Below are 144,179 nucleotides of genomic sequence, written 5' to 3'. Positions count from 1 at the left end.
TTAACATGAGGAGGTAAGTGCAGAATCACACTGTGAGTGAAAGTCAGTCAGCCTCAATCAGCCCTGCCCTAATCAGGAGACTATTGCCAATTGTTATCAGGGGAATACTTGAGTGTTGGGTATATTTCTGCCCCTCGGAATTGCCCACCCTTTGGTTAAACTGAGTGAGAATGTTTCTCTCTATATAGTCACTCGGTAGCAGAGAACTTGAGCATTGCTGAGAAAAGAGACTAGCTGTTGAAGCTTTTCATCTTGCACTCATCAGGACAAAAGCAAGAATGCCAAATTTCAAAGGGAGCAACAATTTATGCGGTATGAGAAAAGAGTGCTGATTGTCTGGAAAGCCGACTCTGATTGGTCAAGGTGTTGCCATGGTGAGTGCACCAGGGAACTATTGACCCCCATACTTTAGTTTAATTCAAAAAAGGTGCAATGCCTGGACATGTTCCTTTTGCCTGCAGAGGACTAGTCTCAGCATATGAATATATGTAGCTTCTAGCAAGCGTAAGTGAGCCACATTGCGAGCTTGACTCATAATCTTAAATTGGTTGTTAGTGTCATTAGCCCACTCAGGATTGTTCAGCAAGTGCAGAATCACAGAATCACATCCAACATTGGACATTATGTTCTGAGTTTTACAAGCATGGGCTGGTTGAGTACGGTCAGTACTCTGCCAATTGTGAACGGCCGCAGGGACGTGCTGTTTGCCAGTCATTGGGATGTAAGCCCTACATACCTGGCACCACATTGGCACTGAAAGTCATATATCACATTAAATAATCTTTATTTTTCTCCATAACCTAGCAAATAAGTATCAGTCCTGGCTTAGAGGGTAGCAATCTTGCCTCCAACTCTGACTCGAACCCATTTGCCCACTCCAACTAGCCAAATAGAAACCCCACATTAGCACAAGGAGTGTATTTCTAATAGGCCGCCAGTTCCCTTTGATAACTCTGATTAAATTCCTTACCTTTATATCCACCAACTGCCAGGAATGGAAAGACGGGGGCTCCATAATCTGCCATGCAACTCATTCCCAATGCTGTATTGTCTTTGAAAGACAGAGGAGAGCTGGAGACAGAAAGGTATTTTTTGGCACACAAAAATCAGCAGGTTGTGTGTAAGTGTTGCAAGAACAGACAATCAGTGAGGGACCTTCAAAAAGGAGATGGCTTGGGTACAGACTAGACACCGTCCCACAATGGGGAATTAAGCAGAGCCGTCTTAGCTAGAACTCCCTGAATGACTAAAGATATGGAGATTAAATGAAGACAAAGAGCTGTATGTTAAACATCAGGTTCCTGACTCTGTAGAAAACCAAAACTGAATACAAGAGGTACAGGAGAGAGGTGAAAAAAGGCAATAGGAGAGGTAAAACAAGGATGTGAGAATATTTTTGGCTGGGCCAGCCTTTACTGCCCATCTCTAGTTGCCCTTGAGAAGATGGTGGTGACAACTGAGAGGCTTGCTTGGCCATTTCAACCACATGTGGGCCAGAACCACAGATTTCCTTCCCTAAAGGGCATTAGTGAACCAGGTGGGTTTTTACAACAATGGTTTCATGGTCATTATTAGACTTCTAATTCCAGATCTTGATTGAATTCAAATTCCACCATGGTAGGATTTGAACCCAGTTCCCCAGAGCATTGCCCTGGGTCTCTGAGTTACTCGCTCAGCAACAATACCATTACATCATCACATCCCCATAATTTAGAAGGTAACATAAAAGGGAACCAGTTCAGGGAAGATTCACTCGGCTGATTCTTGGGATAAAGGGTTAGTCTTATGAGGAAAGGTTGAGCAGGTTGGGCCTATACTCATGGGAGTTTAGAAGAATGAGATGTGATCTTATTGAAACATATAAGATTCTGAGGGGGGCTTGACAGAGTAGATGTGGAGAGGATGTTTCCCCCTCATGAGGGAGTCTAGAACTAGGGGGCACAGATTCAAAATAACGGGTTTCCCATTTAAGATGGAGAGGAGGAGGAATCACTTCTCTTGGAGTCTGTGGAATTCTCTTCCCCAGAGAGCAGTGGAGGCTGGGTCATTGGATACATTGAAGGCTGAGTTGGATTTTTGATTGACAAGAGAGCCAAAGGTTATGGAGGGACAGACAGGAAAGCCACAATCAGATCAGCCTTAATCTTATTAAATGGTGGAGCAGTCTTGATGGGCAGAATGGCCTATTCCTGCTCCTAATTCTTATGATACGTGGAAGTATTTTATAAAGATAAATCATAAAGAGTTAGTCAAATGAAGGGCAGGGCCGATTACAGGCCGATTGTGGAGGTAGAGGGCGTGGCCGACCCTACTAAGTGAGTAGAGATTGTGGAGGCTCTGGCCCACAATCGGCCAACCCTCCTTAGGTATCCAAGTGGCGCTGGTGGGCTGAAGGATTGCAAGTGTTACCCCCTCTGTTCAAAAAGGAGGAGAAAGAGTGATAAGCGCGGCAACTGCAGGTCTAGCCAGTTTAACGGTGGTGATGGGGGAATTGTTTAGAGATTTTAATCTGGGACAAAGTTCATTGACATGTGGAAAACATTTATAAAAGTCACAGATTTATCAATTTTCCCTTGACTGTGCATGACTAACGGGACTGTCCTGTTTAATGAAATACCAGAGAGGAGCAGTGAGGGTAATGCTGTTGAGGTGAATCCAAAGTTTCGAAAGGTATTTGATAAAGTGCCACGTAATAGCACTTGTTGGCAAAATTTGGGATTGAAGGGGAAATAGCTGAGCGGTTACAAGATTGACTGGGGAGCAGAAGGTAGGGATTCAGTGATGAAGAGAGTGAAAATATATTGTGTTCCCCGAGGGGGGGTTGCCACTAGGACCACTGCTCTTTGATATACAGGGTTGCCCAACATATGGCCCACAGGCTGGAGTGCGGCCCACCGAGGATTCCTACCCAGCCCATGGACCAGTGTTCAAAATCCAGTTAAATAGATTCTGCAAGGAGCCACTCCTCTAATCTCAGGCTATTTCCCTCCTGCGATAGCCTCACCAGAATTCCAGTGTCTGCTTTAAGGAGGAGTGGACCTGACCTGTCCCCACAAGGCCACCATGCTGCATTGCGCATTCACAGGTCAATGAGAAATATTACATGTATCAAAATTGCACTGAAGTACCTCTGAGTGCAGCATGATCTATGTAAAAAAAAAATGAATATCATTTACACATTGTGCGACGGCCATTTTGAAATGCTTTGTACTGTTGTTTTAGGCATACGGGACTCTTGCCTTTATCAATCGAGGCATAGATTACAAAAGTAGGGAGGTCATGTTGGAGTTATATAGAACCTTGGTGAGGCCACAGCTGGAGTACTGTGGGCAGTTCTGGTCGCCACATTATAGGAAGGATGTGATTGCACTGGAGGGGGTGCAGAGGAGATTCACCAGGATGTTGCCTGGGATGAAACATTTAAGTTATGAAGAGAGGTTGGATAGACTTGGGTTGTTTTTGTTGGAGCAGAGAAGACTGAGGGGCGACCTGATCGCAGTGTACAAGATTATGAGGGGCATGGACAGGGCGGATAGGGGGATAGGGAGCAGCTGTTCCCCTTAGTTGAAGGGTCAGTCACAAGGGGCAGGAGGTTTAGGGGGGATGTGAGGAAAAACCTTTTTACCCAGAGGGTGGTGACGGTCTGGAATGCACTGCCTGGGAGGGTGGTGGACGCGGGTTGCCTCACATCCTTTAAAAAGTACCTGGATGAGCACTTGGCATATCATAACATTCAAGGCTATGGGCCAAGTGCTGGTAAATGGGACTAGGTAGGTAGGTCAGGTGTTGCTCACGTGTCAGTGCAGACTTGATGGGCCGAAGGGCCTCTTCTGCACTGTGTGATTCTGTGATTCTATGATATTTGCATGAAGAAAGTCTATTTTTGCAAAAAGAAAAGAGAGGTGATTCAAATCCACAATGGGCAATTGTTTTCACCGCGTCAGGTCACTTAGGAATCACCCGCCAACCTTGGTCAGCAGTCTAGCTGCTATGATTCCAGATATCTCCCTAAATCAGTCTTCAATACAAGAAAGGAAGCCAGTAAATTAATTTCTCCTCATGTGAAGCTTGTTCATAAAAATGCACTTTTTTTTCGCTGTTTCGATTGGATTAATACAAATTTCTTATGACTTATCTTCCCGAAATGGTCTCGTGGTGAAATGTGGCACCTCACACCAAAAGGTTGACACCCCTGGAACATGTTAATGTCCTAGACTTGAGTATACAGAGCACAGATCCTTAGCTTTATAAAGAGAGCAGTAGAGTGCCAAAGCATGGAGGTCATGCTCAACTCTCCCAAAAGCACTGGTTAGGCCCCTGCTGGAGGGCTGAGTGCCAGCTCTGAGCCCCTCTCTTCCAGAAGCATGTCAATGCCTTGGAGACGGGCAGAGCAGATTTGCCAGACTGGTGGGGTCTTCAGCTACAGGGGAGGAGCCGGAGATGCCAGTGCTGCTCTCCTTAGAGCAGAGAAGGTTAAGGGGAGATTTTAATGGAGCTGTTCGAAACGACAAGGGGTTTTGACATGGGAGGGAGGGAGAAACCGTCTCCAGTGGGAAAAGGGCTGGTAACTAGGGATGATTGAGGAAAGAAGCGTTGGAAGAAAAATCATTTATGCAATGCGTTATCGTGATCAGGGATGCACTAAGCCTGTAAGGGCGGTGGAAGCAGATTCCATAGTAACTTCCAAAAGGGAATCGGATAAATCCTAGAAGGGAAAATGTGTGCGGGGGGAAATTGGAAAGCTCTTTCAAGGAGCTGGCACATGCACGATGGGCTGAATGGCCTCCTCCTGTGCTGTGGCTTTGACCCCAGGGCAAAGCGCAGAGTTACGGGGGTTTGTGCACCAATTCTCCAACAGTGCCCCCCCCTACACTGTCTTTCTCTCTCTCTCTCTCTTGCTGTGCGCCTCCATATTGTAAAACATATGAAGGGGTGGAAAACTTACTTGACGCAATACAGAAAGTGGTCTCGCCAGTCGACAGTCCCGGTTATGCCGGTTACGGTCTGGTTTGCAGTGGCGCTAATCCTGGTGCTGTTGTTCTGGAAGTACTGCAGCAAGCTGTTGACGGCGCAGTCTGTAGTGCGTGGGTTGTTGGGCTGGAGAGGAGCATAGCAAATGTCCTTGATGGTGATGTTCCTCTGCGCCGTTTCTGACCAGACACTTATAGCCTGGAGCCGTGTCTGAAAGTCCAGGAGCTCCAGGACGATCTCCTTGGAGAAGATGCCATTGTACGTGTTTGGCCCAAAAAGTACGGAATCATAGGTGTAACTGGAACGGTTCTCCACGGTGACGATGATCTGGTTGGTGCGGAAGAAAGGGCCAAAGTTGGCATCGTGGAAATCTTTCTCCCTGCGGGCACGGCTATCGGGGGCCGACCACAGCTCCACGGGGTTGGTGGTGAGCGTGATGAATACAAGCCCGGCCGACAGCACGATGACGACGACGAAAGCGATGCAGATCACGACAATGGGGTATCGGGCCACCATGGTGCCCCACGCCCTGAACATCCTGGCCAGGGACAGCTGTGTGGCCCGGCTGAGCTTGTGAGACCAGGCGACGTCCTTGGGGCCGAGCGGGGGGCTTTGCGGGAGGCCGGTGGCGGCAGCACCAGCCTGGCGTTTCTGAGCCGCGCGGCAGACGAGGAAGGTGGCGAACAAGAGCACCACCAAGCAGAAGGCGATGATGCATATGACGAGGGCGCCGTCCAGCTTGCCGATCTTCCAGGGCCCGGGGGGTGGGACTGGAGCCGGGATGGCGGGGCAGGACTCGACGCAGTCCAGGCAGGAGCAGGCCTGCCCGTTCAGGCCCGTGGACTCGTCGCACCTCCAGAAGGTGCCGTTGTACGGCACAATCCCGCTGCCGGGGCTGGTGGTCGTGTTGTCGGTCAGGACAAAGTCGATGTCCAGCGGGGCCAGGCCGTTGCTGCTGTCGCCTTGGAAACGGAGCCAGCGCTCGGTGTTGCACAGCGTGGAGCCGTACTTGCCGCACATGGGCGAGATGGCATAGCCACCCGTTGCAGGGATGCGCACATTCCTGCACGAGTTGAACGTGCCGTCGGCAAACCGCCTGGTGTAGTAGCACTGGTACTCCAACACGGCCTCGGTGGCCACGTACAAGACGCTGGTGTTATAAGTCCTGGTGACGTTAATGTAGAGGCTCTGGTTCGGGCTGCAAGTGTTCTGACAATAGAGGTTTATAAAGTTGTCGACACAGGAGGGGCAGCGGCTTAAGAGGGGCTTGGACAGCGATAGGCTCTTGTCCAGCATCTTCAGCTGCTTCACTGAACAGCACGCGCGGGTGCTTTGGTCTCCGGTGTAGAGCATTGGACAGACCGTTTTCAGTTGCTCCAAGTGTTTGCCCGATATAATGGGGGCAGGTCCGTTGTACACGCAAGGGATTCTGGCCGGCAGCAAACTGTTAGTCACCTCCGGGTTTTTCCCACAGTCTTTATAAAAGGCACAGTATCCATGCTGGTGAATTGAGGTGCAGGTCACCTGTAAAGGGGGAAAGTTCGGTGAACTGTTAGAAGCATATTCTCTTCAGAACATCACAGTCCTGCGGCGAGTAACTCACCTCCTGACTCCCCAGAGCCTGTCCACCATCTACAAGGCACAAGTCAGGATGTGATGGAAACTCCCCAGTTTCACTTGCCTGGATGAGTGCAGCTCCCACAACACTCAAGAAGCTCGACACCATCCAGGACAAAGCAGCCCGCTTGATTGGCACCACATCCACAAACATTCACTCCCTCCACCGCCAAGACAGGAAATATTTATGCCTATAGGGCTTCAAAAGCCTTGGGCCAAGTCTTAACCCCCAGGCTAAGGTGGGTTTGGGGTTATGTCAGAGGTTAAAGGGCAACAACAGGAACTGAAGCTGTCCCAAGCTACCCCCGCTTCCAGTTTTAATGGATGGCAGGCCAGGGTTGGGTAACTAATCCACTCATCAGAAGCAGGTTGGTGTAAATATTATGTAGAGGCCTTTTAATGGGCATTCTAGTTTTTAACCACGGGCTTCCCAGGCTTTAAGGAACTCAGCAGCTTAAAGGGAGCAAAAGGGGCAGAATCCATGTGGTAAGTGCCTTTACAACACTTCTTGTGGGCCGAGAGGGGGAGGAGTGCTTCCTTCAGGCCCAACAAGCTAGCCAGTAAACCCTTCTTTGCAATCTGTCTGATTCCCCCGCCCACCACCACTATTGGAGGCCCCTCCCCACCACAATCGGGACCCGTTCGCTGGGTGATCGAGACACCCTTGCGATCAGGACCCCCCCCTCCACAAACAGCTAAGGTGATATTAGGACAGGTGACCATAGGCTTGGCCAGGTAGGGTACTGAGCGCAACATGGTAGGTTATGTTATCAATGATCTCTCTCCATGAAGAAATTCCTGCAGGTTTTCCTGTTGGTCATAGTTAATCCATTCTTCACGCAGCATATCACTGATTTGTCATAAACCCAGAATATTCTGTCACCATTTTAATCCTTTTCCTCCCAACTTCAGGAAAATGTTTTCCCTAAAACCCTCCGCCTCTCTTCTTCTCTAGCTCTCATCTCCACCTCCCTGCCCTCCATTGCCATCTCTCCTTCCCTCTATCTCTCCATTGCCATCTCTCCGCCTCCCTATCTCTCTATCTCTCAGGTCTCCACCACTCCGTTGCCAACTCTCCAGCCTTCCAGCCTTTTACTCTTCCATCCCTCTGTCTCTCCATCCTTCCATCCCTCCTTCTATCTCTCCGTCCCGCCCTTTCTCTGGCCCTCTGCCCCTCACTCCTCACTCCTGATGCTCCTGGAAAGCTCTGACTGCAGACAATATTGTCCTGATATTTTGCCTGGGCATCTCAGAGTCAATTTTTGGCTGATCACAACCCTGCGTGAAAGCGCTTTGGGACACTGGGCTAAGCTAACAGCACTATTCAAATGCAAGATGTTGTAACAGCAAAATAGGACTCAAAGACCACTGTGTCCAGTCCTCAGTCAGGGCAATTACAGAGAAGTTAGTCAGCTCAGTCACAAATCGAGTGACACAGAGATCACAGCAAGTAAGACAGAACAATCTCATAGTCAAAAACCAGTAATGAGTGGTTGGCACTTACCATGAATGAGAGGAGATTGAGTAACAGTAGAACAGCGAACACTTTCACCAACATTTTAGATTTCTTTCACCGGTCTTTTTACTTTAACAAAACTGTCATACTTTGGACAGATTTCACAGGAGGTCTGAGTGACAGGCAGAGAATATATCCATCAATTTCCGGAGCAGGGTATGGGATTTTAATAGACTCTCCTGCCCCACGTCATCCTCCTCTTCCTTATCATTGCTGTAGCGTGATGGAGGACAGCCAATCTGAAGCCACAAATACCAATAAATACCAGGTTATCATTAACTTAGTGTCCTGCTAGCAGGCAATGGTTAAAAGGGCACAGGTCCATTTACTCAGCTACTCTAGAATGTTAGCTGTGACTCAGGCGGGTGACGCTCCTGCCTCTGAGCCCAAAGGTTGTGGGCTTAAGTCCCACTCCAGGACTTGAGTGCAAAAAGACTGATACTCCAGTGTGATACTGAGGGAGTGCTGCACTGTTAGAGGTTTCCTCTGTCAGATGTGAGTTTCATTGAGGACCCATTCTGGGGGGGATGGGAATGGAATGATTTTTTTAAAAAGTTGATGGTCAAAAGAGTGTATATTTTAAAAAGACATCTGTTTGATGTATGATATTAAAGTGCCAGGTATATTAATCTCCAGCAAATGCTGTTAATAGAACAACAGACAGTGTTTGTGTGTACGTGACTGTTGTGTTGCTAGAGGAATTGACTTTGGTGGGGCACTGGTGGTCGTTTGCCTGTCTGCCCACTTGATCTAAGTACCCTGCTGAGACACTGCTGGTGGAAATTCTCCAGTGCCGGAGTTACCCCTGGTCGGTGACACAAGATCCACTGACACATAGTGGGTGGTGACCACAGTAGTCATACACTAGAGTCTTTGTTACCCCTGGAGTTCTCCGTTGTCGAACACCTGATTGCTCAGTTTTGGCAATTCCCCCAGCATCACAACCATGGTCATGCAAATTCTGCTCCTCTAGTCTGGACATTGCACCTGCGTGTCATATAATCAGCTTTGGAAAAGAGCCATGTTTCACAAAATAAGAATGGAGTGTGTTATATATATTGGGTCTATTTGAGTGTGGTATATATACTGGGTCTACAGGAATATTGTATACATACTGGGTCTATTGGAGTGTGTTATATAAACTAGGTCTATTGGAGTGTGGTATATATACTAGATCTATTAGAGTGTGGTATATATACCGAGTCTATTGGAGTGTGGTATATATACTGGGCCAATTGGAGTGTGGCATTCACACCAGGTCTATTATCGTATGGCATATATACCAGGTCTATTGCAGTATGTTATATATACTAGGTCTATTGGAATATGGTATATATATAGGGTCTGTTGGAGTGTGGTATATATACCGGGTCTATTGGAATGTGGTATACATACCGGGTCTATTGGATTGTGATATATATACCGGGTCTATTGGAGTGTGTTATATATACTGGGTCTATAGGAGTGTGTTATATATACCGGGTCTATTGGAGTGTGGTATTTATACCGGGCCTATTGGAAGGTGGTATATATACTGGGTCTATTGGAATGTGGTATATATATCGGGTCTATTGGAGTGTGGTATATATACCGAGTCAATTGGTGTGTGGTATATATACGGGGTCTATTGGAGTGTGTTACATATACTGGGTCAATTGGAGTGTGGTATATATACCGGGTCTATCAGCGTGTGGTATATATACTGGGTCAATTGGAGTGTGGTATATATACGGGGTCTATTGGAGTGTGTTACATATACCGGGTCAATTGGAGTGTGGTATATATACCGGGTCTATTAGCGTGTGGTATATATACTGGGTCAATTGGAGTGTGGTATATATACGGGGTCTATTGGAGTGTGTTACATATACTAGGTCTATTGGAGTGTGTTATATATACTGGATCTATTTGAATGTGGTATATATACTAGGTCTATTGGAGTGTGGTATATATACCGGGTCTATTGGAGTGTGGTATATATACCGGGTCAATTGGTGTGTGGTATGTATACTGGATCTTTTGGAATGTGTTACATATACTGGGTCAATTGGAGTGTGGTATATATACCGGGTCTATCAGCGTGTGGTATATATACTGGGTCAATTGGAGTGTGGTATATATACGGGGTCTATTGGAGTGTGTTACATATACCGGGTCAATTGGAGTGTGGTATATATACCGGGTCTATTAGCGTGTGGTATATATACTGGGTCAATTGGAGTGTGGTATATATACGGGGTCTATTGGAGTGTGTTACATATACTGGGTCTATTGGAGTGTGTTATATATACTGGATCTATTGGAATGTGGTATATATACTAGGTCTATTGGAGTGTGGTATATATACCGGGTCTATTGGAGTGTGGTATATATACCGGGTCAATTGGTGTGTGGTATGTATACTGGATCTATTGGAATGTGGTATATACGCCAGGTCTATTGGAGTGTGATATATATACCGAGTCAATTGGAGTGTGGTATATATAGACCCCATATAAATAGCACACACCAATAGACCCAGTATATATGCCACACAACAATAGACCCAGTATATGTAACACACTCCAATAGACCCCGTATATATCTAACACTCCAATTGACCCGGTATATATACCACACTCCAATAGATCTAGTATTTAAACCGCATTCCAAAAGACCCAGCATACATACCGCACTCCGATTGACCCGGGACATGTAACACACTCCAATAGGCCCCGTATATATACCACGCTCCAATTGGAGTGTCCTTTATATACCGGGTCAATTGGAGTGTGTTATATATACTGGGTCTATTAGAATGTGGTATACATACGGAGCCTGTTGCGGTGTGGTACATATACCGGGTCTATTGGAATGTGGTATATATACCGGGTCAATTGGAGTGTGATATATATACTGGATCTATTGGAATGTGGTATATATACTAGGTCTATTGGAGTGTGGTATATATACCGGGTCTATTGGAGTGTGATATTTATATGGGGTCTATTGGAGTGTGGTATATATACCAGGTCTATTGGAGTGTGGTATATATACTGGGTGTATTAGAGAGTGGTATATATCCTGGGTCTATTGGAATGTGGCATATATACCGGGTCAATTGGAGTGTGGTATATATACCGGCTCTATTGGAGTGTGATATATATACTGGGACCATTGGAATGTGTTATATATACAGGGCCATTGGAGTTGGCATATATAGTGGGTCTATTGGAGTGTGGTATATACATCGGGTCTATTGGAGTGTGGTATATACACGGGGTCAATTGGAGTGTGTTATATATACTGGGCCTATTGGAATGTGGTATATATACTGGGTCTATTGTCATGTGGCGTATATACTGGGTCTATTGGAGTGTGCTATTAATATGGGGCCTATTGGAGTGTGGTGTATATACTGGGTCGATTGCAGTGTGGTATATACACAGGGTATATTGGAGTAGGGTATATATACAGGGTCTGTTGGAGTTGGAATATATAGTAGGTCTATTGGAGTGTGGTATTTACACTGGGTATATTGGAGTGTGGTATATATACGGGGCCTATTGGAGTGTGATATATATACCGGTTCTATTGGAGTGCGGTATTTATATGGTGTCTGTTGGAGTGTGGTATATATACTGGGTCTATTGGAGTGTGGTATATATACTGGATGTATTCGAGAGTGGTATATATACTGGGTCTATTGGAATGTGGCATATATACCGGGTCTATCGTAGTGTGGTATATATACTGGGTCTATTGGAATGTGGTATATACACCGTGTCAATTGGAGTGTAGTATATATACTGGATCCATTGGAATGTGGTATATATACAGGGCCTGTTGGAGTTGGTATACATAATGGGTCTATTAGAGTGTGGTATATATACTGGGTGTATTGGAGTGTGCTAGTTGTATGGGGTCTATTGAAGTCTGGTGTTTATACTGGGTCGATTGGAATGTAGTATATATACAGGGTCTGTTGGAATTGGCATACATAGTGAGTCTATTGGAGTGTGGTATATATACCAGGTCTATTGGTGTGTCATATATATACTGGGTCTATTGGAGTTGTGATATATACGGAGTCTATTGGAATGTGGTATACATACTGGGTCTATTGCAGTGTGGTGTATATACTGGGTCTATTTGAGTGCGGTATATATTCTGGGTCTATTGGAGCGTGTTATATATACCGGGTCTATTGGAGTATGCTATTTATATGGAGTCAATTGGAGTGTGGTACATATACCGGACCTAGTGTAGTGTTGTAATTATACGGGCTCTACTGGAGTGTGGTATATATACGGAGCCTGTTGCAGTGTGGTACATATACCGGGTCTATTGGAATGTGGTATATATACCGGGTCAATTGGAGTGTGATATATGTACCGGGTCTATTGGAGTGTCCTTTATAAATCAGGTCAATTGGAATGTGGTATTTATACCGGGTCTATTGGAGAGTGGTATATATACTGGGCCCATTGCAATGTGTTATATATACAGGGCCTGTTGGAGTTGGCATATATAGTGGATCTATTGGAGTGTGGTATATATAACGGGCCTATTAGAGTGGGGTATATATACTAGGTCTATTTGAGTGTTTTATATATACTGGGTCTATTGGAGTGTGCTATTTATAAGGGGTCTATTGGAGTGTGGTGTTCATACTGGGTCGATTGAAGTGTGGTATATATATATATAGGGTCTTCGAAGTTGGCATATAAAATGGGTCTATTGGAGCGTGGTATATATACCAGGTCTATAGGAGTGTGGTATATACACTGGGTCTATTGGAGTATGTTATATATAACGGGCCTATTGGAGTGTGGTATTTATGTGGTGTCTATTGGAGTGTGGTATATATACTGGGTCTATTGGAATGTGGCATATATACCGGGTCTATCGTAGTGTAGTATATATACTGGGTCTATTGGAATGTGTTATATATACAGGGCCTGCTGGAGTTGTCATATATAGTGGGTCTATTGGAACGTGGTATATACATTGGGTCTATTGGATTGTGGTATGTATACTGGGTCTATTGGAATATGGTATATATACTGGGTCTATTGGAGTGTGGTGTATATACTGCGTCCATTGGAGTGTGGTATATACGCCAGGTCTATTGGAGTATGTTATATACGTTGGATCTATTTGAGTGTGGTATATAGACTGGGTCTATTGATGTGTGCTATTTATATGGGGTCTATTGGAGTGTGGTATATATACTGGGTCTATTGAAGTGTCCTTTATATACCGGGTCTATTGGAGTGTGGTATTTATATGGGGTCTTTTGGAAAGTGGTATATATACCGGGTATATTGGAGTGTGGTATATATACTGGGTCTATTAGAGAGTGGTATATATACTGGGTCTATTGGAATGTGGTATATATAGTGGGTCTATTGGTGTGTGGGATACATACCGGGTCTATTGGAGTGTGCTATTTATACGGGGTCTATTGGAGTGTGGTATTTATATGGGGTCTATTGGAAAGTGATATATATACCTATCTATTGGAGTGTGGTATGTCTACTGGATGTATTAGAGAGTGGTATATATACTGGGTGTATTGGAATGTGGTATTTTTACTGGGTCTGTTGGAGTGTCCTTTATATACCGGGTCAATTGGAGTGTGGCATTTATATTGGGTCTAGTGGAATCTGTTATATACACAGGGGCCTGTTGGAGTTGGCATATATAGTGGGTCTATTGGAGTGTGGTATAAATACCGGGTCTATTAGAGTAGGGTATATAGATTGGGTCTATTGGAGTGTGTTATATATATTGGGTCTATTGAAGTGTGCTATTTATATGGGGTCTATTGGAGTATGGTGTTTATACTGGTCGATTGGAGTGTGGTATATATATATATGGTCTGTTGGAGTTGGCATATATAGTGGGTCTATTGGAGCGTGGTATATATACCAGTTCTGTCGTAGTGTGGTATATATACTGGGTCTATTGAAGTTGTTATATATACTGGGTCTATTGGAATATGGTATATATACTGGGTCTGTTGGAGTGTGGTGTATATGCTGGGTCCATTGAAGTATGTTATATATGTTGGATGTATTGGAGTGTGGTGTATATACCGGGCCTATTGGAGTGTGGTATATATACCGGGTCTATTGGAGCGTGGTATTGATACCGGGTCTATTGGAGTATTGGATGTATACTGGGTCTATTGGAGTGTGATATACATACCGGGTCTATTGGAGTGTGGTATATATACCGGGTCTGTTGGAGTGTGGTATATATACCAGGTCTATTGGAGTGTAGTATTAATGTGGGGTCTATTGGAGTGTGGTATTTATACCGGGTCTGGGGGAGTTTGGTAGATACACTGGGTGTATTAGAGAGTGGTATATATACTGGTTCTATTGGAATGTGGTATATATACTGGGTCTATTGGAGTGTGGTATACATACCGGGTCTATTGGAGTGTGGTATATATACTCGGTCTATTGGAGTGTGCTATTATATGGGGTCTATTGGAATGTGGTGTTTATACTCGGTCGATTGGAGTGTGGATCATACACAGGGTCTGTTGGAGTTGGCATATATAGTTGGACTATTGGAGTGTGGTACATATACCCGGTCTATCGTCGTGTGGTATATATACTGGGTCTATTGGAATGTAATATATATATACTGGGTCTAAGGGAGTGTCGTATATATACTGGGTATTTGGAGTTGTTATATACACTGGGTCTATTGGAATGTGGTATATATACTGGGTCTATTGGAGTGTGGTGTATATACCGCGCCTATTGTAGTGTTGTATTTCTACTGGGTCTATTGGAGTGTGGTATATATACAGGGTCTATTGGAGTGTTATATATATACTGGGTCTATTGGAGTGTGATATATGTACCCGGTCTATTGGAGAGTGGTATTTATACCGGGTCTATTGGAGTGTGTTATGTATCCCGGGTCTATTGGAGTGTGGTATTTACACCGGGTCTATAGGAGTGTTGGCATTTATACCTGGTGTATTGGAGTGTGGTATATATACCGGGTCTATTGGAGTGTGGTATATGTACCGGGTCTATTGGATTGTGGTATTCATACCAGGTCTATTGGAATGTGTTATTAATACCGGGTCTATTGGAGTGTGGTGTATATACCGGGTCTATTGGAATGTGGTATTCATACCAGGTCTATTGGAGTGTGGTATATATACCGGGTCTATTGCACTTTGGTATATATACTGGGTCTGTAGGAGTGTGATGTATATATTGGGTGTATTGGAGTGTGGTATTTATACCGGGTCTATTGGAGTGTAGTATTTATACCGAGTGTATTGGAGTGTGGTATTTATACCGTGTCCATTGGAGTGTGTTATATTTACCGGGTCTAATGGAGTGTGGTATTTGTATGGGTCTATTGGAATGTGGCATTTATACCGGGTCTATTGGAGTGTGGCATTTATACCGGGTCTAATGGAGTGTTGGTATTTGTATGGGTCTATTGGAGTGTGGTATTTATACCGGGTCTATTGGGGTGTGGTATATATACCGGGTCTATTGGAGAGTGGTATATATACCGGGTCTATTGGAGTGTGATATATATATATACCGGTTCAATTGCACTTTGGTATATTTACCGGGTCTGTAGGGGTGTGGTATAATTATCAGGTGTATTGAGTGTGGTACTTATAGCGGAGTGTGGTATTTATGTAGGGTCTATTGGAATGTGGTATATATACTGGGTCTAGTGCACTTTGGTATATATACCGGGTCTGTAGGAGTGTGATATATATATCGGGTGTATTGGAGTGTGGCATTTATACCGGGTCTGTTGGAGTGTTATATATATACCGGTTCAATTGCACTTTGGTATATTTACCGGGTCTGTAGGGGTGTGGTATAATTATCAGGTGTATTGAGTGTGGTACTTATACCGGGTCTATTGGAATGTGATATATATATCGTGTCTATTGGAGTGTGGTATTTATACTGGGTCTATTGGATTGTGGTATTTATACCGGGCCTATTGGAGTGTGTTATTTATACCAGGTCTATTGGAATGTGGTATTTATACAGGGTTAATTGGAGTGTGATATTTATATCGGGGTCTATTGGAGTGTGGTATTTATACCGGCTCTTTTGGAGTGTGATATATGTACCGTGTGTATTGGAGTTTGATATTTATTCCGGGTGTATTGGAGTGTGGTATTTATACCGGGTCTATTGGAATGTGGCATTTATACCGGGTCTACTGGAGTGTGGCATTTATACCGGGTCCATTGGAGAGTGGTATGTATACCGGGTCTATTGCAGTGTGGTATTTATACCGGGTCTATTGGAATGTGGTATATATACCGGGTCTATTGCAGTGTGGTATTTATACCGGGTCTATTGGAGTGTGGTATTTATACCGGGTCTATTGGAATGTGGTATATATACCGGTTCTATTGGAGTGTGGTGTTTATACCGGGTCTATTGGAGTGTGGTATATGTAGCGGGAGTATTGGAGTGTGGTATTTATACCGGGTCTATTGGAGTGTGATATATATACCAGTTCTATTGTACTGTGGTATATATACTGGGTGAATTGGTGTGTGGTATATATACTAGGTCTATTAGATTGTGATATATATATCAGTTCTATTGGAGTGTGATATATGTACCAGGTGTATTGGAGTGTGGTATTTATATCGGGTCTATTCAAGTGTGATACAAATAACGAGTCTATTGGAGTGTGATATATATACTGGGCGTACTGAAGTTTTGGAAAAATAACGGGTCTATTGTAGCGTGGCATTCATATAGGGTCAATAGGAGTGTGGTATATATAACGGGTCTATTCTACTGTAGTATATACACTGGGTCTATTGGAGTGTGGTATTTATATGGGATCTATTGGAATGTGGTATTTATACTGGTTCTATTGGAGTGTGGAATATATACCGGGTGTATTGGAGTGTGGTATTTATACAGGGTCTATTGGTATGCGGTATATATACCGGGTCTATTGGAGTGTGATATATATATATACCGGTTCAATCGCACTTTGGTATATTTACCGGGTCTGTAGGGGTGTGGTATAATTATCAGGTGTATTGAGTGTGGTACTTATAGCGGGTCTATTGGAATGTGGTATTTTTACTGGGTCTATTGGATTGTGCTATATCTACCGGGTGTATTGGAGTGTGGTATATGTACCGTGTGTATTGGAGTTTGATAGTTATTCCGGGTGTATTGGAGTGTGGTATTTATACCGGGTCTATTGGAGTGTGTTATATATACCGTGACTCATGGAGTGTAGTATTTATACCGGGTCTATTGGAATGTGGCATTTATACCGGGTCTACTGGAGTGTGGCATTTATAACGGGTCCATTGGAGAGTTGTATGGAAACCGGGTCTATTGGAGTGTGGTATATATACCGGGTCTGTTGCACTTTGGTATATATACCGGGTCTATTGGAGTGTGATATATATATCGGGTGTACTGGAGTGTGGTATATACGCCGGGTCTATTGGGGTGTGGTATATATACCGGGTCTATTGCGCTTTGGTATATATACCGGTTCTGTAGGAGTGTGATATGTATATCAGGTGTATTGGAGTGTGGCATTTATACCGGGTCTATTGGAGTGTGGTATTTATACCGGGTCTATTGGACTGTGGTACATATACCGGGTCTATTGGAGTGTGATATATATACCGGTTCAATTGCACTTTGGAATATTGCTGGGTCTGTATGGGTGTGGTATATTTATTGGGTGTTTTGGAGTGTGGTAATTATACAGGGTCTATTGGAATGTGATATATATATCATGTCTATTGGAGTGAGGTATATGTCCTGGGTCTATTGGAGTGTGATATATACCGGGTCTATTCGAGTGTGAAATATATACCTGGTCTACTGGGAAGTGATATTTATACCGGGTCTATTGGATTGTGGTGTATGTAACGGGTGTATTGGAATGTGGTATTTATACCGGGTCTACTGGAATGTGGCATTATACCGGGTCTATTGGAATGTGGCATTTATGCCGGGTCTATTGGAGTGTGGCATTTATACCGCGTCTATTGGAATGTGGTATATATACCGGGTCTATTGGAGTGTGGTAATTCTATCGGGTCTATCGGAGTGTGGTATATGTACCATGTGTGTTGGAGTGTGATATTTATATCGGGTCTATTGGAGTGTGGCATTTATGCCGGGAGTATTGGAGTGTGGTGTGTATACCGGGTCTATTGGAGTGTGGTAATTATACCAGGTCTATTGGAAAGTGGTATTTTTACCAGGTCGATTAGAGTGTGGTATTTATACCAGGTCTATTGGAGTGTGGCATTTAAACCGCGTCTATTGGAGTGTGGTATATTTGCCAGGTCTATTGGAGTGTGGTATATGTACCAGGTGTATTGGAGTGTGGTATTTATACCGGGTCTATTGGAGTGTGATATATATACCGGGCGTATTGAAGTGTTGGATAAATAACGGATCTATTGTAGCGTGGCATTCATATAGGGTCAATAGGAGTGTGGTAGATATACCGAGTCTATTGTACTCTGGTATATATACTGGATCTTTTGGAGTGTGGTATATGTACCGGGTGTATTGGAGTGTGGTATTTTACCGGGTCTCTTCGAGTCTGTTATATATACTGGGTCTGTTGGAGTGTGGCATATGTACCGGGTCTATTTGAGTGTGGTATATATACCAGGTCTATTGTACTGTGGTATATATACTGGGTCTATTGGAGTGTGGTACATATACCAGGTCTATTGGAGTATGTTACATATACTCAGTCTATTGGACTGTGGTATTTATATGGGGTCTATTGGAATGTGTTATTTATACTGGGTCGATTGGAGTGTGGTATATGTACCGGGTGTATTGGAGTGTGGCATTTATCCCGGTTCTATTGGAGTTTGGAATATATACCGGGTCTATTGGAGTGTAGTATATGTACCGTGTGTATTGGAGTGTGGTACTTATACCTGGTCTATTGGAGTATGGTATATATAACTGGTCTATTGGAGTGTGGTATTTATACCAGGTATATTGGAGTGTGGTATTAATACCGGGTCTGTTGGAGTTTGGTATTTATACCGGGTCTATTGGAGTGTGATACAAATAACGAGTCTATTGGAGTGTGATATATATACTGGGCGTGTTGAAGTGTTGTATAAGTAACAGGTCTATTTTAGCGTGGCATTCATATAGGTCAATAGGTGTGTGGTATATATACTGGGTCTATTGTACTGTGGTATATGTACTGGGTCTATTAGTGTATGTTATATATACTATTGGAGTGTGGTATTTATATGGGGTCTATTGGAATGTTTTTATTTATACTGGGTGTATTGGAGAGTGGTATTTATACCGGGTCTCTTGGAGTGTGTTATATATACCAGGTCTCTTGGAATGTGGTATTTATACCGGGTCTATTGGAGTGTGGCATTTATACCGGGTCTATTGGAGTGTGGTATTTATACGGGGTCTCTTGGAGTGTCGTATATATACCGGGTCTATTGGAGTGTGGTATATGTACGTAGTGTATTGGATTGTGGTATTTATAACGGGTCTATTGGAGTCTATTGAACCGGTATATATATCACACTCCAATAGAACCGGTATAAATAGACACCATCTAAATATCACACTCCAATACCCCCGTTACATATACCACACTCCAATAGACCTGATATAAATGCCACACTCCAATAGACCCCATTTTAATAACACACTCCAATAGACCCGGTGTATATACCACACTCCAGTACACCCGATATATATATCACACTCTAATAGACCCGGTATATATAGCACATTCCAATACACCCCACATAAATACCACACTCAAATAGACCCAGTATTTATAACACACTCCAATACACCCGGTATATATACCACACTCCAATAGACCCAGTATATATAACACACTCCAATAAACCCAGTATATATATTTGTCGGGTCTGTATGGGTGTGGTATATTTATTGGGTGTATTGGAGTGTGGTAATTATACAGGGTCTATTGGAATGTGATATATAAATCATGTCTTTTGGAGTGAGGTATATGTCCTTGGTCTATTGGAGTGTGATATATACCGGGTCTATTCGAGTGTGAAATATATACCAGGTCTACTGGGAAGTGATATTAGTACCGGGTCTATTGGATTGTGGCGTATGTACCGGGTGTATTGGAATGTGGTATTTATACCGGGTGTATTGGAGTGTGGCATTTATACCGGTTCTATTGGAGTTTGGAATATATACCGGGTCTATTGGAGTGTAGTATATGTACCGTGTGTATTGGAGTGTGGTAATTATACCTGGTCTATTGGAGTGTGGCATTTATACTGGGTCCATTGGAGTGTGGTATTTATACTGGGCCTATTGGAGTATGGTATATATAACTGGTCTATTGGAGTGTGGTAATTATACCACGTCTATTGCAGTGTGGTATTTATACCAGGTATATTGGATTGTGGTATTTATACCGGGTCTATTGGAGTGTGGTATTTATACTGTGTCTATTGCAGTGTGGTATTTATACCGGGTCTATTGGAGTTTGGTATTTATACCGGGTCTATCGGAGTGTGATACAAATAACGAGTCTATTGGAGTGTGATATATATATACTGGGCGTGTTGAAGTGTTGTATAAATAACAGGTCTATTGTAGCGTGGCATTCATATAGGTCAATAGGTGAGTGGTATATATACTGGGTCTATTAGTGTATGTTATATATACTCGGTCTATTGGAGTGTGGTATTTATATGGGGTCTATTGGAATGTTTTTATTTATACAGGGTGTATTGGAGAGTGGTATATGTACCGGGTGTATTGGAGTGTGGTATTTATACCAGGGCTTTTGAAGTGTGATATATATATCGGGTGTACTGGAGTGTGGTATATACACCGGCTCTATTGGAGTGTGTTATTAATATGGGGTCTATTGGATTGTGGCATTTATACCGGGTCTATTACAATTTGGTACATATACCGGGTCTGTAGGAGTGTGATATATATTTCGGGTGTATTGGAGTGTGGTATTTATACCGGGTCTATTGGAGTGTGGTATATATAACGGGTGTATTGGAGTGTGGTATATATACCGGGTCTATTGGAGTGTGATATATATAACGGGTGTATTGGAGTGTGTATTTATCTGGTGTCTATTGGAACGTGGTATTGATACCGTTTCTATTGGAGTGTGGTATTTATACAGGTTCTATTGGAGTGTGGTATATATACCGTGTCTAGTGGAGTGTGATATATATACCGGTTCAATTACACTTTGGTATATTTACCGGGTCTGTAATGGGTGCGGTATATTTAGCAGGTGTATTGGGGTGTGGTACTTATACCGCGTCTATTGGAATGTGATATATATATCATGTCTATTGGAGTGTGGTATATGTACTGGGTCTATTGGAGTGTGATATATACCACGTCTATTGGAGTTTGACATATATACCGGGTGTATTGGAGTGTGATATATATACCTGGTCTATTGGAAAGTGATATTTATACCGGGTCTATTGGATTGTCGTGTGTGTACCGGGTGTATTGGAATGTGGTATTTATTCCGGGTGTATTGGAGTGCGTTATATATACTGGGTTTGTTGGAGCGTGGTACATGAACCGCATGTATTGGAGTGTAGTATTTATATCGGGTCTATTGGAACGTGGTATTTATACCGGTTCTATTGGATTTTAGTATATACACTGGGTCTATTGGAGTGTAGTATACGTACTGTGTATTGGAGTGTGATACTTATACCGGGTCTATTGGAGTGTGGCATTTATACCGGGTCTATTGGAGTGTGGTATTTATACAGGGTCTATTGGAGTGTGGTATATAGAGCGGGTCTATTAGAGTGTGTTATATATACCGGGTCTATTGGAACCTGATATTTGTACCGGGTCTATTGGAATGTGGCATTTATACCGGGTCTATTGGAATGTGGCATTCATGCCGGGTCTATTGGAGTGTGGCATTTATACCGCGTCTATTGGAGTGTGGTATATATACCGGGTATATTGGAATGTGGTAATTCTATCGGGTCTGTCGGAGTGTGGTATATGTACCATGTGTGTTGGAGTGTGATATTTATACCGGGTCTATTGGAGTGTGGCATTTATACCGGGTGTATTAATGTGTGGTGTGTATACCAGGTCTATTGGAGTGTGGCATTTATACCGGGTCTATTGGAGTGTGGTGTGTATACCGGGTCTATTAGAGTGTGGTATTTATACCAGGTCTATTGGAATGTGGCATTTATACCGCGTCTATTGGAGTGTGGTATATTTACCAGGTCTATTGGAGTGTGGTATGTATACCGGGTTTATTGCAGTCTGGTATTTATACCGGGTCTTTTGGAATGTGATATATATACCGCATCTGTTGGTGTGTGGTATTTATACCGGGTCTATTGGAGTGTGGTATATGTAGCGGGAGTATTGGAGTTTGGTATTTATACCGGGTCTATTGGAGTGTGATATATGTACCAGTTCTATTGTACTGTGGTATATATACTGGGTGAATTGGAGAGTGGTATATACCGGGTCCATTGGAGTGTGATATATGTATTGGGCCTATTGGAGTGCGGTATATGTACCAGGTGTATTAGAGTGTGGTATTTATACCGGGTCTATTGGAGTGTGATACAAATAACGAGTCTATTGGAGTGTGATATATATACTGGGCGTATTGAAGTGTTGTATAAATAACGGGTCTATTGTAGCGTGGCATTCATATAGGGTCAATAGGAGTGTGGTAGATATACCGGGTCTATTGTACTCTGGTATATATACTGGATCTATTGGAGTGTGGTATATGTACCAGGTGTATTGGAGTGTGGTATTTCACCGGGTCTCTTCGAGTCTGTTATATATACTGGGCCTATTGGAGTGTGGCATATGTACCGGGTCTATTTGAGTGTGGTATATATACCAGGTCTATTGTACTGTGGTATATATACTGGGTCTATTGGAGTGTGGTACATATACCAGGTCTATTGGAGTGTGGTAATTATATGGGGTCTATTGGAATGTGCTATTTATACTGGGTCGATTGCAGTGTGGTATATGTACCGGGTGTATTGGAGTGTGGCATTTATACCGGTTCTATTGGAGTTTGGAATATATACCGGGTCTATTGGAGTGTAGTATATGTACTGTGTGTATTGGAGTGTGGTAATTATACCTGGTCTATTGGAGTGTGTCATTTATACCGGGTCCATTGGAGTGTGGTATTTATACTGGGCCTATTGGAGCATGGTATATATAACTGGTCTATTGGAGTGTGGTAATTATACCGCGTCTATTGGAGTGTGGTATTTATACCAGGTATATTGGAGTTCGGTATTTATACCGGGTCTATCGGAGTGTGATACAAATAACGAGTCTAGTGCAGTGTGATATATATATACTGGGCATGTTGAAGTGTTGTATAAATAACAGGTCTATGGTAGCGTGGCATTCATATAGGTCAATAGGTGTGTTGTATATATACTGGGTCTATTGTACTGTGGTATATATACTGGGTCTATTAGTGTATGTTATATATACTCGGTCTATTGGAGTGTGGTATTTATATGAGGTCTATTGGAATGTTTTTATTTATACTGGATGTATTGGAGAGTGGTATATGTACCGGGTGTATTGGAGTGTGGTATTTATACTGTGTCTATTGGAGTGTGGTATTTATACCGGGTCTATTGGAGTTTGGTATTTATACTGGGTCTATCGGAGTGTGATACAAATAACGAGTCTATTGGAGTGTGATATATATATACTGGGCGTGTTGAAGTGTTGTATAAATAACAGGTCTATTGTAGCATGGCATTCATATAGGTCAGTAGGTGTGTGGTATATATACTGGGTCTATTAGTGTATGTTATATATACTCGGTCTATTGGAGTGTGGTATTTATATGGGGTCTATTGGAATGTTTTTATTTATACTGGGTGTATTGGAGAGTGGTATATGTACCGGGTGTATTGGAGTGTGGTATTTATACCGGGGCTTTTGAAGTGTGATATATATATCGGGTGTACTGGTGTGTGGTATATACACCGGCTCTATTGGAGTGTGTTATTAATATGGGGTCTATTGGATTGTGGCATTTATACCGGGTCTATTGCAATTTGGTACATATACCGGGTCTATTGGAGTGATATATATATTTCGGGTGTATTGGAGTGTGGTATTTATACCGGGTCTATTGGAGTGTGGTATATATAACGGGTGTATTGGAGTGTGGTAATTATACCTGGTCTATTGGAGTGTGGCATTTATACCGGGTCCATTGGAGTGTGGTATTTATACTGGGCCTATTGGAGCATGGTATATATAACTGGTCTATTGGAGTGTGGTAATTATACTGCGTCTATTGGAGTGTGGTATTTATACTAGGTATATTGGAGTGTGGTATTTATACCGGGTCTATTGGAGTGTGGTATTTATACCGGGTCTATTGGAGTGTGGTATTTATACCAGGTATATTGGAGTGTGGTATTTATACCGGGTCTATTGGAGTGTGGTATTTATACCGGGTCTATTGGAGTTCGGTAGTTATACCGGGTCTATCGGAGTGTGATACAAATAACGAGTCTATTGGAGTGTGATATATATATACTGGGCATGTTGAAGTGTTGTATAAATAACAGGTCTATTGTAGCGAGGCATTCATATAGGTCAATAGGTGTGTGGTATATATACTGGGTCTATTGTACTGTGGTATATATACTGGGTCTATTAGTGTATGTTATATATACTCGGTCTATTGGAGTGTGGTATTTATATGGGGTCTATTGGAATGTTTTTATTTATACTGGGTGTATTGGAGAGTGGTATATGTACCGGGTGTATTGGAGTGTGGTATTTATACCGGGTCTCTTGGAGTGTGTTATATATACCAGGTCTCTTGGAATGTGGTATTTATACTGGGTCTATTGGAGCTTGGTATATATACCAGGTCTATTGGAATGTCGTATTTTTACCAGTTCTATTGGAGTGTGGTATTTATATGGGGTCTATTGGAATGTTTTTATTTATACTGGATGTATTGGAGAGTGGTATATGTAGCGGGTGTATTGGAGTGTGGTATTTATAACGGGTCTATTGGAGTGTGTTATATGTACTGGGTCTTTTGGAGTGTGGTATTTATGTGGGGTCTATTCCAGTGTGGTATATGTACCGGGTGTATTGGAGTGTGGTATTTATAACGGGTCTATTGGAGTGTGTTATAAACTGGGTTTATTGGAGTGTGGTACATGAACCGGGTGTATTGGAGTGTGGTATTTCTACCAGGTCTATTGGAATGTCGTACATATACCGGATCTATTGGAATGTGGTATTTAAATCAGTTCTATTGGAGTGTGGCTTTTGTACCGGTTGTATTGGAGTTTGGTATAAATACCGGGTCTGTTGGAGTCTAGTATATGTACCGTGTGTATTGGAGTGTGAAATTGATACCCGGTCTATTGGTGTGTGGCATTTATACCGGGTCTATTGGGTGTGTGGTATTATACCGGTTCTATTGGAGTGTGGTATATATACCTGGTCTATTGGAGTGTGGTATATGTACTGGGTCTATTGGAGCGTGGTATAATACCGGGTCTATTGGAGTGTGGTATATGTACCGGGGAATTGGAGAGTGGTATTTATAACGGGTCTTTTGGAGTGTGCTATATGTACCGTGTGTATTGGAGTGTGATATTTATACCGGGTCTATTGGAGTGTGATGTTATACCGGGTCTATTGGAGTGTGGTATATATACCGGGTCTATTGGTGTCTTGTATATATAACAGGTCTAAGTATTGTATATATACTGGGTCTATTGGAATGCAGTATTTATACTAGGTCTATTGGAGTGTGGTATATATACATGGGTCTATTGGAGTGTGATATATATACATGGGTCTATTGGAGTGTGATATATATACCGGGGCTTTTGGAGTGTGATATATATATCGGGTGTACTGGAATGTGGTATATACACCGGCTCTATTGGAGTGTGTTATTAATATGGGGTCTATGGGAGTGTGGCATTTATACCGGGTCTATTGCAATTTGGTACATATACCGGGTCTGTAGGAGTGTGATATATATTTCGGGTGTATTGGAGTGAGGTATTTATACCGGGTCTATTGGAGTGTGGTATATATACCGGGTCTATTGGAGTGTGATATATATAACGGGTGTATTGGAGTGTGGTATTTATCTGGTGTCTATTGGAACGTGGTATTGATACCAGTTCTATTGGAGTGTGGTATTTATACAGGGTCTATTGGAGCGTGGTAAATATGCCGGGTCTATTGGAGTGTGATATATATACCGGTTCAATTACACTTTGGTATATTTACCGGCTCTGTAATGGGTGTGGTATATTTATCAGGTGTATTGGGGTGTGGTAGTTATACCGGGTCTCTTGGAATGTGATATAGATATCATGTCTATTGGAGTGTGGTAATTATACCGCGTCTATTGGAGTGTGGTATTTATACCAGGTATATTGGAGTGTGGTATTTACACTGGGTCTATTGGAGTGTAGTATATGTACTGTGTATTGGAGTGTGATACTTATACCGGGTCTATTGGAGTGTGGCATTTATACCGGGTCTATTGGAGTGTGGTATTTATACAGGGTCTATTGGAGTGTGGGTATATATACCTGGTCTATTGGAGTGTGGTATATATACCTGGTCTAGTGGAGTGTGGTATATGTACTGGGTCTATTGGAGCGTGGTATAATACCGGGTCTATTGGAGTGTGGTATATGTACCGTGTGTATTGGAGTGTGATATTTATACCGGGTCTATTGGAGTGTGGCATTTATACCGGGTCTATTGGAGTGTGGTATATGTACCAGGTGTATTGGAGTGTGGTATTTATACTGGGTCTATTGGAGTGTGGCATTTATACCGGATCTGTTGCACTTTGGTATATATACTGGGTCTGTGGGAGTGTGATATATATATATCGGGTGTATTGGAGTGTGGTATTTATACCGGGTCTATTGGAGTGTGATATATGTTACGGGTGTATTAGAGTATGGTATTTATACGGTATCTATTGGAACCTGGTATTTATACCAGTTCTATTGGAGTGTGGTATTTATACAGGGTCTATTGGAGTGTGATATATATACCGGTTCAATTGCACTTTGCTATATTTACCGGGTCTGTATGGGTGTGGTATATTTATCGGGTGTATTGGAGTGTGGTACTTATACCGGGTCTATTGGAATGTGATATATATGTCATGTCTATTGGAGTGTGGTATATGTACTGGGTCTACTGGAGTTTGATATATGCCACGTCTATTGGAGTTTGACATATATACCGGGTCTATTGGAGTGTGATATATATACCTGGTCTATTGGAAAGTGATATTTATACCGGGTCTGTTGGAGTGTGGTACATATAACGGGTCTATTGGCGTGTGATATTTTTACCGGGTCTATTGGAGTGTGATACTTATACTGGGTCTATTGGAATGTGATATATATATCATGTCTATTGGAGTGTGGTATATGTACTGGGTCTATTGGAGTGTGATATATATACCGGGTCTATTGGAAAGTGATATTTATACTGGGTCTATTGGATTGTGGTGTATGTACCGGGTGTATTGAAATGTGGTATTTATGCCGGGTCTATTGGAGTGTAGCATTTATACCGGGTCTATTGGAGTGTGGTACTTAAACCGGGTCTATTGGAGTGTGGTATATATACCGGGTCTATTGGAATGTGGTATTTATAGCGGGTGTATTGAAATGTGGCATTTATACCGGGTCTGTTGGAGTGTGGTATTTATACCGGGTCTGTTGGAGTGTGGTATATGTACTGGGTCGATTGGAGCATGGTATAATACCGGGTCTATTGGAGTGTGGTATATGTACCGTGTGTATTGGAGTGTGATATTTATACCGGGTCTATTGGAGTGTGGCATTTATACCGGGTCTATTGGAGTGTGGTATATGTACCAGGTGTATTGGAGTGTGGTATTTATACTGGGTCTATTGGAGTGTGGCATTTATACCGGATCTGTTGCACTTTGGTATATATACTGGGTCTGTGGGAGTGTGATATATATATATCGGGTGTATTGGAGTGTGGTATTTATACCGGGTCTATTGGAGTGTGATATATGTTACGGGTGTATTGGAGTATGGTATTTATACGGTATCTATTGGAACCTGGTATTTATACCAGTTCTATTGGAGTGTGGTATTTATACAGGGTCTATTGGAGTGTGATATATATACCGGTTCAATTGCACTTTGCTATATTTACCGGGTCTGTATGGGTGTGGTATATTTATCGGGTGTATTGGAGTGTGGTACTTATACCGGGTCTATTGGAATGTGATATATATGTCATGTCTATTGGAGTGTGGTATATGTACTGGGTCTATTGGAGTTTGATATATACCACGTCTATTGGAGTTTGACATATATACCGGGTGTATTGGAGTGTGATATATATACCTGGTCTATTGGAAAGTGATATTTATACCGGGTCTATTGGAGTGTGGTACATATAACGGGTCTATTGGCGTGTGATATTTTTACCGGGTCTATTGGAGTGTGATACTTATACTGGGTCTATTGGAATGTGATATATATATCATGTCTATTGGAGTGTGGTATATGTACTGGGTCTATTGGAGTGTGATATATATACCGGGTCTATTGGAAAGTGATATTTATACTGGGTCTATTGGATTGTGGTGTATGTACCGGGTGTATTGAAATGTGGTATTTATGCCGGGTCTATTGGAGTGTAGCATTTATACCGGGTCTATTGGAGTGTGGTATTTAAACCGGGTCTATTGGAGCGTGGTATATATACCGGGTCCATTGGAATGTGGTATTTATAGCGGGTGTATTGAAATGTGGCATTTATACCGGGTCTATTGGAGTGTGGTATTTATACCGGGTCTATTGGAGTGTGGTATATTTACTGGGTCTATTGGAGTATGGTATGTAACCGGGTCTATTACAGTGTGGTATTTATACCGGGTCTATTGGAAAGTGTTATTTATAACGGTTCTATTGGTGTGTGGCATTTATACCGGGTCTATTGGCGTGTGGTGTTTATACCAGATCGATTTGAGTGTGGTATATATAGCGGGAGCATTGCAGTGTGGTATTTATACCGGGTCTATTGCACTTTGGTATATATACCGGGTATGTAGGAGTGTGATATATATATCGGGTGTATTGGAGTGTGGTATTTATACCGGGTCTATTGGAGTTTGGTATTTGTAACGGGTGTATTGGAGTGTGGTATTTATATGGGGTCTGTTGGAATGTGCTATTTATACCGGGTCTATTGGAGTGCGGTATATGTATAGGGTCAATTGGAGTGTGGCATTTATATGGTGTCTATTGGAACGTGTATTTATACCGGTTCTATTGGAGTGTGGTATTTATACCGGGTCTATTGGAGTGTGGTATATGTACCGTGTCTATTGGAGTCTGGTATTTATACCGGTTCAATTGCACTTTGGTATATTTACCAGGTCTATTGGAATGTGATATATATATCCTGTCTATTGGAGTGTGGTATATGTACTGGGTCTATTGGAGTGTGATATATATACCTGGTCTATTGGAAAGTGATATTTATACTGGCTCTATTGGATTGTGGTTTATCTACCGGGTGTATTGGAATCTGGGATTTATACCGGGTCTATTGGAGTGTGGCATTTATACCGGGTCTATTGGAGTGTGGTATTTATACTGGGTCTATTGGTGTGTTGTATATATACACCGTCTATTGGAGTATTGTATATAGACTGGGTCTATTGGAGTGTGGTAGTTATACCAGGCCTATTGGAGTGTGGTATTTATACTGGGTCTACTGGAGTGTGGTATATATACCGGGTCTATTGAAGTGTGGTATTTATACTGGGTCTATTGGAGTGTGGTATTTATACTGGGTCTATTGGAGTGCGGTATATATACCGGGTCTATTGGAGTGTGGTATATGTACCGGGTCTATTGTGCTGTGGTATATATACTGGGTCTATTGGAGTATGGTATTTATACTGGGTCTATTGGAGTGTGGTATTTATCCCGGGTCTATTGGATTGTGGTATTTATACCGGGTCTATTGGAGTTCGTTTTTTATACCTGGTCTATTGGAGTGTGGTATTTATCCTGGGTCTATGGGAGTGTTGTATTTGTACCGGGTGTATTGGAGTGTGATAATTTTACCGGGTCTATTGGAGTGTGGTATTTATACCGGGTCTATTGGAGTGTGATATATATACTGGGTTTATTTTAGTGTGATATATATATCGGGTGTATTGGAGTGTGGTATATACCGGGTCTATTGGAGTGTGTTATTAATATGGGGTCTATTGGAATGTGGTATTTATATGGTGTCTATTGGAGTGTGGTATTTATACCGGTTCTATTGGAGTGTGGTATTTATACAGGGTCTATTGGAGTGTGATATATATACCTGGTCTATTGGAGTGTGGCATTTATACCGGGTCTATTGCACTTTGGTATATATACTGGGTCTGTAGGAGTGTGATATATATATTGGGTGTATTGGAGTGTGTTATTTATACCGGGTCTATTGGAATGTGATATATGTAATGGGTGTATTGGAGTGTGGTATTTATACGGTGTCTATTGGAACCTGGTATTTATACAGGGTCTATTGGACTGTGGTATATATACTGGGTCTATTGGAGTGTTGTATATATACCGGGTCTATTCGAGTGTGTTACATATATTCGGACTATTGGAGTATGGTATTTATACCGGGTCTACTGGAGTGTGGTACATATACAGGGTCTATTGGAGTGTGGTATATATAGCGGGTCTATTGGAGTGTGTGTATATGCTGGGCATATTGTTGTGTTGTCTAAATAACAGGTCGATCGTAGCATGGCATTCATACAGGGTCAATAGGAGTGTGATATATATCCCGGGTCTATTGTACTATGGTATATATACTGGGTCTATTGGAGTGTGGAATCTGTAACGGGTCTATTGGAGTGTGGTATTTATACCTGGTCAATTGGAATGTGGTATTTATACCGGGTCTATTGGAATGTGGTATTTATACCGAGTCTGTCGCTGTGTGGTATTTATACCGGGTCAATTGGAGTGTGGTGTTTCTACCGGGTCTATTGGAGTGTGGTATATGTAGCGGCAGTATAGGAGTGTGGTATCTTTACCGGTTCTACTGGAGTGTGATATATATACCGCTTCTATCGTACTATGGTATATATAGCGGGTCTATTGGTGTGTAACATATATGTTGGGTATATTGGAGTGTGGTATATGTACCGGGTGTATTGGAGTTTGTTATTTATATGGGGTGTATTGGAATATGATATATATATCGGGTCTATTGGAGTGTGGTATAATTAACGGTTCTATTGGAGTGTGGTATTTATACAGGGTCTATTGGAGTGTGGGTATATATACCTGGTCTATTGGAGTGTGGTATATATACCTGGTCTAGTGGAGTGTGGTATATGTACTGGGTCTATTGGAGCGTGGTATAATACCGGGTCTATTGGAGTGTGGTATATGTACCGTGTGTATTGGAGTGTGATATTTATACCGGGTCTATTGGAGTGTGGCATTTATACCGGGTCTATTGGAGTGTGGTATATGTACCAGGTGTATTGGAGTGTGGTATTTATACTGGGTCTATTGGAGTGTGGCATTTATACCGGATCTGTTGCACTTTGGTATATATACTGGGTCTGTGGGAGTGTGATATATATATATCGGGTGTATTGGAGTGTGGTATTTATACCGGGTCTATTGGAGTGTGATATATGTTACGGGTGTATTAGAGTATGGTATTTATACGGTATCTATTGGAACCTGGTATTTATACCAGTTCTATTGGAGTGTGGTATTTATACAGGGTCTATTGGAGTGTGATATATATACCGGTTCAATTGCACTTTGCTATATTTACCGGGTCTGTATGGGTGTGGTATATTTATCGGGTGTATTGGAGTGTGGTACTTATACCGGGTCTATTGGAATGTGATATATATGTCATGTCTATTGGAGTGTGGTATATGTACTGGGTCTACTGGAGTTTGATATATGCCACGTCTATTGGAGTTTGACATATATACCGGGTCTATTGGAGTGTGATATATATACCTGGTCTATTGGAAAGTGATATTTATACCGGGTCTGTTGGAGTGTGGTACATATAACGGGTCTATTGGCGTGTGATATTTTTACCGGGTCTATTGGAGTGTGATACTTATACTGGGTCTATTGGAATGTGATATATATATCATGTCTATTGGAGTGTGGTATATGTACTGGGTCTATTGGAGTGTGATATATATACCGGGTCTATTGGAAAGTGATATTTATACTGGGTCTATTGGATTGTGGTGTATGTACCGGGTGTATTGAAATGTGGTATTTATGCCGGGTCTATTGGAGTGTAGCATTTATACCGGGTCTATTGGAGTGTGGTACTTAAACCGGGTCTATTGGAGTGTGGTATATATACCGGGTCTATTGGAATGTGGTATTTATAGCGGGTGTATTGAAATGTGGCATTTATACCGGGTCTGTTGGAGTGTGGTATTTATACCGGGTCTGTTGGAGTGTGGTATATGTACTGGGTCGATTGGAGCATGGTATAATACCGGGTCTATTGGAGTGTGGTATATGTACCGTGTGTATTGGAGTGTGATATTTATACCGGGTCTATTGGAGTGTGGCATTTATACCGGGTCTATTGGAGTGTGGTATATGTACCAGGTGTATTGGAGTGTGGTATTTATACTGGGTCTATTGGAGTGTGGCATTTATACCGGATCTGTTGCACTTTGGTATATATACTGGGTCTGTGGGAGTGTGATATATATATATCGGGTGTATTGGAGTGTGGTATTTATACCGGGTCTATTGGAGTGTGATATATGTTACGGGTGTATTGGAGTATGGTATTTATACGGTATCTATTGGAACCTGGTATTTATACCAGTTCTATTGGAGTGTGGTATTTATACAGGGTCTATTGGAGTGTGATATATATACCGGTTCAATTGCACTTTGCTATATTTACCGGGTCTGTATGGGTGTGGTATATTTATCGGGTGTATTGGAGTGTGGTACTTATACCGGGTCTATTGGAATGTGATATATATGTCATGTCTATTGGAGTGTGGTATATGTACTGGGTCTATTGGAGTTTGATATATACCACGTCTATTGGAGTTTGACATATATACCGGGTGTATTGGAGTGTGATATATATACCTGGTCTATTGGAAAGTGATATTTATACCGGGTCTATTGGAGTGTGGTACATATAACGGGTCTATTGGCGTGTGATATTTTTACCGGGTCTATTGGAGTGTGATACTTATACTGGGTCTATTGGAATGTGATATATATATCATGTCTATTGGAGTGTGGTATATGTACTGGGTCTATTGGAGTGTGATATATATACCGGGTCTATTGGAAAGTGATATTTATACTGGGTCTATTGGATTGTGGTGTATGTACCGGGTGTATTGAAATGTGGTATTTATGCCGGGTCTATTGGAGTGTAGCATTTATACCGGGTCTATTGGAGTGTGGTATTTAAACCGGGTCTATTGGAGCGTGGTATATATACCGGGTCCATTGGAATGTGGTATTTATAGCGGGTGTATTGAAATGTGGCATTTATACCGGGTCTATTGGAGTGTGGTATTTATACCGGGTCTATTGGAGTGTGGTATATTTACTGGGTCTATTGGAGTATGGTATGTAACCGGGTCTATTACAGTGTGGTATTTATACCGGGTCTATTGGAAAGTGTTATTTATAACGGTTCTATTGGTGTGTGGCATTTATACCGGGTCTATTGGCGTGTGGTGTTTATACCAGATCGATTTGAGTGTGGTATATATAGCGGGAGCATTGCAGTGTGGTATTTATACCGGGTCTATTGCACTTTGGTATATATACCGGGTATGTAGGAGTGTGATATATATATCGGGTGTATTGGAGTGTGGTATTTATACCGGGTCTATTGGAGTTTGGTATTTGTAACGGGTGTATTGGAGTGTGGTATTTATATGGGGTCTGTTGGAATGTGCTATTTATACCGGGTCTATTGGAGTGCGGTATATGTATAGGGTCAATTGGAGTGTGGCATTTATATGGTGTCTATTGGAACGTGTATTTATACCGGTTCTATTGGAGTGTGGTATTTATACCGGGTCTATTGGAGTGTGGTATATGTACCGTGTCTATTGGAGTCTGGTATTTATACCGGTTCAATTGCACTTTGGTATATTTACCAGGTCTATTGGAATGTGATATATATATCCTGTCTATTGGAGTGTGGTATATGTACTGGGTCTATTGGAGTGTGATATATATACCTGGTCTATTGGAAAGTGATATTTATACTGGCTCTATTGGATTGTGGTTTATCTACCGGGTGTATTGGAATCTGGGATTTATACCGGGTCTATTGGAGTGTGGCATTTATACCGGGTCTATTGGAGTGTGGTATTTATACTGGGTCTATTGGTGTGTTGTATATATACACCGTCTATTGGAGTATTGTATATAGACTGGGTCTATTGGAGTGTGGTAGTTATACCAGGCCTATTGGAGTGTGGTATTTATACTGGGTCTACTGGAGTGTGGTATATATACCGGGTCTATTGAAGTGTGGTATTTATACTGGGTCTATTGGAGTGTGGTATTTATACTGGGTCTATTGGAGTGCGGTATATATACCGGGTCTATTGGAGTGTGGTATATGTACCGGGTCTATTGTGCTGTGGTATATATACTGGGTCTATTGGAGTATGGTATTTATACTGGGTCTATTGGAGTGTGGTATTTATCCCGGGTCTATTGGATTGTGGTATTTATACCGGGTCTATTGGAGTTCGTTTTTTATACCTGGTCTATTGGAGTGTGGTATTTATCCTGGGTCTATGGGAGTGTTGTATTTGTACCGGGTGTATTGGAGTGTGATAATTTTACCGGGTCTATTGGAGTGTGGTATTTATACCGGGTCTATTGGAGTGTGATATATATACTGGGTTTATTTTAGTGTGATATATATATCGGGTGTATTGGAGTGTGGTATATACCGGGTCTATTGGAGTGTGTTATTAATATGGGGTCTATTGGAATGTGGTATTTATATGGTGTCTATTGGAGTGTGGTATTTATACCGGTTCTATTGGAGTGTGGTATTTATACAGGGTCTATTGGAGTGTGATATATATACCTGGTCTATTGGAGTGTGGCATTTATACCGGGTCTATTGCACTTTGGTATATATACTGGGTCTGTAGGAGTGTGATATATATATTGGGTGTATTGGAGTGTGTTATTTATACCGGGTCTATTGGAATGTGATATATGTAATGGGTGTATTGGAGTGTGGTATTTATACGGTGTCTATTGGAACCTGGTATTTATACAGGGTCTATTGGACTGTGGTATATATACTGGGTCTATTGGAGTGTTGTATATATACCGGGTCTATTCGAGTGTGTTACATATATTCGGACTATTGGAGTATGGTATTTATACCGGGTCTACTGGAGTGTGGTACATATACAGGGTCTATTGGAGTGTGGTATATATAGCGGGTCTATTGGAGTGTGTGTATATGCTGGGCATATTGTTGTGTTGTCTAAATAACAGGTCGATCGTAGCATGGCATTCATACAGGGTCAATAGGAGTGTGATATATATCCCGGGTCTATTGTACTATGGTATATATACTGGGTCTATTGGAGTGTGGAATCTGTAACGGGTCTATTGGAGTGTGGTATTTATACCTGGTCAATTGGAATGTGGTATTTATACCGGGTCTATTGGAATGTGGTATTTATACCGAGTCTGTCGCTGTGTGGTATTTATACCGGGTCAATTGGAGTGTGGTGTTTCTACCGGGTCTATTGGAGTGTGGTATATGTAGCGGCAGTATAGGAGTGTGGTATCTTTACCGGTTCTACTGGAGTGTGATATATATACCGCTTCTATCGTACTATGGTATATATAGCGGGTCTATTGGTGTGTAACATATATGTTGGGTATATTGGAGTGTGGTATATGTACCGGGTGTATTGGAGTTTGTTATTTATATGGGGTGTATTGGAATATGATATATATATCGGGTCTATTGGAGTGTGGTATAATTAACGGTTCTATTGGAGTGTGGTATAAATTATGGGTCTATTGGTGTGTCATATATATACTGGGCGTATTGGAGTGTTGTATAAATAACGGGTTTATTGTAGCGTGGCATTCATACAGGGTGAACTGGAGTGTGGCATATATACCGGGTCAATTGGAGTGTGGTATATGTACCGGGTCTATTGGGGTGTGATAATTATACCGGGTTTATTGGAATGTGGTACTTATACCGGGTCTATTGGAGTGTGGCATTTATAACGGGTATATTGGAGTATGGTATCTATCCCGGGTCTATTGGAGTGTGGTATATATGCCGGGTCTATTGGAGTGTGGTATATGTACCGGGAGTATTGGAGAGTGCTATTTATACCGGGTCTATTGGAGTGTGATTTATATACTGGGCGTATTGAAGTGTTGTATAAATAACGGGTCTATTGTAGCGTGGCATTCATATAGGGTCAATAGGAGTGTGGTATATATACCAGGTCTATTGGAGTGTGATATAAATAATGAGTCTATTGGAGTGTGGTATTTATATGGGGTCTAATGGAATGTGGTTTTTATACTGGTCTATTGGTGTGTGGTATATGTACCGAGTGTATTGGAGTGTGTTATTTATATGGGGTGTATTGGAATGTGATATATATATCGGGTCTATTGGAGTGTGGTATTTATATGGGGTCTAATGGAATGTGGTTTTTATACTGGTCTATTGGTGTGTGGTATATGTACCGAGTGTATTGGAGTGTGTTATTTATATGGGGTGTATTGGAATGTGATATATATATCGGGTCTATTGGAGTGTGGTATTTATACCGGCTCTATTGGAGTGTTGTATAAATAACGGGTCAATAGTACCGTGTCATTCATACAGGGTCTATTGGAGTGTTGTATAAATAACGGGTCCATTGTAGCATGGCATTCATATAGGGTCTATTGGAGTGTTGTATATATACCGGGTCTATTCGAGTGTGTTACATATATTCGGTCTATTGGAATATGGTATTTATACCGGGTCTACTGGAGTGTGGTATATATAGCGGGTCTATTGGAGTGTGGTATCTGTACTGGGTCTATTGGAGTGTGTATATACGCTGGGCGTAATGTTGTGTTGTCTAAATAACAGGTCGATCGTAGCATGGCATTCATACAGTGTCAATAGGAGTGTGATATATATCCCGGGTCTATTGTACTATGGTATATATACTGGGTCTAGTGGAGTGTGGTATATATACCGGGTCTATTGGAGCGTGGTATATACACCGGATCTATTGTACTATGGTATATATACTGGGTCTAATGGAGTGTGGTATCTGTACCGGGCCTATTGGAGTGTGGTATTTATACCATGTCTATTGGAATGTGGTATTTATACCGGGTATATTTGAGAGTGGCATTTATACCGGGTCTGTTGGAGTGTGGTATATTTACCGGGTCTATTACAGTGTGGTATTTATACTGGGTCTATTGGAATGTGGTATTTATACCGGTTCTATTGGTGTGTGGTGTTTCTACCAGGTCTATTGGAGTGTGGTATATGTAGCGGCAGTATTGGAGTATGGTATCTATCCCGGGTGTATTGGAGTGTGGTATCTTTACCGGTTCAATTGGAGTGTGATATATATACCGCCTCTATCGTACTATGGTATATATACTGGGTCTATAGGTGTGTAACATATATGTTGGGTGTATTGGAGTGTGGTATATGTACCGGGTGTATTGGAGTTTGTTATTTATATGGGGTGTATTGGAATGTGATATATATATCGGGTCTATTGGAGTGTGGTATAAATTACGGGTCTATTGGTGTGTCATATATATACTGGGCGTATTGGAGTGTTGTATAAATAACGGGTCTATTGTAGCGTGGCATTCATATAGGGTGAATTGGAGTGTGGCAAATATACCGGGTCTATTGGAGTGTGGTATTTATACCGGGTCTATTGGAGTGTGGTATATATACCGGGTCTATTGGGGTGTGCTAATTATACCGGGTCTATTGGAGTGTGGCATTTATACCGGGTCAATTGGAGTGTGGTATTTATTCCGGGTCTATTGGAGTGTGGTATATATACCGGATCTATTGGGGTGTGATAATTATACCGGGTCTATTGGGGTGTGGTATCTATACCGGGTCTATTGGGGTGTGATAATTATACCGGGTTTATTAGAATGTGGTATTTATACCGGGTCTATTGGAGTGTGGCATTTATACCGGGTCTATTGGAGTATGGTATCTATCCCGGGTCTATTGGAGTGTGGTATATATGCCGGGTCTATTGGAGTGTGGTATATGTACCGGGTGTATTGGAGAGTGCTATTTATACCGGGTCTATTGGAGTGTGATTTATATACTGGGCGTATTGAAGTGTTGTATAAATAACGGGTCTATTGTAGCGTGGCATTCATATAGGGTCAATAGGAGGGTGGTATATATACTGGATGAATTGGAGTGTGGTATATATACCGGGTCTATTGGAGTGTGATATAAATAACGAGTCTATTGGAGTGTGGTATTTATATGGGGTCTAATGGAATGTGGTTTTTATACTGGTCTATTGGAGTGTGGTATATGTACCGGGTGTATTGGAGTGTGGTATTTATATGGGGTGTATTGGAATGTGATATATATATCGGGTCTATTGGAGTGTGGTATTTATACCGGGTCTATTGGAGAGTGGTATAATTAACGGGTCTATTGGAGTGTGGTCTAAATTATGGGTCTATTGGTGTGTCATATATATACTGGGCGTATTGGAGTGTTGTATAAATAACGGGTTTATTGTAGCGTGGCATTCATACAGGGTGAATTGGAGTGTGGCATATATACCAGGTCAATTGGAGTGTGGTATTTATACCGGGTCTATTGGAGTGTGGTATATATACCGGGTCTATTGGGGTGTGATAATTATACCGGGTTTATTGGAATGTGGTATATATACCGGGTCTATTGGAATGTGGTATGTATACCGGGTCTATTGGAATGTGGTATGTATACTGGGTCTATTGGAGTGCGGTGTTTCTACCGGGTCTATTGGAGTGTGATATATATAACAGTTCTATTGTACTGTGGTATATATACTGGGTGAATTGGAGTGTGGTATATATACCCAGTCTATTGGAGTGTGATAATTATACCGGGTTTATTGGAATTTGGTATATATACTGGATCTATTGGAGTGTGGTATCTGTACCGGGTCTAATGGAGTATGTTATTTATACCAGGTCTATTGGAATGTTGTATTTATACCGGTTCTATTGGTGTGTGGTATATGTAGTGGGAGTATTGGAGTGTGGTATTTGTTCCGGGTCTATTGGAGTGTGATATATATATCAGGTCTATTGGAGTGTGATACAAATAACGAGTCTATTGGATTGTGATATATATACTGAGCGTATTGATGTGTTGTATAAATAACTGGTCTATTGTAGAGTGGCATTCATATAGGTCAAAAGGAGTGTGGTATAGAAACCGGTTCTATTGTGCTGTGGTTTTAATCTGGGACTATTGGAGTGTGGAATATGTACCGGATGTATTGGAGTGTGGTATTTGTACCGGGTCTCTTGGAATGTGTTATATATACTGTGTCTATTGGAGTATGGTATATGTACCCGGTCTATTGGAGTGTGGTATATATACCAGGTCTATTTTACTGTGGTATATATACTGGGTCTATTGGAGTGTGGTACAAATACTGGGTCTATTCGAGTGTGTTACATATATTCGGTCAGTTGGAGTGTGGTATTTATACCGGGTCTATTGGAGTGTGGTATTTATACCGGGTCTATTGGACTGTGGTATATGTAGCGGGTGTATTGTTGTATTGTCTAAATAACAGGTCGATCGTAGCATGGCATTCATACCGGGTCAATAGGAGTGTGATATATATACCGGGTCTATTTTACTATGTTATATATACTGGGTCCAGTGGAGTGTGGTGTATATACCGGGTCTATTGGAGCGCGATATATATACCGGGTCTATTGTACTATGGTATATATACTGGGTCTATTGGAGTGTGGTATCTGTACCGGGTCTATTGGAGTGTGATATATATACTGCTTCTATCGTACTATGGTATATATAGCGGGTCTATAGGTGTGTGACATATATGTTGGGTGTATTGGAGTGTGGTATTTGTACCGGGTGTATTGGAATTTGTTATTTATATGGGTTGTATTGGAATGTGTTATATATATCGGGTCTATTGGAGTGTGGTATTTATACCGTGTCTATTGGAGTGTGGTATAATTAACGGTTCTATTGGAGTGTGGTATAAATTACGGGTCTATTGGTGTGTCGTATATATACTGGGCGTTTTGGAGTGTTGTATAAATAACGGGTCTATTATAGCGTGGCATTCATACAGGGTGAATTGGAGTGTGGCATATATACCGGGTCTATTGGAGTGTGGTATATATACCGGGTCTATTGGGGTGTGCTAATTATACCGGGTCTATTGGAGTGTGGCATTTATACCGGGTCTATTGGAGTGTGGTATATGTAGCGGCAGTATTGGAGTATGGTATCTATCCCGGGTGTATTGGAGTGTGGTATCTTTACCAGTTCTATTGGAGTGTGATATATATACCGCTTCTATCGTACTATGGTATATATACCGGGTCTATAGGTGTGTGACATATATGTTGGGTGTATTGGAGTGTGGTATATGTACCGGGTGTATTGGAGTGTGGTATTTATACCGGGTCTATTGGAGTGTGGTATATATACTGGGTCTATTGGAGTGTGGTAATTATACTGGGTCTATTGGAGAGTGGTATAATTAATGGGTCTGTTGGAGTGTGGTATAAATTACGGGTCTATTGGTGTGTTGTATATATACTGGTCGTATTGGAGTGTTGTATAAATAACGGGTTTATTGTAGCGTGGCATTCATACAGGGTGAATTGGGGTGTGGCATATATACCGTGTCAATTGGAGTGTGGTATTTATTCCGGGTCTACTGGAGTGTGGTATATATACCGGGTCTATTGGGGTGTGATAATTATACTGCGTTTATTAGAATGTGGTATTTATACCGGGTCTATTGGAGTGTGGCATTTATACCGGGTCTATTGGAGTATGGTATCTATCCCGGGTCTGTTGGAGTATGGTATATATGCCGGGTCTGTTGGAGTGTGGTATATGTACCGGGTGTATTGGAGAGTGCTATTTATACCGGGTCTATTGGAGTGTGATTTATATACTGGGCGTATTGAAGTGTTGTATAAATAACGGGTCTATTGTAGCGTGGCATTCATATAGGTCAATAGGAATGTGGTATATATACCGGGTCTATTGGAGTGTGATATAAATAACGAGTCTATTGGAGTGTGGTATTTATATGGGGTCTAATGGAATGTGGTTTTTATACTGGTCTATTGGAGTGTGGTATATGTACCGAGTGTATTGGAGTGTGGTATTTATATGGGGTGTATTGGAATGTGATATATATATTTATATATATTTATTTATACCGGGTCTATTGGAGAGTGGTATAATTAACGGGTCTATTGGAGTGTGGTATAAATTACGGGTCTATTGGTGTGTTGTATACATACTGGGCGTATTGGAGTGTTGTATAAATAACGGGTTTATTGTAGCGTGGCATTCATACAGGGTGAATTGGAGTGTGGCATATATACCGGGTCAATTGGAGTGTGGTATTTATACCGGGTCTATAGGAGTGTGGTATATATACCGGGTCTATTGGGGTGTGATAATTATACCGGGTTTATTGGAATGTGGTATATATACCGAGTCTATTGGAATGTGGTATGTATACCGGGTCTATTGGGGTGTGATAATTATACCGGGTTTATTGGAATGTGGTATATATACCGAGTCTATTGGAATGTGGTATGTATACCGGGTCTATTGGTGTGTGGTGTTTATACCGGGTCTATTGGAGTGTGGTATATATACCGAGTCTATTGGAATGTGGTATGTATACCGGGTCTATTGGTGTGTGGTATTTATACCAGGTCTATTGGAGTGTGATATATATAACAGTTCTATTGTACTGTGGTATATATACTGGGTGAATTGGAGTGTGGTGTATATATACCGAGTCTATTGGAGTGTGATAATTATACCGGGTTTATTGGAATGTGGTATATATACCGGGTCTATTGGAGTATGGTATCTATCCCGGGTCTATTGGAGTGTGGTATTTATACCGGGTCTATAGGAGTGTGGTATATATACCGGGTCTATTGGGGTGTGATAATTATACCGGGTTTATTGGAATGTGGTATATATACCGGGTCTATTGGAATGTGGTATGTATACCGGGTCTATTGGGGTGTGATAATTATACCGGGTTTATTGGAATGTGGTATATATACCGAGTCTATTGGAATGTGGTATGTATACCGGGTCTATTGGTGTGTGGTATTTATACCGGGTCTATTGGAGTGTGATATATATAACAGTTCTATTGTACTGTGGTATATATACTGGGTGAATTGGAGTGTGGTGTATATATACCGAGTCTATTGGAGTGTGATAATTATACCGGGTTTATTGGAATGTGGTATATATACCGGGTCTATTGGAGTATGGTATCTATCCCGGGTCTATTGGAGTGTGGTATATATGCCGGGTCTATTGGAGTGTGGTATCTGTACCGGGTCTATTGGAGTGTGTTATTTATACCAGGTCTATTGGAATGTGGTATTTATACCGCGTCTATTGGAGAGTGGCATTTATTCTGGGTCTGTTGGAGTGTGGTATATTTACCAGGTCTATTGGAGTGTGGTATTTATACCGGGTCTATTGGTGTGTGGTGTTTCTACCGGGTCTATTGGAGTGTGGTATATGTAGTGGGAGTATTAGAGTGTGGTATTTATACCGGGTCTATTGGAATGTGACATATATAACAGTTCTATTGTACTGTGGTATATATACTGGATGAATTGGAGTGTGGTATATATACCGGGTCTATTGGAGTGTGATATATATATCAGGTCTATTGGAGTGTGATACAAATAACGAGTCTATTGGAGTGTGATATATATACTGAGCGTATTGATGTGTTGTATAAATAACTGGTCTATTGTAGAATGGCATTCATATAGGTCAATAGGTGTGTGGTATAGAAACTGGTTCTCTTGTGCTGTGGTTTTAATCTAGGACTATTGGAGTGTGGTATATGTACCGGATGTATTGGAGTGTGGTATTTGTACCGGGTCTCTTGGAATGTGTTATATATACTGGGTGTATTGGAGTATGGTATATGTACCCGGTCTATTGGAGTGTGGTATATATACCAGGTCTATTTTACTGTGGTATATATACTGGGTCTATTGGAGTGTGGTACAAATACTGGGTCTATTCGAGTGTGTTACATATATTCGGTCTGTTGGAGTGTGGTATTTATACCGGGTCTATTGGAGTGTGGTATATATACCGGGTCTATTGGAGTGTGGTGTATGTACCGGGTGTCTTGGAATGTGGTATTTATACCTGGCCTATTGAAGTGTGACATTTATACCTGGTCTATTGGAGTGTGGTATAAATAACAGGTCTATTGGACTGTGGTATTTCTACCGGGTCTATTGGAGTGTGATATATATATCGGGTCTATTGGAGTGTGATATATATATCGGGTCTATTGGAGTGTGGTATATACACCGGGTCTATTGGAGTATATTATTTATATGCGGTCTACTGGAGTATGGTATTTTTACCGGGTCTATTGCACTTTGGTATATATTCCGGGTCTGTAGGAGTGTGATATATATATCGGGTGTCTTGGAGTGTGGTATTTATACCGGGTCTATTGGAGTGTGGTATATGTACCGGGTGTATTAGAGTGTGGTATATGTTCCGGGTCTATTGGAGTGTGGTATATGTGCCGGGTCTATTGGAGTGTGGTGTATGTACCGGGTGTCTTGGAATGTGGTATTTATACCTGGCCTATTGGAGTGTGACATTTATACCGGGTGTATTGGACTGTGGTATTTCTACCGGGTGTATTGGAGTGTGGTATTTATATGGGGTCTATTGGAATGTGGTATTTATATGGGGTCTATTGGAATGTGGTATTTATACCGGGTCTATTGGAGTCTGGTATATGTACTGGGTGTATTGGAGCGTGACATTTAAATGGTGGGTATTGGAACGTGGTACTTATACCGGTTCTATTGGAGTGTGATATTTATACCGTGTCTATTGGAGTGTGATATATATACCAGTTCAATTGCACTTTGGTATATTTACCGGGTCTGTAGGAATGTGGTATATTTATCGGGTGTATTGGAGTGTGGTATTTATTCCGGGTCTATTGGAATGTGAGATATCTATCGTGTCTGTTGGAGTGTGGTAAATGTACTGGGTCTATTGGAGTGTGCTATGTATACCGCGTCTATTGGAGTTTGATATATATATACCAGGGCTATTGGAGTGTGATATTTATGCTGTGTCTATTGGATTGTGGTATACATACCGGGTGTATTGGAATGTAGAATTTATACCGGGTCTATTGTAGTGTGGCATTTATACCGGGTCTATTGGAGTGTGGTATTTATACCGGGCCTATTGGAATGTGGTACTTAAACTGGGTCTGTTGTTGTGTGATTTTTATACCGGGTCTATTGGTGTGTGGTGTTTATACCGGGTCTGTTGGAGTGTGGTATATACACTGGGTGAATTGAAGTGTGGTATATATACCGGGTCTATTGGAGTGTGATATATTAACCGGGTCCATTGGAGTGTGGCATATATCCCGGGTGTATTGGAGTGTGGTATATATCCCGTGTGTATTGGAGTGTGGTATTTATACCGGGTCTATTAGAGTGTGATATATTAACAGGGTCTATTGGAGTGTGATATATATACCGGGCGTATTGAAGTGTTGTATAAATAACGGGTCTATTGTAGCGTGGCATTCATATAGGGTCAATAGGAGTGTGGTATATATACCGGGTCTATTGTATTTGGTATATATACTGGATCTATTGGAGTGTGGTATATATACCGGGTCTATTGTATTTGGTATATATACTGGATCTATTGGAATGTGGTATTTATACTGGGTCTATTGGAGTGTGGTATATGTACCGGGTGTATTGGAGTGTGGTATTTATACCGGATCTCTTGGATTGTGTTATATATACTCGGTCTATTGGAGTGTGGTTCATGTACCGGGTGTATTTGAGTGTGGTACATATACCGGGTCTATTGGAATGTGGTATTTATATCGGGTCTATTGGAGTGTGTTATTTGTACCGGATATATTGGAGTGTGTTATATATATCGGATGTATTGGAGTGTGTTTTTTATACTGGGTGCGCTGGAGTGTGGTATATGTACCAGTCCATTGGAGTGTGGTGTATGTACCGGTGTCTTGGAGTGTGGTATTTATACCTGGTCTATTGGAATGTGATATTTATGCCAGGTCTATTGGTGTGTGGTATATGTACCGGGTGTATTGGAGTGTGATATATGTACTGGGTCTATTGGAGTGAGGTGTATGTACCGGGTGTCTTGGAGTGTGGTATTTATATCTGGTCTTTTGGAGTGTGGTATTTATACCAGGTATATTGGAGTGTGATATATATATCGGGTCTATTAGAGTGTGGTATATATACCGGGTCTATTGGAGAGTGTTATTTAATTGGGGTCTATTGGAGTGTCGTATTTATACCTGGTCGATTGGAGTGTCGTATACATACCGGGTCTATTGGAGTGTGATATATTTTCCGGATCTAATGGAGTGTGGTATTTATACCGGGTCTCTTGGAATGTGGTATTTATACCGGGTCTATTGGAGTGTGATACAAATAACGAGTCTATTGGAGTGTGATATATGTACTGTGCCTATTGAAGTGTTTCATAAATAACTGGTCTATTGTAGCATGGCATTCATATAGGTCAATAGGAACGTGGTATATATATGGGGTCTATTGTACTGTGGTACATATACTGGGTCTATGGGAGTGTGGTATATATACTGGGTCTATTGGAGTATGTTATATATACTCATCTTTTGGAGTGTGGTATTTAAATGGGGTCTGTTGGAATGTGGTATTTATACTGGTCTATTGGAGTGTGGTATTTATACCAGGTATCTTGGAATGTGATATTTATACCGGGTTTATTGGAGTGTGGCATTTTTACCGGGTCTATTGGAGTGTGGTATATATACCGGTCCTATTGTACTGTGGTATATATACCGGGTCTGTTGTAAGGTGATATATATATATTGGGTGTATTGGAGTGTGGTATATGTACCGGGTGTATTGGAGTGTGGTATTTATATGGGGCCTATTAGAATGTGATATATATATTGGGTCTATTGGAGTGTGGTATCTGAACCGGCTGTATTGGAGTGTGATATATAACGCATCTATTGGAGTTTGATATATATATCTGGTCTATTGGAGTGTGATATATATACCTGGTCGATTGGGGTGTGGTACTTATACCGGGTCTATTGGATTGTGGTGTATGTACCGGGTGTAGTGGAATGTGGTATTTCCACCGGGTCTATTGGAGTCTGGCATTTATACTGGGTCTATCGGAGTTTGGTATATATACCGGGTCTATTGGAGTGTGGTATATGTACCATGTGTATTGGAGTGTGATATTTATACCGGGTCTATTGGAGTGTGGCATTTATACCGGGTCTATTGGAGTGTGGTATTTATACCGGGTCTATTAGACTGTGGTATATGTCTCGGGTGTTTTGGAGTGTGGTATTTATTTGGTGTCTATTGATATGTGGTTTTTATACCGGGTCTATTGGAGTGTGGGATATGTACCGGCTGTATTGGAGTGTGATATATAACGCATCTATTGGAGTTTGATATATATACCGGGTCTATTGGAGTGTGATATATATACCTGGTCGATTGGGGTGTGGTATTTATACCGGGTCTATTGGATTGTGGTGTATGTACTGGGTGTAGTGGAATGTGGTATTTCCACCGGGTCTATTGGAGTCTGGCATTTATACTGGGTCTATCGGAGTTTGGTATATATACCGGGTCTATTGGAGTGTGGTATATGTACCGTGTGTATTGGAGTGTGATATTTATACCGGGTCTATTGGAGTGTGGCATTTATACCGGGTCTATTGGAGTGTGGTATTTATACTGGTCTATTGGAGTGTGGTATATGTACCGGGTGTATTGGAGTGTGGTATTTATACCGGGTCTCTTGGAGTGTGTTATATATACTGGGTCTATTGGAGTGTGGTATTTATACTGGGTCTATTGGAGTGTGGTATTTATACCGGGTCTATTAGACTGTGGTATATGTCTCGGGTGTTTTGGAGTGTGGTATTTATTTGGTGTCTATTGATATGTGGTTTTTATACCGGGTCTATTGGAGTGTGGGATATGTACCGGGTGTATTGGAGTGTGGTATTTATACCGGGTCTCTTGGAGTGTGTTATATATACTGGGTCTATTGGAGTGTAGTATATGTCTCGGGTCTATTGGAGTGCGGTATTTATACCGGGTCTTTTAGACTGTGGTATATGTCTCGGGTGTTTTGGAGTGTGGTATTTATATGGGGTCTATTGGAATGTGGTATTTATACTGGTCTATTGGAGTGTGGTATATGTACCGGGTGTATTGGAGTGTGGTATTTATACCGGGTCTCTTGGAGTGTGTTATATATACTGGGTCTATTGGAGTGTGGTATTTATACCGGGTCTATTGGAGTGTGGTATTTATACCGGGTCTATTGGAGTGTGGTATATGTCTCGGGTGTTTTGGAGTGTGGTATTTATTTGTGGTCTATTGATATGTGGTTTTTATACCGGGTCTATTGGAGTGTGGGATATGTCCCGGGTGTTTTGCTGAGTGGTATTTATATGAGGTCTATTGGAGTGTGGTATTTATACCAGGTGTATTGGAGTTTGTTATATATAACGGGTGTATTGGAGTGTCTTATATATACCGGGTGTAATGGAGTGTGGTATATGTACCGGTTCTATTGGAGTGTGGTTTATGTACTGGGTGTCTTGGAGTGTGGTATTTATACCAGGTCTATTGGAGTGTGGTATATGTACCGGGTGTATTAGAGTGTGGTATATGTACTGGGTGTATTAGAGTGTGGTATATGTACCGGGTCTATTGGAGTGTGGTGTATGTACCGGGTGTCTTGGAATGTGGTATTTATACCTGGCCTATTGGAGTGTGACATTTATACCTGGTCTATTGGAATGTGGTATAAATAATAGGTCTGTTGGACTGTGGTATTTCTACCGGGTCTATTGGAGTGTGATATATATATCGGGTCTATTGGAGTGTGGTATATGTAACGGGTGTATTGGTATGTGGTATTTATATGGGGTCTATTGGAATGTGGTATTTATACCGGGTCTATTGGAGTCTGGTATATGTACTGGGTGTATTGGAGTGTGATATTTAAATGGTGTGTATTGGAACATGGTACTTATACCGGTTCTATTGGAGTGTGGTATATATACCAGTTCAATTGCACTTTGGTATATTTACCGGGTCTGTAGGAATGTGGTATATTTATCGGGTGTATTGGAGTGTGGTATTTATTCCGGGTCTATTGGAATGTGATATATCTATCGTGTCTATTGGAGTGTGATATATATACCGCGTCTATTGGAGTTTGATAAATATACCGGGGCTATTGGAGTGTGATATTTATGCTGGGCCTATTGGATTGTGGTATACATACCGGGTGTATTGGAATGCAGTATTTATACTGGGTCTATTGGAGTGTGGTATTTATACCGGGCCTATTGGAATGTGGTATTTATACCGGGTCTGTTGGTGTGTGATATTTATATCGGGTCTATTGGTGTGTGATATTTATACCGGGTCTATTGGTGTGTGGTGTTTATACCAGGTCTATTGGAGTGTGGTATATGTAGCGGGAGTATTGGAGTGTGGTATTTATACCGGGTCTATTGGAGTGTGATATATATACCAGTTCTATTGTACTGTGGTATATACACTGGGTGAATTGGAGTGTGGTATATATACCGGGTGTATTGGAGTGTGGTATTTACATCAGGTCTATTGGAATGTGATACAAATAACGAGTCTATTGGAGTGTGATATATATACTTGGCATATTGAAGTGTTGTATAAATAATGGGTCTATTGTAGCATGGCATTCATATAGGGTCAATAGGAGTGTGGCATATATACTGGGTCTATTGTATGTGGTATATATACGGTGTCTATTGGAGTGTGGTATACATACCGGGTCTATTGGAGTGTGTTATATATACTCGGTCTATTGGAGTGTGGTATTTTTATGGGGTCTATTTGAATATGGTATTTATACTAGGTCTATTGGAGTGTGGTAGAAGTACCGGGGTATAAGTACCGGGTGTATTGGAGTGTGATATTTATACCGGGTCTCTTGGAGTGTGTTATTTATACCGGGTGTATTGGAGTGTGTTATATATAACGGATGTATTGGAGTGTGTTTTTTATACCAGGTGCGCTGGAGTGTGGTACATGTACCAGTCCATTGGAGTGTGGTGTATGTACTGGTGTCTTGGAGTGTGGTATTTATACCTGGTCTATTGGAATGTGGTATTAATGCCAGGTCTATTGGAGTGTGGTATATGTACCGGGTGTATTGGAGTGTGATATATGTACTGGGTCTATTAGAGTGAGGTGTATGTACCAGGTGTCTTGGAGTGTGGTATTTATATCTGGTCTTTTGGAGTGTCGTATTTATACCGGGTCTATTGCACTTTGGTATAGATACCGGGTCTGTAGGAGTGTGATATATATATCGGGTGTATTGGAGTGTGGTATTTATATGGAGTCTATTGGAATGTGGTATTTGTGCCGGTTCTATTGGAGTGTGGTATATGTACCGGGTGTATTGGAATGTGGTAAATATACCGGGTCTACTGGAATGTGGTATGTATATCGGGTCTATTGGAATGTGGTATATATACTGTGTCTATTGGAGAGTGGTATATATACCGGGTCTATTGGAGTGTGGTATATATACCAGGTCTATTGGAGTGTGGTGTATATACCGGGTGTATTGGAGTCTGGTATATATACCGGGTGTATTGGAGTGTGGAATTTATATGGGGTCTATTGGAATGTTGTATTTATACCGGGTTTATTGTAGTGTGGTATAAATAACGGGGCTATTGTAGTGTGGTACTTATACAGGGTCTATTGGAGTGTGTTATATATACCGGTTCTATTGTACTATGGTAAGTATACCTGGTCTGTAGGAGTGTGCTATATATATCGGGTCTATTGGAGTGTGGTATATATATCTGGTCCATTGGAGTGTGATATATATATCGGGTCTATTGTTGTGTGGTATTTATACCGAGTTTATTGGAGTGTGATATATATCCCGTGTCTATTGGAGTGTGGTATATATACTGGGTCTATTGGAGTGTGATATATATACCGGGTCTATTGGAGTGTCATACATGTATCGGATGTATTGGATTGTAGTATATATACCGGGTGTATTGGAGTGTGGTATGTATACCGGGTCTATTGGAGTGTGATATATATACCGGGTCTATTGGAGTGTGATATATATATATCGAGCCTATTGGAGTGTGGTATATGTACCGGGTGTTTTGGAGTGTGGTATTTATTTGGGGTCTTTTGGAATGTGGTTGTTCTACCGCTTCTGTCGAAGTGTGATGTATATATCTGGTGTATTGGAGTGTGGTATATGTACCTGGTGTTTGGAGTGTGGTATTTATATGGGATGTATTGGAATGTGGTATTTGTACCGGGTCTATTGGAGTGTGGTATATATACCGAGCCTGTTGGAGTGTGGTATATATACCGGGTCTATTGGAATGTGGTATTTATACCAGGTCTATTGGAGTGTGGTATATGTACCGGGTCTATTGGAGTGTGGTATATATACTGGTTGTATTGGACTGTGGTATTTATACCGGGTCTATCGGAGTGTGGTATATGTACCGGGTATATTGCAGTGCGGTATTTATTTGGGGTCTATTGGAGTGTGGTATTTATACCATGTCGGTTCAAGTGTGGTATATATCCCGGATCTATTGGAGTGTGGTATCTGTACCGGGTGTATTGGAGTGTGGTATTTATATGGGGTCTATTGGAACGTGGTATTTATACCGGGTCTATTGGAGTGTGGTATTTATACCGGGTCTATTCGAGTGTGGTATATGTACCGGGTGTGTTGCAGTGTGATATATATATCAGGTATATTGGAGTGTGGTATTTATACCGGGTGTATTGGAGTATGATATAGGTACTGGCTGTATTGGAGTGTGGTATATATACTGGGTGTATTGGACTGTTGTATTTATACCGGGTCTATCGGAGTGTGGTATATGTACCGGGTCTATTGGAATGTGGTTTATGTACCGGGCTTTTGGAGTGTGATATATATACCGGGTTTATTGGAATGTGGTATATATACTGGGTCTATTGGCGTGTGGTATATCTACCGGGTCTATTGGAGTGTGGTATATATACCGGGTCTATTGGAGAGTGGTATTTCTATGGGGTCTATTGGAGTGTGGTATATATTCCGGGTCTATTGGAGTGTGGTATTTATACTGGGTGTATTGGAGTGTGTTATTTATTCCTGGACTCTACGCCCTGCCATAGTTTGGCTCTTACCCTACACTCATTTTCTTGTGACCCTTACATGCTGTGGTTGCTGTCTTCTGCTTCTGTTGCCAATTTGGCTGCTTGGCATTTTACCATTGAGGCACAACCATAGCAAAGTTGGCCCGAGAACTCAAAGCCTGGAAAGAGTTTGTTATCAAATTTTGCTGCTAGCATGCCTTCCCCCCTCTTGGTTCGTATTAAAAATCCCCATAACGAGTTCTCAAGTGCTTTCCCACAGCCGTAGTAATCAGTGATCTAATCAATGCTTCTGATTGACTTGCCAATGTTTGGAGTGGCCTGTATCACCTGCCAAATGGCCGTTGTGGTTCTCAGGGGAACAGAGATTTATCAGCGTTTAAAGGTCCCTCTTCTCAAGGACGTTGGATAAGAAAAATAACAAAGACCCATCTCTTTCTGTAATCAGTGAGGTACTGATGTTCAAGATCAGGTGCTGGTTTTAAAGTCCATTATCAGATTCCTCCAGGTCTGATAGCCCTCTGGAGCGCGCCCCAAGGACATTGTCTGCTCTTTGATAGCGATAGTGTATGTTCTGTAGGTGTTAACACAACAGATCATAAATGTGTTGAACCCACAGCTTGTTGTAAACTACGTGCAGTAGTTAGGCAATCATCTCTGGGAGATGACAGGGGTGAGAGTCTAGATGTTCTGTATAAGAGAGGAGCCTTAAACTCGGGTGGGTTTGGGTGCTGGCAGTGGCGGGAGCAAGGTCGACTTTAACCCTTGCAGCACTTGTTTCAGGAGTGAACTTTGTTCTATCCTCAGCCACCCCTGTGCACAAGGTTAAATCAGAACAGCGGTGACAATGGAACCCCGGAATCTGCCAGTATAAGGAGGGCGAGAACGCAGCAGCAACTTGGGGTAAGAGGGCTGAAAGCACGAGAGGGGAAATGCGCCAATAAGTTCGGGCACCTCACAGCTGCTTTCTCAGCCCCCGCTCAAAGTGAAAGGGTTTGTGCCCCGGTACTTTTGCTGGGAGGTGGCTTTTGCACACGCGTTGGGAGGGTATCACCGTCACTCGGGAGGTTCAGAGGCCAGATTTGCCCATGGGAACTGGATCGAACAACATGGGTGCCCGTCGTCTCGGGAAACTCGGCGTCTCACCACCCCACCCCACCCCACCATCGGCGGTTTTGCAGTCTCCTGGAATAAGATCAGCTGCCCAGTGGGGCTTGGGAGTCAGGCTTCAGCAGCCGCTGTCAAAGACCTCACCACCCTCCCCATTTTTTGTTTTTTTTTTGGCCCCTGGATTGTTCCCAGGCTCTGTGGGCAGAACGATCCTGCAGTTGGCAGCACTCAGCTCCACAAGACAAGGGCCTGTTGGCTGGTTTTCCCGATTATGCGAGCTTTGCCTGTGATGATGCCAGCCGGTAGTGGCGACCATTTGGGTACGCCGCACTGGCTGGCTTTCTACAAGCGTAGGGTACCATCAACAACAACTTGCATTTATATAGTGCCTCTAACATGATAAAACATTCCACATTAGGTCAGACGGCCAAAATCTTGTTCAAAGAGGTAGGTTTTAAGCAGCACCTTAAAGGGAGAAATGCGTAGAGCGGTGCAGAGGCCTAGGGGGAGCTTGGGGCTTCGGCAGCTGAAGGCCAGGCTGCCAAAAGCAGAGCAATTAAAATCAAGGCATACACAAGAGGCCAGAACTGGAGGAGCACAGAGATCACGGAGGATTCAGGGGCTGGAGGAGACTTCGGAGATTGGGGAAGGCCTGGAGAACTTTGAAAACAAGGGCGAGAATTTTAAAATCAAGGCACTGTTCAACTGAGAGCCAACGTATGTCAGCGAGCACAGGGGTGATAGGGATGGGACTTGGTGCTAGCTGGGACCTGGACAGCAGAGTTTTGGATGAGCTCAAGTTTACGGAGGTTAGAGAGCAGGAGGCCAGCCAGGAGTGTGTCAGAATAGACGAGTCTAGAGATAATGAAGGCAGGGATGAGGGTCTCTGCAGCGGATGAGATGAGACAGGGGCAAAATTACAGAAACGGGCTGGTTTACTGGGATATGTGGTCGGAATTTCATCTCGGTCAAACATGAAAGCAGGGTTGTAGACAGGCTGGTTCAGACTGAGACAGTTGCTCGAGAGAGGGATGAAGTCAGAAGCGAGGGAATGGAGTTTGTGCTGGGGATTGAAGACGGTGGCTTCAGGATCCCCAACACTTCCTTTTGGAAATTTCTGCTCATCCAGAATTGGGGAGGCAGTGGCATAGTGGTATTGTCACTAACCAGCATTCTAGGGTAGTTCTCTGGGGACCCAGGTTTGAATCCCAGCACAGCAGATGGTGAAATTTGAATTCAATAAAAATCTGCAATTAAAAGTCTGATGATGACTGTGAAACCATTGCCAATTGTTGTAAAAACCCATCTAATGCCCTTTAGGGAAGGAAATCTGCTGGTGACACATGACTCTTAAATACCCTCTGAACAAGAACAATTAGGGATGGGCAATAAGTGCCCATATCCTATGAATCACAGAATTGTTACAGTGTAAAAAGAGGCCATTTAGCCCATTGTGTCTGCACTGGCTCTCTGAGCATTTTAGTAGCTACAAGGAGAGATTGGATAGGTTGGGGTTATTTTCCTTAGAACAAAGAAGGCTGAGAGGTGACTTGATTGAGGTGTACAAAATTATGAGGGGAATAGAAAGAGTGGACAGGATAAAATTGTTTCCCTTGGTGGAGAATTCTAGAACCAAGGGACATAGATTCAAGATAAGTGGCAGAAGGTATAGGGGGGACATGAGGAAGAACTTTTTTACGCAGAGGGTAGTGGGTGTCTGGAATTCGCTGCCCAAGTTGGTGGTAGAGGCAGAAACTCGAAACTCTTTTAAAAAAGTACCTGGATCTGCACCTTAAGTGCTGTAAGCTGCAGGGCTATGGGCTGGGTGCAGGAAGGTGGGATTAGAAAGGGCACCTGGGTGTCCTTGGGCTGGCATGGACAAAATGGGCCGAATGGCCTCCTTCTGTGCTGTAACTTTTCTATGGTTCTATGGTTCTATGGGATGTCGGATGACAGTGTGATAGCTTAAAGGCAGTGGACGAGCTGAGAGGGGTAGTGGTGAGGTAGAGCTGAGTGTCATCGGGGTACAGGTGAAAAATGAACCCTGTGTTTCCAGATGGTGTCGCCGAGGGGCAGAATGTAGATGAGAAATAGGAGGATACATCTTTAGGGAACGCCAGAGGTAACGGTGCAGAAGTGCAAAGAGAAACCATTGCAAGTGATTCTCAGGTTACATCTGGACAGATAAGAATGAAACTAGGTGAGTGCAGTTCCACCCAGCTGGACGACAGTGGAGAGACGTTGGAGGAGAATGGTGTGGTCAGCCTGGCTGTCGGATATTTAGCTCTGCCATCAGTATAGCTGAATGTGCCACTGTACATACCTTTCCTGCCCTGCTTGGGTCAATCAACCATTTCCAGCATTGAATCCCACAGCATGGCACTATTATCCTGCTCAAAATCTGCCAGGGCCACTCAGTTCCAGGCCTTATTACAGCCTCGGTCCAAACATGGACAAAAGAGATGAACTCCCGAGGTGAGGTGAGAGTGACTGCCCTTGACATCAAGGCTCCATTTGACCGAGTGTGGCATCAAGGAGCCCTAGCAAAACTGGAGTCAATGGGAATCAGGGGGAAAACTCTCTGCTGGTTGGCATCATACCTAGCACAAAGGAAGATGGTTGTGGTTGTTGGAGGTCAGTCACCTCAGCTCCAGGACATCACTGCAGGAGTTCCTCAGGGTAGTATCCTCAGCCCAACCGTCGTCAGCTGCTTCATCAATGACCTTTCTTCCATCATAAGGTCAGAAGTGGTGGTGTTCACTGACAATTGCACAATGTTCAGCACCATTCAAGACTCCTCAGATACTAAAGCAGTCTGCGTCCTTATGCAGCAAGACCTGGGCCACATTTAGGCTTGGGCTAATAAGTGGCAAGTGACATTCATGCCACTCAAATGCCAGGCAATGACCATCTCCAACAAGAGAGAATCTAACCATCTCCTTTTGACATTCAATGGCATTACCATCACTGAAACCACCACCATCAACATCCTGGGGTGTCAACTTAAGACTGCCAACATCTACAAGGCACAAGTCAGGAGTGTGATGGAATATACTTCACTTGCCTGGATGAGTGCAGCTCCCACAACACTCAAAAAACTTGACACCATCCAGGACAAAGCAGCCCCCTTTATTGGCATCCCATCCACCACCTTAAACATTCTCTCCCTCCACCACCAACGCACAGTAGCAGCGGTGTGTACCATCTACAGGATGCACTGCAGTAACTCACCAAGGCGCCTTTATCAGCACCTTCCAAACCCACGACCACTACCATCTAGAAGGACAAGGGCAGCAGATAGATGGGAACACCCCCATCTGCAACTTCCCCTCCAAGTCACTCACCATCCTGACTTGGAAATATATCGCTCTTCCTTCACTGTCGCTGGGTCAGAATCCTGGAGGCTATGGGCCCTGTGCCAGTGTCTTAATTTGGTTCTTGATATCACGTGGAGTGAATCGAATTAGCTGAAGACTGGCGTCTGTGATGCTGGGGGCCTCTGGAGGAGGCCGAGATGGATCATCCACTCGGCACTTCTGACTGAAGATTGTTGCGAATGCTTCAGCCTCATCTTTTGCACTGATGTGCTGGGCTCCTCTATCATTGAGGATGGGGTATTTGTGGAACCTCCTCCTCCAGTGAGTTGTTTAATTGTCCACCACCATTCATGACTGGATGTGGCAGGACTGCAGAGCTTAGATCTGATCCATTGGTTGGAGGATCACTTAGCTCTGTCTATCACTTGCTGCTTATGCTGTTTGGAACGCAAGTCGTCCTGTGTTATATCTTCATCAGGTTGACACCTCATTTTTAGGTATGCCTGGTGCTGCTCCTGGCATGCCCTCCTGCACTCTTCATTGAACCGGGATTGATCCCCTGGCTTGATGGTAATGATAGATTGGGGGATATGCCGGGCCATGAGGTTACAGATTGTGTTCAAGTACAATTCTGCTGCTGATGATGGCCCACAGCGTCTCATGGATGCTCAGTCTTCAGGTGCTAGATCTGTTTGAAATCTATCCCATTTAGCACCGTGGTAGTGCCACACAACACGATGGAGGGTATCCTCAATGTGAAGGCGGGTCTTCGTCTCCACAATGACTGTGTGGTGGTCACTCCTACCGATACTGTCATGAACAGATGCATCTGCGGCAGGCAGGTTGGTGAGGATGAGGTCAAGTATGTTTTTCCCTCTTGTTGGTTCCCTCACCACCTGCCGCAGACTCAGTCTAGCAGCTATGTCATTTAGGACTCGGCTAGCTTGGTCAGGAGTGGTGCTACCGAGCCACTCTTGGTGATGGACATTGAAGTCCCCCACTCAGAGAACATTCTGTACCCTTGCCACCCTCAGTGCTCCCTCCAAGCGATGTTCAACATGGAAGAGTACTGATTCATCAGCTGAGGTAGGGCTGTATGTGGTAATCAGCAGGAGGTTTCCTTCCCCATGTTTGACCTGATGCAGTGAGACTTCATGGGGTCCGGAGGCGATGTTGAGGACTCCCAGGGCAACTCCCTCCTGACTATATACCACTGTGCCACCACCTCTGCTGGTTCTGTCCTGCCAGTGGGACAGGACATACCCAGGGATAGTGATGATGGAGCCTGGGACATTGTCTGTAAGGTATGATTCTGTGAGGATGACTATGTCAGGCTGTTGCTTGACTAGCCTGTGAGACAGCTCTCCCAATTTAGGCACAAGCCCCCAGATGTTAGTAAGGAGGACTTTGTAGAGTCGACAGGGTTGCGATTGCCGTCATTGTTTCCGGGGTTTAGGTCAATACCGGGTGGTCCATCTGGTTTCATTACTTTTTTGTGTCTTTGTAGTGGTTTGCTCGGCCATTTCAGAGGGCAGCTAAGAGGCAACCACATTGCTGTGGGTCTGGAGTCACTTGTAGGCCAGACTGGGTAAGGACGGCACATTTCCCTCCCTAAAGGGGCATTAGTGAACCTTTTGCATTTGGAGCAATGCGCAGAGAGTGGCAGCTGTGAATTCCAAAGAGGAGGCCCATCTTGAACAGAGGTCCGTTCAAGTGCAAGGCCCACACCAAGGCTCATTCAATTGTAGAACTTTCTGGAAGCTTGAGGTAGTCGGCGCTGCATTTACAGCGACACCTGTCCCTTGGCAGTCATCTTAACCAGCCAATTTTTAAAAATAAAAGACAGTTCCGGAAGTTTCCATATGAACACTTCCCATGTTTACAGTCATGAGTAGGACATGCCTTCAGTCGGCATAACAATTTTCAAGGCTGATTTAGGCAGATCATTGATCAACAAGGGAGTCGGGGTTATGGGGGGACGGGGGAGGGGTGGTGGGCCGATAGGAAAGTGGCGCTGAGGCACGATCCTATTGAACAGCAGAGCAGGCTCAGAGGGGCCGAATGGCCTGCTCTTGACCCTATTTCTTATGTCCTTGTGGAGCTAAGACAGTTAAGATGAGATACGACCTGGCCGGGGACTCCGAGGTGCAGAGTCCTGGAACCAAATAACAGGAGGAGGCCATTGGGCCCATTAAATCCATGCTGGCTCTCTCTAGGTCAATCCAGCCAGTCCTGCTCTGCTGCTCTCTCTTCCACACACCAGTTTATTTCCCTCACCACGCAGCGCAGTCAGGCCGTGGGATGACTGGGCCTGAGGGGATTACTGAAGCAGCAAAAAATTGCCCCTTTTAAGGGACGAGTGGGTAAATATTTGAACACTGAAGCCTGGGAGGCGAGCGGGGCAATGGGATTAGCTTCACATGGGAAGATTTTAGCAGAGATGAGTCAAATGGTCTGACGCTGTCCACATAACACCTATGCACCCAGTCGGGGAAATCGCCTCCCTAATTTATTTGAAAGTTGAGTTTTCAGTCTGAGGAGTAATTTCTGCAGTGTCATGGTTTGGTTTTTATATCCATGTTATCAATTACATTTATACAGCCTGGGAGAACTTTGGCCTTTGGGTCTAGCTGTAACAGCACTTTTTAATTCTTACCTGTTCCTGGTGCGGTTTGTGAGGGGCTTTAGAAACATGCTGGCGATTGAGATTTTATTGGACAGCGCTGTCTAAATGGAAGCAACTTAAATCAAGAGAGAAGCTTGGGGGCTTTTTTTTTTGTGAGATGGTTTCGCAACGGAGGCAAGTGCCCAGCCACTGCTGGCTCAAAGCCCGCCAGTTTGGGAGGGTGACGCCAGTTCAGGTGAAAGAATGCCAGGCGGCGGTGGTATTGTGACCAGGAGGCCGACAGACTGGGCCCAACCCCTGCCCCCACCCCCCCCCAGGCTGGTTCACGACTGCCCACCTCAGGGCCTGCCAAGCTTGACCCAGTCTGACCCACACGTGACTCCCGCCCCCATACCAGGCATGGTTGAGCCTTAAGTGCCCTTGTAGTAAAACTGGCATGGGAAGAAGTGCCAGTGGCTTCTGATTCATTAAGCTGCAGGTACACAGGCCACGCCACCCCCCCGCCTCACCCCAACCCGTGCCTTTCTCCTTTCAGATGCCCCCAAGAGCTGCCCGCTGGTCAACAACTGGCGCGGGAGCCTGAAACCCAAGGGGTACGAGAGACCGACGAGGAGGATCTCACCCTCTCAGCCACCAGCTCAGATACTGGCACTGCCCACTCTTTAGAGGCTGGCTGTAAAGGCAGGATCTGCAGCTGGCTTGGCAGGCCCTCCCCTCCCCCCCGCCCGGGAAGGCCTCCCTGGTTGGCCACCTCCTGGGTGATGCTGGTGGGCAGGACTCCCCATGGGAGTGCCAGTGGCTCCAGAGAGCACGAGGCTGCTGTCCTCTCTCAGTGTGCCAACCCTCATCACTGCCACTCCGCCAGTGCCCCTCCTGTCGCCTGTGAGCTGGCCAGCCCAGACTACTGCTGCCCATGTCGAAATGATGCAGCCCAAAGCTGAGGCGTCAAAGTCCAGAGGGTTGGTGGGGGGGGAGGGGTGCCCTCTGAGGTCACCTGCAATCTCCCCCACTGCAAGTCAGGCACAGAGGCCATAAATGTGCTCTTTCACCTAGTCCTATGAGTGGCTGCGGCTTGCTTCTCAAACCTAGAGCCTTGAACCTTTCCCGAAGTTTGCTTTTATAGACTGTTCATAGCCTACTCTCTCGATCCAAGAGATAGTAGAAGCATTGGCGGTCCATATTAATTGAGAGGGTATAACACAATGCACTTTTCCCCCTCTGCTTGTTAGCCTCAGTATGACCACAGCCGAGATCAGACTTAATGCCCCACAGTGAGGAGAGCTATTCAGTGTTAAAGTAGGCACACACTCATTGACACAGCACCGATGGAAGCCATTCAGTTCATCATTGCCTCTGTGTTGATTCTTAGAAGTGCCTTCCCCAAAGACCAGTAAATCTTTCCTCTTTGGGTATGTATCCAATTCCCTTTTGAAAATCACTATTCAATCACCCTCGAGAGGGTGCGGAGGAGATTTACCAGAATGATTCCAGGGATGAGGGGTTTTAGCTACAAGGTTGGGTCGGAAAAGCTGGGGTTGTTCTCCTTGGAGCAAAGGAGATTGAGGGGAGATTTGATAGAGGTGGACAAGATTCTGACAGGTTTGGATAAGGTAGACAAAGAGAAGCTGTTTCCATTGGCTGACGGTGCAAGGACTAGGGGGACACAGGTTTTGGGTGAGGGATGCAGGGAGAAATGTGGGGAATGAGCTGGAACTCGCTGCCCACGAGGGAGGGGGAAGCGGACACAATGAATGATTTCAAAAGGGAATTGGATGGACACTTGAGGGAAATAAACTTGCAGAGTTACAGGGATAGAACAGGGGAATGGGACTGATTGGACGAACCTACAGAGGGCCAGCATGGACTCGATGGGCCAAATGGCCTCCTTTTGTGCTGTAAGGACTCTATCACTATCATTCTATGACCTTTTCAGGCAGTGCATTCCAGGTCATAAAGAATCACTGCATGAAAACAAATCTCCATAACCTCCCTCTGGTACTTCTGCTAATCACCTGAACTCCGTCTCCCCTGGCAATCGATATTCCTGCCAGCGGGAATTGTTTGCCCTATCAATATTCTTCATAATTTTGAACGCCTCTATTAAATCTCCCCTTAACCTTCCCTGCTCTGAGCAGGGCAATCCCAGCTTCTCCAATCTCTCCAGAACTCTCTTGCCCTCTGCCAAAGCCCCTCGGCACTCTTTCCAAGACCTTAACATCCTTCCTAAAATCCTGGCACCCAAAATTGGCCTTAATAATGCAACTGTAGCCTAACCAGAGTTTTATAAAGATGTAACAATGAGGCTCCAATTAGTATAAAGTCTACTTGATGAAATTTGTGCTTAATCTAGCCACAGCAAAGGAGACAGAGAAATCCTTCTCTCTCGAGTTTCCCAAAATTGCGTAGCAGAGAGAAAATGCAGTGTAGGCGAACGGTGAATCACACACAAACATAGACGAAGCCCTCGCACTTTATCATCAAATTATCCTCATCAGCACAGGGCCTGTATTATTATAACTGTGTAAACGCCAACAAGCAATAAAGATATAGTGAGATAATTTAAACAATCAAAGAAATTCAGGAGTTTCAAGAGGAGAGGGCACTTAAGTCATAGAACCATAGAACCATAGAAAAGTTACAGCACAGAAGGAGGCCATTCGGCCCATCTTGTCCATGCCAGCCCGAGGACACCCAGGTGCCCTTTCTAATCCCACCTTCCTGCACCCGGCCCACAGCCCTGCAGCTTACAGCACTTAAGGTGCAGATCCAGGTATTTTTTAAAAGAGTTTAAAGTTTCTGCCTCTACCACCAACTTGGGCAGTGAATTCCAGACACCCACTACCCTCTGCGTAAAAAAGTTCTTCCTCATGTCCCCCCTACACCTTCTGCCACTTATCTTGAATCTATGTCCCCTGGTTCTAGAATTCTCCACCAAGGGAAACAATTTTATCCTGTCCACTCTATCTATTCCCCTCATAATTTTGTACACCTCAATCAAGTCACCTCTCAGCCTTCTTTGTTCTAAGGAAAATAACCCCAACCTATCCAATCTCTCCTCGTAGCTACACTTTTCTAACCCCGGCAACATTTTTGTAAACCTCCTCTGCACTCTCTCCAGAGCTATTACGTCCTTCCTGTAATGTGGTGACCAGAACTGCACATAATACTCCAGTTGTGGACTCACCAGTGTTTTATACAATTCCAACATTATATCCTTACTTTTATATTCTATACCTCTGCCAATGAAGGAGAGCATTCCATATGCCTTCTTTACAACCTTGTCTACTTGAACTGCTGCCTTCAGGGACCTGCGTACTTGTACGCCAAGATCTCTCACTTCATCTACCCCTCTTAGTATATTCCCATTTATTTTGCAATCCCTGTAACTGTTTGACCTCCCTAAATGTATGACCTCACACTTCTCTATGTTAAACTCCATCTGCCACTTTACCGCCCACTCCACCAACCCATCTATATTGTTTTGGAGATTATGGCTATCCTCTACACTATCCACTACTCAGCCAATCTGTGTCATCTGCAAATTTCCCAATCATGCCCCCCACTTTCATGTCCAAATCGTTAATATATAACACAAACAGCAAGGGTCCCAACACCGAGCCCTGTGGAACACCACTTGAGACAACTTTCCATTTGCAAGGGCATCCATCGACCATTACCCTTTGTTTCCTGTTACAAAGCCAACCTTTTATCCAGTTTGCCACATTACCCTGAATCGCAGGGGCTTTTACTTTCCTTAACCTGCTTAAAGTCAGGTGTCGGTGGCTCAGTGGGTTAGCAGTCTCACCTACCCATAAGAAAGGGGTGGGGTGTAAGCCCCACTCCAGTGACTTAATCGAAGCTGACCCCTCCCCACCCTGTGCAGCACTGACTGAGTGCTGCACTGTCAGGGGTGCTGTCTTTTGGATGAGGCAAGAAAGTCTGCCCTCTCTGGATGGGGTTGAAATATTCCCGTGGCACCATTTTGATGGAGATCTCTCCCTGCTGTCCAATATTTGTTGCTTCACCCAACAGATTACCTCGCTGTCAGCACGCTGCTCTGTGTGGGAGCTTGCTGTGCGCAAACTGGCCACTACGTTTCCTGCATTCGGTGGGCGGGGGGGTATAAATTGGCTCGCCGCTCCCAACTCCCAAAAAACATGGGCACAGAGATCACGTTGCATGTTTAACCCATTGATTGCGATGTGGGCAGCATGTTAAACTGTGATGATCAGGAGCTGCACGCATCAGAAGGGGCCCAATATCATGATTCTCCGTCACCACTTAAAGGTGGCTCGCACCTCTTAAAGGGGAGGTACATTGTGTCTCAGATCATTCTCAGATACTTCACTGAAGTTCTTGGTGGAACAGGTGGAATGCAGGAGGGACATTATCCAAAGTGGGGCAGGAGGGCCCTCCACACACGTGCTCAGGAGCCAGTGGGATGAAATAGCACCAAAGGTCAATGCTAGGAGCATTGCTTCAGGAATGCGCCGTGGGAAGAAATTCAATGATCTCACACGAATTGTCAAGGTCAGTCTTCCAATGCCGTATCCTCTCAATTATGACACAAGCCTCATCCACTGCTCAATTCACTGCACCCATCATTTAACTATCAAAAATCTGTTATTAATCAGGATGCAAACCTAACATTCATAGGTTTTGCCTCACCTTAACACACTTAGTGCTGTTGCAAGCCTCGAACCCACAACTCTCAGCTTTCACACGCTGCCGGCCATTCAGCCATCCAGACATATTGCACAACACTCACTGGACACACTTACTTCTTTCTTGGAGGAGAAAGGTGCATGAGTTAGCAGGAGTTAATGGGAGGGAAAGAGTGGAAGGGAAACACTGTAGGTTCTAATGCCCAGGAAGGAGGCAGAGCTGGCCATGGCGGGATAAGGTGAGACAACTGATGATGTGGGTGTCAGCTTACTTAACCCTAACCCTGATCCTAACCTTAACCCTAACCCTCAATCCCTTCTGAGTGAGAGGCTGCAGATGGTGTAAGCATACGCTTCTTACTTTCCCCTGTTCTCTCATTACCACCCCTGTCCTTATCCTGTCAGATTCCTAAGAACTGGAACCTGCCCAGGGTGTGGAGGAAGAGGAGGATGTCAGTGAAGATGAAGAGACACCTCACTTGATCACACACTGGCAGCCACCAGCTCAGATACTGACACCGCACCATCTTCTAGAGACAGGGATAGAGAAGAGGGGGGTGGGGGGGGATTCACACGTGGTGAGACAGCAGACAGAATTTGCATTATAATGGTGAACTGTGCAGGTACCAGGTCGAACACCAGGTCTGCTGCGGAGGACGCAGATGAGGACTTTGGTGGGTCAGGTGACAGAAGAAGCCTGGTGGGCGTTTGCCCCCAAATGCTTGGCTCGTTGAGCCTCTCAGAAAGGCTGCACCCAGTGTCACCAGGCACGGTGCTGTCCAGCAGCACACAGCTTTGTGCAGAACTCAGAGCCCATCCATTCCAGCTCCGAACAGGCAGCCACCTCCAGCAGCCCGCCCACAGAGCCCAGCGTGATGGCAGCACCTGACAGCCAATGGCACATCTTCCAAGGAGAGACAGGCGGCTTCCTCCAAAGGTCGGGCTGCGGCCTTGCCAGCTTAGTCTCGCCCTCGAGACCCGGAGCTTCCTGAGGTATTCCCGGAAGGCTCTCGGCAGCCATCCGCGCCCCCCCCCTCGCCCACTGAAAGCCAGCAGCCCTCCACTAGCCATGCTGCAGCTACTGTGTGAGCACCACACAGACTGTGAGAGCATTGGCGCAGGCAAAGGAATTTGATAGACAGGCACTAAAATCAATGCACAAGGGTGATTTGTTTATTTTTTTGTGTGCTGTCCGTCATGATTGAATTGATTATTTCCGGATTGGGATGTGTTTACTCTGTTGGTTTTTACTTTTGCGTTGGGGACAATGTGATGGTCTGTGATAGAGGAAAGGTAAGGAGTGTGTGACTGTTGGTGAATAGAGAGGTGTGGCTGAGGTTACAATTATTTGATTACATAGAGTCTGGAGAGAAAGGGGCCATCGATATTGTAGCCTCCCTTTCCCTTCCTGGTTCTCCACTTCCTCCTCCACTTTGGGCTCCTGCGCCTCAGTTTCCCACCTGCGAGGAGTTGGCAGGGGCTGTTCCCTCATCGTTGTCAGGCTGTGCATTATGCAGCAGGCCGCCTCGAGCTATGATCCCCGGTCAGCTGAGTACGGCTGCTCCAGAACGGTCCAGGCACCAGAAGCGTTGTTTGATGGTGTGCTGTATAATGTTCCCTGTGGCAGCATGGCTCCCAGTGCTGCACACGGTGTTCGTGAATGACCGGCGAGACTCAGGACTGACGAGGGGAGGGGCCGTGTCTGCCCAGTCAGCCGCCTTTGATTTGCTGCGATGGGTCAAATGTAGCCGACACAGCGGGCCTTTTCTTCTCTGTCTTTCATGGGATGTGGGCTTCACTGGCAAGGCCAGCATTTATTGCCCATCCCTAACTGCCCTTTGAGAAGGGGGTAGTAAGCTGCCTTCTTGAACCGCTGCAGTCCATGTGGTGTGGATACACCCACAGTGCTATTAGGGAGAGAGTTCCAGGATTTTGACCCAGCGACAGTGAAGGAACAGCGAAATATTTCCAGGTCAGGATGGTGAGTAACTTGGAGGGGGACTTCCAGGTGCTGGTGTTCCCATCTACCTGCTGCCCTTGTCCTTCTAGATGGTAGTGATCGTGAATTTGGAAAGTGCTGTCGAAGGTGCCTTGGTGAGTTGCTGCAGTGCATCTTGTAGATGGTACACCCTGCTGCTGCTGTGCATCGGTGGTGGAGGGAATGAATGTTTAAGGTGGTGGGATGGGGTGCTGATCAAGCAGGCTGCTTTGTCCTGGATGGTGTTGAGCTTCTCGAGTGTTGTTGGAGCTGCACTCATCCAGGCAAGTGGGGAGTATTCCAACACACTCTTGACTTGTGCCTTGTAGATGGTGGACAGGCTTTGGGGAGACAGAAGGTGAGTTACATCCTGCAGGATTCCCAGTCTCTGACCTGCTCTTGTAGCCACAGTATTTATATGGCTAGTCCAGTTCAGTTTCTGGTCAATGGTAACCCCCAGGATGTTGATAGTGGGGGATTCAGCGATGGTAATGCCATTGAGCGTCAAGGGGCGATGGTTAGATTCTCTCTTGTTTGAGATGATCATTGCCTGACAATGGACTGCCACAGAATGAAGGGATGGTGAGAGCTGCCATGTTACTGGGTGCTGACCTGCAAGATGCTCTTGCTGTGGTTGCACACCCTTTCACCTTTGTGGAATCCTTTTCCGTTCAGGAAAGTAGCAGAGTTCACATGAGCCTCACACATAGCAATGTGCGTGCAGTCAATGGTACCATCTGAACAGATGCTCATGCTTGCTTCACTGGATTGACTCTGGCAAGTGGGAATGAGATGAAGATGTCTCTCAGTAGGTTTCCTAGAAGAGAACAGGAGCAAATTAAGAGCCACAGTTCCTTTCACTGCCATTGGCATTGCAGTCCTTGTCCTGCTTTGAGGCTACAGTTGTGGCTGTAGCAGTTGGCAGATTTTAGTCACAACCTCCTTTGTGAAGGAAGGTTGTCTCAAACATTAGTCCTCACTGGTGTTCAGGTAGCAGAATTTCTCCCAAAGAATCTCCCATAGGTGTAGCACCTGCTCCCCCTGCCTCCTCCCTCTTCCAGCATCTTGGCCTGCTCTGCGTGGCCTCTGGAAGCCGATTCTCTGGAAGCCAATTGAAACTTCAGCCAACTATAGGGAAACTCCAAACACACGCAAGAGTTGCACCAGCAGCCAGAGGAAAGAATCCAGTAACTAACCTGCAAGTAGCTCATGGTCTGTCCACTCTGCATTTCCAGCAATGGTCGTCAGCTGTACGTGACCTTTAACAAGATGGCATCCATCAGAAATGTGCGCCGCACAGCTCGGACGCCATTTTCAAGGCTAGAGAGTGAGTGTGGCAGAGCCCAATTTCTCTCCTCTTGCGGAGCTCTTTGTTTGTCAAACACTCGCTGCCGGAGTTTGTAGAAGGGCTGAGCTGGCACAGCCAATCCGCTATTGGATCTCCTCACCAACGGCGGCCTTTTGAGAGAGGGGGCTGCCAAGAGGTGGGATGTGCCCAGCTTATTCCAGAGTCTCTCCTTTAACATATGTGGGAGGTGGAACATTTGACTGACCAGGTCTGGGTGAACAACACCCACCATCGCGAAGCAACACTGGGCACTGAATAATTGCATGTGACACCGAACCCCTTAAAGGGACAATGGGGCAATTGGGGCTGATGCCTGTGATTCACAGTGTGGTGAATATAGTGTAAGCTGGTATCAAAATGTATAAATGAAATTTGGTTAATGATTAATGAAAGGTACTCAATAATAATCTATTACATGTGCAATTTATCAGAGAAAAGGTCACAAATTCAATAAAATGAGATAAGTGTTGCTCTTGTTATAATATTTGATTAAACATAGCCTTCAAATTGCACAGTTACCAACTAATTCTACATTGTGACCTCGAAAGATGATCACCTCAGGCATGTTTTTAGGCACCAAGTGAGGGCCTACAATTTGGCCAACAAGGAGTCCAAGCCTATTACCAATGTCAGGCTTCTCTGTACAGGTGTCCAGAGCACATACCGGAACATTTTAATGCAACATATATTTGCAAAGGAGGGTCCTACGCTTAATGTAGGTCACTCTTGCATCCAGGTATCCATTTGTCAGCTGCTAAACTCACCACTTTGACCATTCTCTGCTTACCCTAGGCACCTGCCTACACCAAGGAAATGGTGCCAACCATTTTCCATTGGCACCAATCATGCAGGTGCCACCTAAAATGATTTGAGTGTGCCCACTGTTCAGTGCGGTTCCGTACTTAACCGTTCCATGCATCACTCCGCCCTACCATTTAGACAGGGCAACAGCCTTCTTTGGCATCCAAGTACATGGTAAGCAGAGCTCGGATGTTATCATGCCCTCTGCCAAGTTGGCAACCCTGGCATCCTATCCCCCCAACCCTAGCTCCTGCCCACCTGTGTCCAGCGGTTCATCCAGCCCACCCTCTAAAGGACGCGTGGTGCCAAGACTCTGAGCTGGTGCCAGTGAGGGCAGCTGGTCTCTTCCTTGGCTGGGAGAGGAAAAATGAGAGTGAGAGACAAGGGTTAGCTTTGAGTGCAAAGGTGGAGCAGAGAAAGAGTGAGAGCGAGAGCTTGCAGGAAACATCCTCAATTTGCCATGTACATGTGTAGCATGTACCCACACCCACTGGGGTGTGGCTCATTGTAATTGATCAGTGTTTCCTGGCCTTGTTCCACATATCATAGAGTCATTAGGGTGCAGAAGGAGGTCATTCAACCCACAGAGTTCAACAGCAGGAAGGGCCCTCCACTAGCGCTATTTAAAGGGGTCATCAACTATTTACAGATCAGTTGCTGGTTGATTTTACAAGTGTTTACTGCTTTATATAGTTGTTTTAATATTCTAAAGTCTACAGGGAGTAGTGTGGTAGGCACAGAGGAACATTTCACTGACTTCAAAGCTTTTGTACAAACCAATTGTTCCCTAATTCCCTTGGAGTACCTTTTGACTTGGAGAATGAACAGGGGCCTCACAGAGTAGGACATGCTGCTGAAAGAGGGAGGAGGAGGAGGGAGAGGAGGGCTCTTAGCAGGGAGCCATATTTGCTTAAGGCCTTCAAGGGGCAATTCTCCAATCTGAACTTCAGTGGGGAACAATGTTTGAGATGTCTGCCTGCCTCTGGAAAATTGGACACCAGCTGCAGCTGCAAAGCATTGCCTCTTGAAGTGGTGCAAAATGGCTATAAGCAGCACAGACTAGCTTTAAGATGTGCAGGCTAGCTTTAAGCCGCTCACGCTATTGATCCCTTGCTGATGCTCAGCCAATGAACAGTGTGGTTAGTGATGGGAACAAGGATATCTGCAAACCCTGCTTCGGTTTCCACCATGTGTGCTGACGTCACCCAGCTCTGCCTCACCGCCACCTCTCGATTCATCAACATCCGGCATCAGATGAGTAGAAATTTCATCCAGCTAAATATTGGGAAGACTGAGGCCATTGCCTTTGGCTCCCTCATGCTCCCCACCCCACCCTCCCCCCGCCCTTGCTCCCCCACCCCCGCAAACTCCATTCCTGTCTGGGGCTGAGACAGTCTGTTCAAAACTGTGTGTTTGACTGGGGGTTGAGCTTCCAATCACATATACGACTCATCACAATTTTTAGCTATACCCTCTGTAAACTTGAGCTCATCCAAAACTCTGCTACCCGGGTCTTAACTGCACCAAATCCCGTTCTCCTGTTATCCCCTGTTCTCCCTGACCTACACTGGCTCCCAGTCAAATAACATCTTGATTTTAAAATTCTCATCCTTGTTTTCAAATCCCTCCATGGTCTCATCCCTCCTTATCTCTGCAATCTCTTCCAGACTCCAAACTCTCCGAGATCTCTGCGCTCCTTTAATTCCGGCCTCTTGAGCATCCCTGATTTTAATCATTCCACCATTGGTGGCCGTGCCTTCAGCTGCCTGGACCTTAAACCCTGGAATTCCCTCCCTACACCTCTCCGCCTCTCTCCACCTTTTGCTTCTGTGATCAAGCTTTCAGCTATCTGTTCTAAGATCTCCTTAAACAGCTGGATGTCAAATTTTGAACTGTGAAGCACCTGGGGACACTTTAACTATCGTAAAGGCGCTACATAAATGCAAGATATTGTCGAGGGAGGAGTGAAGCTATACTGAGTGAAAGGTTACATCACCCATCACCAAGCACAAACACTTGCCAGCTCAAATACAGTCAGACACAGAGGAGAGATTCCCTGCAATATGCCTCAAGAAATGCAGCCCCATAAAGTGACATTAGCCTGATCAAATGTCATCTTGCCAGGACTCAGAGCTGAGAGGCAAGTATTGAAAGCACTGGACCGATCGTTGCTCTGTTAACAGGTAAAATTGATCAATATTTCCCATCCTGGGGCTGACTAGTTAGTCATTGTCACCTTTAACCAGTTTGGCGGCAGTGTTTAGTTCATGTTGTGTAAGAGCCTTAACACCGTCATTATTGGCCTTATCACTCAATTAGAGATACACAGAGGTGAACCAGGTGAATCCCTTGCACAAGGGCAATACAGGGTGAGCAGCTCTTGCGCGAACCTTTTACCTTGGCCCTTAGGCTCCTCCACCAACGACCCTCTCCCCACCCCGGCCACATTTAATTATCAAAGCTGGTCAAGGGAAGGACACCCTGGGTTGGGAAATGGAACAATATCGGACTAATCATGCAATGTAGCATGTGCATCAGGCACAAAACATGACCTGCGAGTGCTTGCTATTGATTGGAAGGTGATAAAGCGAAGTACATTTGCTCTGATGAATAATTTAGAGATAATTTCTTGATGGTTTTGACACATCAAGTCAAGGCTTTAATGTGTAGTTTGATGGCTGTCATTTGCAACAATGTGTACAGTCATTTTTTTTCTTATTTGTTCACGGGATATGGGTGTTACTGGCTGGGCCAGCATTTATTGTCCATCCTTAATTGCCCTTGTTCAGAGGGCATTTAAGAGTCAGCCACATTGCTGTGGGCCTGGAGTCACATGTAGGCCAGACCGGGTAAGGACGGCAGATTTCCTTCCCTAAAGGGCATTAGTGAACCAGATGGGGGTTTACAACAATCGGCAATGGTTTCGTGGTCATCATCAGACTTTCAATTCCAGATTTTTATGGATACAAATTTCACCATCTGCTGTGCTGGGATTTGAACCCAGGTCCCAAAAGCATTACGCTGGAATACTAGTCCACTGACAATACCACTATGCCACCACCTCCCCTAAGTAATGCAACCTCAAGCCCAGTGAGGAACAGTAAAAATCTGCCACCTGTTGCAGGCAGTCCTGCAGCCTCAGAGCAGGGACAGCACCGCCAGTGGCTGTCAAGGTGACCCTGTTTATGAATGTCTTCACATCAGGCTCCTCCCAGGCTGCAGCAGGGGGCAACCCTAATTGCCCCTTGAGAAGGTGGTGGTGAGCTGCCTTCTTGAACCGCTGCAGTCCCTGTGGTGTAGGTACACCCTACAGTGCTGTTAGGGAGGGAGTTCCAGGATTTTGACCCAGCGACAGTGAAGGATCAGCGATATATTTCCAAGTCAGGATGGTGAGTGACTTGGAGAGGAACTTCCAGGTGGTGGTGTTCCCATCTATCTGCTGCCCTCGTCCTTCTAGATGGTAGAGGTCGTGGGTTTGGAATAGCTTGGTGAGTAAAATATATCTCACTGGCCAAACCTTATTTATGTGGCTTAGTGTCACATGTTGTTGTACAATGCTCCCATGAAGCTCCTTGGGATGTTTTCCCACATTAAGGTGCTATATTAGTGCAAACTGTAGTTGTTGCTATTCATGTTCAAGACAGAGATTGATAGATTTCTAGACAGTAAAGACATCAAGGGACATGGGGATAATGTGGGAAAGTGGATTCGAGGGTGAAGATCAGACATAATCTAATTAAATGGAGGAGCAAGCTCAAGGGGTCGAATGGCCTGCTATTTCCTATGTTCCTGTGTTAATATGGAATATTGCTGCGAAAAATTGATTCCATGTTCCAACATTGCAACACTTCAAACAATAATTCAGCGGCTTTTGGGCACCCTGGACTTGTAACAGTCTCCTTGGTATTACCATCGCTGAATCCTGGGTGTCACCATTGACCAGAAACTGAACTGGACCAGCCATATAAATACTGTGGCTACAAGAGCAGAACAGAAGCTGGAAATTCTACAACAAATAACTCACCTCATGACTCCCCAAAGCCTGTCCACCATCTACAAGGCACAAGCCAGGAGTGTGATGGAATACTCTCCACTTGCCTGGATGAGTGCAGCTGCCACAACAGTCAATAAGCTTGACACCGTTCAGGACAAAGCAGCCCGCTTGATTGGCACCCCATCCACAAACATTCACTCCCTCCACCACCGACACACAGTAGCAGCAGTGTGTACCATCTACAAGATGCACTGCAGGAACTCACCAAGGCTCCTTAGACAGCACCTTGCACACCCGTGACCTATACCATCTAGAAGGACAAGGGCAGCAGATAGATGGGAACACCACCACCTGGAAGTTCCCCTCCAAGTCACTCACCATCCTGACTTGGAAATATATCGCCGTTCCTTCACTGTCGCTGGGTCAAAATCCTGGAACTCCCTCCCTAACAGCACTGTGGGTGTACCCACATCACATGGACTGCAGCGGTTCAAGAAGGCAGCTCACCATCACCTTCTCTAGGGGCAATTAAGGATAGGCAATAGATGCTGGCCCGGCCAGCGACGCCCACATCCCATAAACGAATTTTAAAAATGTAAATGCAAGTCTTTCCTTTCTCTTTTTGGAATAGGGGTCTGTCATACTCCTCCAACTTGAGCTGGCAGAGAGAATCTGCAGCAGCTCCCAGTCAATCTCTTTCGAAGACATCTATCAAGTATGTGGTTAATGTTTTACTGACAACAATGTACAGTAGTCAGCTCTTACCAAGGTCATCCTGAATATGGCTTAAAATAAGGCAGATTATCTTTGGCTTGACGCTATGAGAAATATTTCATATCTCACAAGCCCTAAATCATCACTTTGACGATTAGGCGCGCAATTAAAAAACTAATAGCGTTAATAACTTTACAAGGTTTACTGTAACACACACCCATTCCATGTAAGAATGTGAATGGATTCTAATCTGCAACCTCATCACAGGACATCAATTGATTGGATCGCTCTTTCGCTGACACAGGTGCGATGGGCTGAATGGCCTTTTTCTATGCTGGGCAGCTGCTATGATTATAAGCTGACCTGAGTGAGCTCAAGCAGAGCACTGTGAAAATGGCCAGTCACAAAACCCCTTTTGTTTAACTGGCTTCATTCGGCATAAATGTCTGATTGAGCACAAAACAGTGCAGAGATGTTGCTGTTTATTGCTCAGCCCCTGGTTTACATTTGCCCCAGCACCCACTGAAAACATGCTCCTCAGAACTTGTCAATTTTGCTGCCCCAATCTATGGCAGGAAGAGGCCTAAGTGGTCAACTCTAGTTAGCCAGGTAACCTATTTTTTCCAGGTATTTTTATTTTTGCTTTGGATTTCCAACATCCGCAGTTTTTTTGCTTTTAATCTATTCTAAATATTTATTACTTATTTGTATACAGTCAGCCAATGTAAATCCTGAACCATCTCTCTCCTGAGCAGTAACCTTTAAATTTGAGTCGATTCTTGACTGTTGCAATTCACAACTATTGAAGCTGAAGTTGGCTAGATGGCAGGTGTGTGGCTCAGAATAGCGCCAACAGTGTGGGCTCAATTCCTGTCTTGGCTGAGGTAGACTTGGGACCTTCATCCTGCCCTGTCCTGTCCTGAGAGAAAGACAAACCACCACTGACAAGGAAACAGCTCGGAATGAATTATTCGTAGACAATGGGGCCAAGGACCAACCTTTGGACGGAGCACTCAGGGAATGGAACCTGTGGATATATTATTTGCCTTACATGCTAAAGGGAAGAGTGCCAACTGTGGCTCAGTGCTGCAGGGGCTTGAGGACAAAAGTCCCAGCCGACACTCTCAGTGCAGCACTGAGGGAGCGCTGTGCTGTCAGAGGTGCCGTCTTTTGGATGGGACATTGTTTCCCCTTAGGTGATCTTAGGAAAGATCCCATGGCACTAATTTAAAGACGAGCAGGGGGCGTTTCCCCAGTGTCCTGGCCAATATTTATCACTATTTCAACATCGCAAAAACAGATTCTCTCCTCGTTGTAACTTTGCTGTTTATGGGAGCTTGCTGTGTGCAAATTGGTTGCTGTTTCCTACGTTATAACAGTGACTGCACTCCAAAGTGGTCGTAAGGCTGTTTGAGATGGCCTCTGGTTGTGAAAGGGACTATATGAATGCATGTTCTGCTTTTATTGCCCCCCCCCACCGCCCCAAACTGGCTTCATGAGCTTGCCCACCATCCTTGATTGGACAATGAGCCCACCCTCTGGCCTCTAATTGGCCGATTCAAGGAAAATTACAGTCTGTTCGGGGGGACCCCTGTCCTGGTCTCCGAATACGCAGCATTGAAAGTAAAAGTAAACTCAGGGCCCCAGACCAACAATCTCTTAATATTTTCATTACTGGTTAGATAGGCATCTTGTCCATCACGTAACAGTGGCCCAACCTTCACTCCAATGCCACAGGGCTACTGTTGAGGAATGTTATTGGTACTGGAGGTTGAACTGTGGGCTCACAGCCAAATACAATTATCCCGCGGCTATATCAGATCCCACCCAAGTGAGGAACACTGAAGCTTTCCAATTACTTTTAGCTTATTTCACCATTTGCGTCCTCTCTCGGGGTCTCCTGTTTGACACCCAAGTGCTATTCGGAAGCAACAGGCTTCGACTTGTGGGGGCGCCCAGAATGAGAGGCCATCAATATAAGATAGTCGCAATATCAGATAGTCCACCAATAGGGAATTGAGGAGAAATTGCTTCACCCAGAGTCTGGTGAGAATGTGGAACTTGCTATAACAAGAGGTAGTTCAAGGAAATAACATCGATTCATTTAAGTGTACGAGAGGCCATTGAGGGTGAGTGGAGGGGGGTGGGGGGGGGGTGGTGGTCATGAGTTGGATAAGTTGGCATGGAGGCTATAAGGGACACAGGTGTGTGGGGGGCATGGGTTGGATTAGAGGATGAGGGGACATTGGGGTGGGTAGATGGCAGGAGTTGGCATGGAGGCTATAAGGGGCACAGGGTGGGTGGGCGACATGGGTTGACATAGAGGACATGAGGGGCCCCATTGGGGTGGGTAGATGGCATGAGTTGGCATGGGGGCGATAAGGGGCACAGGGTGAGTGGGGGACATGGGTTGGCATAGGGGATATGAGGGGCCATTGGGGTGGGTAGGGGGCATGGGTTGGCATGAGTTAGAATGGATGGGGCATGGGAAGTGGGGGGGGTGTTGAGGGGGTGTGAGTGGTGAGGGCTGGAAGGCTTAATATTTAACAAAACAAACGGGGACAAAGTCCAAGAGAACAAAGGTGAGCCTTTTTAACAGCCAATCTCGGCACTTGACAGCTCCTCTGGTCGCTGGCAATCTGTGACTGGGAAAGAGCCCAGAGAATGGAAGAAGCAGCAAGAGAAATGACTGCAGGACAAGGGCAGCACGGGAAAATCTTCAACCAACCTCCAGAGAAGGCAACAGTAAAAGGAAGAGATGGAAAATGCCTTACCTTTACCAGAATGCTTCAAGTCTGGGTCAAGCCAAGTAGTGGCAGAACTGGCATCACAAGTTCACCAGATAGAACAGCATCAGGACTAGCAGAGAGAACTAGCAAGGAGCAGGTCAGTACCTTACTCTATGCTATTGGCAGTAGTGCAGATAACGTTATGGTCAGACAAGGCATAAACGAAGACACGGCATCCTATGAAGAAGTTATCAAAGCCTTTGATACTTATTTTAGTCTTTGAAAAAACACCATTATAAAGCGAGCAAAATTAATCAGTGCACCCAAAGACCGGGAGAGAACATTGATTCCTTTATTAATGTGTCATATCAATGAGCAGAAAATTGTGAATATGGAGTTCTGAAAGGTGAATTAATTCAGAGTCACATTGTTGAGGGAGCCTTAGAAGAGACACTCGGAATTTTTTTTTCAGTCGTGCGAAGACTTGACCCAATCGAAGGTGGTACAGGCAGCGAGGTGGGGAGAAGAGAGAAAAGAGAAACAACATTTTTATTCGAGGCGCAAAAAGAAATCTCGTGGAGAAAGGCAGCTGACACAGTCCAGCTGATAGCACAAAAAAACATTGCAGCGCACCCAACCCCAAACAGAGAAAAAGAGAAAAGGGTGCAGTAGCCGCCAGTATTCAGAGTTCTTGTTGTGACAGGAAAAGGCTGCCTTGGCACAAAGAATACCCGCCAAGAATTTCTGCATGAAGAGACATCATTTTAACTGCTGCAGAAAACAGCTCTTAACCAAACAAGTAAAGGAAAAAGTCAAGAATATGTATCATTCAGGAAATTCAAGACAAATTGAAGAGAAGCAAAAAGTACCACCATTCTTGGGTGAAATAACAGGATCAAATGGAAACTATTGGAGTGTAGATATTATGGTCAACAGATATAAAGCACACTTTAAATTAGACACTAGAGTGAGAGCTTCAATTCTTTCAGACACAGAACAGTGGTTAAAACCAGACAAACTCCAGCCCTAAGATTCCACGGTCCAGCAGGCATTCAGCTGAAGGTCAAGGGCCAGTTGTCCTGCTAAACTCCAGTACAAAGGAAGAGAAATCACAGAAACTCTGCATGCAATTCACAATCAAGAACGTTCACTGTTAAGTCGAAAAGCTTGCACAGCTCTGCAACCCGCCCATGATTCTGCCGAATTGGGAAGTTCAGGAAAACCAACAGCATTCAGGACAGAATTCCCTAAGCGATGTAGAGGCCTGGGGAAAGCTGAAAACAGCCAATCGCATCTCACGGAGGCCTGATGCCAAACCAGTGTGCTTCTTCATCCCAAGGCAAGCTCCACGCCTGCTTTTACAGAAAGCGACACAAGAAATGGAACCGACGTTGCATCAGGGAGTCGACTCACCCGTCACCAAGCCTACAGGTCGGTGCCCAGGCATGGCTCCCGTACCAACACCGAATGGCTCAATGCGAATCCGTGTCGGCCCCAATGCGGTTAAACGAGGCAGTGGAGAGGGAGGTCCACCTGATGGCATCCATGGAGGAGAGTCTTGGTGAACTAGCCAATAGCACCGTTTTTTTTACAAAGCTGGGTGCAAATGGTGGACAAGCAATCCAAACTACTGACCGCATTGGTCACACCCTACAGGAGGTCCAAACTTCAATCGCCTGCCTTTTGGAATCACATCAGCTCCGAGGGACTTTTCAGAGAACAAGTAGAGGTATTTTGGAGGTGTTAGAAGGGGGCATCTACCACATGGGTGACACCCTGATCCACGGGTCTGCCCCACTGGGGCACGGTCCAAGAGCCAGAGCAGGGTAGCAATGTTTGGAAGATGCAGGGCCAACTCTCAGCAAGAAGTGCGAGTTCTCACAACCGATCATTACATTTCTGGGACACATCAGACATCATGATCTGCTCCCCGAACGTCCGTGGCAATTAAAAAGTTTTCCAACGTTCCACAACAATGGAGGTTCAACATTTCGTGGGGATGGTCTCAGTATCATCAACGACTTATCCATTTATGATGGGAGTTGGGTCATACCAAGAGTCCTAAGACTCAAGATCCTTTAGAGAATACACCGGGGGCACCTAGCCATCACAAAGTGTCATGTTGGGGTGTGAGATTTAGTTTGGTGGCCAGGAATCTCAAAATCCTGGGATTTCTCACTGCATTACCTGTGCAATCCATCGCCAAGAGCAAAGGGAGCTGTTGATGGTATCGTTATGGCCATCCAGACCATGGGAATGTCCTGGAATGGACTTTTTTGAGCTCAAGGGGAAGACTTCGCTCAGAGTTGTTGACGATTACTCCAGATGGATTGCGTTGAACGTCTTCATGGCATAACCGCAGAACACAGTCATCAATTCACAAAAAGAAATATATTTTGCCACGTGGCATTCCAGATCATGTCATTTCAGACAAGTTTTGTGAATGAAGGGTTCAAGAAGTTTACAGAAGACAATGGATTTGTCCTCACAACCAGTTCACCCAGGTACCCACGAGCACATGGCAAGGCCGACACTGGAGTAAGAACGGTCAAAGCTTTGCTTAAAAAGAACGATAATTTCAACCGAGCACTGTTGAGCTGTCATTCCACACCGCTTCGGAATGGGGTAGCTCCGGCAGAACGTCCGATAGGAAGATGACTACAGACTCAACTTCCTGGTCTTCCACATTTGCTCACGCCATGTCTAAAAAGCCCTGACGTTGAGAGAGTAAGGGAGGAGGAGGGCGAGTATCATGCAATTCAGACAAAGAATTACAATCACCCCCACTGAGTGCAGGAGTTACCAGAACTCCAGGTAGGTCACACGAAGAGTAAAAAAGTAGTATATTATTTAAATGGAGAGATATTGCAGAACTCTGAGGTACAGAGGGATCTGGGTGTTCTAGTACATGAATCACAAAAAGTTAGCATGCAGGTACGGCAAGCGATTCGGAAGGCAAGCGGAGTGTTGTCATTTATTGCAAGGGGAATGAAATATAAAAGTAGGGATGTTTTGCCACAGTTGTACAGGGCCTTGGTGAGACCATATCTAGAGTACTGTGTACAGCTTTGGTTTCCTTGTTTAAGAAAGGATATAAATACATTAGAAGCAGTTCAGAGAAGGTTCACTCGGCTGATACCTGGGATGGGGCGTTATCTTATGAGGAAAGGATGGACAGGCTGGGCCTGTATCCATTGGAGTTTAGAGGGTTGAGAGGATTGAAACATATGATCCTGATGCTGAGAGGATGTTTCCCCTTGTGTGAGAGACTAGAACCAGGAGGCACCGTTTAAAAATAAAGGGTCTCCCATTTAAGATGAGGAGAAATTTTTTCTCTCCGAGGGTGGTTAGTCTTTGGAACCTTCTTTACCAGAAAGCAGTGGAGGCTGGATCAATGAAAATTTTTAAGGCACAGGTAGATGGATTCTTGACTAACAAGGTAGTCAAATGATATGGGGGGTGGGGCGCGGGGGCAGGGGGCAGGTGGGAATGAGGAGCTGAGGCCACAGTCAGATCAGCCATGATCGTATTGAATGGTGGAACAGGCTCGTTGGGCCGAATGGCCTCCTCCTGCTCCTAATTCGTATGTTCATAGGTGAACCAGTCTAGATTAGAGACCAGAATAGAGGTCAAAGATGGAATAAGATGCAAAGTCTGGTAGGGACTGAGAATGGGATAGTGAGAAGAAATAGAGCTGCACTCAGGTCTACAAGAAGACGACTAACAATAGGATGGACTAACTACTCATATGATAGGGAGGCAACCTGAACAGAGAGCCAGTAGTCTCTGAAAATTCACAAGTTGCTCCACAGAGTTCAAGAGAGAACATGGAGACCTTGAATCCTGAGCACCCTCCAAGAGAACTGTCAACGAGGCTGGGGAGATGGGTGAGGCCACCACAAATCTTATCTCTGTGAACCAGAGATGAAGGCAGAGACTTTGGGGGTGGGGGGTGATGTAGTATAATGTAAATAGTATTTATTGAGTCAGAGACCTGGGGGAGAGATGTAGCATAAAGGTTTTTTTTTATTCATTCATGGGATGCGGGCGTCATTGGCTGGGCCAGCATTTATTGCCCATCCCTAAGTGCCCTCGAGAAGGTGGTGGTGAGCTGCCTCCTTGGACCGCTGCAGGTTAATGGTAAATATATAGTCTGCATCATCAGTGAAGCAAGATCATGTGACAGATCATGGAGAGAATTCTATGTAGAGCCTCAGGCTGAATCTGTATTGTATCTGATTAGTGTAATGTTCAAGGTAAAAGGGTATCAAGGTAAAGTTTACCAACAGCCTTGCCTCTAGCATTATCTGGAAGTCCAGATCCACAACTGCCACATCTAAGAGCCAAAACGATGATAACAGAGTTACCAAGAAATAGAGAATTCAGAAGCAACTTCTACATCCAAAGTGTTGAGAAGGTGGAACTCGCTACCACACGGAGCAGTTGAGGCAAATAGCATTGATCCATCTAAGGGGAAGCTAGATAAAGACATGAGGGAGAATGGAATAGAAGGTTACGGTGATAGGACTGGCAGAAACACTCATGACATTAAATAACATTTGGATATGCACTTGAAGTACCCTCACCTACAAGGGTACAGGCCATTAGCTGGAAATTGGGATTAGCCTGGATGGCTCCTTGTTGGCTGGCATGGACACAATGAGCAGAATGGCCTCTTTCTGTGCTGTACATGTCTACGATTTCTGTGATTTATCATATGCACTTATGATCTTTTTGTGATTCAGCGTTTTCTGTTGCTATTTGAGATCGCAGCAGTTACAGTTCCTTTCTGCAAAGTGGAAATACCCTCTGCTTTCAAAAGGGGGAGCCAGACACCACTCCGCAAAGCCGAGCGCTCCAAGTGCTGTGAGCAGCAGAGGGCACCCACACACTACATTGCATTGATGAGCCATCAGCACAGGAGAATTGGTGGGGCCAGAGATCAAGTCAGTCAATGCAAGGTGAGCATACAGGCACCAAACATCAAACCAAGGGCTGTGCCCCTGCCCAATGAGCAAGCAAGGGCCTCAGGATCCCAGCGGCTGAGTTTTGAACAAGATTGTGTTTTGATGAGTGGCAGCGCAATAGTCGAGTCTGGCTGAAAGGGCAGGTTTGAGTTGGGGAGGAGCTGTAGTGCAGGAACTATGTGGGGGTGAGGGTCCCTGGCCCACCTCTCGTATGGCCTCAGCGGCTGCACATCAGTGACTTGCTTTTTGAACTCGCCCACGGATCAACCTGGAGAACTCTCACAGACTAGCGGTGTTCCACGGACCCCACTTTGAGAACCACAACTCTGGAAAGACCTCCAGTCCTGAATTCCACACCCACCACCCACCCAAGTCTGTTAGTCTAACACCGGCCTCTTGACCACTTCCCTGCCTTTGAACCATCATGGAACATAGGCCATTCAGCCCCTCGAGCCTGTTCTACCATTCAATGAGATCACAGTTGATTTGTATCTTAACATCATCTATTCAACTTGGGTCTGTTACTCTTAACAACCCTCCCCACCAACCTCTATCAAACTCAGTTTTGGAAAGTTGAGTTGTCCCCCATTTTCAACAGTGGTTTGAAGGGAGAGTTCCATATTTCTGAGATTCGTGCCATAGTTTCTCTCTATCTAACCTGTCAAACCAGTTAATCATCTCAATTAGATTATCCTTAATTTTCTACATTCACGGGAGTCCAAGTCTAGCCTGACCACAGCATTCCAGATGGAGTGTAGCTGTATCATAACTTATCATCCCTTTTATATTCCAACCCTCTTGTAATAAGACTAACATTTCAGTGGTGCTTTTAATTTTTTTTATACCTGCATCCCATTTGTGCTACAATCTTGTTTTTATTAAATTCTTTCATGGGATGTGGGTGTCGCTGGCTAGTCCAGCATTTATTGTCTATCCGATTGCCCTTGAGAAGGTGGTGGTGAGCTGCCTTCTTGAACCGCTACAGTCCATCTGGTGTAGGTACACCCACAGTGCTGTTAGGGAGTTCTAGGCCCCATGATCTATAATTCATTCCCTAAATCTCTCCACCCCAGTCTTCTGCTGTACAATCCTCCTTCATGCCAACCCCTTTGACCAAGTTTTTGGTTGTCCCTGTATGAAGTGCTTTGGGATATCTTTTCCTGATGTTAGAGATGCCAGACAAATTGAAGACACAGGACGTGGGTTTGGGATAGCTCTCAGTTGTCGAGGACCACAAAGAGCCCTCTTCAGTCTGTACATATTGCCAGTGGCAGACAGAATTTACAATAGGCATGAATGCCATTGGATTCAATCTCATTCATCGAAAGGAAGTGGTGATGTTAAGCCAGACAGAAACGGATAGAGGTTTGATATGGAGAGATGGTGGGGTTTGATTGCTGGCTGCCATTACTTATATGTACATACACCTAGATTTGAATCACTCCACCATTGGTGGCTATGCCTTCAGTTGCCTGGGCCCCAAAGCTCTGGAATCCCCTCCCTAAACCTTTCTGTCTCTGCTTAAAACATCTATCATCAGTCTTTTGGTTACCTATCCCAATATATCTCAAATTTTGCCTCAAAACACTCCTAGATAGTCCTCACATTTTACTGAACTAGAAGGGGTTACATAAATGCAAGATGGCATTGAGGGATTGAATAGAGGAGGGGGAGGCAAGGGTCGATTGGGGATTTTTTAATCAAGTTGGCCCGGAAGGGATTTTGGTTCGATTTCTGTCCAATCCTTTGAAGTTAGATTCAGTTCATCTCCAGAGATGGGAGTTGCCTGGGAAGTTGTCCATAACCATATGGGGAGTTTGAGTACCAGACTAATCGGACACCAGTTATATGTTATCTCCCCGCCTGCCAGGGAAGCCTTTGCCTTTGAACAACTGTTTGTAATGCTGAGAAAACACCATCAGCATGGCTTCCAATCAAGTCCAGGTCAGGTCAGCAAGAACAGTATTGGTCATTCAAGCTGCTCAAGTTGGATTGGTTGATCAGGCCGCAAACCAATTCTTCATAGAGAGCTGAGGGATGGAATCAAAAGGTCAGAATTTCACTCTGCACAAGTCAGGCTTGGGCAGCTGGCCTCTGGACTTTCGCTCCAACTAGGGGGAGACTAAGGACATATTTGATGTAAAGTTTAGGGACAGCTCATTTGTACATTGTCCTTATCAATCCACTTAAAAAACCTGCACTCTGTTCGCATTAAGTCTGTATCCCATAGAATTTACTGCACAGGAAGAGTCCGTTTGGCCCAACCGGTCTGTGCCAGTTTTTCTGTCCTACAGGAGCGCCTCACCCTCTACTTCTAACCCCCTTGTCATATCCTTCGATTCCTTTCTCCCCCTCCCCTTAATTTAAAAAAAAACATATCCTTTCATGGGTTGTGGACATCACTGTCAAGGCCAGCATTTGTTGCCCGCCCATAATTGCCCTTGAACTAAAGGCATCAAGGGGTACGGGGAGAGAGCGGGAGTATAGCGTTGAGATAGAGGATCAGCCATGATTGTATGAATGGTATAGCAGGCTCGAAGGGCCGAATGATCTACTCCTGCCATTTTCTATGCTTCCATGAGTGTCTTGCTAGGCCATCTCCGAGGGCAGTTAAGAGTCAACCACATTGCTGTGGGTCTAGAGTCACATGTAGGCCAGGCCAGGACAGGACAGCAGATTTCACCAGATGGGTTTGTTTTTTATACAGCAATGATAGTTTCAAGAATTCTTGTCCTTCCCGATAGTTTTGCAATGGCCCACGGTCTAAGGTGTGGTGAGAAATAGGTACAAGCTGCTGAAAGCCTATTTATTCACATTTTTCATGCACCAACAAACTGGGTTATTTGGCAAGTGCATTGCAGGCTGCCTTCTGGAAGGTTCAAAAGCACATGTTGGGATTGGGAGATGGCAGATTCCAGCACGCACTGATCTTGCTGGTAGGATTGTTGGCTCTGCTGTCGAATGTCTGGTTAAGACAGCACAAGGGCACTCTGCAGGTCATGGGGAACATGAGGAACACTTACGGGGGTGCTCAAAGATGCTGAAGGAGGTTGGAAGCTTAAAACAAAACTTTAGACAGACATACCAAGTTTTGCCAGTAGCCTCAGACACTGTTGTCCCAACAGAACTGGTATCAGCTTGGAATCCCTGCCCCCAATGTTGCTAACAGTATGACTAGAATCACGTGCTTACTTAATCGACACTACGGCAAGGCACCACAGCTATTGGCTGATGCTCAATGAATCAGCGCTGAGGAGTTTTAAACTGAGGCGGGGGAGGTAGGAGGAGAGAGAGGAAAAAAAAGAGACAAGAAGGGAGAGACAAAAAGAAAAAAAGAGAGTGAGCAAGCGTGAGAACAAAAATGAACAAACAAGGAGGGAGGATTAAGAGGGGAAAAAATCTGGGGATAAAATGCCAGCATCCCCAGGAGCTTACACGGAACAGAAAACTCCACAGCTGTAAAAGGAAATAGTTTATTTTTCAGGATTTAAGTTATAGTACATGTTCCAAGCAGCAGAAAATACTCATTACTTTTACATTCATTCATTAACTGCATAGGTCATAGTGGAGGAAGAGATCATTGAAATTAAAAAAAGTATTGCCATTTTCACAACCGTGCAGCTTATTTACAGACGAGCTGCAAACTCAACAGGTGACATGCTGAACATCCTGCAAAATAAAAAAAAGTGTCCACTTGATCCCCACCAGTCTTCACAATGTTACCCACCTGCAACCTGCACTTCAAAAAAAACCAAAAACAGATGGATCTTTCAGTCTAGCACAGGCTCCTGATTGCTGACAATCACCACAATCGGTGTAGCACGTATTTCTACAGGTACTCGGTATTGCTCCTAAAAAAAAGTGACTTAGGCTTGTATCCTGGGATCTGTGCATCAGTGTTCAAATCAAGTAGAAGGCCAGCAGCCATTCGTCACAACAGAAAGGTCCGTGATAGAAGAGAGTTTATGTAAAGACTGTTCAAGTCGCTGAGTTTTGGTTGTGTTATAACACTTAGAACGTATGGGACTTCACCTGCCCCCTTCCCAATATAGGCTGATTGCAGTCAACGTACTGGCAGCCACTTGTTTTCTGTTTGCAAAGTGTCTTTTACAATAGTGTTCTTTCACCCAACAGCATAAGATTTCAGTAACGCCCAGTCCCCAATCATACAGTGATGGAAGAGTTCTAGACTGCACAAGTGAGAAAGGGCAATAAAAGATGGGGACAAAAAAGGTCTTAGTGTACAGTCCAAATGCCAGGGATCATATTGCACAGATTCCTTGTGGAAGCACAAGAGGTTACATTATCCATGTTCATAAAAACTCCTTTAACATTCAGTGAGCAAGTTGCTTCAAACCCATTACCGATCAATAATCTAGTCACAACGGGACAGGGTTTTCCAGTCCCGCCCAACGTCGGCATTGTCCGATCCCGCCGAAAGCCATTGGATTTTCAGCTGAGCCATCGAATCTCCTGCGGCGAGTCCCAACACAACAGGGCCGGAAACTCCCGGCCAATACTGCTCGAAACGCAAGTTGGCATCAGTAATTATGCATTCCTCTGTACCCCGACTTAACAACTAGAACCCACCACCCTTCATTGTCTGAGAAACACCTAGAAACCGCCCCGAGATGTATTTATCACCTTACAACCTGCGGAAGACCTTCTGGCTGGATGCTTGGTTGCCAATTTCAACCGTGCCATGGGGCGGGGGGGCGGGAGGGGGGGGAAAAGAGGGCATCTGTAGCAAGAGAGTCATTGCTTTTCACTCGGAGTGAACCCCAAGCCACTCAAGTCTCCCCAGACTGCACTCATGGTAAGCTCCCGCTGTACCTTACCCACCAATGAATCTGTGATAAATAAAGAGAAATGACACAAGCATTTCAACTGTCATCTCGAAACAATTTAAACCTTTGGAAGACTGGGATGTTCTTCACAGTGGCATCAGTGAGTGAGCATGCAGCAATAACTTTCCAGGTGCAGATTGCAAATACTTGTGGTTCCCCGCCCCCCCCCCGCCTCCCTTGGTACAGCAAAGGTTTTCCAGTTCTATTACAGGAAGCACCTTCAAATTTGCATTTGGGTCTGTTCGCAGTCCTCAGATCATCCGGAGGATAGGCAGAATGGAATTAACCGACATTTGAAGAGGATAAAAAGAGAAAGATCGGGTGAGCACGGAAGCCCAAACAGTTACAAACACACTCATGTGCCAACCCCGGTTCTTTCACGCGAGACAGCGTTTCTGCCGTTAATTGTACGATGGAGATGCAGCTAAAGCCCTGCCGCTTTACCCCAGCTCACAGCTATTTAGATCAGGTCTTTTAGCAAGCTTTGCATTGATCCCAATCAGTCCCTACTTAAAGTTATTTGCATAACGCTCACAAGAGCTCTTTGTTCCAGTGTTTTCCGCCCATTGTTGTCCATTTTGAAAGAGTTGCACCATTAAGTTGGGTTGCACAAGTCCAAGGATGCATTTGTACATCAGACAGAAGCTGACGCAGTGCAGATTGATCCAAAGGACACCCCTCACCAACCTGCAAAGCTCGACAGTTCATAAAACCCTAACTTCCTCTATCCAAAAAGCGTTTGGAAAACAACCCTGATTTTTTATTTTAAAAAAAAAAGCTAAAATCATTTAGCAAGTCCCCAACCCATATTTGCACATACATTTAAATCTCAATATATTAAATTATATTAAATAATCTATATTCATATTAATATACACCAGCCCTAAATGCTGATGAATAACATGCCTGTCATTCACCTAAAAAAAAAGCCACCGAGAGGAAAAAGTTGGAAACATCAGGCATCTGATTGAAGGCCGATTTTATGACACTTATCACAGCACGCCCTCCAAACCAGAGTCTCAAATCCAATCCAGTGTAATGTCCCAAACTGGGTACTAGATTAACCAGGTCCAAGGACTAGTTTCGTTCAATACACAGCTGTTAACGGGGCCATTCCTCATCACGGCTAGGCTTGCTCTGAGAGCAATGAGCAAAAGGTAGTGAGTTGCAGACTCTGCGCCTGACGGCTGCCATGTTCTGGTCAAACCTTTCATCCAAAGGTCTCTTTGGAGATAACAGCTAGAGAGTGCGATCTTAAATTTGGCGAGCCAAAAATCAGCACATACTTGCATCACATATCTACCTCGGTCTAATCAGTCTCCCTTCAGAGTCAAAGGGGTTGGATTGGGGTTGGAGAGTGGTCAGAGGGGAGAGGGAGGAGGCAAAATAATCGTATTGGAGCAAAGCAGAAAGGTACACGTGATTAAAATTAGCTCTGAACCAACTAACAATCAATATTCACCCATTTAAAAAAAAAACTTAAAAAGATATACTTGTCCAAAAAAAACCAAACATAAAAATCATTATTTTCTTTGACGAAATGTAACCTGCCCTTCTCCCATCATTTATAAAACCGCAAACAATTGCCAGGAGTCAGGTGCCTACTAAAGGAAATCGTGAAGCTTTACTTTGTAGAACTTTTGACAGCCCAAATCTCTCAGCTGAAGGATTGGAGATGGAGCTGCATTGACTCAGGGTGCTCAGTGGAACCACGGGGGGAAAATGAAGACTTCTGCCCATATTCTCACCAAAGCAAAAGGTCAAAGCTCTCTTCAGCTGAGTAGCATCAGAGTCACAGAGCAACAATTCCTCCACTCGAGAAACCTTGAGCAAACTTGAGCACAACCCCGGCTGAGTTGGAGGTGACCTACTCCGTGCGCACTCGCCCAGTCTAACGGTGGAGGATCTATCTGCCCACTGCATTTCGGTCTACAGAACTAAAACAATCTGGAATATTACCAGTCTAGGGCTCTCCCATCCAAGCATAGCAGATAGGGAGCTTGGTTTATTCCCCAGCTCGAGGGGAGAAATTTTTTAAAAAGTCAATTAAAGAAATATAAATATTTGTGTCGAGCGTCACATTGTTAGCTTTCCAAACTGGCATTACAAAATATAGTTTGGCCAAACCCTGCCACTTCACGTTAAGCAAATGCTTTTCAGTTCAACGTTAACCGCTATGTAGTGGACAGCTGAGCTTTAAACAGCCCTTAACACACACGAGACACCAACAACTGGTAAGCGTACCAAACCCAACGTCTACACTGTGGGCTCACGGCTCCCATCTCCTTACGGCTAATAATCTGCGACACATCAGATTGATTTTTGGCACAAAGGCCCAGCATTGTGTCAGAAATTTCGTACCAATGGGGGGGGGGGGGGGGGGGGGAAGTCTCACAATATGGTGGCCTCATTGTGCCTAGGACAATGGGGATGATCAGCGTGCATTCCGCTCGCTGGTCTACACACACTCCTGCTTGGTGGCAGGGTGTGCACGCACGTGCACAGACAGGTGTATCACATTCGCCGCAGCAAATGAAAACTAGAGGGAATTCAGAGTTCAGGCAGAGGTGATTATCAAAGGAGTTTTACAAATGGGCAGGGTGGGAGGTGCCAGCATTTGATTTTTGTAAAGACAGGTGGTGAGGGGGCGGTGGTGGGTGAGAAAGGACCAAGCTTCTCAAGCAGTTGCGACCTGCCCCAGCCCTATCAAATCAATTCTTTTCTCTTGACCGCCCAGTGCCATCTACTCAAGTCTGAGGCTTCACCCAACCAAACAAACCGTTTTAAGCCCCAAAAGCGCGGAAGCACGATTAGAGAGTGACGGGAGCTCCGACAGTTCTGCTACCCAGAGTCGTTTTCTCCGAGTGTCCAGCCAGCACTTGCGGAGGGGGGGGATTTGAAAACAAAAACGACAGAACCAAAAATTTAAACCCCACACAGGCAACACCGCGGAAGCTCCAGATCGGAAATCTGTTTCCCCTGAAGGCAATAAATCACTCTGCAATCCCTGGGCCAGTTACAAAGCGTCATCTGTCAATATTCAGGTAGCAGCATGGCTGATGTCAGCTTCCTCTTCACTACATGGCCTCTCCCCACACACACCCCCCCCCCCCCCCCCCCCCCACCCCCACCCCCACCCCCCCCTCCACTTGTCCGTCACACTCGCTCAGCCTTCCTGTTGGGTTGGTACGAAACGCGCAGGATGTTGGGGGTTTCCTCCATCACCCGGACCAGCAGGTTGTCGATGTAGCTCTCCAGCTCTCGGACGTGGCAGTCCTTCTTGGAGATGACATCTTTCTGCTTCAGAACCAGCTGGATCAGCTCGTCGTGTGTAAGCTGTGCGTAAGCAGCGGCAGGATCAGATGGATCATAGCCCTTTAAACAGGGAAGGGGGGGGGCGGGGGTGGGTAGAAGAGAGAAATGTTAAACTTGACAAACGATGGAGAAAGCAATTTTTAAATCAAAATCATGACAGGCCTGGAGTAGATCGGGAGAAAGCGTTCCCACTGGTGGAAGGATCGAGAACCAGAGGACACAGATTTAAAGGTAACTGGCAAAAAGATGACACGAGGGGAGAAAAACTACTTTTAGGGTTATGGGGAGAAGGCGGGGGAGTGGCACGAGGTGAATTGCTCCCTTCGAGGGCCAGCACAGGCCACGCGACAGGCCAAATGGCCTCCTCCTGTGCTGTAATCATTCTATGACTCTTGCAATGTAGGAAACACAGCAGCCTGTTTGTGCACAGCAAGCTCCCAAACAATGTGATAATGACCAAATAATCTGTTTTTGTGATGTTGTTTGAGGAATAAATATTGGCCAGAACAACGGGTATAACTCCCCTGCTCTTCTCTGGAAGTGCTGTGGGACCTTTTATAAACCAGCCAAATATCCAAATAGAGGGCAACTACAACAGTTCAGCACTCCCTCAGTACAGCACTTAACTATCAGGTTTAATGTGTGCGTCCTGGAGGGGAACTTGAACCAGGAACCTTGTGACTCAGAGGCAAGTGCACTACCCGCTGAGCCATGGCTGACACACTTGATAGGAACAATTTCCCATCGAAAAGAAACAAGATAGGTCCACTGGTCTTGTGATCAACCCAATTCTCCGACACTTCAGGAATACTAATAGTAAGAACCTGGCACCAAATGTTTTTGCTCAGTCTTTTTCTTGTTGGATTTTAAACAACTTTGACCAATTCTTTTGACACTGAGCGAAGAATCTCATTGTTACCTCATTTTCCCCATTACAACAAAAGCATCATTGTACCCAGGAGCTTTCTGTCTTAATTAATGCCCGCCGCACCCCCGGGACTCCTAGAAGTACCATGGTCACTTGATGAGGTAGGGTGCTATAGGCACTGCTGCAGTTTGGGATGTTCCCACTCGTCACGTAGAGGGCACAGAGTGTGCATCTGTGGAAACCAAATATATTCTTATCCAACACGCACACAGGATCCCCCCTCCCCACCCCGAGCGTCAGGGCAAGTGTCACTGAATAGTGATTGACAGCAGTAAGCCACTCTGCCCAGTGTTGCCCTTACCAACAGACCAAATGTAATGAGGACTCTGAGTCAGTGAGCGCAAACTACATAACTAAAGCAGACAGCATGTGGAGGAGGAATAAACAGGGAGCATTCTACTCCATTCAAACTGGAAGTTAAATTCAACGCAAACATTTAGGCCCTGTTAACACAGTTGGAAATTTATTATCTCCACAGGGACCGACAGCGACTGCCAAATGCTTGGGATTTAGTCCGAGTCCAGAAATGTCACACAGGAAAATGAACTTAAAAAGGGGTAAAGAGCAGGAAATCAGGTGTAGACCCTCTCTCTGCTCTCCCAGACTCAGTGCAATTGTGCCACTCACATACCCATCTCCCTAAGGCAGCCAGTGGACAGGCAGATCCCCAAGAGTAACATTCCCATCACCCCCGTGCCCCCACCCCAAATCCGTCTTCAGATTTCAACCCTCCCCCAAATCCGCAATTGGTAGAGTTTCATAAAATATTTCCGGAGGTAGTTATATGTTTTCAAAGTTTTGCAAGGGGAAATGGGGAGTTGGGAGAAGTTTTCAAGTTCATTCTTGGGATGTGGGCTTCACTGGCTAGGCCGGTATTTATTGCCCGCCCCTCACTGCCCTCGAGAAGGTGATGGTGATCCGCCCGCAACTGAGTGGCTTGCTCGGCCATTTGCGAGGGCAGTTTAGAGTCGACCACATTGCTGTGGGTCTGGAGTCACTTGAAGGCCAGACCAGGTAAGGACAGCAGATTTCCTTCTCTAAAGGACACGAGTGAACCAGATGGGGTTTTTACAAAACCCTGGTAGGTTCATGATTAGTAATAATGAGACTAAATGCAAGACTTTATTCCACATTTATTGATTAATTGAATTTAAATTCCTCCACTGCGGTGGTGGGATTTGAACTCACATCTCCAGAGCCCGAGTACAGGCCTCTGGATTACTAGTCCAGCGACATAACCGCCATGCTACCATCCCAGTCATTTTATTAGAGCGTGGAGGTTCCAAAATATTTTCCCCTCGCCCAAACCCTAACCAACTCAGGCTCCCACCACCACACTCTGAAACCTCTTGCCAATGGCATGGTCTTCGTTCACTCACGAGAATCAGGAGGGGCTTCAAAAACTGTGAGCGGGACCAGGTGAAGAGTAAGCTACTGTGCAGCTCCCTATTCATAAACAAACCACGCATATTTAGCATGCGTCTGCTGCACCCAGAGATTGGGAAATCAGTCTCAAGCTTCTACCTCAGACCATTTGTGGGGCTTCAATTTGTTCTACAACTCCGAGGTACTTAAATTCCCGGAGTACAAAACCCGAGAACGTGATCCTTAATTACAAAATGACTGTTTGCGACAATATTTAATATAATACTTCATCTAATATTTCTGATGACTCAGCTTCCTTCACCTAATCGACTAGTTATCCACTAACAATCAAGTTGAGTGCAGTCATTGTTGAACTTTTGAGGTTACAGACCAAAAAGCTTCAAATTGCCAAATTTCCAATCAAAGCCTTTAGCTCCCTGCCAAGGAGTCAAAAGCATTACTTCACAAGATAGCAAAGTCTCCACTACCCAACCTTATCCCTGCACAGTCAATATGTTTAATTATTAACGCTAAGTGGCACCAAGATTTAAGGCAAATTTGGAAACTTGCATCCCAGGATTAAAGTAGACTCATCTTTAGCAAAAGATAAATGCATGGTTGGGGACTGTGCACTCTCCAGCCTTCTCCAGGTCTCTCTCCCTGTGCCCTTGGTCTGTCTACACTGATAACCTCTCACCATATCACAATCAGGCATAAAAAAAACCATAAGAAATAGGAGGAGGCAGCCATTCAGCCTGCTTCACCAATCATGGCTGATCTGATTGTGGCCTGAACTCTACTTTCCTGTCTGCCCCCTCCCCCCCACCCCCTCCACCAATTACCCTTGAACCCCCCTCTTGTCGATTAAAAACCTATCAACTCTGCCATCAATATATTCAGTAACCCAGCCTCCACTGCTCTCCGGGAGAGAGAATTACAAATGCTAACAGCTCTCAGAGAAGAAGTTCCTCCTCATCTCCATCTTAAATGGGAGACTCTTTATTTTGGAACTGTGCCCCCCCACCCCCTCCCCCCAGTTCTAGATTCTCATCGTACCCACTCCCCACCACCCCCCCACCACGCACTCCCCCGAGGGGAAACACCCTCTCAGCATCTCCCCTGTCAAACCCCCTTAGAATCTTATACGGTTCAACAAGATGAAGCAGTCTCGGAATTTCACAAGCTGTTAATTTTCTGGATCTTAAAGTCTTCACGCCGACATTACCGACAACCTTTCCACAATTCCGGCAACACCACCAGCCTCACCTTTAGAAGGGTTTGACTTTCACTGAGGCCTAACAAGTGTCCGGTTGAAGATTTGGTCACAGCCTTGGTCCTGGTTTTCAGAATTTCCTCGGAGCTGACCTCATGCGTCTTTGTCTCGGCAGCGCTCATGGGCTTCACGGGATGAGGTCTGGGAGAAAAATTTTAAAAGCTTATAAATCTACACGCGTTAAAAAGAAACTAGGACACTTTATTGTGCCAGGGCGGATTCTGCGCACTTCATTCTCTCCACTTGGTCTATTCACCAGTTCTTTCTTGTCCATTTGGAAGCCCCCCCACCCTCACCCCCACGATTTGAGGAATCATGTGTCATTCCATTTATTCAGGTGCTTGTGGGTGGTGGGAGGGGGTGGAGAAATCATAACTAACACATCAACATTGCTCAAGTTCATGCATAAGCCTGCAGGGGCTGACAGCTGTCAGCTGTGGCTCAGCAGGTAGCTCACTAGTTTCAGAGTCAGTCCAGAACCTATTATAAAAAAACAAATTAAAGCTGACACACCCAGTGCAGTGCGGAGGGAGTCTTGTAGTGATGGCAGTGCCGTCTTTCAGATGAGATGTTAAACGAAGATTGCTCTCTCAGTTATATATATATATTTTTTTAAATCTCGTGGTAGCATTGGCCAATACTTATCCCTCAATCAACATCACACTAAAAAAAAAAGCATCTGCTCACTATCAGATTACACTTTGTGGGAGCTTGTTGTGCACAAGTTAGCTGCCGCATTTCCTATATTAGGCATTTCAAAAGTGCTTCATTGGCTGTAAAGTACTTTGGAACATCCTGGGGTCAAGAGAGCCCCTATTTAAATGCAAGTCCTTTTTAAAAAAGAAGGAAAATGGGAGGGGGTGGGCAGAGAATTAATAACTTTTTTTGGCAATCAATATCTGCACCGCCACACTCGATATGGCAGGCCTGCCCATCCCACACACACAGCCAATTGTACCATGAAGCAGTGCGTTCAAAGTGAAGCATTTACAACTCCTCCTGCTCACAGGCTTGGAATCCCAAAGCAGCATTAAAAGTGCAAGGGATGTCCTAAAAAAACTCTGGCGCGCCAGCTAAGCTTGGGGTGGGTAGGGGTGAGGGTCTACGCTTCTTCTCAATCGCTGGCCCAGTGCATGCCGCCCAGGTAAGTACGTCCTCAGTAAACTATGAACCAGCGGAAGGTGTGTGAGAAAAAGTGCTCATATTTGTATGTTGATTATGCGTCAATCTGCACCCGCTCATTGTCCAGATTAATGCTGCGTAAAAATGCATGAAATGGGTCGAGACATGTTACTGAACACTTTCCTGCAACTACAGGTAGGAAAAAAAGCTGTACCCTAAGTTACAACTAACTTACCTTCGGAAGATCAAGCTAAGCAAGTATAAATATCACTGTGTAGACAAATAGAAGCAGATTCCAAAATAACATTAGTTTGTGGGATGTGGGTGTCGCTGGCTGGGCCAGCATTTATTGCCCATCAAGAAGGTGGCGGTGAGCTGCCTACTTGAACCACTGCAGTCCATGTGGTGTAGGTACACCTACAGTGCTGTTAGTGAGGGAGTTCCAGGATTTTGACCCAGTGACAGTGAGGGAACAGTGATATATTTCCAAATCAGGATGGTGAGTGACTTGGAGGGGAACTTGCATGTGGTGGTGTTCCCAACTGTCTGCTGCCCATGTAGATGGCAGAGGTTGTGGGTTTGAAAGATGCTGTTGAAGGAGCCTTGGTGAATTGCTGCAGTGCATCTTGTAGATGATACACACTACTGCCACTGTGCGTCAGTGGAGGAGGGAGTGAGTGCTTAAGGTGGTGGATGGAGTGCCGATCAAGCAGGCTGCTGAGTCTTGGATGGTGTCGAGCTTCTTGTGTTGTTGGAGTTGCACTCATCCAGGCAAGTGGAGAGTATTCCATCACACTCCTGACTTGTGTCTTGTAGATGGTGGACAGCATTTGGGGAGTCAGGAGGTGATTTACTCGCCACAGGGTTCCCAGGCTCTGGCTGCAAGAGCAAGTCACAGTATTTATATGGTTAGTCCAGTTCAGTTTCTGCTCAATAGTAACCCCCCCCCAGGATGTTTATAGTGGGGGAATTCAGTGATGGTAATGCCATTGAATGTCAAAAGGTGGCTAGACTCTCTCTCTCTCTCTCGTGGGAGATGGTCATTGGCTGGCACTTATGTGGTACAATTGTTATCTGTCGCTTATCAGCCCAAGTCTGAATATTGTCCAGGTTTTGCTGCATTTGGACATGGACTGCTTCAGTATCTGAGGTGTCGCAAGTGGTGCTGAACATTGTGCAATCATCAGCGAACATCCCCACTTCTGACCTTATGATGGGAGGTCATTGATGAAGCAGCTGAAGATGGTTGGGCTGAGGACACTACCCTGAGGAATTCCTGCAGTGATGTCCTGGGACTGAAATGATTGACTTCAAACAACCGCAACCATTTTCCTTTGTGCTAGATATGACTCCAACCAGTGGAGAGTTTTCCCCTCGATTCCCATGGACTTCAGTTTTGCTAGGGCTCCTTGATGCCACTCTGTCAAATGGGGCCATGATGTCAAGGGCAGTCACTCTGACCTCATACCTCGAGTTCAACTCTTTTGTCCATGTTTGGACCAAGGCTATAATGAGGTCTGCAGCTGAGTGACCCTGGAGGAACTAAATGAGCAGGTTATTGGTGCATAAATGGACAGCCCTGTCAATGGCACCTCCCATCACTTTGCTAATGATTTGAGTGCAGGATGAAAGAGCAATAATTGGGGCAGCATTGGATCTGTCCTGCTTTTTGTGGACAGGACATACCTCGGCAATTTTCCACATGGATGAGAATTCTTAAATCATAATTTTCAAATCCCTCCGTGGCCCTTCCTCTCCCTATCTCTGTAATCTCCTCCAGCCCCACAATCCTCAGATATCTGCGCTCCTCTAATTCTGGCCTCCGGAGCATCCCTGATTTTAACCGCTCCACCATCAGTGGCCGTGCCTTCAGCTGCCTGGGCTCCAAACTCTGGAATTACCTCCCTACACTTCTCCTTAAAGGCCCTCCTTAAAACCTGCCTCTTTGACTAAGCCTCTGGCCATCTGCCCTTATAAGCACCTTGATCCCGCTGGTTGTGGGATCGCTTAGCTCTGTCGATCGCATGCTGCGTCCGCTGTTTAGCACACATGCAGTTCTGAGTTGTAGCTTCACTAGCTTGGCACCTCACATTTTGGCATTGGATCGATACTTGAAAGAGGAGAAAAAAATTGCTGGGCAATGGGGAAAGAACAAGGAAGTGGAACTAATCGGTGTACTCCTTCAAAGAGCCAGCACAGGCACAATGGGCCGAATGGCCTCATTCTGTAGTGTTGCTCATTCTGATACTATTAGGAGGTTTTCGCATAACCACAAAGGCCTTTGTCTTGCAGTCATGCTTGACACTTTCAATTAATAATTAACGCCACCCCAATAGGTGTCACGGAAGCATTATTTTCCCCAAAGCCATGAAGTCCGAACTCTCCGCCAATATCGTGCAGTAAAGGTCTCAGGAGAGAAACTAGCCTGTAACCGCTCCCCAAACCCAGTCTCTCTCACCTCAGTCATCTTGCTTCCACCCTGCAACTGCTGCTCAAATGATAAAGAGAGCAACAGCTTCAAGCCAAATTAAATTGGTTGTAATTATCCAACAAAACAAAGGCGGGGATTGGAAAAAAAAAATCTCAACACCAATGAAGCTTGAGGGTATTTTCGAAGGCAGCTCATTTTATAAACCTAAGCTAACTGAACCTCACCTGCGTCTGGAAGAGACTGCTGACCCACTGCTCTGTGACTGAATTGGTTGTGTCTCTGTGGGCGAAACTCGAGCCTGAAGCAGCCTCTTCTGGCCAGAGTGTTCCACTTCAGGTGAATTCCCTGCTGATGGCTTTACCAAGCAAATGGCATCAGTCACAGATGACGTGGACTGGGAGAAAGGAGGTGGAGACAAAGATCGAGGCAGCGGAGAAACGCAAGACCCAGCAGAAGGGGCTGAAGGCGGAGGGGAAGCTATGGTGGAAAGGGGAGGAACTGCAACTGAGCTTTTGGACATCTCCGGCTTGTGTTCATCAGAAGATTCTTCACTCAAGTCCAAGATGGAATTGTTCTGCAAAGAGTGTGACATGCTGTGGCAAAGACCTGAGGAATCCAGTTTGATCACCAGATCATCAGAGTCTTTCTGGGCCTTCATGGATATTTGTGACCTTTCACTTTTATCATCAAGCGCTGGAATCTGATCAAAAGATTTCCTCCTCTTCTCCAGGGCGATCATTGGGTCATCTGTTTCGGGTCTGCTGACTGATGGCTCCTGCAGCCCAGAGTTGCCGCCTGTGATTTCTTCCGTTGTCTTCAGTTGCAAAGCACCCAGATGTTCTGAGTCAGTGGTTAGATTTTCGACCGGATCAGGTTTTGGGTCAGGGGGAGGAGGAGGAGAAGAAGGAGGAGGAGTGTGGTCTTGCATTTCCTGAGAGAGAACACCAGCGGTGGGTTCAGCCAGAGGCAGCGGAGATTTCAGCCACCTTGTAGTCTCAGTTGTGTGTGTCGTATGGCCGCCTCCTGTGGAACCTTCCAGCTTTTCGGGGATAAGCGGCAGGCCACCAGGATATACAATGGGATGGTTTTCCCCTTTCGTGACTGGATAATCATCAGCTTCACCCTCGTACGCACTGCGTGCGGAAATAGTGGAAGCTTGTTCTTCAAACCCAACCGATGTGGCACTCTGGTCAGTTTCCTTTAAACTGCTGGCTGAGGAATCGTTGTCAGGTTCCCCCACTCTCAAAGTGAAATCGGTACCTCCAACCTCAGAGGATACCGTTAACGGTTCCAGGCCATAGTTAGTGTCCCTTTCAAAAGACATCAAGTCGTCACTCGGTATTTCCTGAGGGGGACGCGGAGAATCGTCATTAGCAATAACTCTAGCAACATTCCTCAGTGCTGGAATAGGTGGCACCTTCCACATCTCAGCGGCCAGCGGTCCCAGATTCAACTTGCCCTCTGAGCTAGGCACGCACTCCCTCGGTGGCACCTTGGGCGGGTCTCTGGAAACATTAGTCTCTGATGGGAGGGAGGGCAGAAGGTGGAGCAAAGGTTTTGGTTCCACGGTTACATCGCCTGGGGAGTCAGCAAGCTCAGACTTCCCACGTAGGGTCTGAAGTTCACCGGCCGCCTTCTCAACTGCCTCACTGCTTTCCAACTTACATTCCGGGTTCGCTTCCAGCCTCTGGTCTCCAGATAAACCTTCATAATCCTTAATCTCCCCGGCAGAGGCTCTCTCTCCACTGGGTGGTGGCTGCTGGTTGACATTTGCGGTGGAGCTCTTTCCGGTCAGCTCTTGAAGCAGAGCCTGAGCAGATGTCCTGCTGCTCTCCCTCCTTGGGGCTCTCATTTCCTGAGCTTTGTCCCCAGCGAGCTCTGTTGCAGAGGAGACACTTGCTTCAGTGTTCGAAGACCTCGAAGAGCATGAAGAGGAGCTGGAACTTGGAAGGGGGGGCAAGTGGGTGGCGTCCAATTCTTTCACGGGAGACGGTGGCGATGCCGACGACTCGTGCATGGCGTTTACCGAGGATTGCGTAGATTGGGCGTCCAGAAACATGGCGGGTGGGCTACAGGCCACGTGGAGATTGGCAAAGTTAGAGTTCCTCGCCCCTTCAGTTCCCACCACTATCAGAGGAGGAGCTGAGCTAAAGGGATCGGTTAAAGCAGAAACGAGGGGAGGGGAGGGAGGGACTAAAGGTGACAACGCTTCGGCTTTGGTTTCAGCCTTCGGAGACACCTCCAATCTGCAAAAAGGACAAAACAGCGGTCAGTGGCCTTTGCTGCTCAGAGAAGCATCTGTGTCTCTGGTGGGATTTTGCTTTGAAAAAGGGCGGGATCAGAACTCAACAATTAAGCAAAAAACGTACTATTCTTTCCTTCCACTATCACGCTCTGAATCTCTGTGAGCTGCCAGCGGCAGAATGGCAAAAAACCTGAGGTCCTACAGAAGGCATTTGAATTTAAATGGCGAGAGATTGCAGAACTCTGTGTGGTACAGAGGGATCTGGGTGTCCTGGTACACGCATCACAAAAAGTTAGTAAGCAGATGCAGCAAGTGATTAGGAGGGCAAATGGGATGTTGGCCTTTATTGCAATGAGGAAGAATAGAATATAAAAGTAGGGAAGTCTTGTTACAACTGTACAGAGCCTTAAGTGAGACTGCATCTGGAGTACTGTGCAGTTTTGGTCTCCTTACTCAAGGAGGGACATACTTGCCATTGGAGGCAGTTTAAGAGAAGATTCAACCAGCTGATTCCTGGGATGAAGGGGCTGTTTTGTGAGGAAAGGTTGAGCACGTTGGGCCCATACTCATTGGAGTTTAGAAGAATGAGAGGTGATCTTATTGAAACACAACGTTCTGAGGGAGCTTGACAAGGCAGATGCTGAGGGTGTTTCCCCTTGTGAAGGAATCTAGGACGAGGGGGCAGAGTTTCAAAATAAGGCATCTCCATTTAAGATGGAGATGAGGAGGAATTTCTTCCCTCAGTGGTTTGTTAGCGTTTGGAATTCTCTTCCCCAGAAAGCAGTGGGGGCTGGGTCATTGAATATATTGAAGGCTGAGTTAGAGAGATTCTGATCTACAAGGGAGTCGAGGGTTATGGGGGACAGGCAGGAAAGCAGAGTTAAGGCCACAAATCAGATTAGTCATGATCTTATCGAATGGCAGAGCAGGCTCGAGGGGCTGAATGGCCCAATCCTGCTCCTATTTATGTTCTTGCATTGCAAGGCCCATCCCTGTGCACCTTCATAAAATGAAAATCTCCAGATCCCCTTTTTGACCAGTATTCACGTGGCATAACTTGGCCGCGTTGCTGATCAATTTGCTCACTACACTCATTCCCTAACCCCGCCACTTCCAACCGGGATCAAAGATTAAGCGCCCGTGACCCCTGTCCAGCCAACCACTCACCTTCCAAAAGGTTCAAGCAATGGAACAGAACCAAAGCAGAGTGTCTCCCCAAAAGAAACGCTGCTTTTTAAAAAAATACAGGGGCAAGGTGGGGGGAGAAAAAATATACAACAGGCTGAAACAAAACACTTCAGTGATTAAAGATTAAAATATAATTTGGGGCAAAAGCATTAGTTGCACAGAAAGCAGGAATCATCAAATGACATTATTTAAAAAGAATTCAATCTCTCCCACATCGAGGTCAAGAGGAACGTTACTATAGATATAAAAACAAAAAACTACTGCGGATGCTGGAAATCCAAAACACTACTACCCTGAAAGTGGGGATTATCTTTGCACAGGTTAATCCTGTTTGACAGCCAATATTTTATCTGATAAAGTTGAGCAATGAGACCAGTGTCAGGTTACAGTGGGTGTCAGCGATACCTTAACAGGCCCTTATGCTCAATGGTTTCTTCAGATTTGGGTGTAATTTAACAGTTCTAGATGCATTATTTAACTTATTGAATAAGGATTAGACTGAAATTCAATTGCCGATGACAATGGGGTGATACCTGCAACAGCCATTGGAATAAAGTTGTTGACTAAAGAACATAAGAAATTTGAGCTGGAGTAGGCCATTCAGCCACTCGAGCCTGCTCTGCCATTCAACAAGATCATGGCTGATCTTCAACCTCAACTCCACCTACCTGTGCTATCCCCATATTCCTCAATTTCCAAAAATCTCTCAGCCTCTGCCTTGAATATACTCAACGAGCATCCACTCTCTCTGGGGTAGAGAATTCCAAAGATTCATAACCCTCCGAGTGAAGAGCTTTCTCCTCATCTTAGTCCTAGAGGGACCGACCCCTCATTCTGAGACTGTTTTCTAGATTCCCCAGCCACAGGGGAAGTGTTCTCTCTGCACCCATCTACCCCGTCAAGCCCTTTATTAAAGAAGTTGATGTGTTTCAATGAGGTCATCTCTCATTCTTCTAAACTCCAGGAATTTGGGCAGAGTCTCAATCCTTCATCATAGGACAATCCTCCCCATCCCAGGAACCAGCTGAGTGCACCTTTGTGACAATGAACACTTCAAGGTTGGCTCCAAGACAGACTTAGAAACAAAACAGAGGAAAACAGCAGCAGCGACCAGCACCACTGCAAGGCAGGGCTGCACAAGCGGACTCCAACGCCAAAGAACAGTCAAAATGACACCAGAGACCAGATACTAGTGAAAATGGCCAACAGACAAGAGAAAATGTGGAGCTGGGAGTTTTTGCAATAAAACAAAAATCACATCAGCTATTAAATACCCCCATACAAGACTGTGGATGATCATCAACCCTGCAGTAGTGAAGGAGGCAAGCTCAGGAGATCTCAGGTATGATCCCTGTACTTGGTGCCACCTCAGGCGGCCTCCGAGCGTCGGCAGTGATCACCTTGGGCTTTTTGAGCAGGCGGGCTCCCATTCCTGTTCTCGCTGGCAGCCTGAGCAGCAAGTAGGCATGGTAAGGGGCAGGCTTGGCAGGAAGTTCACTGAAGGTAGCACCAACATGCTCTGGAGACCAACACACAAATGCATCTTGGCCATCATACCAATACACGCCAACACAGAGAAAGACAAAAACTGGGCAAAGAGGTATAAGAAAAATGTGATGGTCGCATTCCTTGTACAGTTTTGAGATAGTAGCCCACCTCCTCCTAGCCACCCTTCTATCCATTGGTACCAAGCAGGAAATGCGCTCAAGACCTGCTGAGGAACGACTGTCAACAGAAAACCATTACAGCTGGGAGAAGCCACTGTACCAAAAAAGGTCAACTTTCTCTCTCCTTTCCACTCAAACTCCTCGGAACTGCTGTAGACGAATTCATCAGTCTGGAATGCAAGTGTTCCAACCTAACAAGCTGTGTACAACCCGAGCCAGAAAAGCTTTACAGCTCACTTCAAACCCAATGAAACTTTTTGAATTCGTTCTTGGAACAAGCTCAGAGACACTTTTACTGCTTGGCCCCAGCGAAGCATGCCGAGGCAACAGTGATTGTTTTTGTACTCCAGTGAGCACTAAGTCAATTGTGTAGGGTAAGAGTGGAGTCACATGTAGACCAGAGTGGGAAAGGGCAGGCGATCTTATAGAAGCTTCAGATCGTGAGGAAACTTGACAGGTTGAGAGAAAGTTTCCTCTTGTGGGAGATACCAGAACTAGGGGACAAAGTTTAAAAATGAGGATAGATGAGAATTTTTTTCTCCGAGGGTCATTATTCTGTGGAATTCTCTTCCCCGGCGAGCAGTGGAGGCTGGGTGATTGAATCTTTTTAAGGTTGAGTTGGATAGATTCTTGACTAACAAGGGGGTAAAAGGTTATCAGGGATAGACAAGAAAGTGGAGTTGGGACCACAGTCAGGTCAGCCATGGTCTTATCAAATGGCAGAGCAGGCTCGAGGGGCCTACTTCTGATCCCAACTCATATGTTCAAATGTTTGCATATCTGCATCTCTGTTTCACCAGTGGGTGTTCCATTGCCTTTTGACCAGGGTCAAAAGTTGATAAGGTGGTTAAGGCGGCCCATGGGTTTTGTGGGTTTATAAATAATAGAATAAATCCTGCTAGAACTTTAAATCACCAGTTTGACCTCAGCTGGAGTGTTGTGGACAATCCTGGGCCGCACACTTCAGAAAAGATGTAATGACCTTAGAGAGAATACAGAGGAGGTTTACCAGGATGTTCCCAGGGATTAGGGACTTCAGTTCTCAGGAGAGTTTGGGACAGTTAGAACTGTTCTTCTTGGAACATAGAAGGTTAAGAGGCAACTGAATAGTGAGAGGTTTCAATAGAGCAGATATAAGAGAAAAATGATTCCCTCTGGTGAGTGGGTCAATCACCAGGGGCCAAAGATTTAAAATCATTGGATTAAGATCGAGAGGGGAGATGAATAGAAATGTTTTCACTCAAAATTGTCAGAGTTCTGGAATGTTCTATCTGAAAAGGTGGTGGAAGCCAATTCCGTAAATAATTTGGAGAGAGTGCTGGACAGGTGCATGAGGCTGAGGAACTCGCAGGGTAAAGACAAAAAGCAGGGGGGGTGGGGGGGGGGGGAGAGAGAGACAAAGAGTGCAGGACCGAGCACAACTGCTCTTCCAAAGAGGCAGCATAGACATGAAGGGTCAAATGGTCTCCTTTTGTGCTCCAAATTTCTACAACCAGTGGATCACGTTACTGACCATGTGAGTGAAAAATCAATCAGCAGAAACATTTTCATTTCCTGGTGCCCACGTTCCTGTATCTCACGTATAGGCAGCACTTGCAAGAGCTGGCTTCAGGTCTGTGACTGGCTGGTCTCATGGCCTGTAATGTTTGTCAATCAAGACACGTGAACATGAACTGCAGATTTATTGTACTGTATTGTCCAAAGGTAGAAACTGGCTTTGTTTCACCTGGTTAGAGTGAGATCGCATGACAACACATTGGGAGTCCCAGAATATTTACATACAGCATGTAGGTGGAGGAGGGGGCAGAGTGACAGGTATGGCAGTAAACCTCCCCACGCATAACCAACTGCATAACTGGACAGACACAGGCACACAAGACCAACTGAACTAGGAGCAACAGTTAGCAACATGGCCCCTTAAGCCTGCTCCGCCATTTAATACGATCGTGGTCGATCTTCTACCTCAACTCCACTTTCCTGCTCGATACTCAAATCCCTCAATTTCCCAAGAGGCCATAAAAATCTGTCCATCCCAGCCTTAAATGCGCTCAACAATGGAGTGTGCACAACCCACTGGGGTGGAAAATTCCAAAAATGGAAGAATTGAGTGAAGAAATTTCTCCTCAGCTCAGTCCTAAATACCCAGCCCCTTATCCTGAGACTGTCCCCCCATGTTTTTGTTTCTGCTGGTCAGGGGATCTCTCCGTGTCTACTCTGTCAAGCCCCTGCAGGAATTTGCACATTTCAATGAGATCGCCTCTTATTCTGCTAAACTCCAGAGAAGATAGGCCCAATTTACTCAGCCTCTCATCCCAGGGGCCAATCCCGTGAACCTTTCGCTGTACTGCCTCCAACACAAGTACATCCTTCCTTATATGGAGACCAAAACTGTGCACAGTACTCCAGGTGTGGTCTCACCAAAGCCTCATACAACCGTAGGAAGACTTCCTTACTCTTATGCTCCAACCTCCAATGCAATAAAGACCAACATGCCATCAGCCTTCCTAATTGCTTCCTGTACCTGCATTCCTTGTACAAGTGCACCCATCTCCCTCTGACCGGCAACATTTAAAACTTGCACACCTTTTCTGAAAAATATTCTGCCTTTCTATTCTGCCCTCCAGAGGGAATAACCTCAACACCTCCCCACCCCACCAACTCCCCGACCCCCAATTATACTCCACCCACCATCTTGTTGCCCACAATGCACCATGGGTCAAATGGCAACACTCGGTGCTCCATCGTTCTATGAAGGGCTATTGCAGCATAACATCTTCGACAAGGTGCCAAACCAGGCTCCAATCTGCAGTGAATATAGTGCAGCGTGCCTCAGTCACAGGGTCAAAATTTCCCCACTAGCACTGCTAGGTCACTCCCTCACAGAAAACCAAACAAAGGTGTATATAGGAAGGAGGCTCCTGGCAATGACATGGCCACCACATTAAACACAGTAACCCACTGAAATGAGGCTTACTTGGGTTTCACAGCTGCCGTCCTGCTTGACCACACCGAAGTACTCGTGGGTTTCTTCACCTCCTTGGTGTTCTCTTCAAATGGGTTGCACGATGCTTTCACCTCAGGAGCTTTGGCCGGTTCTGCTTTTCTGGGGAAGAAGGACATCAAGCCGCCTCTCTTGGTCTCCTCCTTTTTGGTCACCGCCTCGGTTTTTGACACGTTGGACTTGGGCCCAGGCTGAGCTGTCGTTTCTTCCTCACCCTGGTCATTTTCAAAGGGGTTGAGTGACTTGCTGTCCATTCCAGAGTCCCTGCTGGTTTCAGTCTTTTGCTCCATCCCCTTCTTTCCAGTGCTCAAGGCCAACAAACCTCCAGGCTTGCTTTCTTTCCCCTCCTTTGTTCTGTCCGATTTTTGGGGATCAGTCAAGTCACTGGTGCTCCCCGACACCCGGATGTCTGGCACAGCTGCCACTTTGGGCCCCTGCTCACCAGAACCGGTGCCCAATGACGATCGGGAAGGGGAACGCGGGCTGCTGGTCTCGGGAGGGTCTGCAGAGAACCTGCCCGTCAAATCCTCGGCAGAGGTGTAAAACTGGCTGCCGTACAACGGTTTGGAGTCGGCCCTCGGTTTCACAGGCGCGGTTTGGCTTGGCTCTTCCGTGTAGATGTGACTGCCATTAATGCAGAGGTTAGACTGGGACATGGGGTCGCTCTTGGGCTTCAGACCGCCAAACAGCGACAGGGGGTCCTTCCTCACGTTCCCGGCCGAGACAAAGCTCAGCTGCTTAGTGTCGGCGCTGGCCGCCCTCTTGTGGCTTGTAATCTTTGGTATAAACAAGGTCTTGTTGGAGCTTTCCTCTAAAAAATGAATAAATAAATAAATTTTTTTAAAAGGTTGAAAAAGTTAATCTCTCGTCAGTTCATACTTTAGGATAATCTCTCCCCCAGGCGGATTCCCTGATATGCTGAAACATTCCCTGGCGGTCTAAGTGGGGCAGGACCCTCACTGCCATGAACTGGGTTGGGTCCCCAGTATGGGAAACAACTTCTGTTAGGCAAGCGTACCAAGATATCTAAGGTGGATAGATGGAGTTCAGATATATGGAATGGCGGAACATGCCCGATGGGCCGAATGGCCTCCCCCTGTGCCTCCAGGATTAGGGTGGGGGTGGGAAGAGGCACGAGCCCATGTCAGCACCCCTCGGTTCCATAATCTGCTGATCCTGAAGGGTACCTGTCTCCGAACCCACGCGAGGAGGGTGGGATGCAGAGCAGGGTAATAAAATAAAGCACTTTTCAAAAATAGCGACAGAGCTCCGAACACTGCAAAAGTGAACTGGTTTTTTGACACTAAACAACGGAAGAGAAAGCAAGAAATAATCACCCAGTGAAAAATGTTTGTATTTATACAGTACCTTAGGCAGTGAAAGCACCTCAGTGCAGTGTCATGTTCAGTGATTGACACACATGCTCTAAGATTGCCCTCTACACTTGGACTGGTTGGTTTTCACAGCAGGTATAAAAAGATGCCAACAGTGCTCCCTTCCACATGCTGCATTCCAAATTACCCAGCATGACCTTTTGCCTGGTAGCCAACAGCACTGGTCATCTACTGGACACCCAAAGCCATGTAACACAAGCCTCTGAATAGTGTTTACAATGTTCGCACGAAGCGATCATCAGCTGCTGCCCTTATCTTACTCTAGTGAACCAGAGAGTTTGCCTCTCCCGCCCTCAATTACTGGTTACATTCTGTACCGAGACTGTTGCCAGGGAAGAGCTCGTTTCATCATAATGCTGGTTTAATGTTTGTGAATCCTTTCACATTATACACGGGTGGGAATGGAAATTCAACTCTGTTCCTGGCTAACTGGGGAGGATTAGATAACTGAACCAAGTCGGCGCCATTTGAAACAATCTTCCTCCTGTCAGACTTTGAGGCCATTTGGCCCATTGTGGCTGTGTTGGCTCTTTCAAAGAATTGTCCAGTTAGTCCCTGCTGTCTTACTTTTCTATTCCAATGCTCTCCTGGCTGACCACCCATCTTCCATCCTCCGTAAACTGGTAGTCATCTAAAACTCTGCTGCCCGTATCCCATATGGTGCCGAGCCCTGTTTGCCCATCACCCAGTGCCCGCTGAGCTACATCAGTTCCTGGTCCAGCTATGCCTCCATTTAAAAAAAAAAATTCTCATCCTAACGTTCAAATACCTCCATGGCCCTCACCCTTCTCCATCTCTGCAACCCACTGGGAATCTCTGCACTTCTCTAATGCTGGCCTCTTGCACATCCCCAATTCTATTTGCTCCATCAGTGGCAGCTGCACCTATATCTGGGTCCTGGGCTCTAAAATTCCCTCCCGTGACCTCTCTATCCTCTTTCCAAAGGCGTTCAGTCAAAACCTAAGTCTTTGACAAAACTTTGGGGGTCATCTGCAACATATCTGCCAACATGGCTTGGTGTCAAATTGTATTTATACTGCTCCTGTTAAGAGCTTTGGGGATCTTTCATGGCATGAAAAGGCATAACATAAACACAAGTCGTTATCAGAAAGCCAAATACCTTCAGAGTCATGCAGCTGTATTTCAGTAAAGTCTTCGTTGCCGGAGTTCTTTGCTCTCTTTGAGCTTCCAGGTGGAGAGGAGGGAGCAGTGGGTATAACAGACATAGACTGAGAAAGGGATGTTCGGTGTAGGTTGGACTTGGGAAACAACTTCTTCAGTTTGGATTTCTTCTTCTTGTCGGGCGTGGCTGCCTCGTCATCGCTGTTGCCCGGGCTGTTGATGCTCGGAACAATGGCTGACGCGGAATCAGAGAAGCCATCTTTCTTCTTCCCCTTCAGTTTGTCCTTCAGTCTCCCCAGAGTTGATCGGGACTTGTCCTTCATCGACAGGTCAAACATGCTGGCCGTCATGTTGTTCCGCACAAACTGGATGTCTGCCTCGATTTCCCCTCTTTCCTTCTCCTTCTTTCCAGTCTTTGATTGCAGCTTGTACCACCTTACGGAGGGGAAAGAAACCCGTGAGAATCAATTCGCCCTGACACAATCATCAGCATACACTCTTACCGAGCCTCGAACATTTTAGAAACATGAAACAAAAAGAGAGCGAAGGGGCAATAAAGTGGAAGGGTTAGTTAAATGTGGGTTTGATGCGGTTGGCTGAGCAATGTCAATCAGGTCACCAAGAAAACCTCCAACTCTGTTTGGATAATGGGACTGGTAACATCCCACCTGAACTCATGGAGCCTCAGTTTAATGTCGCTACTAAAGCACAGCACCTCAGACAGTTCAGCACTCCCTCAATAGTGCGCTGGAATGTGCCAAGTGCCTGGAATGGGCATTGAACCCACAACTTGTGATTCAGTAAAGGAGGGTGCTCCCAACTTGGGCAAACTGGCACAAACACTATTAGCTTTTACAGTGCCACAAAAAACAAACTTTGTTTAAAGAAAAAGAAGAGAACATCTCGGCACAATAGTGAAAACAGCTCCGGCCGATTACGCACTTAGCCTTCCGATGTGAAGGCAACTGAAACACTAATGTGGTTTGCCTCAAGAAACAGCTGCTTAAAAATCATCTCCTTGTCCCACACAGAACTAGCCATCTTTCTTCCCCTGTGCTCCACTCCCACTCGGTGTTTGAAACGATCGTGGAGCAAAGGCAAATCTGCTGTTCAGTGGGTTTAGCACAGTTGGTTCAGGTGGGAGGTAATACTTACTGTCAATGGGTCAAGACTATGTCATTTAAAGCAAGCCAAGCCTCATACTGCCTTATAGGAAAGCTGCAGCTTGGCAAAGATTTATGACTGGAGAATTTACCTCAATAAAACAAAGACTTCTATTCATATACCACAACCACCGGATGTCTCAAAGTGCTTTGCAGCTAATGAAGTACCCTTGAAGTGTAGCCACTGCTGAAATGTAGGACAGGTGACAGCCAATATGCGCACACTGGCAGACTTTCCTAATTAGGAGACGGTGTAAGATGGCAAATCCTATTAAATCACTTCCATTAATGAAGGTACTGATATTCAGAGTGGGGGGTGGGAGAGGGTGGGTCAGAAGAGAGATTATTTTGCAAGTTATTTAAAAACATAATTAGCGCAGACTTTACCGAATAAAATTAGTACTGTTACATTGCTATGCTTCAATTTGCCTTTTAAGGAAAAGCTTTGCCTGATGTGTCTCTCGATGTGTCCACTGCCTTCCCGAATGAGCTTCTCCATTTCGGTCGGTCACAAGTCAGGGTCTCCCGTGAGTCGGTGGGGATGTTTAACCTCTTCGGGGATGCTTTGGAGGACATCCCTAAAGTGTTTCCTCCTGGGACTCTCCTGCTGTGACTGCGTTCCCAATAGAGCAGTTGCCCCAGGAGTTTGACGTCGGGCACATGGACAATTCGGGGATGTCAACTGAGGGATAAACATTGGCCAGGACACCAGGGCAAACCCTCTGCTCTCCTTCAAAACAGTGCCATGGGATCCTTTACATCCTTGGAGGACAGGACCTTGGTTTAACGTCTCATCCGAAGGATGGGTTAACTCCCTCAGATACTGCACTGGCACATCAGCCCAGATTTTTGGGCTCACAACCTGGTGGTGGTGGTGGTGTGGGGCGGGGGGGGGGGGGGGGGGGGGGAAGAGACTCGGTGCTACCCACTAAGCCACAGCTGACACAGTGACAGCGTGCAGCATTGCGAAGAGTATGTTTAATAGAGTAGATGGTAGGGTGTTCCAAGAGAGCGAATGTGGAGGCCAATGTCCAGGGACACACAGATAAAGGTCAGAGAGAGAGAGAGTCTCACCAAGATAATATCACACCAGTTATCAGGAGCAACTGGAGATACTGCAGCTCCTTTCATTAGAACAAAGAAAAGCTGTTAAAAGTGTCTGAGGCTTTGAAAAGGTTAAGTAAGGTTAAATAATTTACACTGGTCAGTGAATGGTAGGAGTCCAGAAATTTCAGGGTGACCGCTGCACTGTTATCAGAATCCTGGAGTACGATCAGCTTCCTTTTCATAACCTCACTGAAAGATAAATAAGCACACGGAAAGATCCAAATGGAAGGGGTGTTTCCGGAGGTCAACATAGACTCGATGGGCTGAAAAGCCTCCTCCTGCACTTTATTTTACCATCTAGCAGAGAGAGTGACTTTCCACAGAAAAACGCAAGGCTGAGCTGACCACTGTGATTGGTCACACTTCACTGTCTCAGAAAGGGAGGCTCAGCCTTGCTTTAAGATTCTTGAACCTATATCGACTTACCAATTACATTTCTCCTATTCAAGGCTCGTTTAAATGCGCGGGGAGCAAACAGGGAACCAAATGAGCTGTACAAATTGCCGACAAACCCCCTCAGGAATCCGGTTTAGCCTGCTGCTGAGGCACATTCCCAAGATGTTTGCATGCGAATGTGGGCACTATCTGCCATTAAAACATCTTACCTCTGACAACTGACAGCCTGGGCTCCAGCTAACGTCATTCTGATGTCAACCTAGCTTTTCCACAAAGAAAACAGGGAGCACGTCGAGTTGTCCAAGCCCTGGATGACACCCTGAACGATGCTGGCGCTACCTACGATACACGTCGGCAAGAATGAGCCATAGCTTGAATTTCATTAACGTCAAGCAAATGGAGGGGCATTATTGACAAGGCTGTTGCCGGTTGGTTTAAGACCAGCGTGCTAATATTTCAACAAGGTGAAGAAAAGCTAAGTGTGGCATCTGTAAATCAAGAGGCCCCAAGGAAGGGTTGTTGTACTGAAACATCAGCCGACTGACTTCTGCCTTCTCTACCGATCCCATGTGCTTGTAGCTTTCTTGGATTCTGCTTTCAAAGTTTGATAGAGACTTTTACTGCAGCACCATGCAAGCCTCACTCCACACAGTGGTATCGCCAGAAACCAAACCCTCCTTTGTTGCTCAGTTCAATAGAAACCCAACCAAAGTGGGGAGCAAAGCACCGCCTTATTAACAAAAAGAGATGATATCACACACAAAGCAATCAGCTCCTAGCCTGGGCATGGGAACAACAGGAAGCCATTCAGCCCCTCGAACCCATCCCTCCATTCAATGACATCATGGCCGATGCCCAGCTTAACTCCAGCTACCCACCTTGCTTTCATATCCCTTAGTGCCCTTCCCCAGAAAAAAATCTAAGAAACACAGGGCTTTGAGTTTTCAATTCACCCCTCAGCCTCAACATCTTTTTTGGGGGAAATAGCGTTCCAGATTTCCACTACCCTGTGTGTGACGAAGTGCATCCTGACATCACCCCTGACTGGAGTGGCTCAAATTTTAAGGTTCAGGCCCCTTGTTCTGGACTTGCTCCCCCACCCCACAAGAAAAAATACTCTCTCTCTACCGACTCTATCAATTCCGTTAGTCATTTTAAACATCTCAGGTTAGATCAATACAGGAAAACAGACAGCCTTAAATTCTCATAATTTAACCCTTCAAGCCCCACTATCATTCTGGCGAATCGGCACTGAAACCCCTCCAAGCTATACTTCATAGAACTACAGAAGCTTACAGTCCAGGAGAAGGTCATTTGGCCCATCATGCCTGTGCTGGCTCTTTGAAAAGATCACTCACGCTTTGTGTCTGTAACCCTGTAAGTTCCTTGTCCTCAACTCTGTCCCCCTCTTCAAATTATTTATAGAACCAGCTTCCACCATCTTTTCAGGCAGAACATTCCAGATCCTGACAACTCAAGTGAAACATTTTCCTCATCTTCCCTTCATGTCAGATCTTTTGTCAATGATTCTGGTTAACTCGAAGGCCTCTGCTTACATGTCACAGATCAGTGCTCGCTGCCTTCAATATCTTCAGCTTCTGACTCCCCAAAGCCTGTCCACCATCTACAAGGCACAAGTCAGGAGTGTGATGGAATACTCCCCACTTGCCTGGATGAGTGCAGCTCCCACAACACAAGAAGCTTGAGGCCATCCAGGACAAAGCAGCCCATTTGATTGATACCCCATCCACCACCTTCAACATTCACTCCCTCCACCACTGACACAGTAGCAGCAGTGTGTACCATCTACAAGGTGCTCTGCAGCAACTCACCAAGGCTCCTTAGACAGCACCTTCCAAACCCGCGACCTCTACCACCTAGAAGGACAAGGGCAGCAGAGAGATGGGAACACCACCACCTGGAAGTTCCCCTCCAAGCCACTCACCATCCTGACTTGGAAATATATCGCCGTTCCTTCACGATCGCTGGGTCAAAATCCTGGAACTCCCTCCCTAACAGCACTGTGGGTGTACCTACACCACATGGACTGCAGTGGTTCAAGAAGGCAGCTCACCACCACCTTCCCAAGGGCAATTAACCCTAGCCAGCAACACTCATGTCCCATGAACAAATTCAAAAATGAAAGATCAGCAAAGTCAGGAGCTAGCAGGTGTAATTCAGAAGCCATACCATTTTGAAGAGTAAACTGTATAGCTGCTCCTGCGGCCAGCAAGCTAACATGGCACAAGTCAACCCAATGCGGAGGGGGTCGAAGAGTAACACCAAAAAGTAAAGAAAGACTTACATTTCAGTAGCGACTTTCGTGACCACCAGACATCTCAAAGTGCTTTACAGCCAGAGCACTTTTTGAAGTGCAGCCACTGTTGCAACAGGCCAGCCAATTTGCATGCATACTCCCAGAAACAGCAGTGTAATAATGAATAGATAATCTCTTCGCAGTGTTGGTCGAGGGATCAATATTGGCCAGGACAGCGGGGAAAGCTCACCCCGCCGAACCTTTACATCCACCCGAGGGGGCAGACAGGGCCACATTTTAATGTTTCATCCAAAAGATGACACCTCCAACAGTGCAGCACTCCCTCAGTGCTGCACTGGGAGCGTCAGTCTGGATTTGTGGCGCTCAGGTCTCTGGAGGGGGATTTGAACCCACAGCCTTCTGACTTAAGAGGTGAGTGCGCTACCCGACAAGGCAACGCTGAGGTGCACCGAGGCACCACCAAAGAGAAAGCAAGGAAATGCAGGCACAAGGCCAAAAACAACAGCTTAGGGAATTAGGGGAGGAAAGACAGAGATCGTGTGAAGACAGTCAACACTTCCTCAGTAATTTCCGAGATGGCAGCCACTGTTTCCGGGTTTCCAGAATACCACCTTGGGCCAAAACGAACCAAGTATTGGGCTGTTAAAAGGTGGCCTCACGGCACAGTGGGCAGCGTCCCTGCCTCTGAGCCAGAAGCTCCGGGCTCGAGTCCCACCCCCAGGATTCGATGGCCAAGGAGGGCGTGTTCATAACACGGCCAAACAGGTCGAGTATCAAAAACAGGAAATGCTGGAAAAACACAGCGCCGGTGGCAAGAGAAACAGAGTTAACGTTCCGAGTCTGTATGACACTTCTTCAGAGCTAAAGAGATGTAGAAATGAGACAAAATTTATACCGTTTAAGGGGGAAGGGGTGGAGCAGGTGAAACTCGAGTATCAACCTGAAAATCCTTGGAACACACACCAATGGGAAGCGGCATGAGCGGGAGAGATTCCTGGTCAGCCATGTGACGGAAAGAATGTTGGAGCCTCTACCATCACTGTCCATAGCCCCAGACTACAACAGTCATGGAAAAGCAACTTTGGCACCGCCAGCTGGTCGGCTCAGTTGGCTGGCACGGATCAGATTGGCGCCGCCAGCATGGGGTTCCAGCGGGGAGGGGATTGGGGGCCTGCCTCCTGACTCTACCCGCAGTGGAGGTCATGGCGCTGTGGGTCAGACCTGCCTTCAAGAAAGAGAACTCAAGACGACAACGACGACTACAGGACTATTGGTTAGTGCGGTAGGACTAAAGTCTGCCTTTGGAGGACTAGCAGCCACTGTGCAACATCCACACACAGCCCCAGCTCACTGACTGCCGCACCATAGCTCGCTGGGGCTCCCAGGCACTGACACGTCCTGTGACTGGGACTCTTGTCAGGTTGGGGTTGGGGGGAGGGGGCTGCAAAGGTAATATGGGAGAGGCCTGCTACACTGGGAAAAAAATGTTGCTCACACTTGGTCCAAAGGGCATCTTGACTTCACGTGCGGAAGCAGCTAGAGGCAAAATCTTCCTCACTGCAAACAGCTACTCCTCCCAACCGCTGCGTGGATGGTGGATGAGGATGGCTAGTTGAGTTAACAAGTTAATGAGACAACCCCTTCAGGATGTGAGACGTTGGTGTCGCCATGGGGAGCTGCAGGTTTGAGAGCTCTGCTCAGAGCTCATTCAGTTTAACGCGAAATATTTTAAACTGCCCTCAACACAGTTCCACTTGGGGACCGGTGGGGGAACCCATTTGAGGCAAGACAAGCAAGAAAAGGAGGCTCCCCCTATAGTGAACTCGCAACAGGAGGAGCTCCGATAGGTCCGGTCGATTGCACTTTTAAAAACGGGATTAGTGGCTATTCAGGATCAGGAGCATCACTGCCATTTGCTTCCCAGTGACAATAACTCAGTGTAATCAGTGGTCCCATCTCTCTCTCTCCAGCCCCCTCCCCTCGGCAGCATGCAGAGATGCTGCCTCGCTCTCCAGGCAGGCTTGTGTACCAAAGCTAATTTGCTTTGGATGGGTAAAGCACAACAACTGGAGTCTGTACAACACCTTGAGCCAGCAGTAAAAACATCAAAATAAAAAAAATTGTGTAATTAAACAAAATATGACACTGAGCCAAAATAAAGAAGCATTTCAACAAGTGAATAAACACTCGCTCAGAGGGGTAGGTTTTGAAGGAATGAAAGGTAGAGAGATTCCATTGAGACAGGATAAGCTGAGCGCAGAAAGCCCCGAAACTAAAAATTGCAGTCAGGCCTTCAGACTGGTTCGATTCTGCTCGAGGCCTCATTAATACAGAGTACACGATGTGGCTTAAACCCACCCCAGAAGTAAAAAGGGGCTGCAACCGAACGCCTACAGCACTTACGAGTGTTCCCAGAATTTATTGGGTGTGTGCGTGACAACACCAATACTAACTGACTCCATCCGAATGCAGGAGATCACAAACCAAGCCACACTCGAAATACAGTCAACTGTATCATGAGCATTAAGACTTTAACTGCTATAGCACCTTGCTCCACCTCAAGACATCTCAAAGCACTTTTACAGCCAATGAAGTGTAGTCATTGTCGTAATGAGAAAAGCAGCAGCCAATTTGTACACAGCAAGCTCCCACAAACTGCAGTATGACAATGACCTGATAATCCGTTTTTGTGATGCTGGTTGAAGGATAAAGATTGGCCAGGACACCAGCGAGAATGCCCCTGCTCTTCCTTGAAATAGTGCCCATGGGATATTTTCACTTTCAAAAGAGGACAGATAGGGCCTGGGTTTAACACCTCATCTGAACAAGTGCTTCTGACAACGCAGCACTCCCTCATTTCTCCCGAGCGTTCAGCCCTGTGCATTTGCAACAGCGCAGCGCTCCTTTGGCACTGCCTCCCTGCAACAATGCCCGTAGCACAACCCTTTTGTACATTGTGATCAAACTCCAGTGATGTGACAAATCAGAGCCTGGGCTTTATAAAGATGACCAATAATGAGAATAGCCTTGTGGGCAATATCAGTAAAGCTCCCGCTGTTGACCTGGGCATTTTAGTTCCTGGATTTAAATTCTAAGGAATTCATAAGCAGCTTAATTATCTTTGTTCAAACTTTTAACATTATTTCTTGTAAAGCCGCTCCATTTTCTTTGCCCACCAGCTCTCCAGCCTCCCCTCCCAGTGAAAATGGGACTCAGTTACCATTTCAAACAGGATTTCTTTTGCTGCTTGATACTTGGCACAGTGTTGATCTTTTTCAGGTATGGCTCAGGATTCATGGATTGAATAGCAGATGAAACCGAGCTGCTTTATTACGTGTGTTGTTTGGTATGCGAGCCTCCTATTCACCAGTTCCTGACTCTGTATTTGTTTACACAGCAAGGCTTCACACTGTTTTCCACTGTACAAACAGGAGGTAGCTGAAGCACAGAGTGGGAAGGCTGCCAAACACACAAACGATTTTGTTATGGGTTATGAGAGTCAGGAAGAATTCCTCTAATGGACTTAGTAGATTGTTCCAAGCTTGCACAAGCCAATGTGGCCTTGCCTCTCTTCCCCTTTCCTTTCTGTCTCATTTCTTCCCTTGCATGCCTTCCCCGGCTTCCAGCACAGACACAATTACTTTGCTTTGCTGACAATGGCCGAGGGTACAACGTCCACGAGGCCAGCAATGACAAGATAGCCGGAACTGTGCAAAGACAGCTCATAAGGGAAGGAAGCAGCTCACTGCACACAGTGCTCAAAACCAAATTGCTACTCATTCCTCAACTGATGACCTTTTAGGTTTTTTTTTAAAAAAAACCCATGGTACACCCCCTTCTTCTCGGTTTGACAACGAAGCAGAGATAAAGTACTCAGAAATCCATAGAAATTACAGCACAGGAACAGGCCATTCAGCCTGACTGCTCTCTGCAGGTGTTTATGCTTCACACGAGTCTCCTCCCACCCCAACAACACATTCTTTTATTCCTCTCTCCCTCATGTACTTACCCAGCTGTCCCTTAAATGTATTGTGTGATTTACCTCAACCACTCCCTGTGGTAACAAGTTCCATATTGTCAACACACTCCGGGTTTCTCCCAAATCCCTTATTAGATTTAGTATAGTGACTATTTTAATACTCACGGACCCTGGCAATGGACTCCACACAATATTGTTCACACTAACAATTGTGAAGGCCTCCCTCAGGTCAGGTTAAATGGGCTTGACAAAAAATATTGCAGGGACTTCTGATGACACTCATCATAATAGGAGAATGTGTGTTGCATTTGGCATTCATATCATATAAAAATACTGGCTCACAATCAAAACCAGGTTTCAAAGTGGCCTAAAAAATAATACAATTCCATCCCAATGTCTCGGCCAAGTACGAATGTAAACATTGGAATGTAGAGAGAGCTTGAACCTCTCCCAATGTGTGCGCATTCCAGCAGAGTGACTTCACCTCTTTGTCCAGTCATGCTCAGGTCCATCTCAGCACGTCAACTGGGTTGAACAGAGACTGCAGGTCAAGCCTAGGCCTTTGTTTGCTCCAAGGAACCCTGTGCAGTGTGCTATCCGATGTGCCATTAGCAGAGCCAAGTTACTGAAGCATTAAATCCCGCCCTTCCAAGCTCCAGACTCCCTGCCCCTCGGCACAGCAACTCCCGAAGGCGTCCCCTGCATGAAATCTCTCTGCCTTAAACAAGTGATCCTTGCCCCGCCTTAAGCAAAAGGGATCTGATCTGAACCCAGCCAGCATTTTACTCCCGATGCCAATTTGCGCACAACCCCCATTCCTTCAGAGTCTTCCAGGGGACTTGGATGCCCCTGGCGCGACCAGCATTTATTGCCCAATCCTAACTGCCTCGAGAAGGTGGTGGCGAGCTGCCTTCTTGATAATAGTGGCTTGCTCGGCCATCTCAGAGGGTAGTTAAGAGTCAACTATGCTGCTGTGTGGCCTGGAGCCACATACAGGCCAGATCAGGTAAGGATGGCAGATTTCCTTCCCTAAAAGCCTTTTGTAAACCAGCTGGAATTTTATGACAACTCTATCATTGCATGATTGCCAATATTGATACCAGCTTTACAGTCCAGGTTTAATTATTGAATTGAATTTAAATTCCCCAGCTTCCACGGTGGGATTTGAACTCATGTCTCTGGTCATTAGCCCACGGCCTCTGGGTTACTAATCCAATAGCATAAGCACTATGCCAACCATTGCACTCTTTCTAATTCCCTTCCGAACCATCTCAGCTTTCAGCCTCTTTATCGAGAGGTTTCTGAAGCAAGTTAAAATTCTTATCGAGAGCTTTCTGAATTAGCACTTTTGCCTGCTCAGAATTCTTTACATCCCTCGTCCCCCCCAACAAGGAGATGTCGCACTGCAGCAGGGGCACCCAAAAACAAGTCGCTTTACGAAATCAGATTCAAATGGCTGTTATGTACGGAGGCTTTTTAAACGCTGCACACTCCAGTTTGATTAATGTAAAAGGAGGATCCCCCTACTCGTTACAAGCAAACTCAAATTTTCACTGGTTGTGTCAGGAGGTATCACTCCTCTCCGAGAGCTCAAGGCTGGACATCAGCATGGAACCTGTACTGAGGAAGGCCATCCTTGATAGATGATAAAGAGTGTCTATCTGCTCAGGCAGAAGCTTAAGATTCAATGCAACTCTGCAATTAAAAGTGGGAGTCCTTTCGATCTGCTGGCCATCATCGCTTGCTCAAAACCAGCAAATATTGATCAGCTTGTCTATCCTTGCATTCTGCCCTCCGCAAAGTCATCAAAAGCTCTGCTGCCCCCTATTAACTATCACCAAGTCCTGCTCCCCTATCATCCATCCCCTGTGCTCGCTGACCTACACTGGCTCCCGGTCAAGCAGTGCCTTGGTTCTCAAATTCCCATTCTGGTTTTCAAATCCCTCTGTGGCTTCATTCCTCCCTACCTCTAACCTCCTCCAGCCCCGCTACCCTTCGAGATCTCTGCACTCCTCTAATTCTGCCCTCTGGCACATCCTCAATTCGAGCTCCACTACTGGTGGCCATGCCTTCAGCTGCCTGGGCCCCAAGCTCTGGAATTCCCTTCCTACACCTCTCCCTACCTCACTTTCCTCCTTTAAGACTCTCCTAAAAACCGACCTCTTGGGCCAAGCTTTCAGTTATCTGACCGAATATCTCCTGATGTTCCGTTACGTTTTGTGATGCCCCTGTGAAGCATCTCAGGATGTTTTAGTTCATTAAAAGGTGCTGGAGAAATACGAATTGCTTTTGTCACCATTTGATCTGCTGTTTGGCAGACTTTGTTGGGTGCCGCATTGACATAAGCAACTACTTCAAAGTGAAGTAATTATTTCTGAAGTATTTTGAGCTCTCTGGACAAAGGCACAATACAAGTAGGTTGCTATTCACACTGCAGAGAAACTTTGCATCAGCTCACGTAACAATGCATATTATGCATGCTGTGCTAATTATAAATCCCAGCTTGTGTCTCTCTTTCGGGGCGGTTCCTATGTACACTTTCTAGCAAACACACAATTAACACAACATGGAAATGTGTCCACGACAAAAACATGCCGCCCATACTCATCCCCTTCCACAGTGAGTGCAAGAACCTTGGTGAAACACACTGCAAAAAACACTGTTGTTAAAACTCCACAGAACTAAAGATGTTCACTAAACAAATGCCCTTTTTCTTTCTCAAGCTTCCTCCAACGCGTCCTGACAATATTCATAGATGCTAAACAGCCTCATGTAGAATATACTGTCCTCCACGCTTTCTACAATGTTTATTAATTTCTGGATGAGCAGAAACCTCCTCCAACTAACTAGTGGGAGACTGAAGCTACTGTCTTCAGTCCTCTTCATAAACTTCATTCCTTAAGCTCCAGCTCCATCCCTCTCCCTGGCAACAGTCCAAGACCAAACCCAATTGTTTGCAACCTTGGCGTCACATTTCTTCCGACCTCATATCTGCACCATCAGTAAGACTGCCTATCGCCACCTTTGTAATATCGCCCTGACTTCATCCCTGCTACAATTCATCTGTTGCTGAAACCCTCAGCCCTGCCCTCGTTACCTCTGGGCCTGACGATTCCAACACGCTCCTGGCTGGTCTCCCACGCTGTACCTTTCGTAAACTTGAGCTCATCCAAAACTCTGCCGCCCATGTCTTAACTCACACCAAGTCCCGTTCTCCTAAGCCCCAGTGCTCGCTGACCTACACTGGCTCACAATCAAGCAACGTCTTAAATTTTAAAATTCTCATCCTTGTTTTCGAATCCCTCCATGGCCTCGCCCCTCCCTATCTCTGTAATCTCCTCCAGCCCCACAACCCTCCGAGATCTCTGCGCTCCTCTAATTCCGGTCTCTTGAGCGTCCCCTGATTTTAATCGCTCCATCACTGGTGGCCGTGCCTTCGGCTGCCTGGGCCCCAAGCTCTGGAATTCCCTCCCTACACCTCTCTTTCCACCTATAAAGATGCTCCTTGAAACCAAACCCTTTGACCAAGCTTTTGGCCATCTGCCCTAATGTCTCTTTACATGAGTCAGTGTCATATTTTGCTTTACAGTGCTCCTGAGGAGTGTCTTGGGATGTTTCACTAAGTTATAGATGCTATACAAATGCGAGATGTTGTTGTACTCTATTTATTTCCAACAGTACATCAGAAATGTGCACCCATTAAAGCTTTTTCAACAGCACCTTCAAATAGATCAGAGCACCTCATCTTCCGATTAGGCACTTTACAGCCTTCCGGACTTAACATCGAGTTCAACAACTTCAGATCACGAACTCTCTCCTCCATCCCCACCCCCTTTCCGATGCCCCTTTTTCCAATAATTTATAATTTTTAAAAAATATATTTTTCTTTTCCCATCTATTTTTAAATTTATTTCGATCTATTGTTTTATCTCCACCTTTTAGCCCGTTTCGATCCCTTCCCCCTACCCCACCCCCACTAGGGCCATCTGCCACTTGCTTGTTCTGCTTTCAACCCTTAATGTCCCCATTAGCACATTCCTTAGATAATATCACCACCGTCAACACCCCTTTGTCCTTTTGTCTATGACATCTTTGGCAATCTCTTCATTGCCTCCACCTATCACTGGCCCTCTATCCAGCTCTACCTGTCCCACCCCCCTCAACCAGCTTATATTTCACTTCATTTCTATTTTTCCTTAGTTCTGATGAAGAGTCATACGGACTCGAAACGTTAACTGTATCCCTCTCTGCAGATGCTGTCAGACCTGCTGAGTTTTTCCAGCTATTTTTGTTTTTGTTTCAAATAGATCAGTTCTGTTTTTAAGTCTCCTTAAGGCTCCCCCCAACACCCACTGCCAAAAAAAAAAGTCCTTGTTCAGATAAATCAGCAGGCTTAACATCACCGAGAGCACTGTGCACACTCCCAAGGCAGAACAATCTTTTATAAACAGAGTCTGTGCATCTATTCCCCTCACCTGCTCAATACTGTTGGGTGTCTTAAACCACGAGTCTTGTGCAAAGGCTCTCCATTTAGGAGAGAAAGAAAAATAGGTCAAACAACATTTGTGCAGCCTCTCCGAACACATGTCCTTCAGAGAAGGAAGTGACCAGAACTGGCTGAAGTATTCCTAAAAATAACAGTGTGTAAATGAGAGAAATTCACAGCTTCCTGTATTAAGTGTGTATTTACTTTCTTTGATGCAACTAGTAGCTGCATTCTGGAGACCAGCAAAGGGTTCTGCAAACGTGGTTTTCCAAATCAACACAAAAGATGTGAAACTTTCACCATGCAGGATTTCAAGTAGATCATGATTTCTCACTGCTTAGCAGGTTTTTTTTTAAAAGAAGAGATATATAAAATTAGTTTGCACAGCACAGTTGGGGCTGCTGAGCTCTGCCTGTGCAAGATCTAACTGGCAATCCCATGTCAAAGCAAGAATCTGTAAAATGCATCCACCAGTTGAAAACATTTCACTGGGACGTGTGTTCGGTCAGAAGAGTGCACTGCACAGAATATCTTACAGGGAGGCAACTGTTATATTTACTACAGCTTAGCATACCCCAATATCACACCATTCTGAGGCAACGTATGCACGGAGCTCACTCAGTCCAAGTATCATCCTTTCTCTCCCAACTGCGAGGGAGCTTTAGTGCGCAAGCGTGGAATAATTTCCTAAAGTTAGGAAATCTCACTCCCAGCGAGAGCCCACAAGCACATTAAAAGACCTTCGCAATTTCCCATCCACTTAAATGCAGGAGCAAAACTTAAAATGCACTCTCTCAAGCTGGGCTCCCCCCTCCCAGGCATTTTTGAAGCCGCCCTGCAAAGGTTTGAAAGCTCTCGCTGAATAAGCATCCCCCACAGTAGCCCAGACTCAAACTCTGCTGAGCAATTTAGGATACACCAGCTGACATGGGGTCTGAATCACTTGCGAATCAGACAGGGCGTACAAGGCCACGTTGGCACAGTTTCTGCTGTATGCCCGCCAGGAACCGACACTGTTCACTGCTCCAGCCTTCTGCAGCTACTAAAAGCCTCACAGGGCCCCCACTCACAAACAGGCCCTTGGGCAGAGACTGGCATGAAACTTGTGCCAGCTGGTCTATGGCCATTTTCATCAGGGACAGGAGCAATCTGGTAACATCTACTGAAAAGCAATTTTGTATTTCCTTTTTGCAAAATCAGAATCAATTAAATTTACACCAGGGACAAAATAAAAGGCTTTGGTGTCAAACACTTGTGGGGAAAACAAAGCGAAAGGAGTTCCAGAATGTGTAGCAGGGCGGGTGGCGGTCATTAAACAAGTCACAGAAAATAAGTGACTTACCCCACTTTGTTCCTGGTCTTACTTTCGTGCAGCTCACTCAGGTTGATGGCCACCTGCCCCAGGAACTTGTCCAGCCCTACCAGGGCTCGGTGCATGACAATGAGGTAGAGTGCGCTCTTCTCCGCGTTGCCCGAATGGAGCACGGGCAGCTCGAACTCTGCCTCCTCCCGCCACAGCGGAGCGCCGCTCTTCTCCGCCACCGAGCTCGAGTACTTCTCCTTGCCCAGCTGCATGATGGCATAGGCGTCATTGGTGCCATCCTTGCCCTTGCTCCGCAGCCCCCTGGCCTGGATCACCACCACCTTGACATGGGTTGGGTACCACTTCTGGCTCTGCGCCAACAAAGACATGCTGGCTCCCCCAGGGCAAAAAAAAACACTGCACCACAAACACACAAAAAAAACATTTTAGAATTAGGAGAAAGTTTTTTTTTAAAAAACACTTAAGAATTATTTGAGCCCCCAAAAAGCTATTTTGGAATGAGACCTCCCAAAAAAATTTTTTTAAGAATGGTTCGAGACCCAAAGACACATTTCAGAATTGTCATCCAGACAAAGATAATATTTTAGGCAAAAAAATAGGAATTATTTGAAGACACTAAAGAAATTTAAAATTGAAACCAAAAATTTAGAGTCACAAGCAAGACAAACAAAAAAACATTTCCAGAATTGAGATTAAAAAATGTTGAATTAAAAGCCCCAAAGGATGAGAATGAAGTTGATTTTTTTAAAATGTTGCTTGTCTGAGGGAGAGAAAAGGCGTTTACAGAATTAATAAAAAGAATTCAGTCCAAAAAGTTAGAACTTAAAAGTCAAAAATATTGAACTAGTTGAGATAAAACATTTTTAGAAATAAGATAAAATTGGAATGGAGGCCCCCAAAAATGTGGAATTATTTAAGCCCAAAAAAGTTGTAATTATTTGAGAAGGCAAGAAACTATTCTAGTACAATGTGAGTAAACCCAAAATATACCAAGCGCCTGGCAACAAGGTGTTAGTTTAAGCTGGACACATTCCAACTAAGAAACCACAGCCCCAAGTCAGCGCACTTTCCACCAGTTCCCCATAGAGCAACCGCCGTCCTTTGCCGCCCTCAGCCCCCTCTCTTTTTTTTTAGGAGGTTCACTGCTTTTGGGCGAGAAGAGCGCCCAAACTGGGCTAGACCTCACTGACCTGCCCGGCCGGAGCCGCTCCGCTTGCTCGCTACCGCTGCTGCTACTTTCCCACCTCGCTACATTGAATCCACCTGACCGCACATAAAGGGGATAGACTCGCGACCGCCTCCCCTCCAACCCGACTGGCCCTCCCGCCTGCCAATCACCGCCTTCCCTCTCGCCGATTGGGCCCCACTGCCATGCCAATCAGGTGACTCATTGGGCCCCACCCCCTCGTCCGGTTAAGGGGCGGGGCCACCTGGGCCCTAGCAACAAGGGTGATGTCATGGGCAAGAGTACAATTGGGGGGTTGGGTTACATTTTAAACATATTGTCAAGAAACTCTTGCCAGCAATTGCTTCACACAACTTGGCCACATTGCCAGTGTCTTTTTTTTAGTGGTACATGGGAATCACTGGCTGGGCCAGTTGCCCTGGAAAACTGGTAGGGCATTTAAGAGTCAACTGTGGGTTTGGAGTCACAAGAAGTATCCAAATGGCATTAGTGAACCAGATGGGTTTTAATGGCAATTGATAATGGCTTCATGGTCACCATGAGACTTTTCATTCCACATATTTTATTGAATTCAAATTTCACTGTAGGCTGTGGTGGGATTAGAACCCAGATCCCTGGAGAATTACCCTGAGTATCTGGAGTTCTGTTGAAGAGTCGTGCGGACTCGAAACGTTAACTTTGTTCCTCTCCAGAGATGCTGCCAGACCTGCTGAGTTTTTCCAGGTATTTTTATTTTTATCTGGAGTACTAGTCTGGTGACAATTCCACTATGCCACCACCTCCCCATTACCTTGCTGTTATTTATTCAGGGATGCGCTCTCTTAAGGGCCCAGCTCATTGCCGCACCTGAATTCCCTTAACTTCTGAACCTGTTACAGTTCTATTTGCTTTGAGCAAATTCGGGTTCCCAGCATGGAAGACACCATGCGGCACAGCCACCTGCACTTGCGTGGGTCTCGTGTGGTAATACACGTTGGCACAGAGCGGTTTGGCTGCTCCTGTGCGATACATCCTGCCCATTCCGTCGCTCGCGTGAAAACATCAGAAAGATTTACAACCCAGAAACAGGCCCATCTGTGCCAGCAAGGGCAAAGTCACCCCATCTGCAGTACTGCACAGTTTTGGTCTCCTTACTTAAGGAGGGATACATTTCCATTGGAAGCAGATCAGAGATAATCCACTAGGCTGACTCCGAGGATGAAGGGATTATCTTGTAAGGAAAGACTGAGCAGTTGGACCCGCACTTATTGGAGTTTAGAAGAGTGAGATGTTATCTTATTGAAACATATAAAATCCTGAGGGAACCTGACAGGGTGGATGCTGAGAGGATGTTTCCCCTTGTGCGGGCATCTAGAACCAGGGGACACAGTTTCAAAATGAGAGGTCTCCCGTTTAAGACAGAGATGAAGAGAATTTTTTTCTCTCAGAGGCTCGTTAGTCTGTGGAAAACTCTTCCCCAGAGAGCAGTGGAGGCTGGGTCATTGAATATATTCAAGGCTGAGTTAGATAGATTTTTGATCGATAGGGGAGTCAAGGCTTATAGGGGATAAACAGGAAAGTGGACTTAAGGCCACAATTAGATCAGCCATGATTTTACTGAATAACTGAGCAGGCTCGAGGGGTCAAATGGCCCACTTTTGCTCCCCATTCTTGTGTTCGCCTGCAAGTTCCCCCTCTGAGCCACTCATCATCCTGACTTGGAAATATATTCATTGTCATTGAGTCAAAATCCTGGAGCTCCCTCCCTAACAGCACTGTGGGTGTACCTACACCACATGGACTGCACCGGTTCAAGAAGGTGGCTCACCACCACCTTCTTAGGGGCAGTTAGGGATGGGCAATAAATGCTGGTCTAGCCAGCGAAGAGGCAACAGTGCCGCCACTGGGTGAAGACACCGACCATCATCATGCGCCAGCAGGGGCCGCATTGGTGCCACTGTAGTCTCTGAGACAAAGTTGTGGGTTCAAGTCCCACTCCAGGATTTGAGATCAAAAATAAAGGTGGGCACATCAGTGCATGACTGAGAGGAGTGCTGAACTGTCAGAGGTGCTGCCTTTCAAATATTAAACTGAGGCCCCCATCTGCCCTCTCAGGTGGATGTAAATTAAAGGTCCCATTGCACCATTTCGAAGAAGAGCAGGGGAGTAAACCCTAGTATCCAAGCTGATGTTTGTCATTCAGTCAACAATCACAAAAAAAAAAGATTATCTGGCCACTATCACATTGCTGAGCACATATAAATAGGGGAAAGCTGGGACACTGGGAGAGAGGAGAGCTGAGACTGAGCAAAGTCAATAAACTCTCTTTATTTTGACTTCACCAACCAGCTTGGATTCTATTAATATGCAAAGTGCCAAAAACTGGAACTTCTATTTTGTCACTAGGGAATAAGAGAGCTGGGAGCTTGCCGTCTGCGAATTGGGTGCCACATTTCCAACATTCCAACAGTGACTACGTTTCGAAACCACTTCAGAGGCTGTAAAAAGCTTTGAGACATCTGGCGCTTGTGAAAGGCTAGATGCAAGACTTGCTTCCTTCCTTTTCCGCTCAATACTACAATACTGTGCCAGGCAGCACCACAAACCTCTGACAACGGAGTAGCGCCACTCCCAAATGGATCCAGTTAGCAGTGTGATGCAGACTTGTAATCATAGTGCACCCCTTGATTCAGACTGCAGAATTAACGGGCTTGTTTAGTTAAACAGGAATGCAAAACAACACACGTGAATATGTTGTCAGACTTGTGAATGATACGAAACAGCAAAAACATGGTAGCTTGGACTCAAACAAATGACTCAGTAATGGATGCGAAAGGGCATTGCTTAGTCTCTTGAAAGTCACGGTCTGAAAACAAAGATTTCAGCTCTCCTCAAAAGCTCAGGTCTTTTTCATTTCTCAAATCAATGGTTCTTATTGAATGCCCTTTCAGCTAGAGCAGTGCATATCGATAACAGGAGAAAATGGGATCATTGCAAGTTCAAGGAGGTTTAAGAAGGCGGCTCATCCTCATCTTCTTAAGGGCAATTCAGAACCAGGAACAAATGCTGGCCTTGCCAGCAAGGCCCAAGCTCAGAGAATGTACAAATAAATGCTGTTCTAATTAAGGATTGGCCTGTGAGTTTTGAAAAAAGGAATTTTTTTTGAGGAATGGTGGATGAGCTCAGTGTCGTTAAAGGGAACTGTCAATGAGCTAGCTTGATTCTGTACTCAGTTATCCAAATTTGCCTCAATTGTTACGGAAATAAAGCAGTCACACTCAATTGTCATGACTGAGTGAGGATTCCTGCCCTCGAAACCTTCGAACCCTTGAAAAAAACAACAACAGTAATTTAAAATCTCACTGTCAATTCTGACAGTCGAGAGCCAGGACTGCAAACATTCCTTCCACACTGTCGACTTAATTCCTCTCGCCACCTTCAAGAATTCAGGAACAGCATGAACACTGCTGGCTCCCAAGCCTCTGGACTGGAATGATAATCTGACTTCTAAACCTTCTTCTGGGCCTCAAACCTAAATCCCTCGCATGCCTGTGTGACAGAGAACAATGGGTTAGCTTTGTGCCCTGACACTCTTGATTACGGCTTTGCTGACTGACTTTGTCGGGTGTGTACCAAGAAGCTCAAATTGAGGGTTGCTAAATTCTGATGAGCATTGTGAATTATGCTGGACTTTAACACTTCGACTGGCACAGAGCAAGGCAGCGATTGAATCTGTTTCCACACTGGCACTTGTTCAAGTCAGGCTTTGGGAGACTACTTTCTGCACACAGGCTCCTGGAGTTTACACTGCTAAACCCAGCTCTCCTATACCCCCGTGACAAAATAGAAGCTCCAGTTTTTGGCGTGTGGAGTGTTAATAGAATCTGAGCCAGTTGAGAGGGTTTATTGACTTTGTTCACCCTCATCTCTCCTCCCTCCCAGTGCCCCAGGTATCCCCTATTTATATGCTGAAGGTACTTAATTAAACAATGCCCAAGAACTATGTGTCTTAAGAATTTTTAAAAATTCATTTATGGGTTGTGGGCATCCCCGGCTAGGCCAGTATTTATTGCCCATCCCTAATTGCCCCTTGAGAAGGTGGTGGTGAGCTGCCTTCATGAACTGCTGCAGTCCATGTGGTGTAGGTACCCCCACAGTGCTGTTAGGGAGGGAGTTCCAGGATTTTGCAACTGTGAAGGAATGGCGATATATTTCCAAGTCAGGATGGTGAGTGGCTTGGAGGAGAACTTCCAGATGGCGGTGCTCCCATGTGTCTGCTGCCCTTGTCCTCCTAGATTGTAGTGGTCGCGGATTTGGAAGGAGGGAATGCTGCACTGTCAGAGGAGCTGTCTTGTGAGATAAGATGTTAAACTGTGGCCCTGTCTGCCCTCTCAGGTAGACATAAAAGATCCAATGGCATTATTTCGAAGAAGGGCAGAGGGCTCAGGATGAACCTCGTAAAAAAAACTTCCTCTTTCCAGACCTTCTTTGCAATGGCACATTCCTGAAGAGGGTGACTAAAGAGAGACCTCGCTTCATAGTGAAATACATTAACTAAGGCTGTTCTCTCAATCAAATTCAAAGTCCCCCTCATCAGCTTACATTCGCGCCTTTAACTTAAGAAATATCCCAGGATCTCTCTATATTTGTGTCTGGAAACCAGATGACAGGGAAGCAGAGGTAGGGAAGAATAGCTAAGGATCTGGTTTAAGAAATGGAGCTTGAGGAGGTTTTTAAAGAAGGTGAGGGACAGTGGAAAAGGCTGAGGAGAGGTTTGGGGAAGGGATTCCAGAGAGTGAGGTAGATGGGTGGTCCATCAAGGCTTCAGCAAAAGAATAAATAAAGACTGTTAGTGGTTGGTGGGGGTTTAAACTAATTTGGCAGGGGGATGGAATATGAAGTGGAGGTAGTGTAGGGGGTGATGTATAGAAAAGTGTAGAAGAAAAACCAAATCAACCTGGAAGGCAGAGCATATATAGTCAAGTTGAGGCACAAGGGAGCATGGCAAGGCTGGATGGCACTTATTTTAATGCAAGAAGTCTTGCAAGTAAGGCAGATGAGTTGAGGCATTGATTGACACATGGGGATATGATATCACTGCTATCACGGAGACATGGTTGAGGCAGGTGCAGGACCGGCAGCTCAATATTCCAGGGTCCAGGGTATAGAATCTTCAGGCAAGATGGGGGTATGGGGGTGGTGTAAAAGAGGAGGCGGTGCTGCAATGTTGATCAAGGAGTCAATTACTGCAATAAGGAGGGATGATACTTTAGAAGGTTCTTCAAATGAGGTAATGTGGGTAAAACCTAAAAACACAAAGGGGGCAATCATATTGCTGGGAGTGTACTATAGACCCCCAAATAGCCAGAGAGAGACATAAGGGCAGATATGTAGGCAAATCTCAGAGAAATGTAAACATAATCGGGTAATAATAGTAGGGGATTTCAACTTCCCCAGTATTAACTGGGATATACAAAGTGTGAAAAGCTTAGAGGGGGCAGAATTCTTAAAATGTATCCAGGAGAGCTTTTTAAGCCAGCACATATAAAGTCCGACAAGAGGAGGGGCGGTGCTGGACCTAGTTTTAGGGAACAAAGCCGGGCAAGTGGTAGAAGTGTCAATGGGGGAGCATTTTGATGATAGTGACCATAACTCAGTGAGATTTAAGTTGGGAAAGGACAAGGACAAAGATGGACTGGAAATAAAGGTCCTGAATTGGGGGAAGGCCGATTTTAATATGATGGGACAGGATCTGGCCAAAGTGGACTGGAAGCAGCTACTCGTAGGAATATCTACATCAGAGTATTGGGAGTCATTCAAAAAGGAAATAGTGAGAGTGTGGGGCCAACATGTTCCCATAAATGTGAAGGGTGGAACCAACAAGTCCAGAGAACCCTGGATGTCGAGGGATGTATAGGATTGCATAAGGAAAAAAAGGGAAGCTTATGGTAGATACAGATGGCTCAAAACAGCAGCTTCTGGCTTCTAGGGCTTCCCTAGAGGAGTATAGAAAGTGCAGGGGGTTACTTAAAAAAGAAATTAGGAGAGCGAAGAGGGGGCATGAGAAAACACTGGCAGGTAAAATAAAGGAGAAACGAAAGGCATTTTATAAGTATATTAGGGGCAAGAGGATAACCAGGGAAAGAGTAGGGCCCATTAGGGAAACCTGCTTGAGGAGCCAGGCAACTTGAGTGAGTTTTTAAATGAGTACTTTGCATCTGTATTCTCTATAGAGAAGGATGATGTAGGTATATAAATTAGGGAGGGAGACTGTGATATACTTGAACAAATTAGCATTGAGAGGGAGGAGGCATTAATGGTTTTAGTGGGCTTAAAAGTGGATAAATACTCAGGCCCAGATGGGATGTATCCCAGGCTGTTATGTGAGGCAAGGGAGGAGATAGCAGGGGCTTTGACACTTATTTTCACATCCTCTCTGGCCACAGGAGAGGCGCCAGGGGACTGGAGGACAGCTAACGTGGCACCATTATTCAAGAAGGGTGGAATTACAGGCCAGTGAGTCTAATATCAGTGGTAGAGAAGCTTTAGGAAAAAATTCTGAGGGTCAGAATTAATCTCCACTTGGAGAGGCAGGGATTAATCAAGGACAGTCAGCATGGCTTTGTCAGGGGGAGATCATGTTTAACAAAGTTGATTGAATTTTTCAAGGAGGCGACTTGGTGTATAGATGAGGGTAGTGCAGTTGATGTAGTCTAATGGACATCAGTAAGGTTTTTGACAAGGTCCCACATGGGAGACTGGTCAAGAAGATAAGAGCCCATGGGATCCAGGGCAATTTGGCAAATTGGATCCAAAATTGGCTTAGTGGCAGGAGGCAGAGGGTGATGGTTGAGGGTTGTTTTTGTGACTGGGAAGCCTGTGTCCAGTGGAGTACCGCAAGTTTCAGTACTGGATCCCTTGCTGTTTGTACTGTACATTAATGATCTAGACATGAACGTAGGAGGTATGATCAATAAGTTCGCAGATGACATGAAAATTGGTAGTGTGGTAAATAATGAGGAGGAAAGCCCTAGACTACATGACAATATAGATGGTCTTGTCAGATGGGTAGAAACAGTGGCTAATGGAATTTAATCCTGAAAAGTGTGAGGTGATGGATTTTGGGAGGACTAACAAGGCAAGGGAGTACACAATGAATGGTAGGACCCTAGGAAGTATAGAGGATCAGAGGGACCTTGGTGTGCAAGTCCATAGATTCTTGAAGGCAGCAGCACAGGTAGATAAGGTGATTAAGAAGGCATACGAGATACTTGCCTTTATTATCCAAGGCGTTGAATACAAGAGCAGGGAGGTTATGATGGAGTTGTATAAAGCGTTAGTTAGGCTACATCTGGAGTACTGTGTGCAGTTCTGGTATTATAGGAAGGATATGATTGCACTGGAGAGGGTACAGAGGAGATTCATCAGGATGTTACCTGGGCTGGAGCATTTCAGCTATGAAGAGAGACTGGATAGGCTGGGGTTGTTTTCTTTAGAGCAGAGAAGGCTGAGGGGGGATCTGAAAGATGTATACAAAATTATGAGGGGCATAGATAGGGTAGATAGGAAGAAACTTTTCCCCTTAGTGGAGGGGTCAATAACCAGGGGGCATAGGTTTAAGGTAAGGGGCAGGAGGTTTAGAGGGGATGTAAGGAAGAATTTTTTCACCCAGAGGGTGGTTGGAATCTGGAACACACTGCCTGAAAGGGTTGTAGAGGCGGGAACACTCACAACATTGAAGAAATATTTAGATGAACACTTGAAAAGCCATAGCATACAGGGCTATGGGCCAAGTGCTGGAAAATGAGGTTAGAGTAGGTAGGGGCTTGATGACCAGCCCGGATATGATGGGCTGAAGGGCCTCTTTCCGTGGTGTAAAACTCTATGACTTGCATTTATAGAACCCTTTTCATGACCACAGGACATCTGTACAGGCAATGCAGTATTTTTTAAAGTGCAGTCACTGTTGTAGTGTAGGAAACTCGGAAGCCAATTGGCACACAGCAAGCTCCCACAAACATCAATGTGATCACGACCAGCTAATCTGTTTTTCTGATGTTGATTGAGGGATAAATATTGGCCAGGACACCAGATATAGCTCCCCTCTGCTCTTCTTCAAAATAGTGCTGTTGGATCTTTTATGTCTACCTGAGAGGGCAGGCAGGGCCTCGGTTTAACATCTTATCTCACAAGCAGTTCCTCTGACAGTGCAGCACTCCCTCAGTACTGCACAGTCAACCTAGATTGTTGCACTTAACTTCTAGAGTGGGACTTGAACCCACCATTTTGGGATGCAGAGGCAAGAGGGCTACCATCTGAGCGACAGGATAAAGAGTTTGGAGGATATGTCCGGTAGGAGGAATCTGAGGAGATAGCAAAGGAACTTCATGGAAGAACTTACATTTAGAGAGTTAGGGAGATGGATCAGACAACAATATGTGCCAGTAAAGACAGCAGTTGATAAGCAGACTATGAGCAGCAGAATATTGGACACTATTGAGAAATGAAGGTCAGAAGATAACAAGGATAGTATTAGCATAATCAAGCCTGGGAGCAATAAAGACAAGTACAGGGCAGATGGGTCAAAGCTCATGTGGTTGATTTTACGGAGGTGAAAGTGCGTGACACTTGTGGGGAGATTAATGGGGGCAGAAGCTCAGCTCAGGATCGGAGAAAAGGGACAGAAGGGGGTTTGTGAAGAGGCCAATTCAGCTGGAGAGAGGAATGCCCGACTTGAACTCACTCAAAACCCACTGACCTATCCAGGGCGTCAATCGGAGGGAAAGCTGCAGCGCCTCAGCTGGTCGGAGGCCAGAGTTAATATTGCAGTTTGAGCCCGATCGCCTGAATGGAGCCCAAGTTGCATTTTTAAAGAACCCAATCAAGCCTTGGTCATATTCCAATTACCTGTTTAGTTTTGGATGTGGTAAAAGATGGGAACTTTTGTGTCGCCAATTGACAGTCAGTAAATAGAGCAGAAGTTCCACTTCTCATCGGTAAACTCCACTCTGAATGTTTGTGACGATATAGGCAGTGGAAACTATAGTATTAATGACCTAGCCCAGATCGGTATCACTTCCTCCTTTAATTTCTCAATACCAGTTGAGTCACCCTGCATTCTCCAAACCTGTTTCTGCTGAAACTTGAACACAGATATAACTAGCAGGAGATCACACCCTTAGAGTGCTGGAATTCAGAGGCTGCTCTCTTCACACCCATCAGATTAAAAAACAGACATGATGCCCCCAAACAAATTGAATTTATATAGTGCTTTCCACATTATTAAAGGCCCCAAGGGGCTTCCCAGGAGTATTCACAAGGAGACTTGCCTTTAAGTTTTTTTTTCATTCATGTACGGGGTGTGGGTTTCACTGGTGAGGGCAGCATTTATTGCCCATCCCTAATTGCCCTTCAGAAGGTGCTGGTGAGCTGTCTCCTTGAGCCGCTGCTGTTCCTGTGGTGCGGTGTGGAGTGGAACTCCTGTGGGAGTTCCAGGATTTTGACCCGGCGACAGTGTTCCAAGTCGGGATGGTAAGCGGCTTGGGATGGGTTTGCCGATGTCATTTCCGGTGCCTAGGTCGATGCCGGGTGGTCCATCCGGTTTCATTCCTTTTTATGGACTTGATACAACTGACTGGCTTGTGAGGCCATTTCAGAGGCCGGTTAAGAGTCAACCACATTACTGCAGGCCTGGAGTTACATGTAAGGACAGCAGATTTCCTTCCCTCAAGGCCATTTGTGAACCAGATGGGTTTTTATGACAAATTGATAATGGTTATTGTTTCATGGTCAACATTAGAGTTTTAATTACAGATTTTTAAAAATTGAATTAAAATTCCACCATCTGGTGGGTTTGGAACCCAGGTCCCCAAAGCATTATGCTGGATCTCTGGATTACCACTCCAGTGACAATACCACTGCTCCACCACCTCCTCTTAGTAACACCTTTCACAATCTCATAATGTCCCAAAGCAGTTTACAGCTAATGAAATACTTCTAAAGTATAGTCACTGTTGTAATGTAGGAAACGCCACAGCCAATTTACGCACAGCAAACTCCCACAAAGAGCAATGTGTGCTAATGATCAGAGCATCCATTTGTTATTACATTAATTGAGGGATAAATATTAACTTCCCTTCTCTTCTTCAAAGTAGTGTCATAGGATCTTTCAAGTTTGCCTGAGAGGGCATCAGTGGCTTTGGTTTAATCGGCTCAACCAGAAAAAAGCACCACCAACTGTGCAGCATTCCCTTCATCTTCAGTTTTGCTTTGAACTGGGTCTTGAACCGCAACCTTCTAATTCTGAGGCAAGCCAGCTACCTACTGAGCTGGAGCAATCACAGGATAAGATATTTGGACAGATGACCAAAAGTTTGGTCAAAGAGGTAGGTTTTTAGGAGCATCTTAAAGGAGGTGTTATGACATGGCAGGTGGTAATTGCCGGGTTGACCAGATCTCAAAGGAAAACTTGGCCAAGCTATCACAACGATTTGAAATTTGTATTTATTACAAGAAGGCATGTGTACTGAAGTCAGAAGTAAAGATTCCATGACCACTTTTGGAGATTTTAAATATTAAATTAAAACATTTATTAACAAAAGTAAAGAAAACTTAAACACACAAGTTACAGTTACACAGTTAAATTTAGTCTTATAACATTTCCCAAAAGATTTCTACTTAGCTAGACTCACAAATAAACACCCTTTTCTAGACAACAGTTCCTATAGATTTTTAATCTATTAAAAAATCCAGTAATATTACCACAAGGTGCCCACTGTTGCTATGGGGGAGATATTTCACAGACTCCTCTCTCCCTCTCACTCAACAATGGAAATCCAAGGCTTATAACAAAACCTTGCTTTCTGGAACAAACACTTCTCTGGGGTGGTTCGAGGCTGCTTACTTCACAGGTTTGTCCTTGCACAGGACATTCTTCAAGATATCACATGGCCACACCTCTCATGCAGCTTTCAATCTTTCCTTAAATATGTTTTTTCTCTTCCATCGTTAAACCCGTTGTCCTTAACTTTCTTTGGAAGCTCCCTTTCCCAGAATGTGGAAATCTTTCATGTTGTCTTTATGGCCACTACTTCCAGGAAAAACAAACATAATGACTTTGCTTTATTCATTCATGATCTTTGCCAGATGTAAAACTTCCTTTTATTTCTCTTTGAAATTCAAAAGCTAAAAATTCAACTCCTCATTTGTTTCCTAATGCAAATTCCTATTCATGTTGTATTTACTTGTGCCCCATCTTAGCTCGTTCATCTCCACTTCAAAATGCCTGCTTTTACACCTAACCCTTTGGTCTTTTAAACCTTGTGGTCCGACTGTCTTCAGTTTAATTAAATTAGTCACACACACACACAAACTTGCACACAGCCCCCACAAGCCTCCTTCACAGTGTCCTACATTAATATTGGAAAAAAATGATATTTTCCTTCGAGGTGAGAGCGGTGAGAGGCAGAGAGTTTCAGGGAGAGTTTAAGGCCACAGTAGCTGAAGGTGCAGCTACTAAATCTGGAATTAGTAAGGTTGGAGGGAACACAGCAATCTTCAGGGATTGTAGGGCTGAAGGTGGTTACAACAGTGGGGAAGGGGGATGCAGAGCAAGTCCCTGCATTTGGCTGCAAAGATAATTGTAAAATCTCACATTAACTGTTGAAAGAATTGAATGAAGGGAGACCCCTAAAAGCCACCATTATGGAATCTCAATCCCTTGGGAGTCAGGCAGGATGTCCCAGGATAAAAATCTCCACATAGAAATTCAACCTAAAAACCATGAAGCTCAGGGAGTCTGTGAGTCAGGGAGTGGCAGTGAGTGTGGGTCAGGGCTGTGAGTGAAGGCTTTGCAGATCTTTACTTCAACCATGCAACTCGCTGGGGCAAGGTACTGAAGCAGTCTGTGCTTGCATGCAGGGAGATCTGGACAACATTCTGGCCTGGTTGATAAATAACATTCACACTACAGGAGTACCAGGCAATGACCACCTCCAACAAGAGAGAATCTAACCATCTCCCCTTGACGTTCAATGGCATTACCATTACTGAATGTCCCATTATCAACATGCTGGGGGTTACTATTAACCAGAAACTGAATTGAATGAACTATATAAATACTGGGATGACAAGAGCAGGTCAGAGGCTGGGAATTCTGTGGCGAGTAACTCACCTCCTGGCTTCCCAAAGCCTGTCCACCATCTACAAGGCACAAGTGAGGAGTGTGATGGAATACTCCCCACTTGCCTGGATGAGTTCAGCTCCCACAACACTCAAGAAGCTCGACACCATCCAGGACAAAGCAGCCCGCTTGATCAGCACCCCATTCATCTTAAACATTCACTCCCTCCACCGTCGGCACACCGCGACAGCAGTGTGTGCCATATACAAGATGCACTGCAAAAATGCACCAAGGCTCCTTCAACAGCACCTTCCAAACCCATGGCCTCTACCACCTAGCAGGACAAGGGCAGCAGGTGCATGGGAACACCACCACCTGCAAGTTCCCCTTCAAGCCACACACCATCCTGACTTGGAACTATACCGCCCCAGGTTTTATGAATCCTTAAGCTATGGCCCGCGCTGCTTAAGTAGAATCCTTAAAATTGGCTATTGTTACTGGAATAACTGCATGTTATGATTGGACTCTTTCTCGGTGCATTAGCTGTAACAAGAGAGAGAGAAAGAGAGAGGGAGAGAACGCTTTCCGCCATTTTGGAATGCTCTGGACAACTGTTGCATTATCATTGGCCATGGCTGGTATTGAAATAGCAGCATTAATTTTCTGTTCAAGAAAACCCGAATGTATTGTCCACTCTGTTCACTGTATCCCCTGACTCCATCCTCCTCTTGGCCACCTGACGTACATACCGATACTGCCAACATGATATGGAGCCTGTGTCCAGCTGGCTGATTGTGCTCTGTCTGGCTGAGGGTGCTACCCATGCTTTCCCTGGGCCCTGCTCTCACTCCAGCCCCATCACTGGTTATAAGCTTTTTTTTACACAGTGGGTGGTAATGAGCTGGAACTTATTGCCTACCAGGGCGGTGGGAGTGGAGACGATGAATGATTTCAAAAGGAAATAAACTTGTGGGGCTATGGGGTTAGAGAGGGGGAATGGGACTGACTGGGTTGCCCTATACAGAGAGCCAGCATGGACTCAATGGGCCGAATAGCCTCCTCCTGTGCCATAATGACTCTATGACTTTGACTCACAGCAGATAAGCCAATCCCCATTTGCTTGGCATGAGTCTCACTCTGATTTGAAAATGCTCAAAATTTTCAAGCAGCCCATGGCCACGGTCATAAGGATAGTACAGCACTGAAGGGGACCATTCGGCCCATCGGGTCTGTGCTGGCTCTTTCAAAGAGCAATCCAGTTGGCCCCATTTCCCCATCTCTTTCCCCACAATCCAGCAATTTTCTTTCTTTCAAGTGTTTATCCAATTTTTTAAAAGCTGCAATTAAATATCAGTCAGTGAATTCCAAATCCTACCCACCCGTTGATAAAAAAGGAAAGATTAACCTCATGTCACCTCTGGTTTTTTTCCCTCTGGTTCTCAAGCCATCAGCCATTGGAAACGGCTCCTCTTTAATGACTCTATCCATCTAAACTGCTCATAGTTTTAATCACCACAAATAAATCTCCTCATAGCCTCCTCTGCTCTAAATAATGTTGGTTTTTTGGTTTTGTAGTCAGTCTCACATGAGCTTAAATCCGATGTCCCAGATTTCCCCCCCACAGAAGCAAGTATCAGCGGAGGGCAAAGTTCTAAGTTTACCCTCCCTCCCCCTCCTACAACTCCTCCAGCTCTTAAAAGGACCACACCATTACAGGCCACTGCGGCTGCCATGTCCAAAAGACAATGAAGAGGCTGTTTAAGAGAAAAATAATATTTTTTTATTTTATTTCAATCCAGCAACAGGTTTAAATTCGCTCACTTGTCACAACATCTTGCTACAGGTGCAAGAGCTGAAAATCAGCAAGGTTTTCCTTAACACTGCACTCGTGCCAATAAAATTAATATAGAGCAGGCTTGTCCAACCCAAGGCCCGTGGGCCCGGTGCAGCCCCCGAAGCCATTCTATGTGCCCCCCCACCCCCCAACCACACACTCACACCGTCACACCACACATCAGCACACACTCACACAGTCACAACACACATCAGCACACACTCACACAGTCACAACACACATCAGCACACACTCACACTATACACCAACACACACTCACACCATCACACCACACAATGCAAAGGGACTTGGGAGTCCTAGTCCAGGATTCTCTTAAGGTTAACTTGCAGGTTGAGTCAGTAGTTAGGAAGGCAAATGCAATGTTGGCATTTATTTCGAGAGGACTAGAATATAAAAGCAGGGATGTGCTGCTGAAGCTTTATAAGGCTCTGGTCAGACCACATTTAGAATATTGTGAGCAATTTTGGGCCCCGTATCTCAGGAAGGATGTGCTGGCCCTGGAGAGGGTCCAAAGGAGGTTCACGAGAACGATCCCAGGAATGAAAGGCTTAACATATGAGGAACGTTTGAGGACTCTGGGTCTATACTCGATGGAGTTTAGAAGGATGAGGGTGCATCTGATTGAAACTTACAGAATACTGAAAGGCCTGGATAGAGTGAACATGGGGAAGATGTTTCCATTCGTAGGAGAGACTAGGACCCTAGGGCACAGCCTCAGAGTAAAGGGAAGACCTTTTAGAACAGAGATGAGGAGAAACTTCTTTAGCCAGAGAGTGGTGAATCTATGGAATTCATTGCCACAGAAGGCTGTGAAGGCCAGTTCATTGAGTGTATTTAAGACCGAGATAGATAGGTTCTTGATTGGTAAGGGGATCAAAGGTTACGGGGAGAAGGCGGGAGAATGGTGTTGAGAAACTTATCAGCCATGATTGAATGGCAGAGCAGACTCGATGGGCCGAATGGCCTAATTTCTGCTCCTATGTCTTATGGTCTTATGGCTTATCACACACTCACACCATCGCACCACACCAGCACACACTCACACCATCATATCACACATCAGCACACACTCACACCATTGCACCACACACCAGCACACACTCACACCATTGCACCACACACCAGCACACACTCACACCATCGCACCACACACCAGCACACACTCACACCATCGCACCACACACCAGCACACACTCACACCATCGCACCACACACCAACACACACTCACACCATCATATCACACATCAGCACACACTCACACCATCGCACCACACACCAGCACACACTCACACCATCGCACCACACACCAGCACACACTCACACCATCGCACCACACACCAGCACACACACACCATCATATCACACACCAGCACACACTCACACCATCGCACTACACATCAGCACACATCCACACCATCACGCCACACATCAGCACACACTCACACCATCATATCACACATCAGCACACACTCACACCATTGCACTACACATCAGCACACATCCACACCATCACGCCACACATCAGCACACACCCACACCATCGCACCACACCAGCACACACCCACACCATCGCACCACACCAGCACACACTCACACCATCATATCACACATCAGCACACACCCACACCATCGCACCACACCAGCACACACTCACACCATCGCACCACACCAGCACACACTCACACCATCATATCACACATCAGCACACACACACACCATCGCACCACACACCAGCACACACTCACACCATCATATCACACATCAGCACACACTCACACCATCGCACCACACCAGCACACACTCACACCATCATATCACACATCAGCACACACCCACACCATCGCACCACACCAGCACACACTCACACCATCGCACCACACCAGCACACACTCACACCATCATATCACACATCAGCACACACCCACACCATCGCACCACACCAGCACACACTCACACCATCGCACCACACCAGCACACACTCACACCATCATATCACACATCAGCACACACCCACACCATCACACCACACCAGCACACACTCACACCATCGCACCACACCAGCACACACTCACACCATCATATCACACATCAGCACACACCCACACCATCGCACCACACACCAGCACACACTCACACCATCGCACCACACCAGCACACACTCACACCATCGCACCACACCAGCACACACTCACACCATCATATCACACATCAGCACACACCCACACCATCGCACCACACACCAGCACACACTCACACCATCATATCACACATCAGCACACACCCACACCATCGCACCACACCAGCACACACTCACACCATCGCACCACACCAGCACACACTCACACCATCATATCACACATCAGCACACACTCACACCATCGCACCACACCAGCACACACTCACACCATCACACCACACATCAGCACACACTCACACCATCGCACCACACCAGCACACACTCACACCATCACACCACACATCAGCACACACTCACACCATCACACCACACATCAGCACACACACACCATCGCACCACACCAGCACATACTCACACCATCGCACCACACACCAGCACACACTCACACCATCGCACCACACACCAGCACACACTCACACCATCGCACCACACACCAGCACACACTCACACCATCGCACCACACACCAGCACACACTCACACCATCGCACCACACACCAGCACACACTCACACCATCGCACCACACCAGCACACACTCACACCATCATATCACACATCAGCACACACTCACACCATCGCACCACACACCAGCACACACTCACACCATCATATCACACATCAGCACACACCCACACCATCGCACCACACCAGCACACACTCACACCATCATATCACACATCAGCACACACTCACACCATCGCACCACACACCAGCACACACTCACACCATCATATCACACATCAGCACACACTCACACCATCGCACCACACACCAGCACACACTCACACCATCGCACCACACACCAGCACACACTCACACCATCGCACCACACACCAGCACACACTCACACCATCGCACCACACACCAGCACACACTCACACCATCGCACCACACACCAGCACACACTCACACCATCGCACCACACACCAGCACACACTCACACCATCATATCACACATCAGCACACACTCACACCATCGCACCACACACCAGCACACACTCACACCATCGCACCACACACCAGCACACACTCACACACCCACTCACACAATGGGTGAGGGTGAGTGAGCGAGCACCCTGAGACTGGAAGTGAGCTGGGCACACACACTCTGACCCTCTCGCACTCAAATTAATTACTCATTTTTAAAAATGATCAATCATTGTTTTGACATTGCTTCATTTTTTGCCCAGCAAGTTGTTTCCTTTCTTCATAGCTCAGCCTCTTTGAAATTCATGTTTAAAGTTGTGCCAAACCTTTATTTTCTGAAATTTGCCCATCAGCCCCTTGAGTGAGAAAAAAAATGGAGATCTGCCCCTCCCCGATCACCCTGACTCCGAGCGAAAAGGTTGGAGAAGCCTGATGTAGAATAGTCTCACCTTAAAAAAAAAGACATCGATAAACTTTGACATTGAGGTTGGTGTAATCATTAACCGAACTCCACCCTGGGCCCTCGCTCCATAATGTCATGTTATTCCTAATACACCACATACAGAAACACTTTGTGTTTCAAGCAACACAGAAGTCAGGAGTGAGACGATGAATCACCTTGTGATTCGCATTGTGATTCATCCTGGAGTGCGAGAGGAGAGCGATACATTTCAAGAGCAGGTCTGGAAAACGCAAAAGTGAACCATTTCACACCATGCTTATACAAGAAGACACTCTGGGCAGCATAAAACAGTAATTAGGTATCGCCCAAAGGGCATGAGCATTATTCAAGGCGGCAGACTTCTCAAGAATTCTTGGTACAAGGAGGGAATGATAGCACTTGGAACTCCAGTGAGTCAGTATTCTTGAGAGCTGAGAAGTAACGTGCTCAGGAAAACCAATTCCACGTGTGGGGGAGTCCAAAGCCCCAAAGCTGCAAGTCTAAGACAATAACTAATAAGGCCATCGGGGGAATTTAGAAGCCTCTTTGCCTAAAGAGTGGTTCGAGTATGGAATTCACTACCACTGAGGTGCATTTGAGGGGAAGCTAGATAAGAGGGAGAAAGGATTAGGAGGATATGCTGAGGAGGTGAAATTAAGGGGAGGGGGTGGTTGGAGGCTCATGAGGAGCATAATCTGCAGCAGATACTAGTTGGGCCAAATGGCCTGTTTCTGAGCTGTGGATACGATGTAACACATTTCATCTTCATGGCAAAAAAAAATACTCGCAATTCTCAATCAAGTTTAACATTATTTTGTTGATCATTCGTGTCTTCAATGGAATTTGCCCAAAAAGTAAATTGTGGCTCGGTTGCTGAAAAGCGGACAGTAAAATTTGGTGCTCGTGATCGCTACCTGGTGACTGCTGCTGGGAACTGCGCCCGTGGTGAACTAAAAGTGGGGCTGGATTTAGCCGGGGACAGAACGTCCACTCTTGAGAACTAGGCCAAGCCGTGCGAGGTGTCCAGGGCGGTGTGTCCCTATACAAGATCAGCTCGCATTACTATAAAGGCCATAGAACATGCTAAAGGACTCCACGGAACGGCTCTGCAGCGCGGGGCTTATTGCTTCTGAGGACAAATGCCGCACTGCCACTTCGCCACACAGCAAGATCCCACAAAGAGCGGTCAGAGGAATGGACAGTTGGTCCACGTGAGGAGAATAGTGGCTGTGACGGCTGAACTGAAAGCAGTCCAGGAGACCACATTAACCCACTTACTTTTTCACTCACCCTTGGGAGGTGAGCCTCACTGGCAAGGTCAACATTTGTTGCCCATCCCTACTTGCCCTTGAGAAGGTGGTGGTGAGCCAACTACAACTGAGTAGCTTTCTCGGCCATTTTCAGAGGGAAGTTAGGAGTCAACCACATGATGTTGGGGGCTGGAGTCACATGTAGGCCAGACTGGGTAAGGACGGCAGATTTCCTTCCCTAAAGGGCATTAGTGAACCAGATGGGTTTTTACAACAATCGATGATAGCTTCATGGTCGTCACTACTGAGATTAGCTTTACATTCCTGATTTATTCATTAAATCTAAATTCCACCAGCTGCCATGGTGGGATTTGAAGTTATGTCTGGGAGCACTAGGCCAGGCTGCTGGGTTACTAAAATGAAAGCAAAATACTCCGGATGCTGGAAATCTGAAACAAGAACAAAAATAGCTGGAAAAACCCAGCAGGCCTGACAGCATCCGTGGAGAGGAACGCAGTTAACGTTTTGAGTCCGTATGACTCTTCTTCAGAAGAGTCTGATTCTTCATCATCAGTTCTGATGAAGAGTCATACGGACTCGAAACGTTAACTCTGTCTTCCTCTCCACAGATGCTGTCAGACCTGCTGAGTTTTTCCAGCTATTTTTGTTTTTGTTTCTGCTGGGTCACTTGTCCAGTCACATTATCTTACTATCGCTGATGAACTGCAAAATAACTTGGCTTTAAGGTGACATAACTGCATTCCGTGATACAGTGACCGACTGGTTTCCATAGACAGACACAGCACAGTGGGCCACTCAGCCCATCGAGCCGGGACATGTTTTACTCCTCTCCACCATCTTAGCCGAGCCATTAGCCCGTTGATGCTCACTGAGTTGAAGCTCCCAGTTTTTTGATCAAAACCATTCATAGAGCAGTATCGAAAAATCATTCTATGTGTCTCATGTTAGTTTGTGTTGCCATGGTGTCATGGCTGAGAAGCAAACCATTTTGATTTGAGTTCTTCCCTAAAGCAAAGCCATTTGTTTTAAAGGAGATTAACCCCAGATTAAGGCTCACTCCACACTCTCACTGTAAGTGGTGTACAACATAAGTGCTCGCTGCGTGTGGAGATTCTGAATGAATGGTGAAGTGGCTGTCATTAGAGAGCATTGTGTACTCATGGTCTATTTGTACCTTTTACATAAGCTATACTTCCCACTGCGCTCCTCTAATTCCGGCCTCTTCAGCATCCCCGACTTTAATCGCTCCACCACTGCTGGCTGTGCCTTCAGCTGCCCGGGCACCAATCTCTGCAATTCCCTCCCTACACCTCTCTCTGCCCTCTCTATCTCCTCCTTTTACATAGAAACTAGGAACAGTAGGCCATTCAGCCCTTCGAGCCTGCTCCACCATTCATTATGATCATGACTGATCACCCAACTCAATAGCCTGCTCCCACTTTCTCCCCATACCCTTTGATCCCTTTCGCCCCAAGAGCTATATCTAACTCCTCCTTGAAAATAGACAATGTTTTGGCCTCAACTACTTTCTGTGGTAACATATTCCACAGGCTCACCACTCTCTGGGTGAAGAAATTTCTCCTCATCTCAGTCCTAAATGGTGTACCCCATATCCTCAGACTGTGACCCCTGGTTCTGGTCTCCCCCACCATCGGGAACATCCTTCCTGCATCTACCCTGTCTAGTCCTGTTAGAATTTTATAGGTTTCTATGAGTTCCCCCTCATTCTTCTGAACTCCAGCGAATATAATCCTCACCGACTCAATCTCTCCTCATATGTCAGTCTCGCCATCCCAGGAATCAGTCTGGTAAACCTTCGCTGCACTCCCTCTATAGCAAGATAAGGAGACCAAAGCTGTACACAATATTCCAGGTGTGGCTTCACCAAGGCCCTGTACAATTGCAGCAAGACATCCCTGCTCCTGTACTCAAACATACCATGTTGCATTCTTTACCGCCTGCTGCACCTGCATGCTTATCTTCAGTGACTGGTGTACGGGGACACCCAGGTCTCTTTGCATTGTGTACTCATGGTCTATTTGTGCCTTTTACACGTGCTACACTTCCCACTGCGCTCCTCTAATTCCTTAAAACCTACTTAAAACCTCCCTCTTTGACCAAGCTTTCGGTCACCTGACCTGATATCTCCTTACACGGCTCAGTGTCAAATTTAGTTTGATGGTGCTCCTGTGAAGCGCTTGGCAAGTTTTGTACCATTAAAGGTGTGGCATAAATCCATGCTGTGTTAATGCTGTTGCCATCTATTCCTTGATCCCAACCCCCTGCCCTCCTTCCTTCTCTGAGGCCTCGCGCACTCCGTCTTAGTTTCTTATCCCCATTCGTTGCTTCGTTCTCTTGCCAAGGCCTAGGAGTAAGGACTTGACCCTGGATGGAAGAAGGGGCAACGTTCGGGCCCTGGAACACTATCGATAACCTGAACCAGGTCCCGGGTGATTTCCGCAACTGTTCAGTGCAGAGCCTCATCTGCGCCCAGCAAAAGTGCGGGTTTGAAATGGCTCTTGGAATCATGTGATTTCTGAAATAATTTGTCACCGTGTGATGTGCAGGGAGGAGACGGCATGTTCGTTTTCGTTCAGTTCATCCAGGGCCTGCAGCTGCCACTGTGAACGTGACACGACATTGACCCTTCATACATGAAGCAGGGGGAACAATTGCACAAAATTGCTGCCAATTCAGTGAGTCACCGTCAACAGCTAAAGACTGACACAGCCCGTGTGTTCGCGACTTGCAGCCTCTACCTGCAAAGCACCATGACCCTCAAAACAAAAACCGGATCGAACTGCGTTTTCGTTCGGCCCAGTAAGTTGTTGGCTTGATAGCAAAGCTGCCAATTGTGATCATCCTGCTTAAAATGCTACCCAATTCACCGACCTTTGTAGGGTTTAGAGGGCAGAAACAGGCATCCGGCCAGCCATCTTTATAGTCCTCCCGCCCCACTTCATCTAACCCCATCAGCGAAGCCTTCCCTCTTTTTCCCTCTCATGCATTTATCCAGCTTCCCTTTCATGTCCAACGAGCAAAGTGACATGATCTCCAGCGGGCTGAGACCTCCTTGTAGTTCCCTGTGTCGCTTCCCCCCTCAAGCCCCCTGGATAAGGACAACATGTGACACGGCACACAAAGGGTTAAGGCATTGGTAACACAAATATTTCACGACTTCAAGAGCGTGGTGGGCCTCGGCATTCCCCCCACCCCCACCCCAACCACCCCCGAGTGCCACATCAGCTCTCGAACACCCCCCCCAAAATTTGAAAAGGAACTCCTTTGGTGCTCCCAACACAGGCAAAGATTATATTAGTCCAGCTGTTGAGGAGATCCAGCTGGGCTGGCGGGACAATAAATCCGGAACGGTTTTGGAATTTTTCCCAGCCACCACAACCCCTCCCCTGCCCAACCCCCAACCACCCCCCACCGCCCCTCCCCCGCCCACCTCAGCTTCAATGGGATTGTCCTTTGCGCCAACAATCTGCCTGATAATTGGCCGCTGGGCAAGCAAGCCAGGGT

The 144,179-nt window shown here is 45.3% G+C and overlaps 2 protein-coding genes across 2 annotated transcripts in view; both read right to left on the bottom strand.

The window, feature by feature from the left end:
* npc1l1 (NPC1-like 1) overlaps nt 1–8,203 on the bottom strand; it is a 39,090-nt gene extending 30,887 nt beyond the window's left edge. Inside the window, exons 1-3 of the mRNA XM_078565723.1 lie at nt 8,093–8,203; nt 4,946–6,495; nt 971–1,071 (exon numbers count right to left, since the gene is read on the bottom strand). Coding sequence (XP_078421849.1) covers nt 971–1,071; nt 4,946–6,495; nt 8,093–8,146 — 1,705 coding nt within the window. The 5' untranslated portion in view covers nt 8,147–8,203. The remainder of the gene's footprint in view (nt 1–970; nt 1,072–4,945; nt 6,496–8,092) is intronic.
* A 79,582-nt stretch (nt 8,204–87,785) lies between these two features.
* On the bottom strand, nt 87,786–121,925 carry LOC144694937 (rab11 family-interacting protein 1-like). The gene is made up of 7 exons (XM_078565722.1): nt 121,867–121,925; nt 120,695–121,072; nt 105,942–106,378; nt 103,401–104,238; nt 95,551–97,572; nt 91,767–91,914; nt 87,786–88,267 (listed from the first exon to the last, which is right to left on the bottom strand). Exons 2-7 carry the CDS (start codon nt 121,042–121,044, stop codon nt 88,049–88,051), a joined length of 4,014 nt encoding a protein of 1,337 aa, XP_078421848.1. The 5' UTR covers nt 121,045–121,072; nt 121,867–121,925; the 3' UTR covers nt 87,786–88,048.
* Nucleotides 121,926–144,179: the final 22,254 nt, after the last annotated feature.

This window comes from Cetorhinus maximus, chromosome 20 (genome assembly GCF_964194155.1).
Source record: "Cetorhinus maximus chromosome 20, sCetMax3.hap1.1, whole genome shotgun sequence".
Taxonomy (NCBI): domain Eukaryota; kingdom Metazoa; phylum Chordata; class Chondrichthyes; order Lamniformes; family Cetorhinidae; genus Cetorhinus; species Cetorhinus maximus.
This window is presented reverse-complemented; position numbering and strand designations above follow the sequence as displayed.

Excerpts from the sequence above, each read along its gene's own strand:
- LOC144694937 (XM_078565722.1), bottom strand. The coding sequence starts at position 121,044 with ATGTCTTTGTTGGCGCAGAGCCAGAAGTGGTACCCAACCCATGTCAAG. Across the intron at positions 97,573-103,400 it reads ACGGCAGCTGTGAAACCCAA|ATTGGAGGTGTCTCCGAAGG; the intron begins GTAAGCCTCATT and ends TCCTTTTTGCAG. Across the intron at positions 91,915-95,550 it reads GCAGTCTCTTCCAGACGCAG|ACCTCATCCCGTGAAGCCCA; the intron begins GTGAGGTTCAGT and ends TTTTTCTCCCAG.